The sequence below is a fragment of the Mus caroli genome, unplaced genomic scaffold (assembly GCF_978045245.1).
Source record: "Mus caroli unplaced genomic scaffold, Mus_caroli_1 scaffold_19, whole genome shotgun sequence".
Taxonomy (NCBI): domain Eukaryota; kingdom Metazoa; phylum Chordata; class Mammalia; order Rodentia; family Muridae; genus Mus; species Mus caroli.
The window spans coordinates 12022723-12166901 of record NW_028227274.1 but is presented as its reverse complement, the minus strand read 5'-3'; the positions used below and the strand labels follow the sequence as shown (position 1 = coordinate 12166901).

The 144179-nt window shown below is 39.6% G+C and overlaps 1 protein-coding gene and 2 pseudogenes across 1 annotated transcript; 1 reads left to right on the top strand and 2 right to left on the bottom strand.

Moving 5' to 3' along the window:
- LOC110285112 (sentrin-specific protease 5 pseudogene) overlaps positions 1–209 on the top strand; it is a 2137-nt pseudogene extending 1928 nt beyond the window's left edge.
- A 24477-nt stretch (positions 210–24686) lies between these two features.
- Taf4b (TATA-box binding protein associated factor 4b) lies at positions 24687–142421 on the bottom strand. Its single transcript, XM_021150590.3, has 15 exons — positions 141720–142421; positions 131488–131633; positions 129389–129496; positions 124011–124172; positions 123799–123921; positions 121248–121337; positions 115295–115894; positions 107448–107565; positions 106800–106911; positions 98823–98989; positions 91227–91357; positions 85264–85389; positions 81338–81394; positions 67510–67614; positions 24687–26430 (listed from the first exon to the last, which is right to left on the bottom strand). Exons 1-15 carry the CDS (start codon positions 142057–142059, stop codon positions 26266–26268), a joined length of 2550 nt encoding a protein of 849 aa, XP_021006249.1. The 5' UTR covers positions 142060–142421; the 3' UTR covers positions 24687–26265.
- On the bottom strand, positions 95896–98202 carry LOC110284727 (non-POU domain-containing octamer-binding protein-like; annotated as a pseudogene).
- Positions 142422–144179: the final 1758 nt, after the last annotated feature.

Below are 144179 nucleotides of genomic sequence, written 5' to 3'. Positions count from 1 at the left end.
ACTGGTCTCTCATTCCAGCTGCATTATTTCATTTTATGATTCCCAAGGCATTCATTTTAAATTCTGTAAAGAGAATACAAGAAAGTATTTGCTGACTGAAGCCAGAGGAAAAAAATAGACCTGAATTTCTTCAGATTTGGCAGACTGCTGTTAAAAAGTGTATTCCACAACAGAAAAATGAAAGTGACTGTGGAGTCTTTGTGCTCTAGTACTGCAAGTGCCTCGCCTGAGAGCAGCCTTTCCAGGTTTCTCAAGAAGACATGCCTCGTGTGCAGAAGAGGATCTGTAAGGAGCTGTGTGAGTGCCGGCTCCTGGACGGAGACTCACTCAGCAGCGACTCCAGAAGGCGCCATGATGGAGCAGATGGTTTGTTACTTGAATCTCCAAACACTTACTGAATCTTTACAGATATTTCAGATTGGTGGTATTGGGCCACTTACTGTTACCTCAGATTTAATTTTGCCCTTCATTTCTCCTGCTATCATGTACTTTTTAATGTTCAATTTAGTTTCATTTTTAACTTTATGGATTCCATTCATCCATCCCATATTTAATGTTTATTATCCAAATGCATGCATATAGACAGAGAATGCTGTAAAGAGTATTTTGAAAAAGCCTAGTAGATTTGGTGCAGCTTTTGAAACATAGTTAGATATGAACTGAATACAGGTTTAAGAGTTAACCCCAGAATCAAGATGTTTTTGATACAGCATAGCTCAGAGTAGATGTTCCCTATGGCATAAAGGGCAGCCAGGAGTGTTGTGGAAAGCCAGTCACGTTTCACTTGCTGCAGCAGCACCTTTTGCTGATGTCCCTCAGCTGAGTCTCCGGCATGAGACAGATTCCTTCTGAAGGCGAGGGGGAGGGGCTCTTCTGCTTAGGGATTTGGTGCTTGCCAGCACAGGGCTGATCTGAGAAGAGTTAAGGTATGGAAAAAAAAAAAAGGTAGTATCCTTGGGTGCCAGTTACTTTATTTTTAAAAAGGCAGGGGGGCTGTTATTTTGTTTTGTTTTGAGACAAAGTCTCACTATGTATTTTGTTTTGTTTTGAGACAAAGTCTCACTATGTAGCCCAAGCTGCCCAGGAGCTCACATTAGCTAGGCTGGCCTCAAACTTAAGCGAAACCTGTCACTGTCTCCCCAGTGCTGGTAATATACGTACATACCAATACACTCTACAGTAAGATTCCCATTTTGGTTTTAAGAATTATAATACATAGATTAAAGAAGGAGGAGGAGGAGGAGAAAGAAGGAGAAGGAGAAGGAGAAAGAAGGAGGAGAAAGAAGGAGAAGGAGAAAGAAGGAGGAGGAGAAAGAAGGAGGAGGAAGAGGAGGAGGAGGAGAAAGAAGGAGGAGGAGGAAGAGGAGGAGGAGAAGGAGAAAGAAGGAGGAGGAGGAAGAGGAGGAGGAGGAAGAGAAAGAAGGAGGAGGAGGAGAAGAAGCTCCAACATGTAATAAGAACACATGCTCCACTATGTTCATAGCAGCCTTATTTATAATAGCCAGAAGCTGGAAAGAACCCAGATGTCCCTCAACAGAGGAATGAATACAGAAAATGTGGTACATTTATACAATGGAATACTACTCAGCCATTAAAAACAACGAATTCATGAAATTCTTAGGCAAATGGATGGAACTGGAAAATATCATCCTGAGTGAGGCAACCCAGTCACAAAAGAACACACATGGTATGCACCCACTGATAAGTGGATATTAGCCCAGAAGCTTGGAATACCCAAAATACAATTCACAGACCAAATTAAGCTCATGAAGAAGGAAGACCAAAGTATGGATACTTCAGTCCTTCTTAGAACAGGGAAAAAAAATACCCATGGGAGGAGATACAGAAACAAAGTATAGAGCAGAGACTGAAGGAAAGACCATCCAGAGACTGCCCCACCTGATACATCCCATATATAGCCACCAAACCCAGACACTATTGTGGATGCCAACAAGTGCTTGCTAACAGGATCCTGATATACCTGTCTCCTGAGAGGTTCTTCCACTGCCTGGCATATTCAGAAGTGGATTCTCTCAGCCAACCATTGGACTGAGCACAAGGTCCCCAATGGAGGAGCTGGAGAAAGGACCAAATGAGCTTGTAGCCCCATAGGAAGAACAACAATATGAACCAACCAGAACCCTCAGAACTTCCATGGACTAAAACCCCCAGCCAAAGAGTACACATGGAGGGACCCATGGCTCCAGCTGCATATGTAGCAGAGGATGGCCTTGTTGGACATCAATGGGAGGAGAGGCTCTTGGTCCTGGGAAGGCTCGATGCCCCAGTATAGGGGAATACCAGGACAGGGAAGCAGGAGTAGATGGGTTGGTGATCAGGGGGAAGGGGATGGGGTAGGGGGTTTTCGGAGGGGAAATCAAGAAAGGGGAAAACATATGAAATGTAAATAAAGAAAATATTTAATTAAAAAAAACTTTAAAAAAACATTATTTTCACCAGCTAAAAATGAATGGAAAAAAGATAACACAGATACACTGTGAACTTGTGTGTGGTGAGATCCCAGAAGCCAAACACAATCACATGAACTATACAGAGAAGACTATTAAATTTAAATGCCAAAGCCAGTATCTTCTGAAACAATATGCCAGACTGAGAGCACAGTTGTTCCTCCATACCTGAGGGGGATTGGAGCCACGATGCTCTCAACCCAACTGTGACTGAAATCTATGGGGCTCAAGTCCCTTACATAAAATGGCTTGTTAGCTGTGTGCATACCAGTAGTCCCAGCTACTTAGGCAGCTGAGCCAGGAGAAATAGTATTAAGTTCAGGAGTTCAAGATCTACCTAGGTAATATAGCAAGACCCATCTAAAAAATAAAATAAAATGGCTTAGTATTTGCATATCTGTGTACACTTTCCTTCAGACTGCTGGGTACTGGTGAGTGTTATGGGACTTGAGCTCAAACTCACTGTGCCATGCCTCAGCTTCACCAGTTCAAGGACCACATTTATATGCCACTATGCCCAGCACACAGAGCTTTTTTGTTTTGGTTTTGATATATAAATCTATAATTTAACAAAAATATGAAGGGGAGGCATGCATGTGATTAAAAGGTAAGTAAGAGAAGTTGTCTTTCTGGGCATAGTGGTGAGCACCTGTAATGTCAACACTTGCAAGCTAAGGCAGAAGGATCACAAGTTCAAGGCCAACCTAGGCTACGTAGTAAGACTTTGTCTCAATAAGCAATGGTCATGCATTTACAGTGGATGCTGGATGCTTGGCATTACTCAGATGTGCACTGAGTCACAACTCTTGTTCCCCAGGATTGGCAAGCAGCATGATCCTAAGTGCCGCACGCACAGGACACCCCTCCCGACTCTGTTCTAAGCATCGCCAGGTAGATTCAAGGCCAGAATTACAGTACTCTCTGCCTCTCAGAAACAGTGAAAGGCCCGCTTGCTCTGTCTTTCTTCTCTGTCTCTCTTTCCTTCAAAAACTTTTCTATGTGAAGCACATTCCGACATTCTCCCTGACTGTTCAAGAATGACTCAGGTTTGAATGCATTTGGTAGTGGAGTGAGGGGTTTAGTGTTGAGGAAAGAGGAATAGAAAAAAGATGACGGGGTGGGAACATTGGTAAATGTCCCAAAGACCAGACCCACAGGGAATGAAGTTATAAGAAAACTCACCATTGCATCTCAAGAAAATGAGTACTTCTGCTCACTGTGCCAGCAGTGGGGGTGGGTGGGTGGGGGCAGAACCTTCCCTGAGCATCGAGTGCCCTCCCTAGAATGCGCCTGGCGAAAGAATTCCAGAGAAGTAAAGATTAAGGGTTCTGTGGCTCTGCCGGCCTCATAGCCTTGCGAATGTCTTGCCTGCATGACCAATGCCTCCATCCTGTTGGGCCTGCAGGGTGCTTGCCTCACCTAATGCCAGGCATCTCTTTGCCTTCATTCATCCGAAAGCAAACCTGGCATCGGTCTCTCTTTTAGCAGAAAGACAAGTCCACCCCTCCCAGGCCGTTCATTCTTCCATAGGCTGCAGGGGCAGGGCGGTGCATGGGCTGCAGGGGCAGGACGGTGGTGTATAGGCTGCAGGGGCAGGGCGGTGGTGCATAGGCTGCAGGGGCAGGGCGGTGCATGGGCTGCAGGGGCAGGGCAGTGGTGCATGGGCTGCAGGGGCAGGGCGGTGGTGCATAGGCTGCAGGGGCAGGGCGGTGGTGTATAGGCTGCAGGGGCAGGGCGGTGGTGCATAGGCTGCAGGGGCAGGGCGGTGGTGCATGGGCTGCAGGGGCAGGGCGGTGGTGCATAGGCTGCAGGGGCAGGGCGGTGGTGCATAGGCTGCAGGGGCAGGGCGGTGGTGCATAGGCTGCAGGGGCAGGGCGGTGGTGCATGGGCTGCAGGGGCAGGACGGTGGTGTATGGGCTGCAGGGGCAGGGCAGTGGTGCATGGGCTGCAGGGGCAGGGCAGTGGTGCATGGGCTGCAGGGGCAGGGTGGTGGTGCATAGGCTGCAGGGGCAGGGCGGTGGTGCATAGGCTGCAGGGGCAGGGCGGTGGTGCATAGGCTGCAGGGGCAGGGCAGTGGTGTATAGGCTGCAGGGGCAGGGCAGTGGTGTATAGGCTGCAGGGGCAGGGCAGTGGTGCATGAGGCACTGCAGGGAGGCCAGGGCTGCTTCAGTTCATATCTGTATCAAAGGGTGCAGGAGCCACCATGACTCTCTAACTCAGCTGTCCTCAGAGTTCCAGCTGTCGAGACTGTTTGTATTTTTCAGTATATTAAGCATTTGGAGAAAAAGAAAATGTGTTTTGTTTTATTGGATATTTTCTTTACTTACATTTCAAATGTTTTCCCCAAAAGAAAATGTTTTAATCAGCAGGAACCAGTGTCCACATGCTTTATTATAAATACCTCCAGGCAAACCTAAGGTTATTTCATAAACTACCAAAGTTACAGGCTTGCTTTGGCTTCAACAGGAATCTGGGAGAGGCACCAAGTGAAAATCTCCCTCCCTGGGCTTTGAGAGGCCCTTGTTTTAGAAAGCTGTGCAACCATTCACCCCTGTGAGTAACCATCTGGGCAAATCCCAAACCCACACAGAAAAACTTAGCCCTCCATGCACCCACATCCTACCTAACAAGAGCACCAGGCATGGGTTTGGGCAATCCTGATGCTTACAGTAAATCCTCAGAGCTCAAGCACCACGCGCCTAACCGGGCCTTGGCTCTAAAAACCATCGCAGTCTGCTGCACTAAGGCCTCACTCCTTCCTCTCCCAAGAAAGCAGCAGATGAAAGTCTGAGATTGTGAGAGGCAGGGTGAGGATGAGATTCAGATCCCGCAGGGATCCAGTACTGCGCCCCCCCCCCCCCCCGCCCACACCCCCCAAGTGAGCTCACAGCAGGCCACCTGTGTCTTGTTTGCCGACTCCCTGCTTGGCCTCTGCAGCTGGGTTTCCAGCACTGTGTGTCCCACATGGGAGCTGCCCCTTACTGTTCATACTCGTCCCCAAGGTTGCAGTGCCATAAGCCAATTTTTCTTCTGTGAGGAGGAACTAGGCCCTCCTTGTTCTTTCCCCAGAGGGCTCTTTCTGGATCCCTCTCTGGGGACCCTTACTAACCAGGTCAGTGACACATGAGATCACCCATGTCCAGAAATTGTGACACTCCCGCCTCACACATCGATGCTGCCTAGGGTAGACTTGGCAGCAAGGAGCCCTGAAAGTCATGTAGGCTGATCTTTAGTAAGAAAGTATGGCTACAGTGACCCGACACCCCCCCCCCCTTGCCTTTAGAGTAGATGCACTCCTTGAATACACTCGCTGGGACAGATTCCAGAGCAGTTTCCACATGGCCCCATCCTAAGATGTCGCCCAGAAGTAACAGACTCATCCTGCTGCTCCAGCCTCACAAGCCTGAGCCATGAGTGACATGGCTGCCACCCGATCTGGGAGTCAGGCCCTGCCATAAAAGTCCAGCCACACCTTAGAAGAGGCCCAAGGTGGACAGTTGCCTCCGATCTCTACAGAGTTTCTTATGGCCTGACCATCATTCAGGACTTTTCTACCAGCTGTCACAGTGACTATCAAAAATGTAGGGGCTCTGCAGGACTGAGAAAGCGCACTAAACATCACATCCACAAATGCATAGCCAGCAAGTGTGTAACTTCCTTCGGACTCACTCAGGTGGCAGTCTCTGGTGACACTCGAGGGGATGCTTCCTCTCAACCTTCACTCCCACAGCAGGCAGCTGAGGCTTCTAGACCCCCACCCCACCTCCCATCCCCCACTCCCCAGCAATGCTGCAGTTAGAAGGCTGTTGGTCAATTGTCCCTGTAGTGCTGGAGGATCACCCTGGAAGCCCCGGGGAATTGGGGTAGGAGGATTTAAAGGAAAAGCTCTGTCCATATTGACTATGGGCCATGTGGCTTTGCTTGGGAGTGAAAGGGGTGTGCCACTGGCAGTCTTTCCTTTGTGGGCACTCCCCATCCTGTGTAAGGTGAGAAGTGAGAGAAGAAGGGTAGGCAGCCTGAACTCTGGGAAGTGCTGCTGTTACTCACATGGGCTTAGGAGCCCAGGGAATCTTACTATAGAACTCCCTGGGACAGGCCTCACTAGGAAGCATGACTCAAGTGCTCTTGCTGGCTGTGAGGTTTATGAAGCAAATAAATGGTTCTGCACCTGGACTTTCCACCCTACTGTGCTAGGGAGGCACCCTGGGATACAAACATGTGACTCAAAAGGTGGTGTGTGCTGCCACCAACAGTCAGAGGACAGCTGCCAGGCCCTTCCAGTGTTGGTGTGACTCCCGTTGACTTCAGAAAGTTCTATTCCAAAGAAGCTAAACAAAGGCAGTGAAGCCCCTGCTGATGACTTTATAGACACCCCAACATCAGCCCCCAGCTATGTGATAGCTAAGAGAATGAGCGCTCTGGGAGGGGCCCTGCAACTGCTAAGACCTCTGACCCTGTGAAGACATAGTCTCTGTCTTCCAATCTCTAGAAGATGTGTGTCCTTCTGTGGGTTGTAGTGATAAGGTACCTGCTGTATGTTACCAAACACCAGTAACCTGGGGGATGAACTGCCCAACCCCTTGATGAGCCTATATCTACTTTCTACCCTAACCCCTAAACCACCAAGGAGAAGGAGAAAGAGAAAGAGGGAGAAGGAGAAGGAGAAGGAGAAGGAGAAGGAGAAGGAGAAGGAGAAGGAGAAGGAGAAGGAGAAGGAGAAGGAGAAGGAGAAGGAGAAGGAGAAGGAGAAGGAGAAGGAGAAGGAGAAGGAGAAGGAGAAGGAGAAGGAGAAGGAGAAGGAGAAGGAGTGAGGCCCTTGAGTCCCAGAAAGAGGATAAGGGTTCTATGAATGCTATGGGCTCCGCAGGGCATATCCTCAAATCCTGACATGCTTTAGGGATAAAATCATGGATGATACCACCTAGGAGCAAAAGGAGGTCACAATAAGACTCAGAGTCTTGACACAGGGACCATGTGGTTTGCATCTGAGAGAATGGTAGTCAAGAGAATTAGCATCAAGGAATTGGTGGGAATAGACTATCCCTAAAAGACCAGGGGGAGAGGCAGGAGTGGAAATGGAAAAGGGAGTGAGGCGCAAGACCATCAAGAATGACTTAAAGCTCTGCTGTCTCCCAACTGTGCTTCAAAGAGAAGTGCAATCGTATCTGACCTTCGAACACACACCTAGAATTCAAAACACATCAGCTGTCCGACTTGAAATTCCTTTCAAGATTGGTTAAAACTTTCCTGCATCTCCTTCCACCATAACTACCATGATGGCTTTGAAGCTCAGAGCTCTGAATTTCAGACTTAGCCCAGTGTTCCACTTTTCTGTTTCCTTCTAAGGATTCTGAATAAGCAGAGACTTATGTGGCTTTCTGGCAGGTTGAAAGGCTGCTGGGAAATGGCCTGCCATTATTCCTGTGACCTATCAAAGACCAAATCCACTGGGTGACCATGGTAAGAAATCTTCGGACAGAAGGGGCACGAGGCACTGTTCCCTGTGGACAACATGCTAGGATGTGAAAGTGGATCCGAGGTACATGTTCTGTGCAAGATGACCAGGAGGTTTGATCATTCAAGCTAGTTCACTCCTGCACTCCTTATCACAGCTTACCAAAGCTGTCACTCCCTATATGTCCAGATATGTCCCAGCCTTCCCCCCACCACAAAAAACACACCACGTGCCTTTACCCTGCCTAGGAAATCACACTCAGCCTGGATAATTGCTGCGTGTTATTTATGTTGCCGTACAACAGCATGGAGGCTCTGTCTTCCTAAGAGTGGGCCTCCTAACATCCTATCATGTTGGTAATGCATCTCATGTAGTGACTCAGCAACTCAGATCATCTGAGTCCTCCTTAGAATGTGATATGCATGTGATACATTTTTAAAAGTATTACACCCCTAATTTATTTATTTACTTATTTTAATTAGATATTTTCTTCATTTACATTTCAAATGCTATCCCAAAAGTCCCGCAGACACTCCCCCCCCTCCCCTACCCACCCACTCCCACTTCTTGGTCCTGGCGTTCCCCCGTACTGAGGCATATAAAGTTTTTTTAAATTACTGTTCTGGATTGATTTAGTGTGTACATGGTGGAGGGAGTGCACACAGGTCACAGTATTTGTGTGTGTGTGTGTGTGTGTGTGTGTGTGTGTGTGTGTGTAACGACAACTTGAGGAAGTCGGCTCGGCTCTCTTCTACTATGGTCAAACTCAGGGATCAAAGTCAAGTCAGCAGAGTTGTCAGCAGGCAGGTTTACTCACGAAGGCCAGGCCTAAGCTTAGTAAGCCCTTATTCTGTGTGAAGAAGATAAACTGAAAGAGGAAGGAGTCACAGTGCTTGGTTCTTGCTTCACCCTTGGCATACTCTTCTAACCACCTTGCCACCACGAGGGTGCTCCTTCAGCAGGTCTGCTCTTCTTTATCCTGGACTCTGTTGTTCCATTTAGTATGGAACTCATCAGAGCGTGCTACATGGATGGAGAATCAATGAGCATGAGAATCCATGGAATGAGAACGGTAGCACCACACTTTGAGGGTGAATGGAAGAACGGTGAGAAAGGATACAACCAAGAAATCTATAGACCACAAGTGGGGATGGGCTGCTAAAGTTCCACTCTGTAGCTGGGTAAGGGAGATCAATGTGTTACAGGGTGGCTTGAACAAATGCTCAGATCCAGGCAGCTTCCAAGCCTAGACCTGAGGGCACAGGGGCATGTGAGTTTCCCAGGCGATGACCCAGGCCTTCTGCTTTGTTGTGGCCTTATATAATGCTTTGGTTTGGATCATTGCCTCCTGTGTCACTTGCACTCCAGGCTTGCTTGCCAGCAAGGGATGAGATCAGCTGATACAGTCTTTAAGACACAGAGCCTTCTAGAGGGGAGTTAGATGATGGGATCTACCCTTATAGGGGATTCTGGGACCTCACTCAGCCCCTCCCTGTTCTTGTTCCCTTCCTGGCTGTCATGTTGGGAGCAGGTACTCCTCTTATGTGCTCCTAGGACGCTGCCCTGCCTTTGCACTGGTGCCAAGCAACAGGGCAACTATTCAACGACTGAAACTTGAAATATGAGCTGATACAAAATTTCCTCTTTTTTAATTATCTTAGATATTCCATTACAAAACTAAGACTCAGAGACATTATTTGCTCACCTGTGAAATGAGTTGCTTATATCCGTATCGAAGATTCCTTTGGATATGTATACATCATACGATCCCAAAAGCCCTATAAAGTTCTGTGGTTAATAATGAATGACTAGAACCACTATTAAACACAAGAAAAGTAGTTTTAATTAGAGTAACTTATGAATCAAATGGAAAACTCTCAAGAACATAATATTTTTCACAATCATAATGCCATGCTATAAATTCCCTGGAAGTCCATTTAAAAATGAAAATCTTTAGTTATTATAATCACTTCCAGTGTTACTATTACAATTACTTTTATTTTCATGCTGTCTGATTTGAATGGAAAACTTGTGTGGGAAATTTATGAGAGGGTTGGAGAGGTGGATCAACAGGTAAAATTGCTTTCTATACAAGGTAAGGCCCTGTGAATCCACTGGAAAGGGTGGGGCCTGGCTGTTTGAACCTGCAATCCCAGTGCTGGACTGTGGGTCGGGAGGGGCAGGAAGATCCCTGGGGCATGCTGAAAAATGGTAAGCTCCAGGTTCAGCCCGAAGTCCTGTCTCAAAGGAATAAGCAGAGAGTGATAATGCTGAAGAATAGACATCCCCCCTGTGGCTCAAAGACATTCAGATAGGAATTAAAGTGGAAACTGAGTGGGTAAGATAGCTTAGTAGGTTTGCTGCCAAGCCTGAGGATCTGAGTTCAAGCCTTGAGACCCAAAAAGTAGAAGAGATCCACCTCCCATAAATTGTCCTCCGACTTCCACACACATGCACATAGACACATGCAAATGAATGTGAAAAAAAAAACAGAAATTGAAAATATAAAAGATATGTGAGGTACTGCTTAGATACAAGGCAAATCATGATAATGTCTTTTCTGACCAAAGCATAACTAGAGTGCATGGCTGAGTGTGGCACCCTCTAACTGGCAGTGTTTCTCTTCGTGAGAGGGTTCTTCCTTTATCCGAGCACTCACTGCACTTTAAACACAGTTGAAGAATGCAATCAGCCATTTCATCCTTGCCTTCAGTTTAGAACCACTTCTAAAACATATCTGGCTTAGAAACTGACTTGTGTTGCCAGGTTGCTAATGATTTTTAAAAAATATTACTAGAATTTATACATAAATGAACTGTATTCTAAAGCTATGTCTTTAGGCCAATGACCTTCTCTCTCTAGGTTTCCGTTCTTGGGTCTGAAATCTGATTATAGTCAAAGTTCAATTGTGCTTTAAGATACCTAAGCCTGGATGGGGTCTGACCCATGAGGCTGTATAGTTATTGACAACTCTTTTATACTGAGAAATCCAGATCTACTATAAATTAGTAAGAGTATATTTGCACTGAAGTTCTTAGCTTATAACACATATACAAATTATCTAGACATTTTGCTAAAATTCAGATTCTGATAGAGTCACGAAGTATTTACATTTATAGCAGTCTTCTCGGTGATACTCAGGGACTGGCCCATGGATCACACACTAGGTGACCTGCCTGACAGGCAAAGGTTTCTTTCACAAAACACTGCCAAGATGTGTCCATGCCTGTGGTCAGTCTTTCCTTATGCCATGACACTGCCACCTGGCCAGGTTGTCTGCAATGGGGACTGTCCCTTGATTCCAAAGCAGCCATTTTCAGCCTGGCCAGATATCAACTGAAGCAAAAAAAGTACTCTCAAAGTCATGAGTATTCAACAGGAAGAACATGTCACAGGTCACAGATTGGAGATGACATACATGTTGGGGGGAGGGGGAAATGGGGGGAGAGGCAGAGACCAAAGATAGCAGCCAAAGGTTGGTTATAGACACAGAGAGCAAGCATCTGGTCACCGGAGTTCAAAGAAAGAGATTGGATACTGCAAGGACAAATGATAGCTAGTGAGCACACTGGGCTGACAGGAAGGCTCAGCAGGCAAAGTTGCTTGCTGCCAAGCCTGGGGATCCGAGTTTCACCCCTTGGAAACTACACTGCTGAAAGAGAAACCCAACTCCCATCGGTTGTTCCCTGACTTCCACATACATGCTAAGGTTCAGGTGGCTACGCTTTATGCTCTGTGCTGAAAGGTTTTTGTGCTCTTTGAAACCTGGCTTAGAAACTCTTCCAAGAGTGGAATGTGCTGTAACCTTTGACTAAATCCCATGAATGCAGAGATCTTGCATGTCCTGCTGTCCTTTGAAACCCCAATGAAGGGCACTTTTACTTTGAGGCGATCTTTTACTATAGCCATGATTTCACGATAGGAAATAGGGCAAAAACAAAAACAAAAACAAAAACCAAACAACCCTCCCCAAACCCTAAATTTAAAAGAAGTCTTAAATGTAGACTCAATTGAGGTCACATTTACCTCATGAACAGTAAGATCTCATCCTGTCACACTTAGGGTAGCCAATGCCACTAAAAGACAATAGAAGAAGAAGGGAAGGGATGGGATAGGCAGCTTAACACCAAAATTAATTCCTAGAGTTCTAGAGGCTAGAAATCCAAAGTCAAGACCCCAGCTGGGCTGGGGTGAACCAACCCAAGTGTCCTTGGCTAAAGATGGCCATCACCTCACTTGTCTCCATGTGATCTTCCTTCTGTCTATCTTCATCCTAACCTCAACAAGATATCAGTTGCCAGTAGCTTTCGGGGGCGTGGGTTTGGGGAAAAGAGGGGAGTGGGAGAGAACCCATGTCCCGCCAGAGTTCCAGTGCTCTGGGAGGGTGGTCTGAGAGGACTGTACATGCTTTCCACAAGGCCCTGGGTGGGCATCTGGCTGTGTTAAGTCACACAGCAGGTGGTGGACAGGGGCAGCCCCAGGTACCAGGTTCTCAGCCTACAGCATCCCATGCTGGATACAGTGGAGGAGCTGAGAACAGAATAGGGGCCCCAAGGTGGCACTCAGCCCTGGGGATAAATGGAGGATAGGGCAGGGGGTCAGGGGACACTGGATGGTTCCCACTCAGGTGAGAGTCCTTGGTCATGTCAGTGGCTCGAGCACAGGATGGCCTTTTGGTGGGAGGTTAGACACAGCTCCTTAGGAGAAAGCCCATCCCATCCTTCAAGCACAGTGGGCCTTGATGATCAGAAACAGTCTATGGTTTTAGAGCTTTATTGTAGAAAGGCAGGGAGAAAGGAAGAAGGTAGAAAGAAGAGGTTGGCCATGGTCACGTGGAGAGAGGGGGGAAAGGAGAGAGAGAAGGAGAGCTAGAGAGTAAGAAAGGTGAGAGCTTAGAGCGAGGAGAGGCCAAGCAGCCCATCTTATAGTAGGCTGGGATATCTTGCTGTTGCCAGGTAACTATGGGGCAGAGCATACCTGGCTATAGTCAGGTAACTGTGGGGGTGGAGTCTAGCCAGAATGTCAGAAGCTTGGGGCATTGTGTCACTGATAGTCACAGAATTATGGACAGGCACCTGATTCTGGGAACATGGCTCACCTTTCCGTCCCTTGTAGATTTCTCTACTGGGTCACCAGAGCTAGCCCCATTCAAACAAAATAGACTGCCTATCACAGTCCCACAGTAGCTCACATCTTTAATCCCAGCATTTAGGAGGCAGAGGCAGGTGGAACTCTGAGTTTGAGGCCAGCCTGGTCTACAGAGCAAGTTCCAGGGTAGCCAAGGCTACACAGAGAAACCCTGCCTCAAACAAAACAAAACAAAACAAAACAAACAAGCAATCAAACAAAAAAATTTGAAACAAAAAACCCCAACCCCCCTCAAAAAACAAAAGCAGAAAGGAAAGAGAGAGTAAGAGAGCAGATATATTAAGGCTGTCATGGCTTCATTTTAACTCTACTTTAAACCCTCTTTCTCCAAATACAGCCAAATTCTGAGTTACTTGGGATTAGGCTTTCAACATAGGAATGGCTGTATGTGTCAGCCCCTAACCTTGTCATGTTCTTCTTTGAGATGGCTGCTGCGCTGATACCATGGCTAGGTTTATCACTATAGCAATTGCCATGACAACGTTGTGAACTCTGCTACAGTATGGTCAATTAGATACAGTTAAAGTTTACCATGAAGGGATCGAAGGGCTAATTAGTAGATTAGTGTTGGAGGGCAGTGACATGCCTTGTGCTTTTATTGCTGGCCCTGGCTTGTTCAACACATTTATGGACAAGGAATGAACACAGAAGGCCTGCTTTATAAGTCACTGGAACGCATAAGGCTGAATATGATTATGGTGGTGCATGCTTGCAATCCCAGCACTCAGAATGTAGAGAGGGAGGATTAGGAGTTCAAGGCCAGCCTCAGCTACACAGCAAGCTAAGCCAGTATGAGTTACATGAGACTCTATCTCAAAACAAAGACACCTTTTGGTTGAGAGGCATAATGAACTACATAGTTGCCTGAATAACGTTAACTCATATGCCGTCACCAGTGACAGTGGGAAGTTCTGAAAACATCTGTTAGAGTAAAGATGAAATTGCAATTCCTGGAAGTAGCAAAGGGCTGGCATTGTAAGGAGTCCAGGGTGTCAGGTGCATGCCCTTTGCTGTGGGCCACAGTAGATGCAACTGAGGCTCAGCTGCCATGTTGGGAACGATGTGACCACTTATGGGAGGAATTATGATGGCAAAGGGACATGTGGCTTACACTCTTCACAGAGGCCTCTGATGCAGCCTATAAATTGGATGAGGAGGAGACAGAGGTATTGCTCTACCGTTTCTTTCTTTCTTGTTCTTTCTTTCTTTCTTTCTTTCTTTCTTTCTTTCTTTCTTTCTTTCTTTCTTCCTTCCTTCCTTCCTTCCTTCCTTCCTTCCTTCCTTCCTTCCTTTCTTTCTTTCTTTCTCTTTCTTTCTTTCTTTCTCTTTCTTTCTTTCTTTCTTTCTTTCTTTCTTTCTTTCTTTCTTTCTTTCTTTCTTTCTTTCTCTTTCTTTCTTTGTTTCTTTCTCTCCCTCCCTCCCTCCCCCCTCTCTCTTTCCCTTCCTTCCTTCTTTTCTATCTATCTATCTATCTATCTATCTATCTATCTATCTATCTATCTATTTTTGGTCTGCCATTTCTTACAGCTGGAGAACTGAATGAGAAAGAAAGATCAAATTAGATCTGTTAAGAAGCCCCTCCTGAGACGCAAATCTTGGAACCAAGAATCAGACAGTAAGAGAACACAGTAAGGTTGAGAAGAGACTCCTCAGTGTCACTAGAGAAGGAAAATCCATGATTGGACATATAGACATGAGCCTTCACAATGACCCAATACAAGCAACTATGTTAATCAGGGAACACTTGGCACCCCAACTGCTTGAATTGAAAAAGGCTTTTAAACAAGCAATGAAAGATCCTTTAACAGTTTAGTTCATGACACTGTATTGGGCCTTGCTAACTTTTTTTTTCTATCCCCTTAGCCATCCAAAACCAATTTGAATGGATGATGGTGAGCCTTCAGAGAGACTGCTTAGACTCTAAAGGGTTTCTTTAAATAATGCTTAGGCTGCATGTCTTATACATTTGTAAAAGTACACGAAAAACAATAAGGGCAGCCATTAAAAGGCACTCCAAGGATTAAGAAAAGGCTGTTGGGTGGAAATCCCAGTACCAGGGGTGGCCTATCTCCTGCTGAAGATTCACAAATCATAAGAGCTATTGATATTGCTATTGGAGTCATGCCAGAATTAGATGATCAGCCCCTATTGCTAAAGACACTACCAGCTTTAGCTGCAGGACATTTTAAAAATCAACCTGTGACTGAACTAGAAGCTCCCTTCCTACTATGTGGCTTCCATAGTGCTGCAAGACACCATGCAGGTTGCTCAGAGAGAATGTTCACTAATAGTTCTGTTTGGCTATGTGCCCTGTGTGGTTATAGTAGCAACATGCCAGGCAGGATGTACCCACTGGTGAAATAGTGGCACAACTGCTTTGGGTGGACAAAACTTTCATATTAGATTCAAGGTTTGCTTCCCAGGAGAGAACTCCCAGCTGCTACTGTATTCAGGCTATAAGACCACAGCTGGAAGAGTCATAGGCCCCAGAAGGGAGCCCACTAATAATTTTTTTAAGTGAATGTGATATGCCTGTCAAACTGCCTTCTATACATGTGCTTATGCTCATAGGCCACTGTGCCTGTTAGCTTCAATTGGACTTGAAAATGGAAGATATATTGTAAGGACTTTTCACTAGGCAAAATCCTGAGAAGAAATGATCAGTGCAGTGACACCCTAGTCTGGTGCTCAGCCAGAGACAGAGAAAAACAATCAGACATTTATATCACCTTCCCAAAGACTCAGGAAACATCATGAAGAGGAGGCAGAAAAAAAAAAGGAGCTATAAGAGGTAGTATTGTACAGCAATTTCTTCTGCATTGAAACATTTCATCCTACATTGATACTTGTTAAGACTTAAGAAGTAAATAAAACTTACAAACCTCAGGGAACAACTTACAAGTCTCAGAAATTCCTGAAATTTAATAAATTCACAAGACCCCCTTACTAAGCTTATACAAACAACCTGATGAAGAGCTTCCTTAAGGCCCATGCAAAATAAAAACAAAAGTGTTCTGAAGATGTTCACTTGAAGATGTATATATGACTAGAAACTCCAAGATGTCACTGTTTTAATCATGACAAAGACATTTCTCAAAAAAGATCAATGTATGGAGAATTTTAAGTCTGGTTTTAAATGGAACAGAAAGATAGAGAAAGTAATGGACAATATCTTTTCAGACCATAAAATTTTGTTTCTAGTCTAAGAAGACACAAAATCAACATATTCATATCTTAACAAATTAGATTTTCACTATTTCTGAAGTCAGAGGTTGAAGGTATAAGACCTATAAAAGATAAAAAAAATCATATATAGTGTGCTTCTATATGGCTGAAGGGTGTACTTCCAAAATTTATGTCCTCTGGAACCTTAGAATGTATTGCTGGATCATCCTGAGTGAGGTAACCCAGTCACAAAGGAACTCGCACAATATGTACTCACTGATTAGCCCAGAAACTTAGGATACCCAAGATACAATTTGATAAACGCATGAAATTCAAGAAGAACGAAGACCAAAGTGTGGACACTTTGCCCCTTCTTAGAAATGGGAACAAAACACCCATGGAAGGAGTTACAGAGACAAAATTTGGAGCTGTGACGAAAGGATGGACCATCTAGTGATTGCCATATGCAGGGATCCATCCCATAATCAGCTTCCAAACGCTGACACCATTGCATACACTAGCAAGATTTTGCTGAAAGGACCCAGATATAGCTGTCTCTTGTGAGACTATGCCTGGGCCTAGCAAACACAGAAGTGGATGATCACAGTCAGCTATTGGATGGACCACATGGCCCCCAATGGAGGAGCTAGAGAAATTACCCAAGGAGCTAAAGGGAACTGCAACCCTATAGGTGGAACAACAATATGAACTAACCAGTACCCCGGAGCTCTTGTCTCTAGCTACATATGTATCAAAAGATGGCCTAGTCGGCCATCACTGCAAAGAGAGGCCCACTGGACTTGCAAACTTTATATGCCCCAGTACAGGGGAACCCCAGGGCCAAAAAGGGGGAGTGGGTGGGTAGGGGATGGTGGGGGCCAAAAAGGGGGAGTGGGTGGGTAGGGGATGGGGGTGTGGGTATGGGGTCTTTTGGGATAGCATTGAAAATGTAAACAAGGAAAATACCTAATAAAAAAATAAATTAAAAAAAAAGAAAATGTAAACGAGGAAAATACCTAGTAAAAAAATAAATTAAAATTAAAAAAAAAAAGAAAGAAAAAATGCTCATACACCTTGTACTATATGAGACCCTGTACTGGCTAGTTTTGTGTCAACTTGACACAGCTGGAGTTATCACAGAGAAAGGAGCTTCAGTTGGGGAAATACCTCCACGAGATCCAGCTGTAAGGCATTTTCTCAATTAGTGATCAAGGGGGAAAGGCCCCTTGTGGGTGGGACCATCTCTGGGCTGGTAGTCTTGGTTCTATAAGAGAGCCAGCTGAGCAAGCCAGGGGAAGCAAGCCAGTAAAGAACATCCCTTCATGGCCTCTGCATCAATTCCTGCTTCCTGACCTGCTTGAGTTCCAGTCCTGACTTCTTTCAGTGATGAACAGCAGTATGGAAGTGTAAGCTGAATAAACCCTTTCCTCTCCAAAAAAAAAAAAAAAAAAAAAAAGAATGTATTGCTGGAAAAAAAAAAAGAGAGTACTTGCAGATATTATTTCTAAGAAACAAGATGAGGACATATTGGACTAAGCACAGGCTTATACCCTGAATACAGTACCAGATGTGAGTTTCTCCTAAGAAGCAAACCTTGAATCTAAGTCCTTTCAGGAAGAGAAGATATAAAGATTCAGAGAATCCATTTAAGGACAGGAAAAGTTCTGTCACAGCCAGGCCCTACCAGTAGCCAAGAGACAATTGAGTCCTCTAGAACCTGAGGAGTGAGTGTGGTCCTGCTTGGGATTGGAGCCTTGCATTTGGACTTCTGGCTTCCAGAACTGTGAGAGAATAAGTACTTTTTTGTTGTCTGACTTGACTTCTTTTCCTGCTGCTGTGATTGCATACTTTGATAAAAGCAACAACAACCTGATGAAGAGCTTCCTTAAGGCCCATCACAGTCCATCACAGTACTGAAGCCAAGAAGGCAGTGGCTTAAAGCAGCTGGTCACATTCCATCCATGAGCAGGAAGCAGAGAGTAATGAATGCACAGGGCTTTTCTCAGCTCCTCTCTCTGCTTACAAGGTCCAAGATCTCATCCAAGGTATGGTGGATACCCTGAGGGGTACGTTTTCCTACCTTAATGCAATTAATATAATCCCCTGTAGTCAAGCTACATTTTTCAGGTGAGTAGGGATTCTGTGAAGCTGACAATTCGTACTAGCCATCTGTGCTGTTTGAATAAGAAATATCTGCTAAAAGGTCATGTTTTTGAATGCAGTCTCTAGTTGGTGATGCTTTCTGTGGAAGTCATGAAACCTTTAGAACCAGGAACCTTGATGAAGGAAGTCAAAGAAAAGACTTCAATTGTCATTTATCAGTTGTCTTCCTCCCTTTGGGAATAGAGTCAAAGATATAAAAATTAACATTACTAAGAGCTATGTGGTGAGAAATAGTTATATCACCAACTGAAAGTTAAGGTTTCTTTGGAGAGTGCAGGCATGGTACTAGGGTAATAGGTGAAAACTTTCATTGGATCCACAAGCACAGGGAAGAGAGAGCAAGATAACTTTTCATGGCTTGGGCTATTGAAACCTCAAAGCCCTCAGTGACACACCTCTTCCAACAAGGCCACAGCTCTCAATCCCTCCCAAAGAGTTCTACCAACTGAAGACCAAGCATTCAAACACAGGAACCTATGGATGCCAATTTCATTCAAACCTCCACAGAGAAATCCACTTAGCCTTAGGATTGGAGTCCCAACATAAAAGGCTTCAAAAAGTCAACTAGCAAGTCCTTTCCTTTCCTTGAAAAGAGTTTATTAATATTACAAACAGAAAAGGCTCTGAGTCCTATGGTATCAACCTCAAGGCTTACATTTTTATACTAGCTTTCAATCAACTGAATACTTTGCATAGATAGAATTGTGGTAACTTTTCCCCGACATTACTTCAACATGTAGAGGACTACTGTCAGTAATGAGACAGGAAGGATATTCATTCATCTTGTCCCTCAGGTAAGCAAGATGGAATAGTTTAAGGCAATCTATGAGCTACTTGAGGAAATGAGAAACATGGTCTCCACATCCCATTGGGTGATAGAACTGCACAGTTTCATTTCTCTCCAACTGGGGCTGTTCTTCACCTTTCCCCGGTGTCTCCTGTGGTACATATAGATTGAAAATACGTATGGTTACCACAGAAGGAGCCCGGTGAGAAATGCACCAAAAATGTTGACAGTCATGTATTTTCAGTTTTCTTATGTTTTTATTTGCCAAATTTCTCAGTAAGGGTATATTGCTCTTATAATAAAGCAAAAAAGTCTTTGAGCTAAAACGATTGCAGGTGACACTTTCAGTCTTCCCCCCTCCCTTTTTTTGTAATTTCTTTGAATCACAAATTGTGAAGAATGTATCTAGACCAAAGTGGATTTTTTACCAGCCTCATGTTCTTTTTTAATTCTGGAACAGTTTTGATAGTATGAATGTAAGACTAAACCCCTCACATTTCCAATGTTATCTCCCCTCCATGATTTAAAAAAGTCAGGCAAAGTAAATGTTTGCTTTACCTTATATTTGATATCAAGTAGCATGTTTCTGTACATTGTTTTACCTAAAGCCTTAGAATATATGACTTGAGGGCCAGGGATACAGCTTAGCCAAGTAAACCTTGACAACCTTTGATCCCAGAACCCACATAAAGGAAAGGAAGGATGGGCTCCAGAGTGCTGTCCTCTGACCTCCATATGATCACTGTGGTACAGTTTTTAAAATGTTTTTTCTTTCAAAGTTGAGATGAATTTTAATTTCTTCACTGAACATGAGTGCTCCACTTCAGTAACATATTTCTTTTCTAAGGAATCTGTGAAAATCCAGTCTCATAATTGTTTTTTGGAAAAGAGTACACCTGGTCATATGTTAGTATTTATGCAGGTATTCTGTTATTTCTGAAAAGAGCACCCTTCCAAGACACATACTACATCTCACTTCGTTTGTATTGCATATTACCTCAGCAGTTTCTTAGTGACTGATGTGCATGGATGAGTGCCCACTGTGGGTTTTGCCATCCCTGGGCTGGTAGTCATGAATCCTGTAAGCATGCAAGCTAAACAAGCCTGTAAGGATGGCCTCTGCATCAGCTCCTGCCTCCAGGTTCCTGACCTTTTTGAGTTCCTGTCCTGACTTCCTCCAGTGATGAGCTATTCAATGATAAGCTACAGTGTGGAAGTGTAGGCCAATAAGCCCTTCCTCCCCAACTTGTTTTTGGTGGTGTTTCATTACAGCAATAGAAATCGTAAGATAGCCACATTCATGGCTAAGTTTCCTGTAGGGCTGGGAGCTGTAATTGCCATTCCTCCCAAATTTTTAATTGAAAACATTATAGAAACATAGAGGGCACATTGAAACAGTGTAAAGGAACAGAGCAGAATGCTTCTCTTCCAGGTTCCCCTGAGCCTCCATCCCTGCTCATTCGTTTCATACACACTACTCTGTGCAGTCCCTATGCTTACCCTCTTGCTTGCATATGGAAGCATACTGACTCAGCCTTTTTTTTATTTTTTACAATTCCATTATTCTTAATCCCACCTACCTATTTTCCAGATCAGGTGTGCTAGTAGAATCTTGTTATAATCTTTATGGAAAAACAATTTTCTCTTGAAATTTACCAAGCCGGGCGTGGTGGCGCACGCCTTTAATCCCAGCACTCGGGAGGCAGGCGGATTTCTGAGTTCGAGGCCAGCCTGGTCTACAAAGTGAGTGCCAGGACAGCCAGGGCTACACAGAGAAACCCTGTCTCGAAAAACCAAAAAAAAAAAAAAAAAAAAAAAATGAAATTTACTATTTTGTAAATTTCATGAATTTACCATTTTATAAATAATACTGTTTCACTAGAATCTACCAAAATATGTCTGTAGGTTCCACCATTCCTCCACCAAATAAGCACTGTAAGAACAACAGAAGAGGATTATTCTCTGCCGATGACTGGAGGGCAAGCGTGGCAGTGAGGCAGGGAAAGGAGGAAGGCCATTCACTGGAAGGACACACTATGGTGTAACTGAAGTATCACTGCTATCATCCTCCCACTGTGAGCCAACCCCAATTCAAGACCATTCCTATTTCTTCTCTGTGAGATTTAAATTCTTAATAATAATAAAAAGAATGAGTCAGATTATGGATGATATCAATTTAACATTCCTAGGTGTGAACATGGATGGGATTGCCTGTACACCCAACTACTCACTTATCAAGCCTGACTGGATTTATACACACCATGGAAACAAAATTGATATGTCTATATAAATGTTTTCAGAACATTATAAATTGAGCAGGGAAGATCCATCCTTAATGTGGGCTGCATCATCACACCTGCTGGGGGTCCTGGACTGAATAGAGAGGGGGCTAAACACCAGCATTCATCTGTTTTGACTGCAGACACCATGTGGCCATCTATTTCACCTTCCTGCTGCTAGGCCTTGCCAATCTTGATAGATTGCTGTATCTCTTACACCATGAGCCAGAATAAATTGTCCTCCCTTAAGTGACCTCTTGGTGGATATTTTGTCACAGCAACAAGTAGCTCCTACAGAGATGGAGCAGTGGTAACATGGTAAGACTGAGTCCACTCATGAGCATCCATCCTACATACACAAAGTGAGAGAGAGAGAGAGAGAGAGAGAGAGAGAGAGAGAGAGAGAGAGAGAGAGAGAGAGAGAGAGAGAGAGACTGATAAATGGCCCTATTAGTCAGATCCTTCTTGTGGCTTCCTGTACCAGTCTCCAATGCCTAGGAATTTAGCCAAGTACATAGGTAGGTAGGCCATAAAGCTGTGTCAATTAAAATCCCCAAATAAAAATAAGCATTACTCCTGCATTATGTCTATTATACTTGGTAGGTAGGCTGGTCTGAACAACTTACACACAGTCTTTACTAAATTCTCACTGCCACCCTATAGGCCAGGTACTTTTTTTTTTTTTTTTTTAAGATAGGGAAACGAAAAATAATTTGCCCAAAGTAAGTGGCTCAAGCTTTTTACTGCTGTGATAAAATACCATGAGCAAAAGCAACTTGAGGATGAAAGGGTTTATTTCAGTTTACAGTACCACATTACAGTCCGTCACTGGGGGAAGTAAAGGCGGGAACAGGACAGAAACCTAGAGGCAGGAGCTGAAGCAGAGGCCATGATGGAGGAGTGTTGTGTACTGACTCGTTCAGCAGGCTTGCTTATAGTACTCAGGGCTACCAGTCCAGTGGTGGCACCACCCACAGAGAGCCAAACTGTCCCATATCAATCATCACTGAATAAGGTACACCACAGGCTTACCCACAGATGAACCTGGTTGGGGCATTTTCTGAATTTGGGTTCCCTCTTCTAAAAGAACTCTAGCTTCTGTCAAATTCACACAGAACTAGCCAGCAGAATTGGCTGTGATTAATAGGAGACCAGAGCTGCTAAAGTAAAACCTTTGTTTTGTTGTGACAATTGGTAACAGTCAACTGCAGCTGAGAAATTGGTGGTGATTAAAGAAGAGACTGGCATCACTGGGAAGTGTTACCTCCGGGTCAGCACATAGAACCTGTATTCTTGAAGCATCCAGAGGTGTATCATGTGCTGATAACTAAAGCTGTTAGTGTAAGAGTCACCCAGGTAGCACTGTTTTAAAGGTGTGCAGGGTTCACAGAGAGCAGCTGAGCCTTTGTACTGTGTGGTAGTGCTGCAGTCCCTGAGGAGAGGCCATTGGTGAAGGTATAGACTTAGCTGCAGTAGAAGATCCAGGATAGAAGGGCTCATGGAGAGATGTTGAGGCTTGGCACCATATGTCAGGGACAGAGTCCTTGAAGAGAGCCCAGGAGAGGCCAGTGGCAAAGGTACAGCCCAGTTGCAGAGACTCAACCTGGAGATCAAATCAGAGACTCACCTGGAGATCAAATCAGACCAGCATTTTGGAGATGCCAGTACCACTGGATGACCACCAAGGATTTGCTGTAGAGTGGAACAAGCCTGACATAATGAGAGATGCTGTGTGTATGCTATAGATTAGTCGCTAAACCTAAAGAAGATAATCCCTCAGAGGCATTCCCAGAAACCTGTCTCCAATGTGATTCTAGAGCACACCAAGTTGACAAGTGAGATAGAGTATCACAAGAAGAATGTTACAAAGTAAACACTGTCTACCAGGTTATCCTCAGACATGTGACACAATATGCTTATCCCTGCACAATGTAATTGGAACTTTTGAGGTCAAATTTGTACACACACTGAACGGATTCATTCTACAACATACAAAGTGAAAAGTTCAAGTCAGCATGTACCTTGGTCCTGTTACTTTCCTAAAAATTATGCCATAACATTTCTGTGTTTTCTGCTGGAAGCACGACATCACTAGTATGAAGTCTTAATTCTAAGTACATTTCTCTTGACAAAATTCTAATGAAACAGAACTTTTGCCACATATCATTTTGAAGAATTTTATAGGTTTTAAAATGTTTGTTGGGACAGTGAAATGGCTCAGCAGGTTAAGGACACTTGTTGCCAAGCCTGACGATCTGGTCTGATTTGATCTCCAGGTCCACACAATAAAGAGAACCAACTCCTGTAAGCTGTCCCCTGATCTCTACATGTGCATGCCTATAAATCATACACACAGACAATAAATATTAAAAAAAATTTCCAATGCTTCTTTAAAAAGAAGAAGACTACTGGAGCTAGGGAGGTGACAGTGAGTAGGAAGGAGTGTCTGGTGTGCAAGCCTGAGAGCCTGAGCTGGATCCACAGCACTCACATAACAAAACACCACCACTGACAACAGAAAAGGCTTGTTACTACTGTGTATTTAAAAACAATGCATCTGGCGAGCAAAGCTACCCCAAAGTCTCCATTCTGCCAACTAACTGTGTATATCTCGGATACACACATTTGTTTTTCTCTGTATAAGAGGTTTTGAAACCTGTACAACCAAAGTTTCAAAATGTACATTAAGGAACTTGGGAACTGGCTCAGTGGGTAAAGTGCCTGCTGTGGTGAGCTTAAGGACCCAGGTTCGGATCCCCAGTACCCATGTACAATGTTAGCCATGGTGGTACACTCCTGAACTCCTAGAGCTCAAAGGCAGAGACGGGAAGATGCACAGGGGCTGCTGGCCAGCCACTCTAGCCAAGAGTAAGCTCCAGACTCAGTACCTTGTCTACAAATGTAAGATGGAGAGGTGAGAGAAGATGGCACCCATACATACACCGCACATATGTATACACAAAAGGCTTATATTACAAATTTTGAACAAGAATATCTTGGTAAGAAAAACTCAATGGACCAAGAAAATCTTCCATAATGACTATGTCTAGCTTTCTTTTTGAGTCAAATAGTTGGCAAAATTACAACTATTTCACAGAAAGTGATATAGAAACTTAGATCTAAGTGCAATTCCAGAACCCAAATGTTCACAGAACCCAAATGCAAATAAATAAGAGACTCACTGTCAGGCAGATCTACGTCCTCCAGGGACTGGCTGCTAATAGAAACTGCTGCAAAGACAGTGACTGAGCAAAGTTTTGTTTGTTTTTAATCATAAAATAATGTATTTGAAATAATTTTAAACATCAGATCAATAAGATTACACAAATGTGGGAGTATGCTGGACTTTACAAAAAATAAAGCTAAGCATTTAAATATACAACTTTGGGTATACATCTCTTAGGAAGGTACCTTTTTAAGCATATACATAATTTATGGCATTTTACATAACTTGCTAAAACAAAAATTGTGGCCAATTAAACTCTTACAACAGTATAGAATGTGGCCATAACAGTCCCTATGGGAAGAACAGGACAGAGAGTGACATACTTGAAATGTTTCCCCAGGAGAGTTTGGCATTCTTTTGGTATGTGATTTCAATTTCACCATTATTTCTGTCAGCTATAATGTACACAGGTAGATTTAAAAGGGAGAGAGGAGGTACTTTGAATATCAGCTTCCTCCTCAGAGAGAGGTACAGAATGTGTTGCTCACATTTAGAGCCACCCCCTAAGAGCAAGACACATGACAGCACCTCTTAAGTACACAATTCAAAGGGAATCCTACTGTTTAAATGTTCTTACCAGCAGTTAGAAATTTGAAAAGCATTAGATGCTTAAAACATAGGGTAACTGGGAGATTCTTTATAAAAGAAAGAACTCCTTCTTGGGAATTAAAATAATACAAAACCAAATCATCCTTTTGAAATACTGTAACTAAATGCGTGCCAGATTTCTTCTTTGGTTGACCTATGATTTTTTTTCTTTTTCTTTTTTCCCCATCACTAAAACAAGGACCAGCTTTGGCATTCCCTGAGCAGCCACCTCTCCTTGGACACATGGTGTACACATCTAGTTCAAGATGGCATTCTCATCCTTTGTCAATTTGAATGCAAGGCCTCATATTTTCCCAGTACTTTCTACCTTTTCCACATTTCAGTGAGGTATAGCAGTAGTGGTTTTACTTAGCTAAAAAGGATGGCCCTCACTAGGCATCAGAAACACTGCAGTGTAGGGAGCCAGAGAGTCAGCAACCTCACCGTATAATTATCAGCTGTGTAATTCTGGCTCAACTAACTCAAGTTGACTTTGCCTCTACTCTGTAGCTTGTCACACTTCAACTACAGAAGGTAACTGTCACCATGAGCTAAGTAAGCTCTAATTGCAGACTATACAATCTAACACTAGGAGACAGGCTCAGCACAGGATACATTTTGACTCCTTCTTTATCCCACATCTAGATACAGCCTGTATCAGAGGAAGGCACCTCATTGCTGCTGAGTGGAAACAACAAAACAAATGAAGGTGGTAAAAGCTAGTCCCTAGCTATTGTAATTTTAAATGCAGGTCCGTAGGTGATACTTCCTCATAAAGTATACATAATACTGACTTTCAGAAAGCATCTGAATGCTCAGCTGCAAGAATCCACAGGCCACACAGACAAGATGTAGTAAAAGCTTGTCAGTGTAAGCAGTGGTCTTCCATACTGGTGACACTTCCAAGGTAGGTTTCAGAACAGTGCAACAGTGCTCCCAGTGTCTTCTTTGGCAGTAAACAGTGTGCGTCTGGATGGATGGAGTGATCACTTAAGAAGGGCAAGGTATAGGGCTCGAGAATACTTCATCTCTCTTTCCTGTTCCATACAGAATATCAAATCCCTGAGGCAGATTCTTGTGATTCTTGGACGAAAAGGTTTGGTGGCTGTTAGGCTGGAAGTCCCAGAAGTAGAAGGGTTATCTTTGAAGCTCTAAACAGAGAAATAAAAAAGAGAGAGAAGAAGTTTAGAATAAGGACTTTCACAAAGGGAAAGCCTGTTGTGGTGGTGCATGTGGCACTGTCCTTTGGGAAGGTATTATGGAAGGCTCAACCCACTGAAGTCATGACCTCATTCGCTCCTCTGTCCTGACCTGGCAGAGCCTGGAAGAAAGATCTCTTCTCTTCCAAGTGTTCCTTTGCTCCACTTTCCTGCCCCTTCCAGGTCAGACTTCCCACTTGAAAAATTTTACAAAAAGCTTCAAAGTGATGGGTGAATTTATTATTTTGATCACGGTGCTGAAGGGTTACATACACATAAAAAGCTCCTGCCACAAAGCAGTCTTTTATGCATCAATTGTAAAAATAAACATAACAAAAGCCCATTATGGTTCAAATCTCATCAAGCTACAGTGCCAAAAAAATCTTTAATGGCTCCCCAGAGGCCAGACCTCCACTTGAAAATTTGTCTCCTTTCTTTCATATAACATTGCAACAAGGTCTGTGAGGGATGCCCCCACTGCTTGGGTCAGATAGGAAAATGATTCTGGCCTGGGAAAGCCATGTGTCATAAGCCTCACAGCAAGGTGGAGTAGGACTCCATTTTTAACTTGGTCTGAAGTCACTGTGATTAGCCACTCTACTATGTGGTATTATTGATGGTGCCAGGTAAGCAGCATCCTGGTTCCCTTCAATCACACACTTGCCATTCTCTTTTACAAATGACTTTAGCTACATACAATAGGCAGAGATCTCCAGAAGGCCACTCAGGGGCAATCTATTTATCTAATGAAATTTATTAAGAAGCTCATGCTGTATAATAGTAATTCATAGATGGTTCCATACCACCACAAGCTCACAAGACCAGAAGATTTCTACGGACAATGACTATTATATATTATATCTGGTAGTCGGCAAAGTATAAAGTACAGCATGGATTATCCACAGTATTTTACTTTTTAAACAGAGTCTCATCACTATTTAGCTCTGGTTGGCCTGAAACTCACTGTGTAGGTCAGACTAGGCCTCAAACTCAAAGATCTACTTTCCTCTTCCTGCCAAGTGTTGAAGTGCTGGCATTTAAAGGCATGCACTACCAGCCTAATATTTTCCTAACCAAATTTACTGATTATAAACAGAACAGCCAATGTGAGTTTCACATTCATCTAAGAATGAACTGTCTTATTCCTGCAATAAGACAGCTTCTTAAACACTGACATCTATGCACTATTTTGTTAAATTCTCCTTTTTAAGTTTTTATTTATTATTATTATTATTATTATTATTTGGCTGAGTGATGTGGGGTTGGGGAAAGGGCATATGCATGGCATGGCCTGTATGTGGAGGACAGAGAACAACTCTGTGAGTTGCTTCTCTCCTATATTTATGGGGGTCTTAGGGATCAAACTCGGCTTGTCAGGCTTTTGTAGCAAGTGCTTTATCCACTGAGCCATCTTAATGTCACTTAGACAACAACAACAACAACAACAACGAAGGTAACCAACAGTCTTATTGAGTTTTGCCATCTAAGAACAATATCAGCAACCCGCATGGTATCGTAACAGTACAAGTGCAGTAGTGGCACACACACCTTGGCAGTAATCAACAGCTCTCTAATTGAACCCATTCAAGAAGATGGATGCCATGTCTGGTACTAGAAACTTAGCTAATTATTCAGTACTAGAGAAATTATGGTTATTAAAAGAGAATCTACAACTAAACCAACTACTAACATAATCCCTAACAATAATCCATAAACACTGTGTTCTTATGCCAACAGATAAGGGTAGTATTTAACCTTCATTGAAGAAATCTCTTTGCAACAGTAAGCGACCACTCCAGAAAACCACAACCAATAAAAATGCAGAGTCGTGGAGCTCCGTCCAAACAGTTACATCAGCAATCAGACTGCACCTTCACTTCAGGTTCAGAGATCATTTCAGAAGAGGGACTGGAAAATTACAAGTGCCCGAGGAACTGGGAGTTTGCTGTAAGACTGTATTTTCTGGTAATATTAGAAGCTATACACAAAGTCTCAGAAATATGAAGACCCAAATGTGACACCAATAAACAAGCTGAACTGGATGGGGAAAAGCCTATAAGGCCTCAACTCAACACAAAGAACTAAGGACAACTGAGGAAAGAGCACACCAATTGGCTATCCAGTGCCAAACAGTGATTCCTGAAAACATGTGCACAAATAATACATGGATTCAATAGGCTATATTTAAGAAGACATATAATGTGTGTGTATGTGTGTGTGTATATATATGATATATGCATATATATACACAAATACATATATATTCATAACAATTAGTGAAAAAAGAGAGGCCATTAATTTTAAAAAGAGCAGGGAAGAATATATGAAAGGATTTTGAAGGAACATAATTAAATTATAATCTCAAAAATTAAAAATAAATCCAGGCAGGGTGATGCATTCCTTTAATCCCAGCACTCAGTGGGGAAAAGCAGGTAGATCTCTTGAGTTGGAGGCCAGCCTGGTCTACACAGTCAGTTCCAGGGCAGACAGGACTACACAGAAAAAAACCCTGTCTCAAAAAAATACCAATTAACAGATTAATTAATTACAAAAATGTTTAAATTGCTATCATATGTGTGTAAGACATATATATATATATATGAGTGCTGGTGGGCATATACCAATCTAGTGTGTGGATATCTGAGGACAGCTTTCAGGAGTAGGTTCTCTCCTTCTACCATGTATTCCAGGGATCACACCAGGGTTGCTGGACTTGTAAAGTAAGCACATTCACCCACTGAATCATCTTGCTTGCCCCAAGTAAAGAATTTCTTGGAATGATAATTGTGTAAAAGTGAAGCCCTCATTTTGTGTGTAGGGTGAGGGGTCTACTTTAGCTAAAAACTCTAGATTACAGAGTATCCTAGCAGATGCGTCCCAGCAGCAGAAGGGCCTTTGGAGGAATGGCTGTAATACCCACAGGCAGCAGAAAAGAGGCATGTACAAGATTTTACTCAGTTGGCACTAAGCATTCCACTCTTGCACAGTTCAGGATCCCTTTCTTAGGGAATGGTGCCACCCACACTGAGCATGTCTTCTAATCTTCAATCAATTATGAAGATAATCCTCCACAGGCAGGCCAGTCCGATCTAGACAATTATTACTCACTGAGACTCTCCACATCATATAAACCTTATGCCTTTTACCTCATTTTTTTTAAAAACTGTATTTTGTTTTCAGGACTGGAAAGATGGCTCAAAGGGTAGAGGCACATTTGGCACAAGCCTGAGACCTGTGTTTGATCCTGGGAACACAGGAAAAGGTGAAAGAAAAGAACGGACTCCGCAAAGTCTTCTCCCTTCCACATGAAAGTAGGGCATGCACACCCATGCATGTGCATTATGAATGCACACACAATAATAAATTAATTTTGTAAAACTTAAAAGTATATTTAAAAAATCCCATTTTGATAGGATTGGTAAGTTTGATAGGATAAAGCAAGTTTGTTTCATCCACTTGAGACTTTCTGAGAGGTACTTAAGTCATATGGGAATCAAATCGTCCCATTCTGTTTCAATAACAATGAATTTTAGTTATTCCTGTCACAATTTTGGTTTGTTTTGATAGTGCAGGGCATGGTGTATATAGACTACAAAACACCAAGGTAAAACCAGTCAACCAAATTCCATGATGTTCATAGCATGACTTCAGGGAGGTTTTACTTAGTCAAAAATTTTTCTAATAACATTCAATTTTTGAGGGCTATAATATCCTAGCCATGTCAGTGTTTTCATTAGGTTAACTTGCTCATACCACCCCATGGAAGAAACATTGGAAAGCCCATGAGGAAGAAGGGTGCAGAGTGTGATTTGTGCATGTCTAAGTAGTGAACTATGACTGAGCAAGCATGGCAGTCCATAGTGAGTGATCTCGTATCTCCCTTTGCTGAAACCTTTGCTACTCAGATAGATGACACTTTACTACTGTTAATTATTATCACTAAAACATTTTTGCATGATTTCTGTAGGATGATCTCAACAACTCAGCTTTGGAAACAATAAATATACAGAATAGGAAGTCAGTAAAATGTATTATAGATGTGACAGGCAATCTTGTTTATAACAATTAGAGTTATTTAAAACTTCAGTGCATTCTAAAGAAGAAGGAAGAAGGAGGGGAAGAAGGAAGGGAGGGAAAGAAGGAGGAGATGAGGGAAGAAGGGAAGACAGATAGATGGATGGAAGGACAGATGGATGAATAATAGATGGATCTCATATATAGTTCAGGTTGGTACCCAAATCACCTTGAAGCCAAAGATAAACTCTGAACTTTTGGCCCACCTGTCCGTACTTCCCAAATGCCACCATGCCTGGTTTATATGATGGTTGGGTTCACATAGGACTTTCAGCAAGCTACACAAGGATTTACTGACCTGGCTATATTTCTGGCTCAAAAAAGGATTTTTTTAAAAAGTCATAAATGATATATTATTGCTAATTCTAAATCTGTACATATATTTAAGTGTCCACACATCTGCCTGCAAGTAAGTTTACCATCTTACATAAAATTTAAATTTGACTAGACAAATATGTCTCAGTAATTTTGTGTTTAATGAAAATACCTAGAAATGTCATTTTTACTAAAGGTCGCATAAGTTATATTTTGAACTAGTATTCACAGTGATCCTTACTGGAAACACAATGATTTATTATAAGTGAAGTAAGCTATAACAACTGAGAGACCCAGAATACAAAGGAACACCTACTGTATGGTTCCATTTTTGGCCATACTTCCAAACAGGCAAGCCTGCAGGAGTCAGGCAATGAAGATTCTTCTTGGGGATCGGACGAGCTGGGACGAGCTGGGAGGATACACTAGTTTTCAAAAGTTCCATGATGCTTCCTCCTTAGTCTGACTACTGTGTAGGTGGGTACATTCCCTGCCTAAAAACTGAGTCAGCTTATGCTTTGGTTTTTGTCCCTTCTGGATCAATGTTGTGTTTTGATAAAAAAATTAAACTGCTAGCAAAAATCCCATCTCATCTCTGTAGGAAATTAAAAGGAAAGTGCAAGAGGGGGAAGAAAAGATAATAAGATTGTTAAATATAAAGAAAATACAGACCCAATTATCTGGGTTAAAGAACAAAGGGGTTATGGTTCATGTCTGTCATATGACAAGCCCGAAGGATACAAGGGAAGAGCTGCACTATAGCTGCCAGGCCAGGGTTGAAGAGGAGGTCACTGCAACAGGATGCAGTGGAAGGCCCGAGGCAATGTTATAAATGAAACAAACCCCAAGGGACACTCTACAACCACCACAAATGTCTTTCATAATTTACAACTTCACTTTCTTCCCCCAAATCATGACTGACTTAGAAAGCCAAATTCTTGAAACTGCATGCAAAATAAATGCCTCCTGTTTTTTGTAAGTTGGATAGTTAACAATTCTGACTGGTTAGTTTCACCATGGTAAAGCCATAATAATCAGATAATTCTTGTTTACTGAATGACTACATGTATTCATCAACACTAAACCTGACTTTTAGTTTTCCTTTTTATTCATGTCACCAGCTCCTTTCCCTAAGTTCACTTAGTTCAACAATGCCAAGGCTGAAAAATTAATTGTACTTCAGGGAGAATATAAAAGAAAAAAAATAGGATCTTATAAAGAGCTCACTGTTTCTGAAACAGGGGGTTTCCCATCCACTTCTCACACGAGGATATTCTTTTATATGGATTCTTAAAATGGAGAAACAACCAACTCAACCAAATGCCTACCAAACCTAGTGTCCACACCTTCTACAACAACAGACTAATTAAACTAGCTTCACTGATTTGTTAGGATTGTAGCATTGACAAAGCTTCCTACTTCTATAATGAAACAGCAGAAATTCTTTTATTCTTAAAAGGAGAAAGTGAGTACCAGTAATTACCAGCTTTAGATATAACATCATTTAACAATGCAGTGACTTGATGTGCCAGGATGGAATATATTCAGAGGGGACAGGGGACAGACTGTGTGAGGGGTGGGACTGGGAAGGGGTGCGATCAGGATGTAAAGTGAATAAATAAATAAATGAAAAAAGAAACAATGACTAAAAACAACTAGCCATCCAGGTTTTTTATTCTACATAATGGAGCAGGTGGTATAAAATAAAATCTATAAAAGCCTTTTAGCTTTTCCTTAAGTTATATCACTTCTGCACCAAGTTAGAAGCCAAAATAAGAGCTAGGTAGCTGGAGTGGCTTCAGGAGTCCTGCCACACTTCTCTCACTTCATGTGGACCTTTATCCAAATGTCACCACCCTTGCAGAAGGGCAGGAAGAAGCTGAGCAAAACAGTGTCCTGGACTGGACAGGACCAGTGCACAGGAACTCACAGCAGCATGGAGTAGGGTGGAGCTCATGAGCTGCTTACAAGAAGCTGATAAGAGGTCAGTAGAAAACCTGTCTCCATTGCTAATTCACACTCTGATCTAGTTCAAGTACTGTATCACAGGCACTATGCTGGGATGACATTGTACAGAAATTACACTAGTTGTTAATTTCATAAACAATTTTAAACAAACTACTTAACTTCTCTGTGCCTCAGTTTCTTACACTGTAAACAAGGATATTAACCACTCTACCCTCAGATCTATTTGAAAATAGCACTGGGAACACAGTATGCAATCTCTAAATGCTGGCCTTTATCATCTTAATGAAATAACTGGTCATTTGGGAGGCACTGAATGTTTGCAATCAGGAAAAAGCATATATAACTTTAGCTCCAGACACAACGTTTCTCCTAATCAAATTTACCACCTGTACCCCATTCTCTCAAGTTCTTATTAAATCACCAACTCACTAAAATTAGAGAAATGATAAATTTTGTTATGCTTCTCGTTTCTCAGTGAACTCTTCAAATTTTAGTGGAGCTTTCAGTGCTTAAAGCACTGAAATACTAATAGCCACTCTGCAGGTTGCAGGTGGACAAAGGACACAGGTACAGATAGGACATCCTTCCTATACTTCTCCACTGAAACCACACACACACAAAGTCTGTCAAGCCAAGTAACTAGAAAATAAACCTCTTCTGTACTTTTCCTTGTATTGTAAGACTAAGAAAACACAAATGTTCTCTGAACGTTAACAGAGAACCAAGCACAGAAAATGGGGCATCTTTAAAAGAGAGGAATGGAAGTAACAGTACACACACTTCTCAGATTCTCTGCCCAGTTTCTACTAAGGCCCAGTGCTAAGCCATTTTAATAGCTCTTAGGGTGGGATACAAATCTTTATAAACTTGAAGAATTTAACAAAGGTTACATGTGGGAGTTAGGGATCAGATGAGACCTGGTTCCACAATAAACATTCTCTAGAACCTGGAAGCTCAGATAAATAAAAGTGTTTTTAGAGTGGGCTCAGTAGGTAAGAGTGCTTGCTGCACAAGCAAGAGGATCTTAATTCAGATATCCAGAATCCTCTTAAAAGAGCTGGGTGTGCATGTGTACATGCATACTCACACCTCCCCGCTCCCCAAGCACTGACGGGAAACATAGAAATGAAGTGGGGTTACTAGGGTTGGAAGCTCCAATTTAGTAAGAGACTGTCTCATGTGAGTAAGGTGGAAAGTGATAGAACAGGACAATGGCCTTCTTCTGGACCATGAACACGCACACAGGTGAACACAACTTCATATACAACACCCCCACCCCGTGCAACAACACACAGATCCTTATGTCCCAAAGACTAAGCTTTCAAGTCAGATACAAGTCAGTTGGTAGTGTGCTCGTCTAACATGCAGGGAGCCCTGGGTTTGACTAGAGGCACCACTGGTGGCTCATACCTGTAAATACGGCACTAAGATGGAGGGAGGGAGATCAAAAGCTCAATGTCAACCACATCAACACAGTGAGTTGACTCAAGATCCTGGCTAAAACACAAAAACAAAGAACAAAAACAAGACAAAACAAACAAACAAACAAACAAACAAACCCAAAGACTAAACTTTCTAAGCCTCGAGGGGAGCACACTGAACTTTGAGGCTGACTGCCCTCTGCTGGTCAAGAGGCAGAACTTTCAAAGCTACAGTTTGACTTTAATCACATTCATTTTATCCTTGAGAGTGGTAGCAAGGCATAGGCAGTCAGACATGTCTGTCTCTGCTCAATAATTTTGTCATTCTGGTGTGTTTCAAAGAAAGTAAGCAGACTTAGGAGACATTGAACCACAGGCTTTAAACTGTAAGTGTGGTTCTGAAATGATGTCAGCTGTTAAAGAAATAAACTGGCTGTCATATGTGCTAAAGGCTACTCTTTATTTCAGGCCCCACCACTTTTTAGCAAAGCTTCTGAATGAATGTACAATACTACCCCACATTCAACATACTCTGAACCACTAGTCCTTCCCTTCTCCCTCTTTTATTTCAAGAAATGCAAACATATATACATAAAATACCCAATGCAAAAATCTGGATGAGACCATCCCCAGCCTTTCCATCCACCATGCTGTATCGGCCCGCCACGCTTACCCATCCTACCTCTCCTTAACACACTTTAAGTCACTTACTTCTTTTAACTTTTTCACTTTTATTATCTTCTATTATTTGAAAAGTACTGATTTTTAAACAGTCTATCCTCTTGTATTACTATTGCTTACACTGGAATGTGAGTAACTGTTCTAAAACAATCATCTGGTAATACAATTTTCCTGTTTAAAATATAGGACCAGATACAAATACACAAGGACATAAAAAGACATTTGTATCCACAATAAGGCCAGTCCTGTCTCTCATTTCTTTATTCTTGTCACAAACTGCTGCTCATGGAATAAGTAATGTGTCCCTTTGATTTGGCCAGTGAACAGCAAACAGTATGCTTTCTTCCTGGTGTGGCATTCTCCAGTCCAGCTGTCCTATTCTCAAGTTCTAGCACCGAAATGCTTAAGGACTGAAGTCAGGCAGTGTATTTTCCCAATGCCTATCAACATTTGTCCAGTTCTAGATTAGTTGCAATCTGTGCACTTTCCTAGGATTCTCCGCAAACTACAAGCCTGTTGTTCCATTATCTCAAACCTGCCACTCACTGAACTGAAGAGGATGACTGTGACCTATGAAGAATTTTACAGTCACTAAAGAAGGATCTGATCCATGTGTGCAGGGTCCAGTGTCACACAATAACACAGTTGGTATGAATGAGTACTAAAATCGAATCACCACAATCCTTGGCCCTTCTGAGTCAAACTGTGCTGCTATTCTTAGCAAACAAATTATTTTTAGCCAAAAATATTCTTAGCCAAACAAATCTGGAAGAAAAATGTAAAGTTCTTGAGGGTGCATTTGTGAAGTATTATCCAGTCCTCTAAAAACTGTTTTATTTACTTACTCCCATCAAGCTACCATCATATGGAATTTATCCAAAACAATGGGGTTTTTTTTGCAGTTTTTTCCCTTATATTCTCAAAATAGTGAGAAAGCAGTTCAGCCAGCTAAGTACTATAACACATAAGAGCAGCAAATGGCCAAATAGCAGCCAACTCTAAAAAGCCATAACTTGACTGCCTCCAGTGGCTAAGTACAAAAATACACCTTAGGACTTCTAAGTCATTAGAAAACTCATGCAAACTTTCTGGATCTCGGTTTTATGTTTTGTTAAAACTTCTTCACATAACTGACAGTGAAGTATCAACAAGTAGGCCGCGTTTCATACCAGAAGAACTGTGAAAGCTGCTGTGCTGAACAACTAACTAAAGTTGTAGGTTTACTAACAGTTTTGAATGTAGCTTTATTTACAAGATTATCAATTATAGAGTTTGTGAGGTCCATACAGGATAAAAAATACTCCTATAAAAATATCTGGACTGACAGGAAACTGAAAGAGCCCGAGCAATGCTGCTTTTTCATTCATAAGCGCTGAACATATAACAAGGCTAAGTAATGGCAGTCTACTACAGAGGGGAATCCAAAGCTAGCAGGAGTAGCACAAAGAACAGAGGGTGGATAGGTAGCTTGGAGGGAGGGCTCCTATGTACAATGAATGATACTAACTCAACCTTAGCAACAGTCAAAAAAATTTGCATGTTTTATGTTTTAAAAGAGACAGATGCCACTTTAAAAAAAAAGGTATATCTAAAAAGGTTAAAAAAAAGGAAACAGTGAAATTGTTAAAATATACTTGACTAAGTGACATGATAATATACAGGAGAAATTAAAAAACAATTTCTTAAAGACCCACTGTGAATAAAAACACAATTTACATATGTGAAAAAAAGAAAAATCATGTAAATTCTAGTCATAAGAAAGCTATCACAGCTATAAAATATTAAAGAAGCAGGCTTACAGATGAAGAATATTTCTAGAAATGAAGATCATTCCATAATGACAGAAACACAACTTCTGTCAGAAAGACATATGGCACCTACAAGCAAGCCATTCAATGACAGAAACAGAAATTAAAGTAGACATAGGTGAACACATAATCATAGTCGTCTCACCGTCTTCTCTCAGCACCTCCAGCCCAAAGTAAACTAGTAAGAAGACAGAGAATTACAGACACTATACTAATAAGGGCAGAATATATGCTTATAAATAGTCATCTAAACTGACCAAACACTTAGACATAAGCTTCAACAGATTTAAAAGGACTGAAATCATAGACTGTGTTCTCGGCCACATGAAAACAAAACCAATGTAGAAAGGAAACACACTTCTAAACACCTGGTATGTGAAAGCTATCAAGAAGGAAATTAGAGTTAATACAAGCAAATTATATATAACATATTAAAGTTTGTATGGGTGAAGCCAAGACAGAAAGATAGGGAAAATTCATAGTAGATACTCAAATGTTCGGTTGGTTGAGTGCAGGCCTAGCTTGCATAAAAGCTTTTGCTCAATCCCTAATATCCAATAAAAGTGCATGTGGTGGTGAATGCTTCAATTTCTACAACTTTTAGGAGGTAGAAGCAGGAAGATAAGAAGTTCAATGATATCCTTGATGATGTAGTAAGTTTTAGGTCAGCCTGGTGTACATGAAATCATGTCTCAAGAAAATGTTCAATAAGTTGTAAATTAGTGTTTGATTAATAAAAACCAATGAAGCCTTTCTAGACTAACAAAGAAGTGAGAGGAGGGGAGAAAAAGGATAAAACTCACTGTTTACCAACATTGGGAATGAAGAAGAATATACTTTATTGCAAACATTAAAACGATAAGAAGACATAATGAATAACTTCATGTTAACAACCTGAACAACTCAGATAAGATAGAGTCTCTTAGGGCAGAAAAAGTATAGTGACAAGAACAGAAGGTGCTGGTCAAATTTCATTCACACTCAAGAGGCAGAGAACAATGGATGTTTGTGCTTAGCTAGCCTTAGTCAGTCTTGAACCATGCTATTGCCTAATTTATGCTGAGTCCCCCTTCAATTAACAATCTAGATAACCCCTCACAGTTAGCCCAGAGATTTGTTTCACTGATTCTAAATCCCATCAGGTTGACAATAAAGATTAATCACCACAAGTATAAAAACTGTTCAAGAAACATACTTTTACCAAGCAACACAAAAAGAAAATCCAACATTGACTATTCTCTACACTGAACTCTCTGTAGGCCTGGATAAGAGAAATAATAAGCAGTAGCTATGATACAGTCTGAATACATACAGTCTTTACACCAAACTAACCAGTCCCTTACTCTTGCAGACTGGCTCAAAGTCATAGACATGGATAGAATGAAGCCAGAATGTCACATAAATGACTGCTAGCCCAGTTCAAGAAAGTTCTTGCTCCCTTAAGAGCACATGTTTAACATCTTTCTGCTCTACTTTTTGCTCTTGTGTTCTCTTTCTCTCTCCCCTCTCCCTCCCTTTTCTTTGATGAGAGCAGTAAGCAGTAGCCTTATCACTGCACTATAGCCTGTCTTAAAATTTCCTATCTGTGTGCTCTTGCAGACATGCAGATATCCACAGAGATTAAACCTAGGACAAGCAAGCACATTATGACAGTAATATTTCCAGCCATTTTTCATTTTTTTTTATTCTGGCACACTGTTCAGTAAGTTATCAGGGTTGGCTCTGAACTTACTCTGCAGCCCAAGCAGGCCTTTCAAGTACCATCCTGATGCCTCATATTCTCAGAGAGCTGGGATATAAAATATGCTAATCAGTAATATAAAAAACTAGAATATAACTGTAAGTACGATTAATGACATGACAGACTTAGTGGATACTAAAATATAAGGAAAATGACGATGGTAGACATAAATTAACAAGGCTACAATACTCATGGGTTAAAAGGTAAAATGTTCATTCCCCCCAAATTATCTCTAGAATCAATGCCAGCCTGACTGAGGAAAAAGCTACACAGGTATGTTTATAACAGTGATGCGTCTAAAACTCATGTAAATGCATACAGTTCATATAAAATTATACAAAATAGCTTTTTTAAAAAATTAGAAGAACCATGTAGACTGACTTCAAATCAATTAATAAAGAAAAAACTGGAATATAAAAATAATAGATACACCTTCCCCACAGGAGGAAAGGTGGGTGCCCAGGAGGGCTCTGACCCCCAGAGCAGGTGAGGGAGGCATCTTGTCTCCCGGGTCCCTCTGAGACCAGTCTGAGCAGGTAAGAGTGTAGACTGCAGAAGTGACACAACTTCTGGGACAGGCAGAACCAACACAGCTTCTGGGACAGGCCCTGTTTTGGGCTGCAGACATCTGGGCACCTTCCCCGCCAGAGGAGAGGTGACCACCTGGGGGTTGCTCTGACCTCCAGAGCAGGTGAGGGAACCATCTTGTGTCTTGGGTCCCTCAGAGAACAGTCTGCACAGGTGAGAGTGCAGACTACAGAAGCTACACAGCTTCTGGGACAGGCAGAAACAACACAGCTTCTGGGACAGACCCCGATTCAGGCTCCAGACATCCAGGCACTTTGTAGACCGACTTCAAATCAATTAATAAAGAAAAAATTGGAATATAAAAATAATAGATACACCTTCCCCACAAGAGGAGAGGTATCCACCCAGGAGGGCTCGGCCTGACCAGGTGAGGGAGCCATCTTGGGCCCCAGATCCCTCAGAGACTAGTCTACCCAAGTGAGAGCACAGTCTACAGAAGCGATACAGCTACTGGGACAGACCACTTTTCGAGCTCCAAACATCTGGGCACCTTCCCTGCCAGAGGAGAGGTGTCTGCCCTGGAGGGCTCTGACCACCAGAGCAGGTAAGAGAGTCATCTTGTGTCCTGTGTCCCTTGGAGACCAGTCTGTGCAGGTGAGTGTGTAGACTACAGAGGAAACACATCTTCTGGGACCTGCTCTGTTTTGGGCCTTAATCTTCAGACAGGAGGCAGGTCTGAACACCAGATATCTGTGCACCTTCCCTGCAAGAGGAGAGCTTGCCTGCAGAGAGTACTCTGACCACTGAGACTCAGGAGAGAGCTAGACTCCCAGGTCTGCTGACAGAGTCTAACAGAATCACAGGAGGAACAAGCTCCAACCAGAGACAACTATAACAACTAACTCCAGAGATTACCAGATGGCAAAAGGCAAACGTTAAGAATCTTACTAACAGAAACCAAGACCACTCACCATCATCAGAACCCAGCACTCCCACCCCACCCAGTCCTGAATACCCCAACACACCCAAAAAGCAAAACTCAGAATTAAAATCATATCACATAATGCTGGTAGAGGACATCAAAAAGGACTTTAATAACTCACTTAAAGAAATACAGGAGAACACTGCTAAAATGGTAGAAGTCCTTAAAAAATTACAGGAAAACACAACCAAACAGGTGAAGGAATTGAACAAAACCATTTGAGACCTAAAAAGGGAAGTAGAAACAAAACAACCCAAAGTGAGAAAATGCTCGAGATAGAAACCCTAGGAAAGAAATCTGAAATCAGAGATGCAAGCATCAGCAACAGAATACAAGAGATGGAAAAGAGAATCTCAGGGGCAGAAGATTCCATAGAGAACATGGGCACAACAATCAAAGAAAATGTAAAATGCAAAAAGATCATAACTCAAAACATCCAGGAAATCCAGGACACAATGAGAAGACCAAACCTACGGATAATAGGAGTAGATAAGAATGAAGATTTTCAACTTAAAGGACCAGCAAGGGGCTGGTGAGATGGCTCAGTGGGTAAGAGCACCCGACTGCTCTTCCAAAGGTCCGGAGTTCAAATCCCAGCAACCACATGGTGGTTCACAACCATCCGTAACAAGATCTGACTCCCTCTTCTATGGAATGTCTGAAGACAACTACAGTGTACTTTCATATAATAAATAAATAAATCTTAAAAAAAAAAAAAAGGACCAGCAAATATCTTCAACAAAATTATAGAAGAAAACTTCCCAAACGTAAAGAAAGTGACGCCCACAGAACTCGAAATAGACTGGACCAGAAAAGAAATTCCTCCTGACACATAATAATCAGAACAACAAATGCACTAAATAAAGATAGAATATTAAAAGCAGTAAGGGAAAAAGGTCAAGTAACATATAAAGGCAGACCTATTAGAATTACACCAGACTTCTCACCAGAGACTATGAAAGCCAGAAGATCCTGGACAGATGTTATGCAGACCCTAAGAGAACACAAATGCGAACCCAGGCTACTATACCCAGCAAAACTCTCAATTACCATAGATGGAGAAACCAAATTATTCCATGATAAAACCAAATTCACACAATATCTTTTCACGAATCCGGCCCTTCAAAGGATAAAAAAGGGAAAACCCCAACAGAAGGATGGAAACTACACCCCAGAAAAATGAAGAAAGTAATCCTTCAACAAACCTAAAAGAAGACAGCCATAAGAACAGAATACCAACTTTAACAACAAAAATAACAGGAACCAACAATTACTTTTCTTTAATTTCTCTTAACATCAATGGACTCAATTCCCCAATAAAAGGACATAGACTAATAGTCTGGCTACACAAACAGGACCCAACATTTTGTTGCTTACAGGAAACCCACCTCAGGGAAAAAGACAGACACTACTTTAGAGTGAAAGGCTGTAAAACCATTTTCCAAGCAAATGGTCCAAAGAAACAAGTTGGAGTAGCCATTCTAATTTCAAATAAAATTGACTTCAAACCCAAAGTTATCAAAAAGGACAAGGAGGGGCACCTCATACTCATCAAAGGTAAAATCATCCAAGATGAACTCTCAATTCTAAATATATATGTTACAAATGCAAGGGCAGCCACATTTATTAAAGAAACTTTAGTAAAGCTCAAAGCACACGTTGCACCCCCACACAATAATAGTGGGAGACTTCAACACTCCACTTTCACCAATGGACAGGTCCTGGAAACAGAAACTAAACAGAGACACATGGACACTAACAGAAGTTATGAAACAAAAGGATTTAATTGATATCTACAGAATATTTTATCCTAAAACAAAAGGATATACCTTCTTCTCGGCACCACGTGGTACCTCCTCCAAAATTGACCATATAATCGGTCACAAAACAGGACTCAACAGATACAAAAATATTGAAATTATCCCATGCATCCTATCAGATCACCACGGACTAAGGCAGATCTTCAATAACAGCATAAATAATAGAAAGCCAGCATTCACGTGGAAATTGAACAACACTCTACTCAATGATTCCTTGGTCAAGGAAGAAATAAAGAAAGAAATTAAAGACTTTTTAGAGTTTAATGAAAATGAAGCCACAACATACCCAAACTTATGGTACACAATGAAGGTAGTCCTAAGAGGAAAACTTATAGCCCTGATTGCCTCCAAAAAGAAACTTTGGAGAGCATACACTAGCAGACTGACAGCACACCTAGAAGCTCTAGAACTAAAGGAAGCAAATTCACACAAGAGGAGTAGACAGCAGGAAATAATCAAACTCAGGGCTGTAATCACCCAACTGGAAACAAAAAAGAACTATTCAAAGAATCAACCAAACCAGGAGCTGGTTCTTTGAGAAGATCAACAAGATAGATAAACCCTTAGCCAGACTATCTAGAGGCCACAGGAACAGTATCCTAATTAACAAAAGCAAAAATGAAAAAGGAGACATAATAACAGAACGAGGAAATTCAAAACACCATCAGATCCTACTATAAAAGGCTATACTCAACAAAACTGGAAAACCTGGATGAAATGGATAACTTCCTACACAGATACCAGGTACCAAAGTTAAATCAGGATCAGATTAACTTTCTGAACAGTCCTATATCCCCTAAAAAAGTAGAAGCAGTCATTAATAGTCTCCCAGCCAAAAAAAAAAAAGCCCAGGACCAGATGGGTTTAGTGCAGAGTTCTATCAGACCTTCAAAGAAGACCTAATTCCAACTCTTCTCAAACTATTCCACAAAATAGAAACAGAAGGTACTCTACCCAATTCATTCTAAGAAGCCACAATTGCTCTGATACCTAAACCACATAAAGACCCAACGAAGAAAGAGAACTTCAGACCAATTTATCTTATGAATATTGATGCAAAAATACTCAATAAAATACCCGGAAACCGAAACCAAGAAAACATCAAAATGATCATCGATCATGAACAAGTAGGCTTCATCCCAGGGATGCAGGGATGGTTTAATATACGGAAATCCATCAACGTAATCCATTATATAAACAAACTCAAAGACAAAACCCACGTGATCATTTTGTTAGATACTGAGAAAGCATTTGACGAATTCTAACACCCATTCATGATAAAAGTCTTGGAAAGATCAGGAATTCAAGGCCCATACCTAAATATAATAAAAGAAATCTACAGCAAACCAGTAGCCAAAATCAAACTAAATGGAGACAAACTCAAAGCAATCCCACTAAAATCAGGGACTAGACAAGGCTGGCTGCCTACTTTCTTCCTACTTAGTCAATATAGTACTTGAAGTCCTAGCCAGTGCAATTCAACAACAAAAGGACATCAAAGGGGTACAAATTGGAAAGGAAGAAGTCAAAATATCACTATTTGCAGATGATATAACAGTATATATAAGTGACCCTAAAAATTCCACCAGAGAACTCCTAAACCTGATAAACAGCTTCAGTGCAGTAGCTGGATATAAAATTAAACCAAAAAAATCAATTGCCTTTCTCTACACAAAGGATAAACAGGCTGAGAAAGAAATTAGGGACACAACACCCTTCACAATAGTCACAAATAATATAAAATACCTTGGTGTGACTCTAACTAAGGAAGTGAAAGATCTGTATAAGAACTTCAAGTCTCTGAAGAAAGAAACTGAAGAAGATCTCAAAAGATGGAAAGATCTCCCATGTTCATGGATTGGAAGGATTAATATAGTCAAAATGTCTATCCTGCCAAAAGGAATCTACAGATTCAATGCAATCCCCATAAAAATTCCAACTCAATTCTTCACTGAGTTAGAAAGAGCAATTTGCAAATTCATCTGGAATAATAAAAAAAACCTAGGATAGCAAAAACTATTCACAACAATAAAAGAACCTCTGCTGGAATCACCATTCCTGACCTCAAGCTGTACTACAGAGCAATTGTGATAAAAACTGCATGGTACTGGTACAGTGACAGACAGGTAGATCAATGGAATAGAATTGAAGACCCAGAACTGAATCCACATACCTATGGTCACTTGATCTTTGACAAGGGAGCTAAAACCATCCAGTGGGAAAAAGACAGCATTTTCAACAAATGGTGCTGGCACAACTGGTGGTTATTATGTAGAAGAATGCGAATTGATCCATTCTTATCTCTTTGTACAAAGCTCAAGTCTAAGTGGATCAAAGAACTCCACATAAAACTAGAGACACTGAAATTTATAGAGGAGAAAGTGGTGAAAAGCCTCAAAGATATGGGCACTGGGGAAAAATTCCTAAACAGAATAGCATTGGCTTGCGCTGTAAGATCAAGAATTGGCAAATGGGACCTCATGAAATTGCAAAGCTTCTGCAAGACAAAAGACACTGCCAATAAGACAAAAAGGCCACCAACAGATTGGGAAAGGATTTTTACCAATCCTAAATCTGATAGGGGACTAATATCTAATATATACAAAGAGCTCAAGAAGTTGGACTCCAGAAAACCAAACAACCCTATTAAAAAATAGGGTACAGAGCTAAACAAAGAATTCTCAACTGAAGAATACGGAAGGGCTGAGAAGCACCTGAAAAAATGTTCAACATCCTTAATCATCAGGGAAATGCAAATTAAAACCACCTTGTGATTCCACCTCACTCCAGTCAGAATGGCTAAGATCAAAAATTCAGGTGACAGGAGATGCTGGCAAGGATGTGGAGAAAGAGGAACACTGCTCCATTGCTGGTGGGACTGCAAGCTTGTACAACCACTCTGGAAATCAGTCTGGCGGTTCCTCAGAAAACTGGACATAGTACTATGGGAAGATCCAGCAATACCACTCATGGCCATATACCCAGAAGATGTTCCAACTGGTAATAAGGACACATGCTCCACTATGTTCATAGCAGCCTTATTTATAATAGCCACTTGCATCTTCTTCCAAGTGCTGGGATTAAAGATATGCACATGCACCACGCAAGATACAATTTGCAAAACACAAGAAAATCAAGAACAAAGACCAAAGTGTGGATATTTCATTCCTCCTTAGAATAGGGAACAAAACACCCATGTAAGGAGTTACAGAGACAATGTTTGGAGCTAAGTCGAAAGGATGGACCATCCAGAGACCACACCACCATCCCATAATCAGCCACCAAACCCAGACACTATTGCATATGCCAGCAAGATTTTGCTGAAAGGACCCTGATATAGCTGTCTCCTGTGAGGCTATGCCAGTGCCCAGCAAATACAGAAGTGGATGCTCACAGTCATCTATAGGTTGGAACACAGGGCCCACAATGGAAGAACTAGAGAAAGTACCCAAGGAGCTGAAGGGGTCTGCAACCCTATAGGTAGAACAGCAATATGAACTAACCAATACCCCCAGAGCTTGTGTCTAGCTGCATATGTAGCAGAAGATGGCCTATTCGGCCATCATTGGGATGAGAGGCCCCTTGGTCTTGTAAACTTTATATGCCTCAGTACAGGGGAATGCCAGGGCCAAGAAGTAGGAGTGAGTGGGTAGGGGAGCAGGGTGGCGGGGGAGGGGGGAATAGGGAACTTTCAGGATGACATTGGAAATGTAAATAAAGAAAATATCTAATAAATAAATAAATAAAAAGAAAGAAAGAAAGAATAGATATAGAGAAATACATTAATAGAAAATATATGTGTATACACGGGCATTAACTTCTGCTGCCTTAACATGATAGTTGAGATAATCAACTACAGAAATGAAATACAACCAATGAGAGCAATAGATTCTAACATGTTAGAAATACCATTAGAAATCAAATTACTGAGTGGAATAATGTATCTCCAAGATGACCTCTATGGACAGACCTATGAAGGACCCATTTCTGTATAACACTGGCTCAAACACACAAATACGTACATGGTGCTCCTACAGGGTCCTCCATAGCAGTACTTGGTGAACAACTAAAACTTCCTGGAATAACACAGTCTAAACTAAATCAAGCACAAATTATCTTCCTTCTGGTCCTTAGCTGGATAGTACTGTCTTGGGAGGTTTTGGGAACCTTTAGGAGGTAAAATGGGACCAAGCTAGAAGAATTAGGTTGCTGAGGGGCCAACCTTAAAATGTAGCCTGTCCCAGTTCTTAGCCCAGTTTGTGCTTCTTGACAGATAGCAAATCCACAGCCATCTGTTCTGGTACATGGACCATCCTTCTGCTATATGCCTACCCGCCATAATGAACCCTAATCCTCTGAGAAACGCAAGCAAAAACAATTCCTCTCTCTCTTACGTTGTCAGGAATCCTGTAACAGTAATGAAAAAAGCAACACACACACACAAACACACACCATGTTCATTGACTGCAATATTTAATATTGTTAAGATGGTGGTATTATTCAAAATGCAATTCCTGTCAGAATATATCTTACATTTTTAGATGAAATTACCAATCTGATCCAAAAATATGTAAAACTTTAAAGAGATCCAGAACTTATTCCAAACATTTGAAACCAGGAAAACAAAAGCAAGTTATAGGTTCACATTTCATAACTTCAAGACTTACTATACAAAGTTATAGTATTGAAGTAATCAAGTACAGCATATGGATATAAAGATGAATGGAGTAATACCAACAGGACAAAACTAGCCTTGACTATCCACTGAGACAGACAGGCTTACTGAGAACCTTCAATGGGAAAAGAATGGTCTTTCTAAAATGGATGCCAGACAACTGGATGTCTGTGGCCCTGGGGAAAAGATCAATGACTTGCCCAACAATAATCAGAGAAGCAGATAGGAACAAATAGAGATCCACAGACAAAAGATTTTCAGAGTGAGAGACTTGGGAACACTCAGTCCTACATGGGATGCCTCCATCAAATCCTTCCCCTCGGGGCTCAGGGAACCCTGGGGAAGAAGAGGTGGAAAGAGTGTCAAGAGTCAGTGAGGATGGAAGATACCAAGGAAACCAGACCTAAACACAGCAGGACTGAAGCTCAGATGAACTCAGACTGTGGCAGCATGCACAGGAAGGACCTGCTTAGTCAGACAGAGTCCCAGTGCTGGAAGGGGACATGAACACATGCCCCCATGTGTGACACAAAAGCTAACTCCAATTGATAACCATTTGCAAATGAAATATTAGTTTTCTCCAAGAGACTCCCAATGGAGAAACAAACCACTCTTAAGGGCAGGCCCCATGCTCAGCAGGCAAACACAAAACAAACTCAACAATATCTTTAGACATACTTTGTTGCATAAGGGCTTTTTTTTTTTTTAAAAAAAAAACCTCAGGTCCTCTGCAAATATATTAGGGTTTCTGGTGTTGTGTTTTTATGGGTTGCCTGTGTGTGCATGAATATATGTGTCTCTACATCTATGTGTGTTTCTTTGGCTCTTTTTCTTCTGTTTGTTTTGTCCTATTTCACTTGTTTGGATTTTTTTGTTTTCTCTTATTTTACTTTATTATTATTCCTTAAAAGCCTCTGTTTACTAAGGAGAGAGAGAAAGAATATAGACTGGATGGGAGATAAGGCAGAGAGGAGCTTGGAGGAATTAAAGGAGGGAAAACTATAATCAGAATATATTATATAAAAATTCAAATCTATTTCAATAAGAGAAAACTTATTTTTAAATTATTTATTGATTTATTCACCCATCCTCTATGTTTGTGCATATGTGTACACTGTGGCACATGTATGGATGCTAGAGTATAGCTAGAGTTCTCTCTTTCCTTAAAGTGGGTCCTGAGCACTGAATTCAGATCACTGGGCCTGACACACTTGTTGAGCTATCTTCCTAGACTGGAAAAATAAATTTGATGTGACTCACCATGTCAAACAAATCAAAGATATAGTAAATATAAGGGTAAAAAGTTAAAGATAGATAGAGATCTTTGTAGAATTGTATTAGATATTATTTCTTAGCTATGATCCTCAAAGCATAATCCAATCAAGACTAGATTAGACTTTATTTCCACAAATAGACTGATGAATGGTCAGTAAGCACATAAACACATACTTAACATAATTAGTCCACAAATGAGATATACTTCATACTCAATTGGATTGCTATAGTTTTAAAATACAGATGATGGTAAGCAGTAGCAAGGAAAAACTGGAACCATCCTGCACTGTAAGTAAAATATGTGATCACCATGAAAAGCAGTTTGTCAGATTATCTATCAAAGATCAAGTCCCATCTGATTCCAAAAGTCTACTAGAGCTATACCAAGAGAAAGAAAAACCAAGTACATGTGACCATATGAATGTTCTGAATGACAGTATCCTTAGTTCTCAAAAAGCACAAACAATGAAAGGATAAATAAAGCAATGTGCATTCACACAATGTTTTATTCAAAAAGAAAAAAAAAAAAGAAATGGCTGCTGATATAATCTATAACACATACAGACCACAAAACATGTTAAGTGAAAAAAGCTGACCACAAAAGGCCACACTTCACACAATTCTATTTATAGGAATGCCCATTTGGATTATATGAACACTATTCCAAACAAGCCTTTCCCCTTTAAAGACAGGATATCTCTACATGGCCCAAGTTGTCTGGGAACAAATTATGTAGACCAAACTCAAAACGATGCATAATAGTCACTTGCATCTTCTTCCAAGTGCTGGGATTAAAGATATGCACCTTCACAGCCAGCTGAAACAGGAAAAATTTTAAGAAAAGCCCCAAAGCAGATGACTAGCTGCTGCTAATAGCAGAATAGCTAACATCTAATAGCCTATGGCTACTGTTTTAGTATGACAAAAATGTTTAAAGGTTAGAGCAGAAATAATTGCTCTGTGTGGTGAAAATATTGACAGTTACTGAGTTGTACACTTTGAAATGGTGAATTTATTGTTCGAAAATCAAATATCAACAACTCTGTTAAACTAAAGATTTATAGGTACTATTAAATCAAAACAAAAACTCGAATAAATATTTCAAAATCAATTTTTTTTCCCATTCAGTACTCTGGAATTCTTGTGAATAAAGTAAAAACAGGAGTTCTAATGCTATAAAGTTACTACTGCAAGCATGTCTAAAGTATATTCACTGTTTTTCAAGGAAACAATCTTCTTTAAACTGGTAACATTAACTGAAAACTTGAACTTCTATCTAATTTGGGCAACAGCACAGGGAACTTAGCTGTCATTCCAATTAAGGAATGTCATGCGCAGTAATCTCTGACAATAAATGCTATCTGCTGTTAATTAGCACTTACCTATCATTTTGGAAAGCCTTTTAAAACCTAATACTTATTACAGATAATCATATAACAAGCAATTCATGATTTTTTTCATGATTTTAATAATCACTAAAGTGTGAGTCAAATAGCTGAGTCTGAAGCAAAGCACTATAGAATACTCGCAAAAACATAATGAGTTGCATGAGAATGCTACAAGGTAAGAGTAGCATTAGTCTAAAATACAGAAAAAAAATCCATATAATAAAATAGACAAGCCGGGCGTGGTGGCGCACGCCTTTAATCCCAGAACTCGGGAGGCAGAGGCAGGTGGATTTCTGAGTTCGAGGCCAGCCTGGTCTACAAAATGAGTTCCAGGACAGCCAGGGCTACACAGAGAAACCCTGTCTCGAAAAACCAAAAAAGAAAAGGAAAAAAAAAAAAAAAAAAGAAAAAGAAAAAGAAAAAGAAAGAAAGAAAGAAGATAGACACAGGATTTCAAGAAATGCTTCTGGGATCCAAATAGCTCACAAAAAAACCACTTAAAACTATGTAATTTAAAGCAGGCAACTCCGTCAGCATAAGTTTACCACGAAGCTAACTTTAAGGAATACATTTGAAATACATTTTCAAAGAGAAAACTACAATGTCAAGTTCTTCAATGCTGCATATAAACACCATGTGCCCTGAGGAGAACCTTACCCAAAACACTGAATGTAGCATAAGAGTGCTAACAAGGAAGCACTCAAGAGCAGACAGGATTCTCACAGGCTCACAGACCACCCTATACAGATGTTTCTGCATTTTTTTTTCTCTAGACCATACCAATTTCCAGTTTAACCATAAGTACCTATGGTAAACTGCTAACAGGAACACAATACTTTTACCATTTGTCTGTATCCATGTCATAGTTCTTCAACTTAAAAGTCAGAAAAGGCCAGAGCACAATTCCAGCACTGATTCAAAAACAAAAGCTAAGTGTTAGATTTATATGATCACCTTTCAAGAAATCGGAAACCTTGCTCTGTTCTTGTCACCACTCACTGTACCTATCAGACCTTTCCCTTTTGAGTCAACTTGCCAGTATTAAGCCATGCGATTTTAAAAATTATATTTGTTTGCTCATTCATTCATTAGGGGAGGGGTATGCTCTAGTGCTCCTGCGGAAATGAGAGGACAAACTGCAGGAATAGGTTCTCCCCTTCCATCAGGTGAATCCAGGGAATTAAACTAAGGTCATCAGGTTTGACTGCAGGTATAGTTAGTTACCTATTAAGCCATCTCCTTGGCTTAAAAAGAATAATTATGAATATCCAGTTTTACTACCATTCTATTTCTGAAATTTGAAAGAATAAAACTCAAAACCATGGCTAAACATTTAATTAGAAAAATTAATTACATAACCAAACATTATTAAAAACAGAGATGGGTAAACTGTGCAAAAAGAAATGTATAAAGTAGCATTTAATGACTTGGGAAATGATTAGATTATTAAAAAAAAATAGATTACCAGCCGGGCGTGGTGGCGCACACCTTTAATCCCAGAACTCGGGAGGCAGAGGCAGGCGGATTACTGAGTTCGAGGCCAGCCTAGTCTACAAAGTGAGTGCCAGGACAGCCAGGGCTACACAGAGAAACCCTGTCTGGAAAAACCAAAAAGTTTACCAAAAACAATGTAACAAAATTAATTTTGTTAAGTCATGACAGAAGCTGAGAGTGATGGTAGCTACATACCTATAGCACTCAGGAGGTGAAGGCAGGAAGACCACAAGCTTAAGACCACTAAGCTTATAGAGCAGGTTCAAGGCCAGCCTAGGCTACATGAGACCCTGTCTCAAAACAAAACAAAACAAAACAAAACAAAACAAAACAAGCAAGCAAACAAAAAAACAACTAACAGAATAGGATAGTTAATTTCCCATTATAAAGCTTTCTTTAGATCAAAGTAAAACTTTTAGCTTTAAAACTTAAAATGAACCTAGGATTGCAAAAACTCTTCTCAAGGATAAAAGAACCTCTGGTGGAATCACCATGCCTGACCTAAAGCTGTACTACAGAACAATTGTGATAAAAACTGCATGGTACTGGTATAGCGACAGACAAGTAGACCAATGGAATAGAATTGAAGACCCAGAAAGGAACCCACACACCTATGGTCACTTGATTTTTGAAAAGGGAGCAAAAACCATCCAGTGGAAGAAAGACAGCATTTTCAACAAATGGTGCTGGCACAACTGGCGGTTATCATGTAGAAGAATGCAAACTGAACCATTCCTATCTCCTTGTACTAAGGTCAAATATAAGTGGATTAAGGAATTCCACATAAAACCAGAGACACTGAAACTTATAGAGGAGAAAGTAGGGAAAAGCCTCCAAGATATGGGTACAGGGAAAAAATTCCTGAATAGAACAGCAATGGCTTATGCTGTAAGATCGAGAATCTACAAATGGGACCTCATGAAACTGCAAAGCTTCTGCAAGGCAAAAGACACCATCAATAAGACAAAATGGCCACCAATAGATTGGGAAAAGATCTTTACCTATCCTAAATCAGACAGGGGACTAATATCCAATATATATAAAGAACTCAAGAAGGTGGACTCCAGAAAATCAAATAACCCTATTAAAAAATGGGGCTCAGAGCTAAACAAAGAATCCTCACCTGAGGAATACGGAATGGCTGAGAAGCACCTAAAAAAATGTTCAACATTCTTAATCATCAGGGAAAGGCAAATCAAAACAACCTTGAGATTCCACCTCACACCAGTCAGAATGGCTAAGATCAAAACTTCAGGTGACAGCAGATGCTGGCGAGGATGTGGAGAAAGAGGGACACTCCTCCATTGTTGGTGGGATTACAAGCTTGTTCAACCACTCTGGAAATCAGTCTGGCGGTTCCTCAAAAAATTGGACATAGTACTAAGGGAGGATCCCGCAATACCTCTCCTGGGCATATATCCAGAAGATGTTCCAACCGGTAAGAAGGACACATGCTCCACTATGTTCATAGCAGCTTTATTTATAATAGCCAGAAGCTGGAAAGAACCCAGATGCCCCTCAACAGAGGAATGGATACAGAAAGTATGGTACACTTACACAATGGAGTACTACTCAGCTATTAAAAAGAATGAATTTATGAAATTCCTAGGCAAATGGATGGACCTGGAGGGCATCATCCTGAGTGAGGTAACCCAATCACAAAAAAACTCACACAATATGTACTCACTGACTGATAAGTGGATATTAGCCCAGAAACTTAGAATACCCAAGATATAAGATATAACTTGGTAAACGCATGAAACACAAGAAGAATGGAGACCAAAGTGTGGACACTTTGCCCCTTTTTAGAATTGGGAACAAAACACCCATGGAAGGAGTTACAGAGACAAAGTTTAGAGCTGAGACGAAAGGATGGGCCATCTAGAGATTGCCATATCCATCCCATAATCAGCTTCCAAACGCTGACACCATTGCATACACTAGCAAGATTCTGCTGAAAGGACCCAGATATAGCTGTCTCTTGTGAGACTATGCCGGGGCCTAGCAAACACAGAAGTGGATGCTCACAGTCAGCTATTGGATGGATCACAGGGCCCCCAATGGAGAAGCTAGAGAAAGTACCCAAGGAGCTAAAGGGATCTGCAACCCTATAGGTGGAACAACAATATGAACTAACCAGTAACCCCCCCCCCCCAGGAGCTCCTGTCTCTAGCTGCATATGAATCAGAAGATGGCCTAGTCAGCCATCAGTGGAAAGAGGCCCATTGGTCGTGCAAACTTTATATGCCTCAGTACAGGGGAACGCCAGGGCCAAGAAGTGAGAGTGAGTGGTTGGGGGAGTGGGTGGGGGAGCGTGTGGGGGACTTTTGGGATAGCATTGGAAATGTAAATGAAATAAATACCCAATTTAAAAAAAAAGAATATTTTCAAAAAAAACTTAAAATGAAATGGGAAAAGGAAGCTTAAAAAGAAAAAACGCAATCTAAAGCTTTAAAAGTTATATGGCAAGAAAAGGAAAGTGCTCTGAGAAGAATAAGAGTAAATGTTCTACTGGGAATAAGCCAGGATTACTAGAGTCACTAACAAGAAAAGGTCTGGCCTTGGAGTCTCTAGTGACAGCCATAGGGGGAACAGGCTCAAAAAAGGAGACAATTACAAAAGCATGCTGTTTTAAAAGTCCTCCTTGTGCATCTTCAACAAATGGTGCTGGCAGTTAGCATGTAGAAGAATGCAAATCGATCCATTCTTATCTCCTTGTACAAAGCTCAAGTCTAAGTGGATCAAAGAATTCCACATAAAACCAGAGACACTGAAATTTATAGAGAAGAAAGTGGGGAAGAGCCTTGAAGATATAGGCACTGGGGAAAGATTCCTGAACAGAACAGCAATGGTTTGTGCTGTAAGATCGAGAATCAACAAATGGGACCTAATAAAATTGCAATGCTTCTGTAAGGCAAAGGTCACTGTCATTAAGACAAAATGGCAACCAACAGATTGGTAAAAGATCTTTACCAATCCTAAATCCAATAGTGGGTTACTATCCAATATATATAAAGAACTCAAGAAGTTGGACTCCAGAAAACCAAACAACCCTATTAAAAAATAGGGTACAGAGCTAAACAAAGAAATCCCAACTGAGGAATACCAAATGGCTGAGAAGCACCTGAAAAAATGTTCAACATCCTTAATCATCAGGGAAATGCAAATCAAAACCACCTTGTGATTCCACCTCACTCCAGTCAGAATGGCTAAGATCAAAAATTCAGGTGACAGGAGAAGCTGGCAAGGATGTGGAGAAAGAGGAACACTGCTCCATTGCTGGTGGGACTGCAAGCTTGTACAACCACTCTGGAAATCAGTCTGGCGGTTCCTTGGAAAACTGGGCATAGTATTACCTGAGGACCCAGCAATACCACTCCTGGGCAAATACACAAAAGATGCTCCAACATGTTATAAGGACACATGCTCCACTATTTTTGTAGCAGCCTTATTTATAATACCAGAAGCTAGAAAGAACCCAGATGTCCCTCAACAGAGGAATGGATACAGAAAATGTGGTACATTTACATAATGGAGTACTACTCAGCTATTAAAAACCATGAATTTGTGGGGGGAGGGTATAAGGGACTTTTGGGGTAGCATTTGAATTGTAAATGAAGAAAATATCTAATAAAAATTGTTAAAAAAAGGAAATCAGGAAAAAAAACAATGAATTTATGAAATTCTTAGACATATGGTTGGATCTAAAGGATATCATCCTAAGTGAGGTAACCCAATCACAAAAGAACACACATGATATGCACTTACTAATAAGTGGATATTAGCCCAGAAGCTCAGAATCCTTCTTAGAAGGGGGAATAAAATACCCATGGAAGGAGTTACAGAGACAAAGTTCAGAGCAGTGACTGAAGGAACAACCATCCAGAGACTGCCCCACCTGGGGATCCATCCCATAAACACCCACCAAACCCAGACACTATGGCAGATGCCAACAAGAGCTTGCTGACAGGAGCCTGATATAGCTGTCTCTTGTGAGGCTATGCCAGTGCCTGGCAAATACAGAAGTGGATGCTCACAGTCATCAATTGGACAGAGCACAAGGTTCCCAATGAAGGAGCTAGAGAAAGTACCCAAGGAGCTGAAGGGTTTTGCAGCCCCATAGGAGGAACAACAATATGAACTAGCCAGTACCCCCAGAGCTCTCTGGGACTAAACCACCAATCAAAGAAAACACAGGAAGGGACTTGTGGTTCTAGCTGCATATGTAGCAGAGAATGGCGTAGTTGGTCATCAATGGGAGGAGAGGCCCTTGGTCCTGTTAATGTTCTATGCCCAAGTATAGGGGAATGCCTGGGCCAGGTATAGGAGTGGGTAGGTTGAGGAGCAGGGGGAGGGAGGAGGGGATAGGGGACTTTCGGGGGGGAATTAAGAAAGAGGATAACATTTGAAATGTAAATAAAATATCTAATAAAAAAAAGTCCTCCTTTTGATGGCAATGGCTAGATTTATTGTTATTTTTATCTTAGAAAAGGCATTTCAACATGATTTAAACCAGTCAATCCCTGAAGAACTTATCAGAATTTTGCACTCTAAATTTTAGTGGGGTTAATATTTTTCAATCATACATGTACCTTGTCAAAGTGTCTACAGAACTTGTTACTTATTGCTTACCAGAGAAATCAACATGGCATCCAAATCAGACTACCCTTACACATAACGCTTCAGGTAATCCTGAGAATAGATGACACTAATGAAGGCACATTGCTGATCTGGCAGAGAAAACAAATTGTTCTGGAAGTCTTTACTTAAGAGGTATTGTACTGACTAGTTTTGTGTCAACTTGACACAGCTGGAGTTATCACAGAGAAAGGAGCTTCAGTTGAGGAAATGCCTCCATGAGATCCAACTGTAAGGCATTTTCTCAATTAGTGATCAAGGGGGAAAGGCCCCTTGTGGGTGGGACCATCTCTGGGCTGGTAGTCTTGGGTTCTATAAGAGAGCAGGCTGAGCAAGCCAGGGGAAGCAAGCCAGTAAAGAACATCCCTCCATGGCTTCTGCATCAGCTCCTGCTCCCTAACCTGCTTGAGTTCCAGTCCTGACTTCTTTCAGTGATGAACAGCAATGTGGAAATGTAAGCTGAATAAACCCTTTCCTCCCCAACTTGCTTCTTGGTCATGATGTTTGTGCAGAAATAGAAACCCTGACTAAGACAGGTATGGAGGGAAAAAAAGCACCCTCCAGTACCTACATGTTAAAAGCTGCACTTAACTTTCTTTTTTTTTTTAATTAGGTATTTTCCTCATTTACATTTCCAATGCTATCCAAAATGCCCCCCATACCCTCCCCCCCACTCCCCTAGACACCCACTCCCCCTTTTTGGCCCTGGCTTTCCCCTGTACTGGGGCATATGAAGTTTGCAAGTCCAATGGGCCTCTCTTTCCAGTGATGGCCGACTAGGCCATCTTCTGATACATATGCAGCTAGAGTCAAGAGCTCCGGGGTACTGGTTAGTTCATAATGTTATTGCACCTACAGGGTTGCAGATCCCTTTAGCTCCTTGGGTACTTTCTCTACCTCCTCCATTTGGGGCCCTGTGATCCATTCAATATCTGACTGTGAGCATCCACTTCTGTGTTTGGTAGGCCCCGGCATTGTCTCACAAGAAACAGCTATATCTGGGTCCTTTCATCAAAATCTTGCTATGGTGTCAGCGTTTGGAAGCTGATTATGGGATGGATCCCTGGATACAGCAGTCTTTAGATGGTCCATCCTTTCGTCACAGCTCCAAACTTTATCTGTAACTCTTTCCATGGGTGTTTTGTTCCCAATTCTAAGAAGGGGCACAGTGTCCACACTTTGGTCTTCGTTCTTCTTGAGTTTCATGCGTTTAACAAATTGAATCTTATATCTTGGGTATCCTAAGTTATGCAACAAAATCCCAAATAGGAACACTATAATTCAAATGACCTTAGGAATAAAGGAATGACAATCCATTGAGAGAGCCCTCTTACTTCTTCAAAGCCAAGTGTTAAGGGGTCTAGAGAAGTGATCTGCATCAGGATTGTATTTCTCCTGGCTTTGATAATGGCTCTATACTCCCTCCAGGAAGACAGTTTAGCATATTAGTAGGTAGCTAATTCTAGTTGCTTTCACTTGCTCTTCTTCACTTCCACAGGCTAGTGAACCAGTTTGAAAATTTACAATTTGTTGAACTTGTCCTTTAAAATGATGCATTGCAGAAATGTGTAAATGTGCGGTAGACTCTAAACTCTAGTGACACTGGTGGAACACAACATTGCTTTGCATCTTCTAGATTTCACATGAGGTTCAGAATCAATGTCTAACAATTCCTAAGAAGTCCAAGTATTTCCTTCTCTCATGCACACTCACACTGGCAAATGGTTTCAGGTCCTACGGAAAGACTAAGAAATGAAAGTATAAATTTCTAGCTGTGTGGCGTGGTCTGTGTTTAAATGTCTTTGGGTCTGTAAACCGGCTTATATGCCTCCGAGTAGACTGAGGGCTTATGACTTTACCAAATTCATCCACGTCATACTTCTGGTCACGAGACCTAGAAGACTTAATAGGCTGCTTATTAATTTCATAGTTATAAATTCTCAGACTCTCTGAAGCTCACAATATTATGATTTCTGCATTGGCTTTGCTGGCCATTAAATTCACTATATAGTTGTCTTTAGCAATTCATAGCCATTACTGGTTCCTGTCTCCATTATTACCAATAAGTTCAAGGAACTTAGTCTGACAGTGTAAACTCCTGTCATTAACATAAAGCAAAGAGCCAGAAGAACCTTTCAAGGATGTTGAGTCTTCCACTAAGTACATATTCTCTTAGTTATGATTTTAAAAGTGTCCTCAAGAAAACCAATTCCTACTAGTTGTTCTCTGACATTCATAGGCATGGCATGGCATGCACATGGACAGATACACATAAAGGAATAAGATTTTTAAACTTTCCTCTAGATCTACCCAGAAGACAAATGATCAACTCTAACATGATACATGCCCTCATGCATCTTCATCTCTCCATCCTCTGTGAACAAATGTAATAAATACTAGTGGCTATTCTGTTTTGCTTGGTATAGACCTTTTACATATCTAGTTTTAAGTCAACCAACCAAAAAACTTGCTCAAGCCACTCCCAGCCCTCTGCCCTAAACCTATCAGAAATCTTTGCTAAGCAAGCTTCTATCAATGAATTTGACCTGATTCAATCTATATAGTCTTTGTATTCTGACCCCACCAATTCAAATCCATTCTTACAGTATCTCTTGGGCAACCGCAGGCAAAAAAGCAGTCTGTTTAGTGTTTCCTGTATCTTCATCTCACCTTATGGGGGCTACTGAAACTGCATAAAAGCAGTAAGAGGTGGCAAGGGCCAGTTCTAAGGAAGATCAGTTAACCTTTACAAGACAACCACCCTAAGAGAAGCCATACGATTCCTTGGGAGACTAACCTCCTTCACACAGGGCTAGAAGGATTGGTTTAAATGCAAAAAAGCACTGAGTTGTTCAAGAATCTACTTATATTCCCATCCCAATATTTAGTTTTCCATCCTTTCCCCCCAAAGTTTAAGTTAAAATGTTAACTTAAAAAGATGCTACACAGCTGGATATTCAACTCGAGTTGTAACTCAAATCCCCATAGACTTTGGATTTGGTTTCAAGAAATCTGTGCTACCGGCTAAAAGATATAAAAGGTTCTTTTAGGGTAAACAGGAGCTTCAACTTCCTTCTGCCATTTCTGAGCTCAGAATTTATAGCTTCTTTCTTATGTAAGAACTTCAGTATACTTTGAAGGAAGCAATACATCCTATTATTCTTGTTTTTGTTAGGCCAGACTGTTCTCCCCAAACCTTGCCTTCCTTATTTGTAGTGTGCAAAGGATAAAAAGCACCTTGTTTGTTACTGAACACCATATGTGTCTCTGCTGTCATTAAAAACAGGGTGAAAGTAGCCTAATTAGGCCAGAGAACAACTTAAAAAACCCAGAACTACTTCAAGAACTTATCCTTATAGTTTCATTCCTTTATAGTGCTGATGGCACACATTTCTGACGAGAACTTAGTAAAATAATTTTAAATACGATGTGGGTAGCACCTCAGGACCTATATTAATCAGGAACTGTATGAGAAAGGAAATCTGGGAAGTACGGTACCAATTTAGCAATGCAATACAATATAATGTCAGCATACCATCTTGACTTTTTTCTTTCTTAAATATCTTTGGAGTATCCTAATTTTAAAGTCATAACTCTTCTATTCATTGCTTATTTATTTAAGTAAAAAAGTGTGTATGTGTGTGCACACACACATACATGCATGTAAGTGTGTATCAAGTGTGTATGTATGTGCAAGCAGAAATCAGAGGATTGTTTCCAGACACAGTTCTTGCCTTTTACTTTGTTGCGGGAGGGTCTCATCACTGTTATTGTGTTAAACACACCAGCTAGCTGTCTAGGTAACTAGACTTCCAGGAGCTGTCTTTGCCTCCATCACACTGTAGAAGTACTAGGATTATAGATGTGTGCCACAACAATAGGTTTCTATGTGAGTCCTGCGAGACTAAACTCAGGTCATTAGGCCTTGAATACTAGCATCTTTACGAGCTGAAACATTTCCCCAGTCCTTATTGCTTATTCTGTCACTTCTTTCTAAGTGGGAATAGGCTTTTAAAGATTTAATGTTATATGCATGAGGAACATATAGAAAACTAATCTGGACTGCCGGTGAAAGTACATGGCAATAAAAAGTGGCTACTATTTGTGCTCCCTGAGAAAATAAAGATTAAATCTGGACTTTTCAGGTCAACTATGTACTTCTGAAAAGTTGATGAGCGATGGAATCCCTTGCTTTCTGTTTCCTGGTGTTCCCTGCCTCCTAGTATGGACATATGAAAGTTGAATAGAGCAGGAAGTCATGCTGCACATTTTCTGTGCATGTCCGCAAAGTGAAAAGCTTCATTTTGGGGTACTAAAATACCTGGCTTTTACTTCCAAAGTACAGAGATCACAGAAATAAGGGGTGGAAAGAATATTGCTATAAAGATAATGGGGGTGAGGTGCAGGGACTATTTATTTCATAGATTTCTTTGCAAAACCAGAGTACTTCTGGGACTCCAATTAGCAATTCTTTATTAAGTGCCTACAACATGCTAAAACATTGCATTTGTAGTATGAACAACAAGGAGTTTGTACCATTATGACTGAAAGTTTTTTTCCAAATTAGTGTACTGGGGTTATTAATTTGGGGTTATTAATGGCACTTCAAATATTATTCTCTTTTCAGAAGCATAAAATTGAATTTTTCTGGTTGAGGCTGTGACTCATTGGTAGAGTGGCTTCCTAACATGCAGAAAGCTCTGAGTTCAACTGCTAGCAAAAAAAGCAACTCAGTCATTAAAGATTTTAAAATAACAAGCACTCAATACTAACTTGTCCAATCAATGTTAATTACTTTACTCAGCTATCTCAAGGGGTCAGGAACTAATAAAACTAAAGAAACTTATCCAACATACAAAATATTGTATTACTTTTTATTTACTTCAACACTGATTCAGAGGTAACTTTCAGTTTTTCTTTAAACAATTTTAGTTTATTTCTTATATATAAAAAACTGTATGGTTGCCCCTGTCTTTATGGCAGTGTTCATTCTTTAAGAAGTCAGATCTGCAGACTGCAGAGATCAGGCTATATTTCTCTGCAGATTCTTCCTAACAGTTAAGTAAGCTCGTTGTCCTGGGTCCCGACAGCAGCCCCTGATTTATGTTCTTAACCAGGTCCTGGCTATTCCATGCTCCTGATCACATACCCTATGCTGAACCAAATCATATCATGTGAAATTACCCACCTGACCCCAGAAAACTTATATTAAAAAGTCTGATACTTCCCTCTCTCTTCCCTCCTGCCCCCATTGCTATTTCTCTTATTTTCATTCTTTATAAAGCTCCTCTCCTGGCTTTAAATGGAAGCTGCTGTTTTGGCCCTTCTCATATATTGTTTTGTTTACTGTTTAATGCTTCACCTCCCACCTAGAGGCCCCATCATGGCCTGAAGGCCCTTTCTACAAATAAACCTCACTCCTGAAAGGCTCATGCATTGGCTTTCTCTTTCCCTGGACTGACCACTGTTGTTTTTATCCTTATTTTTTTTATTATATTTAACACATACCAAATGCAAAATAAAGTTCTTGCAGATTTTAGAATCCTGGTGCATTTTAATTTAAAATAGAGTACAGTCTAATAACATTTAGGACTAGAGGTAGAACTGCATCTCTTGTGTTTTGGGAGGCCCAGGTATGGGGAACCAAAAATGACAAAGAAAACATGAAAGAAGGACTCTAAAAGCATGATTCTTTTGTAGCATCACTATCCATACTATTTCCTCAATTCCTAATAAATCTGAAAATCCTCTTCCTCCTTCCCAGGCTATTGCCCTCAAACACCTGTTCTAATAGCTTATTTAGGGGGAAATAAGCTACTACAATCATTAATAAGACCCTAACTTTTATTCTGATTATTCTATCTGAACACCTACAATGAAAATGCTGGGACAATGTGTAGTATAAGGTTTTTCAAAAGCACATCTCTCTAAATACAGAACTACTAAAAAAACAAACTCAAAAACAAACAAAAAAACTTGCCAGCAGTCATTTCTCATTATCTAGATCAATTCTCAATGGTCTATCTGATCTTCTTTCTCCAATATCCAATGAACTTGCAATAAAATACTTCAACGTGATGATTCCGATGATCAGCCTTATAGGTAGGACCACGAACATAAATAGTTAATATAGACCCATTTTTGTAAGTGCTGTCCAAATACTATTTGTCAAGTTGATAATACTTAAAGAATGGTTGGCTTAAAAATAAGAACTTAGAACAATGTCCAAAATTAAAATAAATACCTTCTTTTCAAGGTTCAGAACATTTAAAAAGTACTAATATTAAGACTGCATTAATTTGTGGGGCAAAGTAGGAACAATTAATATTTTCACATTGCTCTGTGAATTAGAATTCAGTTGTGAAATTATTATATACATTTTGGAAACTATACTCACATAATTCTAACTATTAATAACAATTTAATTTATTCACAAGCAAAGATTCAAAACAGTCTCTTTTTCCTTTTACCTCAAGAATTAGAATTATAGGAAAACCCCTATTTCTAAGAGTAAATGTATATTCTACATACTTAATTCAGTTCCCATCTTTAAAGAAATAAAGTCCAGAGAACAGATTATCAAAAATGATTTCATATATCATTTCTATCTTATTTGTTAGAGAAATGGATTTAGCAATTATGACTGATACTATCCAAGTTATTGCAGTGGCCAATAAATCAGTATATACAATAACAAAAGAACATGAAATAGAGTTCTTTCCAATAAATCAGCATATATTAATACCAAAAAATCCCCCCATAAAACAGAAATCTAGTGTTTTCTATTTTTTTTTTTTTAAAGAAAAATGCCTTTAGATTACTGTGGTAGTTAAAATGAGAAGGGCCTCTATAAGTTTATATATTTGAATGCTGGGTCCAAAGTTGGTGGAACTATTTGGAAAGGATTAGGAGGTATGGTTATTGGAATCCCTTCTATACTTCACCCAACAGTTACCTGGCAAAAGCCAGATAGGCCTGGCTTACTATAATGGGGCTGTTTGACCCCTCCTCAAATTTCTCTGCACCACTCCCCCAACTCTCTCTCTCCGATTCTCTTCTCTCCCTCTCTCCCCTTCCTTCGACATGTTCCTGGCTGGCCTCTCCTTTTCTCTTCTCCCACCCCCCTCTGTCTCTGTCTCTGTCTCTCCTCTCTTCTCTACTCCCCTTCCCATGCCCTAAATAAACTCTATTCTACACTATATCTGTCTTATGACTGGTACCTCAGCATGGGCCCACTGCAGCATCCCTCCCACCTCACCATACCACATTCTATAAAATATAGACTTGGCTTTTTATAAAAACACCTCACTGAAAGAGGTGTGTCACTGGCAGTGGGCTCTGAGGTTTAAAAAAAGAATCCCTGCCATTCCCAGTGAGGTTCTTTCTGTCCCTCCTCTCCACCATCATCTTACAGTTGAGATGTCTCAATATGTCTCAAGATGTCCACCACTGCTCCACTGCTACCATTGCTGCCCATCATGATGGTCACAGACCCACTTCTCTGAAGCTCTGATTACATACCTTCTTTTAAAAGTTGTCTTGGTCATGTCTCTTCACAATAATAACAAAGTAATACGACAATTACCATAAGCAAAAACCAGCAAAAAGAAAATAGTCTTGAATTTCAGAATAAAAATTTTACTAAAATACCAGCCGATTGAAGAAGTGGGTGCTTTGAATTCAGGATAACATTACTTAAAAAATCTGACAACCACCTAAGCTTAAATTCCAAGAAATAACAGGAGAACCTGCGTCTTAGTTCTTATAATTAGAAAAAGAAAAAGAAAAAAAAAAGCACCATATGAGCAGAAATTTCAATGTTTATACCCAAGATAAGAATATCTTTTGAGAGTAAAAATTAGTATTGGGTTTTTTTTTTTTGCATTTTAATATTGACCATTTGCACAGTTTTTTTTATCTCTGTATGATATGTTACCATCTTGGACTTTGTCCCATTGCCATAATAACTAAAACAGAGTAAAAGGGTAACAGCTTGTAAAGGGGAAAAAGGAAGGTTACAAATCCCTCATCTGGAATTTCAGCTATTACTTCCTCCCACACATGTAAAACATCTTAAGAGATACTGTATTATACAGAGGGAAAGGGCCAATTCTAGAAAGCTGTCCTCTGATCTCCAAAGGCATACTATATCATGTGCACATGCATACACATACATGCTGAGTCCTGCATGTCCATGGAAGGGATGGTGTGGCATGGTAGCCACCTCTAGAACAGAGCCAGCAAAGTGTGGGCCTCCATGAGGTGCATAGACTTCTTTGTGTATTTTATGTTCCTCCTTCCGGGAAATGTCCTCTCTGCCAAAGTTAATGAATCCAGGATAATCAGAGACAGCATGAGTCTGGGAGACAAGGGTATGTCTATGTCCTTAGCAGGAATGGTAAACACTGTGATCTTCAGGATAGTCCTTAAGGCTGTGGGAAAGAACTCTTTGAGCATGAGTTCAAAAATATAATTTCTCAACTATGCAAAATATAAGGAAGGATGCAATATGAAGTATCTGAGGGGCTTCACGGACCTAAAAGAACAAAGGCAGCTGCACTATAAGCCAGCTTGTCAGAAAGATATTATGGAAGGGGATAAAGAAATTTGGGGAATGGTGATATTAGAGCCAGATCCCACCCAGCTAGGTGATTATTTGTGTTTACAAAGGCAGGCAGATCTCTGAATTCATTTGCAATATTACAAAAAAAATGTGATTGTTGTCTCTGCTAAGAAACAAGGAATTGGGGTCACAGAATGCCTATTTGTGAGATAACCAAAAGGGAACCTGGAGTAAATGACTGAACTGATGGGCTCTGGTCTGTGAGAGCCAAACTATCTGGATGAGCTGTCTGGAGATCTCCAGAGAAAGCTTTTTCAAGCAGAATACAGGCTGTGCCTCGTTATTGACTTCCAGTTGTTCTTTCACTGTTCCCAAATATCCCCTTCCTCAGAATCCCTCTCCAAGCTGAGGCTGGTCTACCACACATACATATTAAGTAAATTTAAAAATAAATCTTATAATAAAACAGACATCTGTGACAAATTCAAATTAGACTAAACTGAAGGCCCAGAGCAACGGTTCTCAACCTGTGACTTGTGACATTTTTAGGGACAGAATGCACCTCTCACAAGGACAATTGTAAGACTCTGACAAGCCTTAGCTTACCAGGGACCCCTGAGTGAACCACGTGGAGCTGGAATCGATGCAAAAAGCAAGAGGAATTTATTGGTCCAACACATTGGGCTTGTCCTGCACCGAAGGTGAAATGGCAACCCCGCACAACTCATTCAGTGAGTTTTTTATAGTTTTCAGGGCAGCAGCCATTAGGCACAATGTAACTGGCAGAAGAGTGTGACTTTTTAAACTGATTGGTCTTTAAGGAACGAGGTGAAAGGGCTTCCCTTGTCTGAAGGTGGGCAACAGTCTGGTCCTTCGGAAGGAATGTGTCAGGAATGTGTCCCCCACCCACCTGCAGGTCTTGTTCCCCTTCTACGGTGGGTGTGAGGATTGTTAATTAGCCTCTCCCTTCGGGAAGGGCAAGTGATCCATGACCTTCCCAAAGTCCTAGAGCTGACCTTTTCACCATATATCAGATATTTAGATTATGATTTATAGCAGTAGCAAAATTATAGTACTGAAGTAGCAATGAAATAATTTTATGGTTGGGGTCACTATAACACGAGGAACTTTATTAAAGGGTTCTAGCATTAGAAAAGTTGAGAAGAACCCCTGGCCTTTCACTAAGGATCATTTGAGCTAAAACAATAGTATTTCTACAATGATGACAAAGATAAAGTATTAAGTATAATTTACATAAAATTAATCTATAAAGTATTACGAGGAAGTGTTATATCTTTTCGACCTACAGGGATAATGTAGAATGAGGTTTAAAGGACTAGTTAATCAATAAATGGTGTTAACTAGTTATTAGGGCCAAGGGGAAAAAAACTAAAGGCACATTAACAACTTTCCCTCCTCTTTGATACACTGTTTCACTATACAGCCACAGCTGGCTCAACCTTGCTATGTAAGAAAGGCTGGTGTGAACTCCCATCTCCACTGAGATGACAGGTATACACTGGCTAGTCTACATTTAAACTCTTAGAGATTTAAGACTAAACCTAACCACATTTTTCTTTTTTTTAAAGTGAAAAAAATTCATGCAATCTCACAGTTTCAGAGAAGTCAATTCATTAGGACAGGGAAAACACTGTGGATCAGAGAAGTTCACTTCAGTGAGCCAGAAAGAAATGCTGGATAAATGCACAATGCCATGGGTTCAATACCCAGCACTACGAAAAAAAGCTAGAAAAAATAAAAAATACAGACCTAAAAAGTACAATATAATTCTAATTAAGAAAGAGCTTTCATACCCAGGATGGCTACAATGCCTGAACTTAAAAAAGCTGTGGCAGAAGGATCCAAGTTCAAGGCTAGCCTGGGCTACACAGTGAGAACCTGTTTCAAAATAAAACAAAAAGAAACAAGAGATAGAGATTATAAAAGAGAATATAAAGCTAAAAGACAATAATGGAAGACTGATTATAAAAAAATAAAGCTATCAAATGTAAAGCAAAGCAAACAAACTTTATATGAATAAAGAACAGAAAAATAGAAAAAGAATGATAAAAAAGTTTCTTTTTATTAATTGTAAAGCATAAATCAGTGGGAAAAAGAAAAACTGTCTCTAACTTTATGTATGTCTGAGTTTTTCTTGTAAATTTTTCTAGATATGGATATATCTAACCTAGTAATTCCAGAATTTCACTTACACAACAATTTAAGTAAAAGGAACTCCTGAGAGGCAATGAAAGCAGAGACCTGAAAACTGACCCGAGCATTTATTGGAGAAGTAGTTGAATAAATTATGATTTATGATTTATTTAAACACAGTACTGTCATATATACAGGTTTTAAAAAATTCAGGATATGATGGTGCATGTTTGTAATCCCAGCATTCTGAAGGGGAGATGGGAGGTGAAGATGTTCTAGACCATGACCAGGCAGCTTAACCTGCAGTAAGTAAGCACAACAGCAACAAATCCAAGATAGACGCTGCCTTAGACAGTGGAAGATGAGAACTGAATCCTGTCAGCTGTCCTCTGACATCCTATGTGCATTTTGACAAGAGTGTGCATATCTCACTCACATACACAAATCTGGACAAAATAATTAAAAATCTAAAACAGAATTTAGGAAAAGTAATAATAAATGATCCATTTTGTGGTTTGAATATGCTTGGCCCAGGGAGTGGGAATATTAGGAGGCATGGCCTTGTTGGAGTAGGTGTGTCACTGTGGAGGTAGATTTTGAGACCTTCCTCCTAGCTTCCTGGATATCAGTCTTTTGTTTACCTTTGGAACAAGATGTAGAACTCTCAGCTCCTTCGCTGGCACCATGCCTGCCTGGATGCTGCCATGCTTACTGCCTTGATGATAATGGACTGAACCTCTGAACCTGTAAGCTAACCCCAAATAAATATTGTCCTGTATAAGAGGTACCTTGGTCATGGTTGTCTTTTATAAAAGTTGCCTTGGTCATGCTTGTCTCTTCACAGCAATGAAAACTCAAACTAAGACAGCCATATAAACACATTTTGTGCTCAGAAACAAGAGGGCTAATGCAGTCTTAGGAGATAAAACAAGTTTAGATAAACAAAAATGTCAAGAAGGGTCCTAGAGTGATGGAACAGTCCTTTGAGTATATACAGCTCTTGCAGAAGAACCAAGTTCAATTTCTAACACCTATGTCAGATGGCTGGAAAACACCTGTAACTCAAGCTTCTGGGGATCTGAGGCCTTCTGTCCACTACAGTCATCCGTAGTTACATGCCCAGACCCACATACAAGACCCACCTCCCCCCGCCCCTTCCAAACATTAAAATGAATATCAACAAACGTTAGAAAGAGTACTCTGAGGCTTATAAAAATGGAAATAGCATGTCTGGAAATAGAGACTAAAAACAATTGCATAATTAAAAATAGAGTTGAAAAGACACACGTGTTAAAAAAAACTGGTAAAATAGATTTTATAAAAATATACAGAATTTATATAAAAAAATTCTGCAAAGCAGAAAAAAGAAAGTTTAGTATCATGTAGAACAAGATAGATGATTTCCACGCCTCTTGCCTTTGTTTGCTTTTTGGCTGATGTTTCTGACATAAAAACAAAACCAACATTAACAAATCCCAACAACAACAATTAAAAAATTATCAGTACCTCATTTCCTGATTCTACTGGTCTCTTCTTCCTTGGTCCAATAGCTGCAAGAGCTGTGAGATTAGCATCTCTGTACTGGATCTGGGCAAGCTCCAACTGCTGCAACTAGAAGATGGGGAGGAGGGAGAGTTAGTGTTTACACAGATGCTCAAAGAGAAAGAAAATGATCACAAAACTAATTTCTGTATTTATTCCCAAATAAAATTATAGATGAAAATAAATATTGACTCCCTCCAAGCTAAGGGCATATTCCTGGTGTCGTGGCTTCACTAGCTTCTAGTCCTTAATCTTTATTCAGAAGAAACAGTGCTCAGCAAAAAGGAAGTACAGACAAAAGAAAAATAAAAGGCATTAATGCAATTAAACAGGTAAGACATGCCTGCAGAAAAAGTTACAGCGAGTTAGAAGGAGTTGGTCAAGCCTCAGCCATCCCTTTTTGATTAAAAGGGAAGCAGCACAGTGTTTGAACATTACAGAGCATATGCAATTTTAATATACTGAATGACTTACAAATTACTCTCTTAACTCTCAACAACCACACTAAAAGGGAATTCACTGATTACTCAAAAGAAAAAAAAAATTGCACAGTGAGGGTCTAAGAGAGTAGGGCAATTCCACAGAAGTCACCCAAAAACCATGGGAGAACCAGCAATCAGCAACCAATGTTCTCTATAAAACATCTGCAAACAAGATGTGTGGATTTATATTGTATTCATGGTAAAAATCTTGAGTGATGTACATTAGTCTGGAATGGCCAAGACTACAAGGCACAATTTTTCAGCCTTAGGACAACAATACAGAAGGTATCCACAAAAGAGGTCTTATTGAAAAAGGACTTCAAAGTGATTATGTGTGGAAATAGTGATGTATTTTTATAACGACAAAGTAAAAATAAAATGTCACTGCATAAACCTTTCAGCTTTTCTAGAAGAAAAAAAACCATTCAATTCTTATGAAATCCTACTGCTGTGTAAGGCAAAAAAAAAAAAAAAAAAAACAAAACAAAAAACAATTGTTGAGGCTGAATTGATAGTCACAGCCAACAGGATCAAGACAGTCTGACCACTAAGAAAAACTTACACTAGGAATATTCTTAGGAAACATGTTACAGTAATGATAAGGCCAACAGCACAGCACAGGGACCATGCATGATGAATGAGTTCTCATCACACTCAAACCAGCTCTCATCTTCATCTTAGAGCACCTAATTTCCAGAGCTGTGAAAATAAAATCCTGTTGAATATATGCTATTTGCCAAGATTATTTTTAAAATGTAGTAGCATAAATATATCTAGAAAACCAATAATCAAAGTAAGTAAACTAAGAAACATTCTATTTGCACTAAAATTTATAGGGTAGAAATCCTTTTAAGCTGTAGGCTTTCTTATAAATAAATTGTTAGATAAGGGTTTTCAGAAGTTATAAAATCTTTTGTTGCTGCTGGCCTTTTTAATAAAAACTATAGTAAAGAGTCTGATGCTGCCACAATCCAGAACTTCTATGTAACAAAAAAGCTGGTTCTCGGTAATCTACCCTACAGCACAAATCAAATAAAAATATATTTTAAAGGCCTTCCCTATGGATATATGGTATCTTCAAGATAAGTCATACCAAATAAGGGTCACCTCCCACACCTTGCAAGAAAGGTTTTTAAAATGACTGTGTAAATAGCTCTTCCTTCTCATGTTTTAGAAAAATTTCCAAAACAAAACAAACAAGCAAAAACATATGAAAAACTGGCCATAGTTTTAATTGGTTCTTTAGTTATAACACATTCTCAAAACCAATACCGTTTAACCAGTCAGTACAAAGCAAAGAAATCAGACATAACAAGAGAAAGCTCTCTGGACATTATTACAAATTTGGCATCTGCAGTTGGAGATGAAGACAATTATCAAGTTCAGAAAAGAATTCAAGAGAATGACATGATTATATATGCAGAAAAACTAAATTATCAATGAAAAGCATCATCAACAACAACACCCTCCTCTCCCAATCATGGCTGGCAGGCAAGATGGCTTGGATGGGTGAGTAAGACGCTTGCTGCTGAACCTGATGACCTGAGGTTCCACCCTTAGGACTCACATGGCAGAAAAGAACTAGCTTCCCAAGTTGTCTTCTAATCTTCACATTTATATGTGCTGAGAGTAAACACACACACACACACACACACACACCCTAGTTTTAATGAATGCATTTAGCAAGTTGCCACAAACAATAATAATCATCTACCAAAATATTAGTAAGGAATAGGTGGGACCAGATACTTTGAAATGAATGCTGAGAAATTATGTACAGCTATTTTTATGCTTCGAGCCACAAAATATCACACAAGAAAATCAAATGAAGAGATGACTGTGTTCATGAATTACTAAGTTGGACCTGATAAAGATTTTGAGAGGTAAAGGATACAGCTTAACAGCAGAGCACCTATCTAGATGTGTGAAGCTCTGGGCTTAATCCCTAGAACCCAACCCCCTTGCCCTATACAACAAAAGGGTTTTTGCAGATTGACCCAAGATCTTCCACCCGAGAATGTGAGTGCTAATTAAAGGAGCACAAAGGATCAGAACTTCTGTGTACACTGAGACTCTGTTAGTAGTACTTGTTGCCCCTCTTTTAAAATAAACTGTTTCTTTTCTATCACACACACAAAATCTGTCTTTACCACCTAACATTATGTCTAACATTATGTCTATTGAAAAAATGGAAAGTGAGAAAAACAAAACAAAACAAAACGGGCAGTGGTCGTTCACATTTTGAATTATAGCACTTAGAAGGCACAGGTGGGTGGATCTCTCAGTCCAAGGCTACAGTGATTTACAGAGCGAGTTCCAGGGCAACCTTGGAGAAAGGAAAGTCTAACTTGAAAAACAGAAAGGAAGAAAGGAAAGAAGGAAGGAATGGAGGGAGAGAGGAAGGGAGGGAAGGAGGGAAAGGAAGGGAAGAAGGAAGACATGGAGGAGAAAGTGAATATCCATATATAAAATAAAGTTTAAAAACATCCAAAAAAAAAAAAGCTAAAAAAGCAACCTAAACTTCAAATGTTATACAAAAAGTAACTCAAGATATAGAAATACAAACTTGTATAAAAAGTACAAAAGAAAATCTTCATGAGTTGGGAGTCTAGCAAAGACTTCTTAGATATGATCTATTCACAAAACCACCGACAAACTGGTTTTCATTGAAATTAAAATCTTCTCATCTGTGACAGACACATTGAAGAATATCAAAGGTTAGTTTTTTTCCCTTTTATTTTTTATTAGATATTTTCTTTATTTACATTTATTTATCCCCTTTCCTAGATTCCCCTCCGACAATCCCCTATCCCCTCCCCTCTCTCCCTGTTCCCCAACCTACCCACTTCTGCTTCCTAGCCCTGGCATTCCCCTATACTGGGGCATAGAACCTGCATAGGACCAAGGACCTCTCCTCCCATTGATGACCAACTACGCCATTCTCTGCTACATATGCAGCTAGAGACATGAGTCCCTCCCCTGTGTTTTCTTTGATTGGTGGTTTAGTCCCAGAGAGCTCTGGGGGTATGGACTAGTTCATATTGTTGTTCCACCTATGGGGCTGCAAACCCCTTCAGCTCCTTGGGTACTTTCTCTAGCTCCTTCATTGGGGACCCTGTTCTTCGTCCAATGGATGACTGTGAGAATCCACTTCTATATTTGCTAGGCACTGGCATAGCCTCACAAGAGACAGCTATATCAGGCTCCTGTCAGCAAGCTCTTGTTGGCATCCACAATAGTGTCTCTGGGTTTGGTGGTTGTTTATGGGAAGGATCCTCAGGTGGGGCAGTGTCTGGATGGTTGTTCCTTCAGTCTCTGCTCTGAACTTTGTCTCTGTAACTCAAAGGTTAGTTTTATGTCAACTTGACACAAGCTGGAGTCATCTTGGAAGGAAAAACCTCAGCTGAGAACATGCTTCCACCAGACTTGTCTGTGGTGCATTTCCTTAATTGATAATTGATGTGGTGGTCCCAACTCACTATTGGTGTGGCACCTGGACTAGTGGTACTAAGCCTGGTGGCTATAAAAAAAGCAGGCTGAGCAAGTCAATATGTAGCAATCTTCCATATCTTTTGCTTCAGTTCCAACATCCAGTTTTCTGCTTGGAATTCTTATCTCAAATTCCCTTCACAATGGACTGTGATTGGGAATATAAGTGTTGATGCCTGCCTTCTTCTAGCATAGCTGAAGCCATTTTGTTCCATGCCTGCCAGCCATTTCATATTGTTGCTGTATTATGCCTACCAGTCATTGTCACTGAAAAGTCACTTGACTCAGAACAAGGTCATGCTGACTACAGGTTTGTTAATCTTAAGAAATTCCACAAAGCTTTATATAGAACCTATCAAATTAAAGATCAATATGAAATGTTAAAATTAAGTCTAAAATTGCTTGAGTCAGAGCTGACCACTGGGCAGCAGTTCCAGCACCTATATATGAGCTCATTGTGACTTCGTTGTTTCAGTCTTTATAAGATGACATATAAAAATGTTCAGTGACATAGTTTCAAACCCTGAATTCTGAACTATGGCTGACTGATCAGTCTTAGGGTGTGTGTTAAATGAACCATCCCTGTGTGACTGAGTTTGGTGTTCGGGTGGTTTGTAGGTGACTCCAGAATTCCAATAATTAGCTTAAATAAACCCATTCTGCTGCTTACAGTCATGGTCTTAATCATAGCAATTGAAAACTCTAGCTAAAACTATAAGAGGCGCTGCTTGGCCCCTCCTCGCACTCTTAAGCTCTTACCTTTCCAATTCTCTAGCTCTCCTTCTCTCTCTCCCTTCCCCCCTCTCTCCACGTGGCCATGGCTGGCCTCTCTCTCTTTCTACCTTCTCTCCTTTCTCCCTGCCTTTTTACAATAAAGCTCTAAAACAATAGATTGTCTCTGATCATCAAGGCCCGCTGTGCTTGAAGGATAAAATAGGGTTTCTTCTAAGGAGCTGTGTTGTGTCTAACCTCCCTCCAGAAGGCCATCCTGTGCTCCAGCCATGGACCTGACCAATTACTCTCACCCATGTGGGAACCATCCAGCGCCCCCTCTCCTCCTGCCCTCTCTTCCCTTCATCCCTGGGGCCAAGTGCTGCCCCAAGCCCCTACTCTGTTCTCAGCTCCTCTGCTATATCCAGCATGGGATGCCAGAGGCTGAGAACCTGGCTGCCCCTCGTCCACCACCCACTATGTGGGGTCAGTGGCTTAACACAGCCAGAAGCCTACCTGGGGCCATGTGGAAAACGTGTGCAGTCCTCCCAGACTGCCCACCCAAAGCACTGGAACTCTGGCGGGATGCGGGTTCTCTCCCACTCCCTTTTTCCCCCACACCCACAGCCCTGCATTGTCCTGGCCCAAGAGATTTTAAAGGAGAAAATTTTCAGAATGTGGCATAAAGTATGTTTTTGTGGTATTTTGGTAAAGAATGTGGCTGCTTTTTGCCTCTGAAGAGTCTACCTAAGGTCAAGGTAAAGAGATTTTTATTAATTGCATTGACAAAGGAAGCCTCAGAAAAGCCCAACAGACTTCATTCTCTGGTTAAGTCTCGTGAAGAGCATTTTGAACAAACACAGCAAGCTTAGAAAGGAAAAATATAAAATATATGGTTTGAGTATTAAAGGGACATTAGGAAGTGAAATGGAATCAACGTAATCCAGTATATAAACAAACTCAAAGACAAAAACCACATGGTCATCTCGTTAGATGCGGAAAAAGCATTTGACAAGATCCAACACCCATTCATGATAAAAGTCTTGGAAAGATCAGGAATTCAAGGCCCATACCTAAACATGATAAAAGCAATCTACAGCAAACCAGTAGCCAACATCAAAGTAAATGGTGAGAAGCTTGAAGCAATCCCTCTAAAATCAGGGACTAGACAAGGCTGTCCACTTTCTCCATACCTATTCAACATTGTACTTGAAGTCCTAGCCAGAGCAATTCGACAACAAAAGGAGTTCAAGGGGATACAAATTGGAAAAGATGAAGTCAAAATATCACTTTTTGCAGATGATATGATAGTATATATAAGTGACCCTAAAAATTCCACCAGAGAACTCCTAAACCTGATAAACAGCTTCGGTGAAGTAGCTGGATATAAAATTAACTCAAACAAATCAATGGCCTTTCTCTACACAAAGAATAAACAGGCTGAGAAAGAAATTAGGGAAACAACACCCTTCTCAATAGTCACAAATAATATAAAATATCTTGGCGTGACTCTAACTAAGGAAGTGAAAGATCTATATAATAAAAACTTCAAGTCTCTGAAGAAAGAAATTATAGAAGATCTCAGAAGATGGAAAGATCTCCCATGCTCATGGATTGGCAGGATCAACATTGTAAAAATGGCTATCTTGCCAAAAGCAATCTACAGATTCAATGCAATCCCCATCAAAATTCCAACTCAATTCTTCAACGAATTAGAAAGTGCAATCTGCAAATTCATCTGGAATAACAAAAAACCTAGGATAGCAAAAACTCTTCTCAAGGATAAAAGAACCTCTGGTGGAATCACCATGCCGGACCTAAAGCTTTACTACAGAGCAATTGTGATAAAAACTGCATGGTACTGGTATAGTGACAGACAAATAGACCAATGGAATAGAATTGAAGACCCAGAAATGAACCCACACACCTACGGTCACTTGATCTTCGACAAGGGAGCTAAAAACATCCAGTGGAAGAAAGACAGCATTTTCAACAAATGGTGCTGGCACAACTGCTTGTTAACATGTAGAAGAATGCGAATCGATCCATTCCTATCTCCTTGTACTAAGGTCAAGTCTAAGTGGATCAAGGAACTTCACATAAAACCAGAGACACTGAAACTTATAGAGGAGAAAGTGGGGAAAAGCCTTGAAGATATGGGCACAGGGGAAAAATTCTTGAATAGAACAGCAATGGCTTGTGCTGTAAGATCGAGAATTGACAAGTGGGACCTCATGAAACTGCAAAGCTTCTGCAAGGCAAAAGACACCATCAATAAGACAAAAAAACCACCAACAGATTGGGAAAGGATCTTCACCTATCCTAAATCAGATAAGGGACTAATATCCAATATATATAAAGAACTCAAGAAGGTGGACTCCAGAAAGTCAAATAACCCCATTAAAAAATGGGGCTCAGAACTGAACAAAGAATTCTCACCTGAGGAATACCGAATGGCAGAGAAGCACCTGAAAAAATGTTCAACATCCTTAATCATCAGGGAAAGGCAAATCAAAACAACCCTGAGATTCCACCTCACACCAGTCAGAATGGCTAAGATCAAAAATTCAGGTGACAGCAGATGCTGGTGAGGATGTGGAGAAAGAGGAACACTCCTCCATTGTTGGTGGGATTGCAAGCTTGTACAACCACTCTGGAAATCAGTCTGGCGGTTCCTCAGAAAACTGGACATAGTACTACCAGAGGATCCAGCAATACCTCTCCTGGGCATATATCCAGAAGATGTCCCAACTGGTAAAAAGGACACATGCTCCACTATGTTCATAGCAGCCCTATTCATAATAGCCAGAAGCTGGAAAGAACCCAGATGTCCCTCAACAGAGGAATGGATACAGAAATTATGGTACATTTACACAATGGAGTACTACTCAGCTATTAAAAAGAATGAATTTATGAAATTCCTAGCCAAATGGATGGACCTGGAGGGCATCATCTTGAGTGAGGTAACACAATCACAAAAGAACTCACACAATATGTATTCACTGATAAGTGGATATTAGCCCAAAACTTAGGATACCCAAGATTTAAGATACAATTTGCTAAATGCATGAAACTCAAGAAGAATGAAGACCAAAGTGTGGACACTGTGCCCCTTCTTAGAATTGGGAACAAAACACCCAGGGAAGGAGTTATGGAGACAAAGTTCGTAGCTGTGATGAAAGGATGGACCATTTAGAGACTGCCGTATCCAGGGATCCATTCCATAATCAGCTTCTAAATGCTGACACCATTGCATACACTAGCAAGATTTTGCTGAAAGGACCCAAATATAGCTGTCTCTTGTGAGACTATGCAGGGGCCAAAAGAATGGGAATGGGTGGGTAGGGAAGTGGGGGGCGCTATGGGGAACTTTTGGGATAGCATTGGAAATGTAATTGAGGAAAATATGTAATAAAATATTAAAAATTAAAAAAAAAAAAGGAAGTGAAATGGAGCCGAATCCTGTGTTCTAGGAGACAACAGATTATGGGGTAATAACCTTGTGACAAGATTCTACCCAGCTAAATTTAGATTCAGGAATGGTAGTACTTGCCTTTAATCCCAGGAGGCAAAGACAAGATCTCAAATTCAAGGTCAGCCTAGAACAGAGCAAGTTTTAGGTAAAGAAAAACGTAAATCCAGGTTTGGTGGCCCACACCTTTAATCCCAGTGTTTAGGAAATAGGCCTGCAGATCTCTCAGTTCAAAGTCAGTCTATGGAACAAGTTCCAGGACAGCCAAGCTTAGGCAGTGAAGGAGTTTGAAAACAGAAAGTGATAATGTAATAAAACAAGACGGCCATGTTCCAGTGCGAGCAAGCAGCAGAATTTGGCAGCTTTATCCAGGTGGTTCTGGCTTCAAAGTCCAGAATAAAAGGGACTACTGGGACAATTGATGCTGGTTAGCTGGTGCTAAGAAATTAGTGGTGATTAAGAACAGACCCGTATCACTGAGGCGAAACCTGGGACGTGTTTTCTGAGAGCACAAAGAAGTTGCATTCCAGAGATAGCCAAGGTTGTACCTTGTGCTGCAGCTATACTTGGTAACGTGTAAGAGTCATGAGTAAGGTGGTACAGGTTTTGAAGGCATGAAGGGATCATGAAGAACAGCTGAGGCTTGGTACTGTGAGAGGGCATGGAAGGCCACTGGTGAAGATGCAGCCTCAGCTGCAATTAATAGACCAGGACTGAAGGCGTCATGCAAAGAAGTTGAGGCTTGGCACCATGAAGAGAGCCTATGAGAGGCTATTGGTGAAGCCTAGTTGCAGTGGAAGACTCCAGTGAATTGGAAATGCCAGTACCATAGGATGATCACCAAGAATAGCAACAGCAGTGAAGTGGATCAACCTGAGTTTAGAGTGCTACAGAGGGCAGAGCTGGAGAAGTGAGGCTAACCCTTTGGAGGAGCCCAGAAGATCATTGTGTGGATCCCAGACATTAATACAAGAAGTTGTAACACTGAACCTGCCTTGGAGACCTAAAGATGTTAAAAATGCCAAAGCCATGGGATACCTGTTGAGGAAAGCTAACAGGGAGTGGAACCAGCACAGGAAAAAGGAGTTTGTTGCAGCAACAAAGATGAAAAAGCAGTGGAGATCTGAAAACCACTTTGATATCAGACATGGAGATTTTTGAAATTTGCTCAGCTGGTTTTCTGCCTTGTTTTGGAAATTACAGTTAGTGATTGGATGAATCTCAAAAGAGACTTTGAACTTTGGACTTGTAACTCTGTTGAGAATTCTATAGACTATGGGGACTTTAGAAGTTGGACTAAATGTACTTTTAAATTATGTTATATTTAGGTATGGCCCCCATAGATTCATGTTTGAAAAAGCCTATTGGGGGCCAAGGAGTGGAATTTGATGGTTTGTTCATTCTTGGACCAGGGAATGGCACCATTTGGAGGTATGGGCTTGTTGGAATAGGTGTGTGTGTCACTGTGGGTGTGGGCTTAAGACCCTTACTCTGCCTGGAAGTCAGTCTTCCACTAGCAGCCTTTGGATGAAGATGTAGAACTCTCAGCTATGCCTGCTCCAGGCCTGCCTGGATGCTGCCATGCTCCCACCTTGACGATGATGGACAGAACCTCTGAACCTGTAAGCCAGCCCCAATTAAATGTTGTTTTTATAAGACTTGCCTTGGTCATGGTGTCTGTTCACAGCAGTAAAACCCTAACTAAGACAGCCATGATTAACAAGAGACCAACACCACTTAAGTGAAACCTTTGCTTTACTAGAACAATTGATGTAAGTTAGTAGGAACTAAGATATTACTAGTTAATAAGAAGAGAGTAGTGTCATAGAAGATTGTAAATCTGGGAGGGTTTACTCAGGGTAGGCACTGAGAGGATGTGATCTATTGAGGGCTGTGGCTGATGCATCTCAGGCTAGCAGCTAAACTTGGTAATAAGTAAGAATCATTCAGATTAGCTGTGCATAGTGGTGCACTCCTTTAATTCCAGATGGATCTCTGTGGGTTTGAGACCAGAACAAACTAGTCTACACAGAAAGATCCAAGGCTACATAAGGAGACCCTGTCTCAAACAAACAAACAGAACAAAACTAAATAATGTCCTCCCAGGGTAGTGATATACACCTCTAACCCAGAATTTAGGAGGCAGAGACAGAAAGATCTCTATTAATTCTAAGTCAGCCTAGTCTACACAGAGTGTACCAAGGCAACCAGAGCTAAATAGTGCAATGTTGGCAAAAAAAAAAAAAAAAAAAAAAAAAAAAAGATAAAAGAACAACAACAAAAGACCAAAATGTCCTTTTTCAAAATATACTTTCTATTCAGAAATGAGGCCTTATATGCAGTACTCTGTTAATTATACAATAATGGTCTAAGGAGAGTTGTGCCCTGAATTTTCAGTTTCATAATCTATTTTAGAAAAGCAATCCTATTTCAGAGTATATGTTTCTAATTTGTCATATATTTTAATCACTTCCCCACAGGTTGCTATGCAGAGTCAATGTTCTGTCACATACATGACTGTAGTCCTTTTCTTTCCCTTTATTGTCTGATATCAAATGAAACTGAGAATGCCTTTAAGTGTTAAAAAGAAAATGAATGAATTGTTTTCACTCTGCACAGATCCACAGGACTCACATTTCTCAAAGAAGAAAAAAGAAATCCAAATGGTTATAAGGGTCATAAAATATATTTTAAAAACTCTTTAAGAAATCGGGATGCTTAAACTTTAAGGTCAGATGACCTGCCCTAGAGAATTTGGAGTGATGCACTAAAGGAAAACACTAAAGGCAAGATAGATGTACTAAGCCTGTGTATTTGGAATTAAATCTGACAATTAGTAATGTACTTGAAAGATTCACAAATCAAGGGTAAAATAGGAGCATGTCACCATTCACATTTTAGAAAAATATCTATTAATTCCTAAATTGCATCAGTGAAAATTGTTTTTAGAGAAACAACAACAATCTAAAACACAGCAAAACAAATTCAGCAAACAGAAAACACTACACACTGAAAACTGAAAAAGATACCCTTCAAGTTTAAGATAAAAATATCTGAATTACACGGATGGCCCAAGACATTTTGCTAGATAGCAGTAAGGTTTCTAAATGGATAACCTATCAGGTCAAAGCCAACAGTATGTAGCAGGAGCCACTGCACTGGGCTGAGACTAGGCTGAAGGCAAACCCAAAGGCAGCCAGATGATAACAGCAGCATTTGAGGAAGTCAATACAAGAAAAAAAGCAATCACTAGATACCTTCATAAAAACCTGCCAATTTAACAGATTGTCCTATAAACTAAACAGTTTCTAAAAATTATTTTAGAAGAAAAAAAGGAAAACCCTAAGAGGACTATCAGTATCAAAGCTGTAGTCATTAACAATTCAAAAATCTAGATTTAGGCATGATTTCAAACATGATAAACATCCTTGCTGACACATTTCCTAGCCTAAACAAAGCCTACAACTTCTTTAAGCAGGTCCTTTGTGATTCCACATTTATAATGCTGTCATTGGTCCACTTCCAGCGACCAGTTTGCAATGGGAAACAAAGCTGCTCTAATAAGAACAACCACTACAACACAGCACCAATCTTCCAATTAAATCAAGAAAACTTTTACTTAATACCAAAACAACAAACTACAGTATTACAACTTCTATAAGTGCATACCTTTATAAATTACTTTATAAGAGAATATCTCAACTCCAGAGATAAGGTAGAGATAATATTCTATAATCAAAATACCCATGTGTATGACCCTTAAAGGGATAGAAGGAAGACAAAAATGAGAATATTTAGCTTTGAAACTAACAACTTTGCAAAAATAAATACTACAGAAGGGCTGTCTTCTTTGACCCAGGCCAAGATATTTGATTCCTTTTGATCATAGTGGATTTACTGTACAAGACTTTAAAAAAAAAAAGCTGGAAGGAAATTATATTTCTTTTAACCTTGCATGAAAAAGAAACAGTAAATAGAAGTGCAAAGGAAAGAACAAAAGCAGGTCTGCTCTCCACTTCAGTAAAGAAGCTGCACCCTGGCCCACAGCTCCGAGGTTGCTAGCTACAGAGTGACTTCAGGAAACGAAACGACCTCTTTCAGAGCTCAAGAAAAAACATGTTTATGAAGCAACAACACACGGGGCAAGATAATCAACTTTCCAAGATAGAAGTATCCCAGAAGAGATATATCTATCATTAATCTAGGTTTGCTTAGAAAGAATGGTAGATATGGTTCTCAGGTTAAGTGTTAGATACATTTCTACTGGAAGGAATTTAAAATAAGAAACAATTTGCTTAAAGTGACCCTGGTTCCAACACATTAATGTTCTTCCTTTCTTGCCCTAATCATTATACCCCTTTATCCAGAGTTCATGCACTTTCTTTCTCTATGCTACAAAAAATACAACACAGTGATTCTAAGAATCTTTAATTTCCATGTGTCTTGCCTCAGCTCCCACATTAATCCAAACAATAAGGGTCTTGGAACATTAATAAATAACCCGCTGCTGCTGGCACCCAGGTGCCAAGTGCTGTAATGCCAAAGACCACACATTTCATAGTTCAAGAGGCACAGTTAAGGAAGAAGGTTGCTCAGGAAATCACTCGGATTTAGCACAAAGATCCTTAAAAATTGCATGAAATCAGTCAAGTAACTATAGAAACCAATTTCTTCAGCTTCCTATCACACATCTCACACCTCAATTGTCTTTATTATCATGTTCTGTCAGATCCTTAACCAGGAATGGGAGCAGGCTTGATGATTTATTCAGGAGGGAAAAGAATCTGTAGGTCAAGTGAAAAATTTCACACACACACACACACACACACACACACACACACACATCCTTTCAACCTTAGGTACTTTCATTTCATTCTGTTCTCAGTAGCTCTGGGGGCAACTCCAGTGAGATCCAATATTAAGGCTCAATTAAAATAAGCTCCAATTAGTGGAGCTTTTTTCTCTGAGGCTAGAGAAGTCAGGAAATGGATATTGGGAAATGTAAAAAGTCAGCTACTGAGAGGAGGCTGCAGACATAAATGAACTTATTTGTTGATTTCTACAGTTGCTATGCAGAGGCCTCTGGGAGTAAAAGCTTAACCAGTCTAAGCTATAAACTAAAACCCCTGCAGCTAAACATGAACTGTGTGAAACAAGGGCTCCATTCCAGAACAGAAAACTGCTGGGCCCAGAAAATTAAAAGCCAGAGGCATTTTCCATTTAAAACTAAATCCCAGTACCGCCTCCCAGCCAAAGAATTATAAGCAGTATCAGATTTACAAAACGAACAATTACCCTGGAAAAATGTAGCCTATTGTACAGTCCCAGATGCTAAATCTCAAAAGTTTCTTTTTTCTTTCTTTTAATCCCACACTATATTCCTCCAAGTATATGGTTGCAGTTTACAAAGAGCCATTTCCAGAAAGGCCTAAGCCTTGGAAATAAATTTTAAAAGGAGAGCACATAGCTCACTGACCTCATTTGAAGTACTGCCCTTGCCTCCAGCAGTTCCTGTCCTTCCCCAAGGCTTTTGCAAATGGTATGCAACAGTAAAACAAACCCTGACCTAATTGCCAAGAGTGAGGCTGCCAACCTTCCCTCAAACACAAAGACCAGAACAGTAACTTGAAAGTCCTACCTCTTTGGCTTTCTGTTTTAATCTCAGCTGCTCTGGATCTTCTTTATTGGAGCGACTCTGTCAAAGGAAAAGAAAATTTTAATAGAAATCATCTAAACATGAGCATTGCTATTAAATATTTAATAAATGATGATTTCTCCTGTGATTGAAAACCCTAGCTCCAGGGGCAATGCCTCGATCTGGTCTAGCCCCACTCCAGCCCTCGCGCCCCCCCCCCCCCTTCTCGTCATCTGGCCCGCTGCTGCAGTTCTAGCCTGGAGGAAACACATACTGAAAATGATGCTAACAATGTCAGTCAGGTCTAGTCAAGGCATGACATTGTTCATGCTGGAACATGGCAAAATGAAAACTGGACTGAACAGAAGAAAGGAAAAGAAGTTTGGGCACAAATGAATGAAAACAACCAACACTGGCTCATCTTTAGGTAAAGCCATTTTGGAAAAGCATATGGTATTTTAACTACTATTAAAATCAAGAACTCACCTAGACTTTAACCAAATCTCTCAAAAAAGGGTAATTTCTGAAAGTACAAATAGGAAACACAGTCCAATATTTTTATTAGAGTTTTAGATCTGTTATTGCACTTACTAAAATAATACTGATATTTATACATGCTATAAAACCAACATGGGATAAAAATGATCAGGAGAAATGTGGTATTTATCTTCTTTAGTTACGTAGTGGGTTAGACATTTGAGTAGAAGTCTGCATAACAAGAAACAGGAAATCACACCAAAACATTAGGGAAGAGCAGTCTAACAGAAGATACAGTAAACAGTAAAGCCTTCAAATTACAGCAAGCATGATAACTGACAGGATAAACATGTGTTTGAAGCATATAGAAAATATGATAGAGAAAGGAGGTCCAGTGTTGCCTCAACAATTAGCCATTGGAGGAAGACTAATATTGCAGAGCACAAGATGAGAGTATACTGGAGCAGCCCTTTAGAAGGGGCTCAACTAGGCATACAGAGTATTGACTACACAGATCTACGATTGAAGGCAGAGGCCACATACATAATGACTAGACTACTCTCAAGCAACTGCCATGAATAGAGGCTGATGGAGAGAATGATGATAGCAGCCTAGAACAGCAAAGATGACAATGACAAATAGATTTGCATTCCATTTTGCAAGTCAACCAGATGTGTTGTAGGCTAGATAAAGGGTACAAAATATTTAGACTAGTATTCAATAGTTTATAACATTATGTATTGCATAGTAATTAAGAACCAGTAAACTGTCTTGTAACAATAGCTGAGTTCTTGCTTATAATGCTTCAAGCTCAAGAAGGAATACCTTACTGTCCCATCTCCCTGCCCTTCCCAGCACAGTGGTCAGTACTGGGGCTGAGGCAATAGAGCAGTGGCTATGCTATGGTCTCATATCCTTGTGGTTTGAGATGTCTCATAGGCCAGTGGATGTAATGGCAAGGAGTATGGCCAATAAAATGGACATGAAGTAAACAGTAGTAGGGAGTCAATCAGCCGAGCTGGTGAGCTATTAATCTCACTAATCAAATACATACATTGATGGAGGATATAAGTGAAATATTCCAAGGATAATAATGGAAGCAAACTGACTCCAGAAGAAAAAAGTTCTGCAATTATTAGGAGAGAGGAAGAGACAATGAATGAATGAATGAATGAATGAATGAATGAATGAATGAATGTGTATACACATGAGGATCATTGAACAAGTTAAGTGTACAAGTCAGAGAACAACTTATGGGAGTTGGTTCTCTACTACCAACATGTAGAACCCAGGGATCAAACGTGGGCCATCAGGCTGGCAGCAAGTGCTCTTGATCCCTGAGAAATCTTGCAAGCAAGAGAAAGGTTTTATATAGTAGATAGGTTATGGATATAAAAAGTGAGGTGCAGGATTAAAGTTAGAGGTAACCATATGCTCTCATGATTTTATAACATATAGAGATACAGAACACAGTATAGATATTTGTACATGAGTATACATAGAGATACCATACAAATATTTCCTAGAGCTACCCACTAATATATCCTATATTTAGTGACAATGTTAAGCAATAAACATAGCATGTTCTCTAATACTGTCTTCTGACTAACATCTTCAGTAAAAAAGTAGAATTTCCCATAGAAATGGCTGATTCTAGGATGGAGTCAAGAACAATAAAAGTTGGCTCTAGAATATCTCAATGACAAAAAGTCGGACATGATCAATGAGTAATGAAAACACAAAAAGGAACAATGTGAGAGATTAGAAGTGTCTCCCACCTACAGGATAAAACTACTGAATGAAATATTATTTCTGAAAAGAAAAATGGAACATGAAGAAAAAAGACAAGTAAGATGCCTGATGAAATTTGAACAGGTATCTTTTGCAATGGGCAGCAGTGTTACACTGCCAGCAACCTTTTACACATATACACACTAGAATGTTTAATGTTGTGGGCCAGTGTCTCAGGACTGCTCTCCAGAGATTCTCTGAATTGTCTAGTATAGACAGTTACAGAACTGTAAATATACCAAAAAAATCCCTTTTAACTAATGTCAAGAGGATCATACACACACCGACAAACCAAAGTGTGTGTGTGTGTGTGTGTGTGTGTGTGTGTGTATGCTGCATACAAAGAGTAAGGAAAAGAGTAGAGATGAAATAAATGCAAGAAAATGTGGGGACATGGGCTAGAGAGATGGCTTAGTGGTTAAGAGCACTGACTGCTCTTCCAGGGGTCCTGAGTTCAATTCCCTGAGTTCAGCAACCACATGACAGATCACAACCATCTGTAATGGGATCCAATGCCCTCTTCTTGTGTGTCTGAAGACAGCAACAGTATGCACTCATACACATAAAATAAATAAATTCTTAAAAAAAAAAAAACTATGGGGACATGAGGGACTCCTTAAAAGGGGGCAAAAATGTATAGTTTTCATATTATTAATATAAATTGTTTCACAATAAATCAAAGAAGAGCCAAGTATCATGACTGACTCCTGTAAATTCTAGCATTTCGGAGATGGCAACAGGACAGTGAGTTCAAAGGCAGCCTGAGCTACATACTACATAGACCCTGTCTCATCACAGGACAGACTAAAAACAGAAAAATAGCAGTTGGTGGGCTGTGTGTGATGCTACATGTCTTTAATGTCAGCACTCAAGAGAAAGAGGGATGCCAGTCACTAAGAGTTCAAGGGCAACCTAGTGTAGATAGAAGGTTCCAAGTAAGCCAGAGACTCTGTTTCAAAAATAAAGAAGATATTAGAATGTAGCTGAGAAAAAAAAATTATCTTTCAGGAATATGAAAAATTAAAAGTAAGGTCCTGAATACAAAAACTAAGACTTTGGTGGCCAGCCTTCACAACTTCTTGCAAGCCCCAACTACGTCTATGAAGAAGACTGGAGGTACAAAGCATAAAACTGTAGTGGCAATGAACTTTTATGTGGTACCCAGGTATTACTAGTCCTACAAAAGAGCTTAAAGGAAGAACACAGGTCTATCGTTCCACCTGTCTCCCCTCTTACTCCCCGTCTCCAACTCATTTTACACAAATTTATGTTTGTTCCATAGCTTTCAAAATATGCCTAATTTTACCATAATCTTCCTATCTTTTAGAAGATATTCTTGTTAACTACAACTAGGTACATACCAAGTATTGTCTTGAAAGTCTAAAATTTGTATAATATTCTAACCTGTGAATAGGGGCAGGTGCATAGGAATGATATCAGGTACCAAGAATATGAGGGAGGAGACAAAAGATTGTGACTCATTAAAAAACTGAAACCACCATACCACACCATCTTGGTTGTGAGATACCCTATTAGTAAATTAATTTAGGAAATTCAAGAGAAATCTAAAGGCTTAAATAAAAGCAATATTGTCAATCAATAAAGCCAACTATGATCACATTGTCAGACCACATCCCTAGAAAAATCACACAGTGCATTACCTTGGCTGCCTTTAGTAAAATCTCTCTTTCCTCTAAATCCTTCCTCTGTTTCTCCAATTGATCGAGCTTTTCAAGAAATTTGAGCTGTGATCTGGTATCAGTAGACAAGATGTAATTTTCACTTCCCTAGGGGAAAAAAATCCTTATGATTCCGATTTTGCATTAGGCATTATGATAAACAATACCAAAGAGAGTAATTCCGACACACATAGGAAACTAGATTTTTCAGAAGACAATATTTTTTATTCTGTTAAACAAGCAAACAAAATAAAAGCCAGAAACTTTAATTGACCTTAAAATTTGAGAGATGGTTAAGCATTTATATTTCAGAAAGATTTCCTTAGCAAGCCTCTCCAGAGACAGGGAAAGTAATTAAGTCAAACAGATCCTAACAATAGGAAAAAGAACACAGAATATATCATTACCTATAATTCAATCTCCCTTAGTCACATTATTTCCTATCTTAATAGGCATAAATATGAGTAATTAAATCTTAGATGAAAAGCAAAAAACAATCACATCACTGAAAATGACAGGGGGAAAAAACTAGTTAGATTGGCTTGCTCTTAACAAACTATCCAAATAGAACATAAAATGGGGAACATTAAAAAAGTAAAGGCCTGGTTTGGAGAGCCCCTTAATTTAGACAGACACTTTACTTAAAATGATTTTAATACAATTTATTTATTTATTTATCTATCTATCATTTATCTATTTATAAGCAGATTCTCACTATACAGATTTGGCTGCCCTGGAACTTGAAATCATCCTGCCTTAGGACTCCCAAGTAGTGGGAAAGCATATAATTTACAAATGAGAGCTGTAACAAGAAACTATAATTTCTTATTTTAAGTATTCTATAAAATTACAAAATTCAAACTGTCCCATTTATCCTGGTATGAGTACAAAAACAGTGCTTTCAAGTGCATAACCATGGCAGAGGCAGGCAGATTTCTGAGTTCGAGGCCAGCCTGGTCTACAAAGTGAGCTCCAGGACAGCCAGGGCTACACAGAGAAACCCTGTCTTAGAAAACCAAAAACCAAAACAAAACAAAAACCAAAAAAACAAACAAATGCATAACCGTTTTCTAGTTTGTTCACTCATGGCCATGCAACTCCCTCTAAAATACAAATACAAATACAAGTAATACAAATACACATACACATACAAATACAAATACATGTGGTTTGTCTGGGACTCAGCGGAAAGGCCTTTCCCAATCAACACATACCCGTCTCCTGCCTCAGCAGTCAACACCTGGGGGAGACTCTTACAGCCAAAACAACTAAACACTGAGCTCAATTGTAAGTGCTAGGCTTGGAACCCAGCACGGTACTATTCCATCTCCACTTTATCCTGATGCTTACGGCTGCTTCAATTAACTTAGACTAAGAGATTTCATATGCCCAAGATTCTTCTTAAATTAAATTTTTATTGTTGGTATTTAACTAGATCAAAAGAGTATTGCATGGTTTAAGGAAGAAGGATATATTAGTGCTACTTATTTTACTTCAAGCTAAATACAAGAATTCCCAAATGGTCGTTAAAGTTAAATACACGATAAAATGTGGAATACATTATAGGCCAAGCATATAGGTTAAGCACAATAACAGTGGTTTCTTAAATACTTCATCTTTACCATTTCTGTGTTCAGAAACTCTGGAGACAGTTTATGGACAGAAACTTAATTTAAAGGGGACAATAAACACTAAATTAAAAAGATGCACAAGCATTCTAAATTTTAACCATATCACATTCCCATGCTTTTATCTTTAGTAATTTGGACACAACTGCCCGTGGCATAATTTCACCTTTTTCTTACAGCTACTGCAAATGAATGCCTTTCCCTAACCTACTAAAAGCCCTACCACCTTTGTTAAGTAACAGGTATCCCCAATATCATCACGCCTCTTCCTGTGCTTAACTGAAGTCTTCATGTAGCACAAGTATGAAAGCCACTAGATACCCAGGCTCAAGTTGCATTAGCACCATCAAGTGAGTCCCATCTAAATGAACCATCACAATACTAAAGAGTGAAACTTCTCTGTGGCCACAGCACACATAGACTGCACATCAATGGAAAAACACCAAGTAGAGCTGGGCAGTGGTGGCACTCTGGAGGCAGAGGCAGGCAAATCTCTGAGTTTGAGGCCAGCCTGGGCTACAGAGCAAGTTCAGGACAGCTAGGGTTACACAGAGAAACCTTGTCTTAAAAGACGAAACAATACAAAATATAAAAAAAAAAAAAAAAACAAATAAAGAGATAAACGAACAAAATAAAACAAAAACCCACCAAGCAGGATCAAAAGTACTAAACTATAGGTTACTGCCTATTTTTTATTAAAATTCAGTTTATGGTCTATGATTAATTACACTATTATGCATAACCAAAGAAAAAGATTTCAAAAGTAACTAATAATGTCTATAGTAGAAAAAAAGGTGGGAATTTTACTTTTAATAATGGTGGCTCATTTTTAAATAAATTGTGGAGTAGGTTTTCTTTATTGTATGGATAAAAATAAATCCTGAGAGATGGACCAGGCCAAATATTTTTAATATATATAAATACAATTAAAGCCTATAAAATACTTGTAATTTTGAAGTAAACTTGAATTTTTAATTAAGTAGTTATCATTTCTGCTTAAAGAAGGATATCTGTCTTTATATATATATTCAGACAATAATTCTAGCTATGCTAAGGAATGAATGTAGGGAAATGTGCAGGGTAAATCAATAGTAATAGTAATTGTATAATACAGTGGTTCTCAACCTGTGGGTTAAAGTCCCGTGTGGGGGTGGGGGGGGTGGAACAACATTTCATGGGGGCCACATATCAGATATTCAACATATCTATTTGCATTATGATTCATAACAGTAGTAAAATTACAGTTATGAAGTAACAATGAAATAATTTTACAGTTAAGGGTCATGCTATTTTACGATAGAAAGTTAAGAAGGATCCTTAAGTGATTAAGGTTTTCCAGGTTGGATAAACACTACTCATTTTCTTAGGGCTACCAAATATTAGTAACACATGCTATTGATATAATACAAAAGCTACCACCCGAAGTCTACAACAGAGCTTTGATTGGCACACTGAAATGAAATCTTTTGGAAGTACTTCCTTGGGGTTAGCACATAAAAGCTGTGGTTCAGAGCAAGCTGTTGACAGCCAAACTTGCAGTGTATGAGAGTCAGTCATGAAGGGATCTTGAAGTTATAAGGGCTGTTTAGTGGTTAGGGGGATTCCTGAGTGTGCAAATGTGTGGATCCCTGATTCTTGTACCTTCTCTTGGGCTCTTTCCTTTTTTTTTTTTTTTTTTTTTTTTTTTTTGAGACAGGGTTTCTCTGTATAGCCCTGGCTGTCTTTTTCTTCTGTTTGTCTGTCTTGTCCAGCTCTGATGTGATGGCTTATATTTTATCTTATATTTTATTATCATCTCTTAGAAACCTTATTTTTTCCTGATGAGAGATAGAAGGGGAATGGATCTATATGGAGAGGAGGAGGAGGGAAGGGAGGGAAACTGTAATCTAGATATATTATGTGAGAAAAGAACCTACTTTCAATAAAAGAAAAACTTAGATTGTTTTATGTTGTCATACTAAAGTTAAAAAGGCATGTCAGGGTCAACAGCAAAGGACAGATTACTCTAGGTATTCTGGAGACTGAGGCAAGAGATCTTTTGAATCCAGGAGTCCAAGACCTACTTGGGTCACATAGGAAGTTAAGTGATTAACTGGAGTCAAGGAGGAAGAATGGGATGATGTGTATTAATAAAAGGGTTAAGACTGCATTATTCAATGGTCCATGTGTTGCCTGCTTGGTCACAAGTTAATGTGCTAATGGAAGGAGCTAGAACAGACCCTAGGAAATATTAGGACACTAGCCTCCCCTCTTCTTCCTTTTAATTCCTGGCTGCCTTGAGCTCAACAGCTTTGCTTCACCAGAAATGCTAGTGCCGTGAATCCTTGCCATGAGATCAACAGCAATGAGTCTAACCCTCCATGGACTACACCCTCTTAACCTGTAAGCCAAAAATAAACCTTTCCTTATTTTAGGCTGATTAGCTTAAGCGTTTCTTTTAGTAACAGAAATACGATAAAAGTTATATAAGCCGAACAACAAAGGCCTCAAATATAAAGCAAACCTGGTTACAACTTTTTGTTTGGTATCAAAGATTGAACCCTGAGCCACACGTATACATCTTCTATTACTGAACAATACCCTGTGTTTCTGTATCAGATTGAATGTAGACTGTCTACAAAGAACAGATGGCAACATTGAAAACCAGCTAGATAATAACCATGTATCAATATTACACCCAAGATCAAAATATAAATATATATATTTTATTCCAACGCATGTGGAACTTTCTCTAGGAAAGACTATGCATTATGTTACAAAAGCAGCATTAATTAATTTAAATAATTTCAATCATATGAAGGTTCTTCTCTTATCACAAAGAAGTGAAAATTGAAGGGGGAAAAAAAGACAGCGCTGAAAAAAAAACCCTGAAATTTCACAAAAAATGTGGAAATTCAACCACTGAGTCAAAGGGAAAACAAAACAAAACAAAACACAGACAATAGAGAAAATAAAAGACAACACCTCAAATGCATGAAATACAATAATCTCTTATGGGCAGAGATCCATCGTGGTAACTGTCTAACCAGAAGAGAAAAATCTCAAACAAACACTTTTATTTCACCTCCTATGTAATTTTTAAAAAAGGAGCAATGTAAACCTAAATCTAGTACAACAAAGGAAACAATAAAGAGCAGAACAGAGATAAATCAAATTCAGAACACACAAGCAAAGTCAATGGAACCGAAATGTTCTGGTTCTTCGTAATGAGTAAGAAAATAGGGGAAGCATTAGCTAGAGTAATAAGGAGAAAAGGGAAGACACAGAATCAAAACACTCAAAGGGCGTCCTTTACTAGTAGCAACTGAACTGACAGAAACGATGCATAACCTACCAAAATGAGCAGATTCCTAGACTCCCATCAAGTGAATACTGATACTTTGTTTCCCCAGCTTTTTCTGGTGTTTATTCTGTATTTTTAAGTCAGTCTGACAAATTGTCAGGAAGAATTTTCAAGTAAGAACTTTAACCACCATGGGTCATCTGAAGTTCTACATGAAGCAGAAGTAAGATGATCTCTCCTGCAGGCTTACTAGGGAAGCAGTCACAGATACTCTGATTTTCCTTTAATCTGTGTAGCTATGAAGATTTGGCAGTCAATGAGCCCTTTTGCAAACTTAAAACCTCATGAAGCTACCTATTTACCAATATGTTGGAAATCTAGCCCTCTGTGCTTCTTAATAAAGAAAGTATTATTATTCCTTTTCATTCCACTATCTTTTCTTATAATCCATAATCATTCAGGGTATCTGTCCACCTCTGAAACTTCAGTTCAAAATTGATCTTACCCTAAAGACCAAGAAGCAATAAAAACTACAATTCAAATATGTAGGCGCTTTCATCTTGGCAAGTTACTTGTTACACCACTAGACAGGCTCTTCTTGCATTTAGTTTTCCTAACAACAACTAAGAAGAGTGATGCCTGACACGGTCCAGGGTCAGCACTCATCATCATCACCGTGTAACTAAAACTGACATGGCTGCTAGCAGAGTCCAGACCAGCAAGAGAACACAACCAATATGCCATCCTAACACAGCCTTCTGCCTAATCAAGCCTTGAGGAGAGCCTCGGGCAAAACAGGTGCATACTCCAAATTACAACAACAAACTTACTTTGGACACTACTTCAAACCCATTTTAATTTGATTTACTATGTAAGCACATCTAAGTAAAACAATTAAGGAAACTGCTTTCCTACTAACAAGAAATACGTCTCAACCATTCTAAAAATGCATCCAGATATGGACCTTGTCTATGAAACTACCGTTAATACTGCTCAGGAGATGAAGGTCTGTATTTCCTGAATGGTTTCTTTACCTTGTAAATAGTCATTCGATGCTGAGCAATTGTAGTTAGTTTCTCTAGAAGGCCTCGTAATCTCTCCTGTGTTGCATGGGAGATCAAGTTCACAGCATCCGAGTTAAGTTCTGTAATGTCATGCTTTTTACCTGTAGAAGCAGAGAAAATCCATTACATGTTTTAGTAGTGGCTTATAATTGAAATAATTAGCACAGCAGGTATTCAGTTCCCCCTGGAAGTCATACCCATTATGAATAAAGGTTTGGAGATTATGATTTTCCTGGTAAAGTCACAACTTCAAAGATCTTAGGCATTACATTAATAAAACCTAGCCTGGAGCCTCAGAAAATATAGACATTGTTTCCCTTAGCCTCTACAATCATTCTCCTTGCAAGGTCATTTATAGGACAAAGTTAATAGGAACACAAATCAAGTTTAGTGTTCAGGGAGGAAAATGGTAACTGCAGAAATTAGTGCTATATTCTGTTAATTTTATTAATTAAAAAAAATGGAAAGTCACATTTTACCCTGTTTGACACTGTTAATAATTCATAGACATTTATTTCAGTGAACTGAAATTATAAATCTGTTAATTCCGTGTCTATAAAACATACCTATATACTTCTTGTCTGTTGCCAATTATATTTTGCACTACTTATGTTTTCATAAATTTACCTGTTAAATTACAAGCTGAAATATGCTCAAAACCTCATCATTTCATTATCAAATTTAATAACTTCTTTATTTTATGAACAAATTGCTTTTTCCTGGTCGTAATAAGAAAGAAAGTTTTAGGGAAAAATTAAATGTCAAACACAAGAGCAGTAGCTCTCTTACAAGCAATCATATCAGTGTTTAAACTCTTTCTTAGGAGCAATATACCTGGCTGCCTCAGTAGATATGCAAATCTAAACCCACAGGCAGTAAGTAATCTAAGGTAGCTGTATTTTTAAAGTCCCTGTGTATATGTGTCTGTGTTTGCCTAGGTGTGTGTTGTACATGCAGGAATGTATATTCACAAGTGTGTAACGTACTAAGGATCTAGTTCTCATATTTGCAGAGAAGTGTTTTATCCACTGAGCCACTCTGTGGTTGTTTTAACAAACACACACACACACACACACACACACCTATGTATATCTTCATGTAATTTAAAAGTAGTGTTTGATTTTTGTATGCTAATTTATATAATACAAACTCATATTCTCAAAGACTGAACTACAGTAAAAGCATAATTTAAATTACAACTCAAATACACTTTGACATTACCACACAGTAAATTTAAATTTTAATTTGAAATGTAGTTCATAGTAAACTAAATAGGAAGAAAATTTAAAATTATCCAACTTCTTTTAAACTAAGCCTTGAATCATTAATCATTTCCAAATTCAGACTAAAATAAAGGGAAAAGAAAAACCTACTACAAAGACACAGGTCATTAAAATGTTCAGCATAAACAATTAGCTGGGTCTTATAAACAAGGAACAGTAAAATTTCAAAACAATCAATGGTTAAAATTATACCCCCAACTGGGTTGAAGAGATGACTTAGTAGGAGTCATTCACTGCTTTTCCAGAGGACCTCAATTCGATTCCTAGCACCAGTGTCGGTGGCTCATAACATGTAACTCTAGCTCAGGGGATCAATGCTTCTGGCCTCCATGTGCACCAGAACTCACATGCAAGCACAGACACACATATATACAAATCTAAAAAATATACATAAATTACAACTAGACATAGGGCAAGGCAGCCCAGTTACTTCATGATTCATCTTTTAAAAAATAAGCACTTAAAATTAGCGCTTGGGGTAAGAGTTTTTAAAATAATAACTATATTTAAAAGAACCAAATAAAAAACCAGAAGTAATTTTTCTATTTAAAATCTATACTGTTATAGAAGGCTCTGGGTTTGATTCTCAGAACAACAAATTTAAAAATAATAATAACTGGTTTCTTTTTTAAAACCTGTGATATTTAAGTACTGGTAATGAACAAGTGTTAATAATTCCTGATGGTATGCAATGGCCAATGTTCAAAAATATCTTCACTAATTTAGAAACAAATCTGAGATCACAAGTGAAAACTATAGATTAATCCCCACTTTTAGTATGTTTTAAATAAAGCCAACATAATTAAGGAGGTCTAGTTAGTGCTTGCCTGCTTCCTACTGACTTTAGTGTATGTATGCTTGCAATTTAACTTAGGAAACTAGAGGAAAAATGAAGACTACTGACATTTAATCTAACCTTCACACAAGAAAACATATTAAAAAATTCTTTCAGAAAATGTATAATTTCTATTGTTTTAAAAAAATGTTTTATTGATTCTTTGTGAGTTTCATATCATGTACTCCTCTCCCCGTCCCTTCTTATCCACACTCTGCTCTTGCAACAACCCCATTCCTGAAAGGGAAAATTAAAAATAAACATCTCAGGTGCAGGGCCTGTTTTCTCTCCTAATTACCAAAGGTGGGTATGGGGAGAGGGCATCTCTCCCTAGCCCACATCGCCTCTTAGCAGCCGAGTGTGAGGCTAGCTCTCCAGTGCTCATGCTCTTGGGGATTTTATAATCAGGGCCAGGTCAGCCGTGCTACCTAGGTGAGCTGTAGAATGTGTCCTACAGATTGCTGGCTATATCTGGTGATAAACAGGGCCAGCTTTCCCACTTTCAAGAAGAAGGTCAAAGTAGATCACATAAAGAGAGCTGTCCAAGGATCACCAAGAAGGTCCTGAACAAAAATCCTGAAGAACATCCAGATCTGACTTCTCTATTCCAGAACAGTGTCAAAAATTACGAGTCACTGAAGCCTTCACAGCTATGATATTTTGTTATGGAAGCCAGGGTCCAATAAGAAACAGTCCTGCACATTTGTTTATATGATTTTCATGTTTGCTTTTGGTCAGCAGCTGTGTCACAAAGTGGCCCTATCACCTAGACATATATGGGAAAATGTTATTGACTATCTTAATCTGTCTTCAAACCTTAAGAAAATGATCATACAGGGATCAATATCTGGCTCAGTAGTTAGGAACACTGACAGAGGATGCAGACTGAGTTCCAAACACTCACACTGTGAAGTTCACAGTCACCTGTAATCCAACTCTAAGGGAACTCTACACATCTGGACACTGCAGGCACTTCACAGTGATATTTAAACCCATACACAGGACACATATACATAGCATTAAAAGTAATAGTTAATATTTTTTAAAACTGAAAACAATAATTTAATAAAGATTTTAATCAAACTAGAATAAAATGTGGAAGGGGAAAGAATTGAACCACTGGTCTGGATTACATGCACTACAGACGAGATGATGGTGGTTTTTCTCAATAGAGGCTCCTCTTCCCATGTAACTCCACCTTGTGTCAAGCTGACAACAAACTCATGAGGAGAAACTACTATTAACTGCTCACTAAAAAGAGATAAGATAGCCTTAAAGTGTTCAACATATCATACATAAAATATTCATTGTCAGCTGGGCAGTGGTGGTGCACACCTTTAATCCCAGCACTTGGAAGGCAGAGGCAGACAGATTTCTGAGTTCGAGGCCAGCCTGGTCTACAGGACAGCCAGGGCTACACAGAGAAACCATGGCTTGAAAACAAAACAAAACAAAACAACAAAAAACAAAAACAAAAACAAAACAAAACAGAAACAAAAAACAAAAACGAAATACATTGTTGATTATGAAGTAGATCAAATATGGTACAATTCATACAAAATCTCCAATCTTGTCTATTGTTACATTTAACATGAGGTCTTATAGTCTTTCACAAGTTGAAATCTGTTTCCAAATAATGAGTACATTATCTTCCATTTTCTTTTTCTTTCTTTTTTTAAGGCTTCAAATGTAATTTAATAAGGTGAAGCTTCATTACTGCTCCATTTCTCAGAAAACTTTTCAAATAGAAAGTTATCATCAGTAACAAATCACAGTACACCAATAAAAACACACAGGGTAGCTATTTAAGATAGGCAAGACTAAGAGCTGCTGTCAGATCTTCACCACACAGCAACCCTGTTCCCAAGATTGTACTAGACCTATCAAGAAGAGCTGTGAACAGCAACATCAGAGACACAAAAGTATAGTCCTACCCAAGAAAAAGATGGAGGTAAGGTAACACAAGATTCTTTTAAGATATACTAAAATGAAAACCTCTAAAAGAAAATGTCTTCCTTAGGACACGAAGGGGTCCTATATGAGATAGAACAGAACTGTATGTATGCTGTAACCTCCATGGACATTTGTCTGAATTCTCACCTGGGAGTGGAAGAATGGGGCTAGGTCATTGAGGATGTTTATGTTTTGTGGTATATATGGCAGTGTCTCTGGGGTTGATGGGAATAAAGATGAGAAAGTAATTAAAACGTATTGGGGAGGGGGGGATGATCAAGATTAATGGAGCTCTGAGTCCATGTTCCCATGGTTCTCCAGGCCCTCAACAATCAATATACTTCAGGAATGCACCATACAGACTTGATAAAGCACTATACCACATACTTTGTTAAATACCACCCCTCCCTTGCCCCTTTGCCTTCAAGCATACTTCCTAGAGTAGCACAAGCAGGGAAGACCTATCTATTGGGGAGAACCCCTAACACTTTTCCAGGGTAGAATTCTGGCTAATCCAAAAAGGGCCCTTCTTTTAAGGGCTGCAAGAAACTAGACAATGCAACTTTATCTAATATCGAAGGTGTTTATCTGGAGCAAATTCAGCTCCTGGAGCTGGATGGTTGAACGCAGGAGTTCTACCAAGTGCTCCAATTCCTTCCATTGTAGCAGCTTGGCTGAAATGTTCAGTTGTTGGTGGGGTCAATCCAATGGTTCCATTTGGCATCATAGTGGCAGGTCCTGGAGGAGCTGGAGTACCAGGTGGCACAGGAGCAGGGGGCATGGCACCTCTATTGCTTATGCCCATAGCACCTCCCATAGCCATTTGGTCCATCCGTATCTCTCATTCAGGGTAGGTTCCCTTGAATCCTTCCTGCTGTAGATGCAGCATCATTTCCTCTTTTTGTTATTAGATATTTTCTTCATTTACATTTCAAATACTATACCAAAAGTCCCCTATACCCTCCGCCTGCCCTGCTCCCCTACCCACCCACTCCCACTTCCTGGCCCTGGCATTCCCCTGTACTAGGGGATATGATCTTCGTAAGACGAAGGGCCTCTCCTCCCATTGATGGCCAACTAGGCCATCCTCTGCTACATAGGCATCTAGAGACACAGTTCTGGGGGGTATTGGTTAGTTCATATTGTTGACCCTCCTATAGGATTGCAGACCCCTTTAGCTCCTTGGTTACTTTCTCTAGCTTCTTCATTAGGAACACATTCTATTGTGTTCCATCCAATAGATGACTATGAGCATCCACTTCTGTATTTGCCAGGCACAGGCATAGCCTCTCAAGAGACAGCTATATCAGGGTCCTGTCAGCAAAATCTTGCTGGCATATGCAATAGTGTCTGCATTCAGTGGTTGTATATGGGATGGATCCCCGGGTGGGGCAGTCTCTGGATGGTCCTTTCTTCTATCTCAGCTCTAAACTTTGTCTCTGTAACTCCTTCCATGGGTATTTTGTTTCCCATTCTAACAAGGAGTGACGTATCCACACTTTGGTCTTCCTTCTTGTTGGGTTTCATTTGTTTTGCAAACTGTATCTTGGGTAGTCTAAGCTTCTGGGCTAATATCTGCTTATCAGTCAGGGCATACCATGTGTGTTCTTTTGTGATTGGGTTACCTCACTCAGGATGACATCCTCCAGATGCATCCATTTGTCTAAGAATTTCATAAATTCGCTGTTTTTAATTGCTGAGTAGTACTCCATTGTGTAATTGTACCACATTTTCTGTATTCATTCCTCTGTTGAGGGACATCTGGGTTCTTTCCAGCTTCTGGCTATTATAAATAAGGCTGCTATGAACAAAGTGGAGCATGTGTCCTTATTTCAAGTTGGAACATCTTCTGGGCATCATTTCCTCTTTTCGTCACGGTTCTAACTGCTTGTCTTTCTGAACCTTTTGGTTATGCAGCTCCTCCATTCTCTGAAGCTCTTCTCGACTGCTCATCAAATCCTGACTCATTAGCATAACCTGGTGCTCATGGCGTGCTGGCTCCATTTCCAGCTTCTCACAAGCATCCTTGAAGTTCCAGTCCACTATGTTTCTCCATCTCAATGAGTGCCTTCCAGTGCATAGCATACTCATGCTCAAAGGACCCAGGTTGTGCAAATCTGGGTGGCTGTTCCCTCCTCTTGTGAAATTGCTGGCTTCTTATAGCCAGCTTCTCTGGAAGTCCCTCGTCATCATCTAACTGGTCCATAGGCTCCACAATCACAGGCCAAGGAAATGTGGTTAGCGATAAAAAGCCTTCACTCATCTGTCCGGACCTTTCTGAGCAGCTGGCTTCTCTGAGAACTTAACAACGCCTTACCCCGAGGGCCTTCCTTGGTCATCCACAATGACCTGACCAAACACAAAAGGCTTCTTCCAGCAGTTCACTGGACACGTACTGAGGAAGGTTGCAGACTGTAAGGGATGCACTGTGCCAGGCAAAGAGCACTTGAAGCTGCTTTCCAAGGAGGAGCATATTGTCCAGCTCCACTCTGGCAACTTCCACTAGTGTTCGTGTTTCCAAGCAAATAAAACCAAAGCTTTTATCCTTATGAATGAAAATTTCACCTGCTTTTCCATTATTTCTCCTCCTCAGTGATGTCTGGGGGAAGAGACATCACAAAGAGACAGCTATGTTATGTAAAGGTCTTTTCTCCTGGTTTCCTGAAATTCTTCAGGTTAATAGTCAAGCCTTCATTCTGGCCTGCTGGCCATTTGCAGTTATTGGTGGGGGTGGCTGTTGCTACTGCTGATGATGCTGGTGCTGCTGATGGTGATGCTGATGATGCTTCCTTGGAGTATGATTCTGCTTCTCCAAGTTAAAGGCTTTATTGCTCTGCATTTTTGTACCCTTGACTTGGATTTGAACACAGCAAAGTGTCTGCTCAGTGTCTCCCAGTTCTAACCCCTACTGCCTCTGCCCACAGTTCTTTGCTCAGAGTAAGGGCAAAGTTGCACGGCCTCCCACGTCCCAAGAAAAGACCATTCAACGCATCTTCCATTTTCTATCATTCATTCATTGCAGCCACCTAAAAACCACCCTGCACCTAGAGAAAAATCTTAGTATTCTAGCTCAGCTTTCTTCTACAATAAAAGTAAAATTAAATTTTCAGGTTGATACAAGGAGAAAAATTGATTTTTATTAAGTATTCCTATAATTTATGAACACAATATCTAACATAAACTTTTATTTGTACACATACATATCTAAGGACCAACAAGAAGTAAGATTTTAAAAATAAGTACATATTAAATATTTGTGTAAAATGTATCTCTATTACTGTCGTAAAAATGAATTATTAATTTATATTATCTACCCAGAAACAAAAGGTTGTTGTAATGATTTTTTAAATAAAATGCTTTACTCTGTAATATTCAAGAAATTAACAATATTTCTAGAGCCTTATGTAAGCTTTAGAGTCCCAGGCCATCTCTTTAAATAATATTTCTCCTCAACCAACATTCCTACTGGGTGAAGAATCATGCTCCTACACTTACCAATGTCTAAAATTCTCTTCTGTAGCGCTCCAATGACGAGGAATGGCTCTTCTTTACATGACTGAAGAAGTGTGCCAACAAAGTCAGAATGTGCTAAGATGCAGGCATTTTCCTCATCAAGGTTGACCTCTGCCATGAAAGTCACATCATTGATGTCATCTTCACCTCTAAAAAGAGAGAAAGTTATATTTCTGGGTAGGGTGTGTGTGTGTATGTGTCTGTGTGTCTGTGTGCACGCGCCAGGAGAAGCAGGAGTAAAAGGTCATCATTGGCTAGAGCCAGTTCAAGGTCACTCTGATGCACAGAAAAAACAAAACAAACAAAACCAAATCATTCTTATAAATAACATTATTTTATTAAGTTTACCCAATGAAGTGAATTTAAGAACACCCATCTTTCACCTTAAGCTTTTAAAATTAAACTGACACCACTAAGCACAAGAGTACACTTCCTGAAAGAGAAATCAGACCCTGCTGTGTGGCACAGAGCTTATCTTTTCCTGTGTGGTAAGTGAGACTTACCAAGAAGGAATTGAGCCATCCACAAATCCTCTACAATGAAAGGCAAGGAAATGAAAACCGACTATTTGCTTTCATCCAGGATTGTTAAAAGCCCCTCAGATTTCCCATGTGCACTCCACTATTCCTCTTAGTACTGGCAGAAACACTCGGTCACAAAAAGTCCTATCATATAAAGTTCCTTGAGAAACTAGCTATTCTGGTATCTATTTTTAAAATTAATTTTGTTTTTATGATTCTGATTTTTTACATGCTTCCTCTTACCAAATGAATATATTAAAACATACCCTCAAGCAATGGACCTATTGGCAAAATATTAAAAAATTCTCTACATGAACATACATACATACATACATAAAAAAAAACCCATGAAGTAGGTTTAGGATCCTTGCTTTACAGCAGCAAAGTTAATCTCATAGGATCGCTATTTGGCTGTAGTACTAATATGAAGATGGGTACTTAAAAGAAGTGAGGAAATATAGTATAATTCCCTCTGATCATCCTTCCCACCATATGTAGTAACAGTCTAGTTGTTCATGATTCACATACTAATACACAGAAGTTTGATATTTTATATTAAAAAGTATCCCATAAAAAGATAGGCAAATGGCATATCACAAACTCTGTGTCAAACAGATATAAATTATACATCCTCCCATGATGATAGAACATCATGTAAATATAATTAAGTGTGCAGAGAACAAATTATAATTATCAAACACTTAAGAAGTGAAAACCCCTAATGTCCACCTTTAAAAAGCAGCACAGTAAAGGGAAGGGAGGAGAAAATCCCCACGAACACACAGAAATTAGCCCAATGAAAGAAAGGTGCCAGACACAAGCCTAAAGCAAAAAAAAAGAACGATGGCTTTATTATCATGCAGTCCAGAAACAGCTCAACATTTACAGGTGTGTCTATACTAAAGAAAAAATAACAAATATCTACTAATGAAACATTCATAATAAAATAAATTCCATCTATTAAGTGTACAAAGTTCTTATTGGCTCTAAAAATCAACTTCCAACTGATATAAATCAAGTGGTATATCCAGATTTAAATATTTAAAGGCAAAGTATAAAAATGGTAGAAATAATTACCTAAACAAGGACTACACTCTTAAAAAAAATTCTTTTAAAAAGGCCTAAGTAAATATTTCAAAATTGACAGTGTCCCTGGGTACTAGATGAAGAATAAGTAGGAGTGCTGAGTTTCAGTTTCAGTACCATAGAGTAACTACAGAAGATAGTAACTGACTACATGTTGTAAAAACAAAACAAGGTCTTCAATGTTTCCATCAAAGAGATGGCCATTGTTTGCAATAGAATATATCACTCTGATTTGAACATTATACAATGTATGTATGTACGTATCTATTAAAACATAACACAGTATCCAGATTATAGATTGAGTCCTAATTTTCTGAGGAACCACCATACAGATTTTCAAAATGGTTGTTTAAGTTTGCATTCCCGCCATCACCTGAGAAGTGTTCCTTGCTCCACATCTTTGTCAGCATGAGTTGTTACTTATGTTTTTGAACTTAACCACTGATATACCTCATGGTATAGCTATACCATTCCTGGGCATATATTTGAAGGATGTCCCATCTACCACAAGGACACTTGCTTGGTTGTGCTCATAGAAGCTTTATTTTTAATAGCCAGAAACTGGAAACAATCTAGATGTTCCTCAACCAAAGAATGAGCAAAGAAAATGTGGTATATTTACACACAATGGAGTATTACTCAGCTGTTAAAAACCACAGACTCAAAAAGGCTAAAAAAACAAGAAGGGCTCAAGGTGGGTACACATGGACCTCCCTAGGAAAGGGAAATAAAATAGGTTTCACAGGTTTCCACCTGTGAAAGGTGGGGGACAGGTGGGGTCAGCCTGGAGATCATACTCCTTACAGGTAACTTTGATAGATTTAGGAGTGTGTGTAATAAGAGTCCATTATTTTGAGACAGTACGATGTCAGGGCTATGTGGGGAGGACTGGAAGGAGGTAAATTATATATTGTAATTTCAAAAAAATTAAAATAATAAATAAATTAAAAGTTTATGCAGCTGGAGAGATGACTCTGGGGTTAAGAGCACTTGCTGCTTTTGAAACGTAAAACTATCTCTGACTGTAGGGATTTGAACACCTCAGTGAACACTGTACACATGTGCTACATGTATTTAGATATAGGCAAAACACTCACGATGTAAGAAAATAACTCTTTAAAAATAAATACATAAGTAAAAGTTATGACACAGAAACAATTAAGAGTGAGTGCTCATGAATGAGATTTGTTTGCAGAACCCTGTAAATAGCATCTTTCTTTTCTGTTAAGAGTTCCTACATAGTTCCTATCGAGAACTCAAATCGGCTTTAGAGATCAGTTCTAGGCCTATGTATTAAAAGTTCAAATACCAGTACTAGAATTTAATTTAAAGATAAGCTCTTTCTGATAAGTAAATGGGAAATTAACTACCAAATAATTACTACTTCTTGCAACCTAACCACAATTCAACAGAAGCAGAGAGAACCTCTACTGATGGAGGACAAAAAAAAGAGTAAATCAAAGGGGCAGACAGTAGGAAAGCAAAGGCACCATGGGAAGAAAGAAAGCAAGAAAGCATAGGAAAAAGACAAAGCTATCATGTCCAGAAATGTTTGTGATCCTGTTTTAGCTTTATTTCATTTAAAAGGAAAAAAGTGAAAGCCACTTTAAGCAAGGCTTCCGGTGTAGTGCAGGGACTTATGAATGGATGTATTGTGTGAAATGGACTCTCATTCTAATGACACGTAGAAAAGAAACGGAGTACTTAGTAGAAAGCCTTCAAGAGTCTATGGAGGACCACATTACGCAAGAGTCGGTAGAGCACCGCATCACACACACTAGGTACCACCCACTCATCATGTAGTCTGTCTTCTGAAACTCATCTCATTAGTTTGCTTTTCATAAAGTCTAACTACTTCTTAATGTCTACTTGCTTATATTTTTCTATTGTTAAGTTCTGCATTAGACTAATTCTTCTGAAGGGGATAGAATTATATTCCTATCCTAATCCTGTTGAAATAAGGACCCTAGTTTTTCACTTCCTCTCTCTTCTATCATTATCAGCAGCTCCTCCCGCTTTTTTCCTCTGCTTAGGGTGTTGCCTTCTTGTCTAATCTTCAATTTGCCTTGATCTCTTATTTTTTAACCATCAAAGACCAATCTATAAGCTAGATTAACTTTAAATACTGATTTTTAAAACATCTGGCAAGCACTACCAACTGAGCCATGTCATATCCGGCCCTGATTTATTCCTGAAAATGCACACCTGCATAATATGAACCATATTTAGAAATTTGAGGTAGACAACAAGGTTGCAGACTCTACCCTAACAGTTTGTAAGACAACTGTGGTAAGTATCACTCTTCCAGTTTCTAATTACCAGTCATCCCATATAAAAAATGAAAATAAAATTAGATAGATATATCAAGTGTTATTGAATGAAAGTCATATGAAAAGCTAAAACTGTATTAGAAACTAAGCATGAATATTATTTTTGAAGAATCAAATAAAAAGCCTATCATGTTAAATAACTTTAAATGTAAGCAATATAAAATTTAAAAATGAGTTAAAAAAAGAATCACTGTCATCCTCTCTTCTCATAAAACCTCCCTAACTAAACCCCAGGCATGTTCACTTTGAGTCTCTAACTTTCACTTCACTGATACTATGTAACACCCTGAATGAATAGATTTTGAAATTCTTTTCTTCAGATTACATTTGAGAGCTGTAGGTACTTATTAAACTATGGTGAATAACAGAAAAACTTTAAAACATTTTAAAAACATATTCCAGTAATTGATCTTCAGTCCAGGTATGCCATTCTGGATAAGCCTAGAATACAAACATTTGCAAGTTTTCTAGATAGTTCTGAAATTGCTGACTTATATTCTACTGGCAAATGTTAAGGTGCTTTCAAAAGTACCCATTAGTCTTTTCTTGTCTTTGTACTTCTCACTTACATTAGTTCTGCTAAGACACCCGTTGCATGAATCACAACAGTATTACTGACATCTTTGATTCTCCTTGGGGATAGGCGTGACCAATAAACCTAACTCCAGGCCTCAGAGCTTTTAACCTTTGCTCACCAATAAGGTTTTCATCAATTTATTATATGTTTAAGTACAAAAGTAATTTCCCTGAATATTGCTTACTATGTCTGCAATATAAATTACATTAGTAAATTGCCATGTGCTGTCTGTACTAGCTGGAAAGTATAAACTCTGAAAGCAAAATGGGACTCCTAATCTCAGACTCAAGCATAGTTAATACCAGTGTGCTCAAGACCGTTTGCTGGGGCAGGTTGACCTCCTCCATTTGTGACAGGAAGAAAGATGCACTAAGGTATTAAAAACACTGAACCCTTGAGAACAGCTGGAAGATAAAATATTTCTAATGGAGGTATTAATTGGTTATCTAATGTTATAAAAATCCCTTCGGTGGAATGAATAGCTGGAAGTTTATTCAAGGAGAAAGTCTGCTCTGCCTAGACTCTCAATTGGTTACTCTCGTAAGACTGTCCCTAGTCATTTCTGCTGGAGGCTGTAAACATCTCATTTGATGACGGCATTTAGCTGCTACTTATTATTTGTTCTTTTAATTGCTACATAACAATAAACTCACTCAAAATCAAAAAGTATGAAAACTGCAGAGAATTTTCTCTACAGAATAATATTTAACAGCTTTGAAAGACTTCATGGTGTCATTTCTAAGACACTATATGTAGTTTCCTGTGTGGCATGTCAGGCATTTAGCTGCCATCTTTTATTTGGATTTTAACACTGTGCCTCATCTATTGTGGGCCTAGCTAACATGAATGTATCTTCTCTATATATATTAGCTCAAAGATGGGAGAGTTTGGTTTGGCTACCAGACATCTTTTTGTCTCTTTTTAAAAATCACTATCCTAAAATGATTAAACATGTATTAGCAGCACATAAGCAATACATATGATTGATGTATTTGTATGCACAACACACAAAACAAGATGCATGTTTAAAGGTAAACACAATCTAAAATATATTAAAGAACTTAATTCCCTTTGCAATATGAAAAAAACTGAGTATCAAATTTAGAAGTAATACAACATATGAAATAACATTATTAACTTGTTTGAGATGAAACCTGAATCTCTGGTGCCCTCTGGTGTTTTAAACACTATACAACTTCTAATATTCATCCCAGATACACCAAGAAGCTAAATACAAAATGGTACTTTCTAGTAAAAAAGTCACAAATTCAGAACAAAAGTTTAGATTAACCAGGTATCTCTCAACAACAACAAAGCAGACATAAATATTATGAATCCAATCTAGTTTAGTCAAGTCGGCCTAACATATTACTGTTCTTTCTTACTTAAATAAGACATTAAGGGCATGTTTTTAGTTTCATTTGGACCAGTAATATTGTTTCAAAGAAAAAAAAACCTCTATATACATTTCTTAATACACTATAATATGTGTAAGATTACATAGGACCCAAATTACCAAAAAGTATTTATTAGAATATTTTAGTGCAAAAGTTAAAGACACCTAATTAAAAAAAAAAGATACCAAAAAATAAACACTATATAAAATTCATCCTTTTCAACAAATGGTACTAAAAAAACCCTGAATATCCACATATAGAAGAATGAAAGTAGATCCTTTACAGAAAATGTGGCACATTTACACAATGGAATATTACTCAGCAATTAAAAAACAATGGCTTCATGAAATTCTTAGGCAAATGGATGCATCTGGAAGATGTCATCCTGAGTGAGGTAACCCAATCACAAAAGAACACACATGGTATGCCCTCACTGATAAGCAGATATTAGCCCAGAAACTTAGAATATCCAAGATACAATTTGCAAAAACATGAAACTCAAGAAGGAAGACCAAAGTGAGGATACGTCACTCCTTCTTAGAATGGGAAACAAAATACCCATGGAAGGAGTTACAGAGACAAAGTTTAGAGCTAAGATAGAAGAAAGGACCATCCAGAGACTGCCCCACCCAGGGATCCATCCCATATACAACCACTGAATGCAGACACTATTGCATATGCCAGTAAGATTTTGCTGAAAGGACTCTGATATAGCTGTCTTGTGTGAGGCTATGCCAGTGTCTGGCAAACACAGAAGTGGATACTCACAGTCATCTATTGGATGGAACACGGGGCCCCCAATGGAGGAGCTAGAGAAAGTACCCAAGGAGCTGAAGGGATCTGAAACCCTATAGGTGGAACAACAATATGAACTAACCAGTACCCCTAGAGCTCGTGTCTCTAGCTGCATATGTAGCAGAAGATGGCCTAGTCGGCCATCAATGGGAAGAAGAGAGGTTCCTTGGTCTTGCAAACTTTATATGCCCCAGTACAGGGGAATGCCAGGACCAAAAAGTGGGAGTGGGTGGGTAGGGGAGCAGGGCAGGGGGAGGGTATAGGGAACTTTTGGAATAGCATTTGAAATGTAAATTAAGAAAATAATAAAAATTTGGAAAAAAAAAAAGAAAGTAGATCCTTATCTCTTACCCTCTAAAAAAATGAACTGAATCAAAAAAAGAAATAGATCAAACACCTTAATGCAAGACTTGAAATCCTGGAGAAAATGTGGTACATCTATCTACACAATGGAATACTATCCAGCTTTTAAAAACAAAGACATAATGAAATTTGCAGGCAAATGGGTAGAACTTGAGAATACCACAGAAACTGAACCACCACCCAAAGAGCATGAAGGGATTGGACATAAGCCCCCCAAACACATTTATAGCAGATGTACAGCTTGGTCTTCATGTGGATCCCCTATCAACTGGAGCTGGGATTATCTTGGACTCTGTTGCCTGCCACTGGATACCCTTCCCCAACCTGGACTGCTTAGTTGGATCTCAGTAGGAAAGGATGTCCTTAGTCCTGCTGGGTTGGGTGGTACAGGGGAAGGAGGTATGGAGGGGGGGGGTGGGATGTAGGGGGGGAGTTGGCAGAGGGGGAAGGCTTCCCCCTCTGAGAAGAAGGGAGTGGGGTAAATGGAGAGAGGGATTTGTAGACTTCTAAACAGGTTTTCAAAATGCATTGAAAAAAGCATGTACAATTTGTGTCTGCTATTTATAAATTATACTCAGTAAAATACTGTTAGAAATTTTAATTTTTAACTTCATTTAATGTATATGGTTGTTTTGCCCACATTATGTCTGTGAGTTGCATGTATGTCTGGTGCCATGGAAGCCAAAGAAGGCACTAGACCCATTAGAAATGAAGTTACAAAAGGCTATGAACTGCCAAGTGGGTGCAGGAATCAAGCCAGGGCTATCTCTTATTAGAATGTTTTAAAGGCATTCAAGTCTGTTTGTTTGGACATTATTCTTTACCATCTTTTTTCCCTGAAACTTTATTTCCATGTATCAGACCAAGTTTTAACTACTGACTTTCTTTACCTGAAGCATGTTGGTCCATTCTCTTTTATTTTATTGCTCTGAATAGAAGATGTTTGAGCTTGAAGCGACAAAAGTTTATTTCCAGGCAGAGTAATTTGCTTTATGATGGAAGCTGTAAAAACAAAACAAGAAAAAAAAAGTAGAATACCTCTTCCCCAAAAAAGGCAATCATATCACATTAGGAAAAATTCAGTAAATATTCAGTAAATATGAATAACCAAAAAATGTCTTAAGCTGCCCAGAACTATGATTAATTTAAATAGGCTAATGAATGTAAACCCTGCAAAAGAAATCAGCTTATAAACATCTCTCAATTATATTTTTATATAGTCTCAAACTGTCTTTAGAATTAGCATAATTATAAAAACATCATGCTTGAAAGGTAAATGTTGATCATATTTCATTTATATTGGTTTATTTTTAACACATATTTCCTGCTACAATGTTTTAAATAATAATACAATACTTTTAGCAATTGTTTATTTCAAAACAATATACATGGCTAAAATGTAATGTTTATGGAAATGTAACAGATTTTCTAGTCTTCTCTTGATTTTTCTTGTCCTAACACAACAGGTGCAAGCCCTGCCATGCTCCAGATGCACTGGGTGAAGCTAGGATACCAGCGTGTACATGGAGGAAACTTACTAGCAGGCATCACAGCATTCACTGGTGTCTTCTGCCCACAGTTCTGAGTGCTCAATGGTGAGGAATGGGAAATGGAGGTCACATGATTCACCCTGCTTCCTGAAGGCTGCTGTACAACCTGAAATAATGAGAACTCATTATGTCACTCAAGGAAGCATGCTTTAGCAATGGACAGAGCTTCTATTTCTAATAGATTTGTTTTATTTAGCTATATATACCTCTTGCTAGCACAATAAGAATGCCTATGTACATTTTTAATTTTTTTATTTTATTAAGATAAAATTTCTAGGATGGCCTCTGAGTAATGGGGATCCTCCTGCCTCAGTTTCCCAAATGCTAGGGTTTGTGTGTATACTACCACACCCAGTTTAATTTGTATGTAGCAAATTATCTTGTTCAAAAGTTAATTTATAAATATATATATGACATATTAAATATTTTCTACATCAGAATTCAAATTTAAGAAAATAATTATATACATATTATGTTTATTTCTTAATTTACCATAGAAAATTTCAAACACATGCAAAATCAAAGAGAACATAATGACCCATCTATACCACTGCCTGGACTAAGCAATGATCAAGTCTTACACAATCATGTTTCACCTAAGCCTTTACTCACGTTCCAATTATTTAAAACAAATCTAAGAAATTTTTATCCATAATATTTCAAAATATATCTACCAAAGATAAAGACTTTACCTACTACTTTTATAAAAGTGTTATTCTAAACCCATCACAAAGTGCTGTTCTCTCAAATAATAGTTACAGGAATACAGTAACAGTTGGGGATAAAGAAAGAGAAATTAAAGTGCTAACAAGATAATTACTTTTAGCTTCAAAGAAAAGACAGAAAAAGCAGAGTATCATATTATCATTTCAAAGAAATGCAGTCATCATGTATTTGGGCCAGCTACTGATAGGGAGATAATTAAAAGTTCTTAAATTTCTCTGTGTTTATTATAAAGAGTGATGATCTGCCCAAGAGACATACTTCTGAGTAAAAATTTATAAAAAATTTTTGTCTGTAATAAAAATGTACAAATCCAGTGTGTTCAACTAAATACATATCTCAAGCAAGGCATGGGAGCAGTTGGGAGGCAAGAAGGTCTGTGAGTTCCTAGGCTGCACAGCAAAGTTCCAGGCCTGCCAGCACAATGGAGTAAGTAAGTCCTGTCTCAAAAAAATGATGAAGTAACAAGATATGCAAAGCATTTTAGTGTCTCCTTAGAGAATAAACATAAAATAAACTAATTCTATTGCTATCACTCTTGGATAATAGAAATCTCCTAGCAAGGGAATTATAAGTTGGAATAATTCGACTGCCATCATTCTTCAGTAAGAGGAAAGTTGTGTGAGTGCTGGTTTTGTTTTTAAGACAGTCTCAAACTATAGAGCTTAGGTGGATTTAAACCTGTGATCCTTCTGCTTCAGCCGAGTAACTAGGACTGCAAGCCTGAACCATAAAGTCAGGGCAGAAAAGAACTCTTGCAGAAGTACTACATGTCACGGAAGCAGAGACCATGCATATTCTGAAGCATTGGGGCTCGGCTGTAAAGTTCATGAGGTAATACACCTTTGTGCATTCAGAAAGGAAACTCCGTAATTTTGCCTTTTCTTCCTATAATTTTGTTTTTCCATCTCCAAAAAATATTCATATTCAGTTTTCTCTCCAAAATTATTTGACTTTCTTGGGAGTCAAAAAAAAGAGGCCAGGGATTTTTAATGAACTTCCTCATTCCTGAATTTTGTTTGCAAATGCTGTGGATTTGTGTAATTTTACTTTTAATTTAATCTGGTAAAACTGATTATAGAAATTTAAATTTTAAAAATGAACTAACTAAAATTAAAATTTTTGTGTTCCGAATGAAATTAGTTTTGCTAACAGAAATTAAAAGTGACCTTTTTTTAAATGAATAAAACAGTTTTCATACAAACAGGTAAAAGAAAACTTTTAAGCATCAAATTGAAGGACTAGGAAGGAGTTAGATTCCCCGTTAGGCAGACAGACAGAGAGGCTATGGCTATGCAATAAAGATGATAAACTTCTAAGTGGCTGGCTTCTTCTCTCCTCAGAGGCTCCAGGGAGATGCACTGGCTCAAAGCAGGACAAGATACACAGCAGTTGTGAACCAATCAGCCATCCTGTTCTTCTTCCACTGACAACACTATTATTACAGAGGAAGGCTCTTCAGAGAATTACAAGCCTCAGCCCTGGAGAAGAAACTGGGTTTCCAGCTTCCAGAGCTGACCTCTGCTTTGCAGGAAGTCTTTTTCTGTGTGTCTGTGATGTGTGTATCCTTAGCCTCAGTAGAAGCCTGTCTTCAACTGCTGACTCTAACTGCTCCTACCTGTGCTGAGCTCTCTCTCTGATTGCCCGTTTCACTGGAGTTTCCCTGTCTTCCAATCATTTAACGGAGAAAATGAGCTGGACCAAAACCCACAGACAAAAGCCACCTGATTGTTTCTATAGAAAAAAGTTAAGGGTAAAATAGTAAGCTTAGTATTTAGGTTGAGCATATAATTACTATATAAAAAATGATAAAGAGGCAGTAAGATTAGCCATTTATAAAAAAATTGAATTCTTACAAAAATTTCCAGAACTACCAAGTACATTCACATTTCAAATATTTAGTAAAAAATAGAAAGCTTACACCTAAAAAAAAAAAAAAACCTGAACAATTTTAGTTCGTAGAACCCCTGAATATAATAAACAATAGTCAACAAGGGGAAAAAGGTAGAATTTAAAGAAAAGAGAACATTCAGTAATAAATCTACTTTTTAAAGTAATGGTGGTCAAAATATAAAATTTCATAAATTAATATAAATTGAAACCAGGGAATGGTAGTTTGGAAGAATTCTTACTTGAAGTTTAATTAGAAATCTTATTCAAAAGCCTAAAGATACAAAATTCTCCAAAACTGCCAGGCATGGTGGCGCACTCCTTTAATCCCAGCACTCAGGAGGTAGAGGCAGGCGGATTTCTGAGTTCCAGGCCAGCCTGGTCTACAGAGTGAGTTCCAGGACAGCCAGGGCTACACAGAGAAACCCTGTCTCGAAAAAAGAAAAAAAAAAAAATCTCCAAAATTATATTAACCAAAAATAAATATTAAAAAAATCTTAAGCTCATAATTATCATAATATCATTATTATTGGCTGACTACAGAGCAAAATCTAAAGGATTCCATTGGTGCTAAGTTTATTAAAGAAAAGTAGTCTTTAGGGAAGGCTCATCTCAGAAAGGCCCTACTGTAAGCAGATGCTCTCTTCCTTAAAGCTAGACTCCAAAACAGATTATCAGGTCTGACAAGCTACCCACTGCTCATGAATGAAAAAGGAAAGAAAGGAATGCCAATAAGGCATGTGATGAGGAATGGCTGAGTGGAACTCCAGGGCCCAAATAGCAGTGAGCACAGGTCATGCAGGAGTTCTTGGAATACATGCCTAAGTTAGAGACTGGTAGAGTTTCAGAAGACCGAGAGTATAGTCTCCTTTAGCCACTCCACTTTAGAGGTTCTGATTGAAGTCCCATGGTGTAATTTGCAGGTACGTGATCTGATTAGTGAGAAGCCAAGCTCTTTTCAAAGCCAGATCCTCTTAAACCATTTTTCCAGATCCCATGAGGTAATTATGCTCTATTCTCCTCTTGATGTGAGAGCTGCAAAGAGACTGATCTAATCTTACTCAGACTTTTAGCAAATGTAAGTAAGAAATCATAAACAATTGACTTTGTATCATACTCTGTCAAATTGTGTCTATATAGTTTTAATGATGTTGAGATTATATTTTAAGGCAGTGCCTGGCAAGACAATGCCCTGAATTAGATAAAGTTATCATTCACCAAAAATAGAACTATTAAAGTAAGCTATAAAAATTCTATACCTGACAGCCAGGTGCATATTCTTCATAACATATCCTTTTCAAAATGAGTAGCTTGACCACAGATAGGAGCCAATGTGGAGATTTTTGTTTTTAAATGGCCACTCTTGGGAATATACCCAAGATGCCCTACCATGCCACAGGGGCATGTGTTCCACTATGTTCATAGCGGCCTTATTTGTAATAGCCAGAAGCTAGAGACAACCCAGATGTCCCTTGACAGAGTGGATATAGAAAATGCGGTTCATTTACACAGTGACATACTACTCAGCTATTAAGAACAAGGACATCTTGAGTTTTGCAGGCAAATGGATATAAGTAGAAAATATCATCCTGAGTGAGGACTCAGACACAAAAGGACATGCATAGTGAGTATGTACTCACTAGTAAGTGGATATTAGCAAAGAGAAAAAAAGAAGAAGAAAGGAAAGAAAGAAAAGTACAGAATACCCAAGATACAACCCACAGAACTCAAACATGTCAACAAGCTGAAGGGCCCAAGTCAGGATTCCTCAGTGCCACTTAGGAGGGAGAAGAAAGCAATCCCAAGTGGGGAAGAAGGGAGGGACCTGGGAGGAAAAGTGGAGGTGGGGCAGACCTGATCTGGTATTGGGTGAGGGAAAAGGGACTGCAGCCCTGAGGGCCAGCAAAAAGAATGGAAACAGGCAACCTCAGGAGGTAAGAGGTTGGGGGAACCCTCTAGAATGCACCAAAGACCTGGGAGGAGAGAGACTCTCAGAACTCAAAAGGAGGGACCTTAGATGAAACGCAGGACAGAAGGGAGAGGGAACTTATAGAGCCCTCCTCCAACAGGAAGACAGGACATCAAGTGAGGGTGGGGGTTGCCATCCCACAGTCAAACCTCTCACCCATAATTGTTCTTATCTGAAAGAACTGCAGGGATGCAAATGGGAGAGGAGCTTGAGGAAAAGTGGGATCCAGCCCAAGGGGAGATTCCATGGCCTGACACTATTACTGAGGCTATGGAGTGCTCACAAAAAGGGACCTATCCTGAATGACTACACTCTAGAAGACCCAACAAGCAGCTGAAAGAGTCGGATGCAGATATCTGCACCCAACCAATGGACAGAAGCTGCTGACCCCTGTGGCTGAATTAGGGAATGCTGAAAGAAGCTGAGGAGGAAGATAACCCTGTAGAAGGGCCAGTAGTCTCAATTAACCTGGACTCCCCCCGAGATCTCTCAAACACTGGACCACTAACCAGGCAGCATACAGCAACTGATATGAGACCTCCAACACACATACTGCAGAGGACTGCTGGGTCTGAGTTCAGTCAGAGATGATGCACTTAACCCTTAAGAGACTGGAGGCCCAGGGAGTTTAGAGGTCTGGTTGGGTGAAGAGTGGGAGACAGGGGGGTGGAGAGTTGTGGGATGTGGAACAGTCAGAAGGGGGGGGGGCAAAATCTGGAATGTAAAAGAATAAATAAATAAATGACCAAAAATTACCAATTTTTCAAAAGTGAACTTTTGAAAGCATGTCGTAGCTCAGTCTGGAGCCTTATGATTCTAATTGTTGTAAGTAAACGTTATACAATGAATTTACAGTGTAGTTTTACTATATGTCCTACTGTGGGTTTTTTTCTACTTAACAAGTGTGAGGGGGAAAACATTTTAAGGTTTACCATTAGATTTTCTGTTACTTTTTCTGTGATTCTAATGATTTCCAGTGAATAGTATGTCAAACCTCCAAGAGGTACATGCTGTCAAGATATCCTCACCAGCAGTTTCTGCTTTAGGACACTCTAGAAAACTGGAAGTTTTTTCCAAAAGGATAAGCTAATGGACTACCCCTAGATAGGTCACTTAGTATGTGTGTCACTTAGTTTTCTCTTGCCTTTTCTTCATCAGAAAAATTAGCTTTAAATTCATAACTCATCAATGATATACTTTTCCTAAAAATCTATGCAGGTGACAAAGTATTATCTCAGCTCATGGACATTTATACTTGAGCCAATTAATAGGATTAGCACCGACTAAGAACTAATAATGGCTAATGGAGAAGATTCTAATCCTGCTCAGCTCTACCAAAGACAGTGCTTTTCCTGGAACAGTTCCTCAAATTCTTTGGTTCTCAATCCCATTGCCCAGAACAATATTGAAGAATCACTGATTTTGAGAATGTTTCATGTTTGGTGGTGGCACATATCTTTTATACCAGGACTCTGGATGCAGAGGCAGTTGGATCTCTGAGTTGCTGCTAGCTTGATGTGCATAGTGAGTTCCAGGACAAGCAGAGCTATACAGTGAGAACCTATTCCCTGTCCTTCTCAAAAAGAATATTTCTTAACCTGGTTTAACTTCAGGTATCCTGTAAAATCCTGCCCTAACCTATCCACTGCTCCACCTGAAATTCAAATGGAGAGTGTTAAGGGTAAGAAGATGAGAGTTCTCTAATTAGACTGCCTTTCAATTGGGTCACCTTCAGTGCCTGAAGCTGCCTTAGAAGACTATCATGTACAGATGCTGCCTCTGCCTCGTCACACAGTATGAATAGGAAGCATACACAAAACAAATAGTGTAAACTCAACCAAGAAATCCAAAACACACCATATCTGACACAAAAGTTTATAAAAGAGAACAGCAATCAAACAATCAAAAGAGCAGCAAGCTGTGATAAGAACTTCACTTAGAAAAGTGATTTTAAATTAACGTACCATGTAGTATCTGGGTCAACAATATATTCATAGTCTGCAAAGAAAGTGTCTTTTCCTGAACAAAGTAGGAAATTCTAAACAATGTCTAATCAATAAACAGCTAAAATTCCCTTCTTTTATCAAGGAATCTATTCAACCTACCAGGAATAAGAAAAAATATACTTTTATCTATTCACTTCACACACTCTCTCTCTTACTTAGCATTTTTCTTAAAATATTAGAAGCAAAAAGCAGTACAAGAGTCACACCTGATGGCACAGACCTATGATAGTAGTTACTTGGGAGGATAAAGCAGGAGGATTGAAAGTTCAAGGTCAGCCTGGCAAAAGAGAGAGATCCTGTTTTAAAAGAAAAAGGAAGGTGTTGGAGGGATGGTTCATCGGATAGTCACATAAAAGCAGCAAAGAATGGAGCATGCCTGTAAGTCCAAAAGTGGAGAAAGAGAAACAGCACGCGACTCCACTGAGAAAGGGATGGAGAGATAGGTCTGCTGTTAAGAGTGTTTTCTGCCCCCCCAGAGAACGGAAAGTTAATTCCCACTGGGAAGCTTACAACTATATGTAATGTCAGCTCCCACTCTGGCCACTTCAGGCACCAGAAAATAGCGGTGGCACACATTCATTCACACACATACACATAAATAAAAGCTAATCTTAAAAGAAAAATAAGGTGGAAAGCAATCTAAAAGAAACCCCATTGCCAACCTCTTCTCTCTCTCTCTCTCTCTCTCTCTCTCTCTCTCTCTCTCTCTCACACACACACACACACACACACACACACACACACACACACACACACACAGAGGGGTGGGGGAGAGGGAGGGAGGAAGGAGACAGGGAGAGAGGTAGAGAGGGGGAGAGGAGAGGACAGAGACAGAGACAGATCGAGACGGAGACTGAGACTGAGACCAACAGAGACACACAGAGAAAGAAAGGCAATTTAGTCTCAAATTTTAAAAAGTTTTTAAAAGGCCAATGATATAGCTCAGTGGTAGAATGTTTGCCTGGAATTCTTAAGAATGCACAATCTATAACCCTGAAAAAGGGAAGGAGGAAAGAAAAGAGGAAGGGAAGGAAGCAGGAAGGGAAGGGAGGGGCAAATATAAAATTTTGAAGTACAAAGTAACAACTTCCATAACTCTCAAATGTTCAGCAAAAGCTATGTGTGAGCTGTCTATACGACTATCGAGAGGGCTACTGAACAAGTGAGGCTAAGAGAATTTTGCCTAGACAGATCTGGGAAGTACACCGAGTCCTGACAGTTTTCTGAAGAAATGAAATGGTACTCACTAGTTGCTTGACTTTGGCTGTCTGTGGAATGCCAGCTGCCTGTGGAAGGAGGGGGCTCGGCTGTGTAACGATCTGGACTGGAGTGCCAATGGCAGGTTTATCAGCTTTGGTCCCAGCAGAGGTAATGGCAGGCTTCACAGATGGAAGACAAAGAGGTGTAGCGGACGCTTCTCCAAAAGTTGCTGATGGAATAGCCAGTGTTACTGCTGCCCCAGACACAACTGGATTCTCAGGCTGAAGGGACACTGCTGCCACTGTATTTGGTACTGATGTTGTTAGTGGTTTTGAAGTTTGAAGCAAAACAGTTGCAGCTGTCGTACCTCCTGTTGCAGAAGCTGGGGCAACAGAATGCAGTGTCACAACTCCAGTGTTTGCTACTCCTGGACCAGCAAGTGGATTCAGGGTCTGCTGAACAGACAGAGTTCTGGGTGCTGTTGCTCCAGAAACAAGGACTGGGGAAACTGTACTTGTCACCACAGGAGACGTTGCTGTTGTCATGGTACAGGAGGAAATGACCACATCACCAGAAACTTCCTTCACACAGTTCTCAATGAAGCTCTGGGAATTTGGAAGAAGCTGTCTCAGGGCAACCACACTCTTCTAGAAACAGTAGAGGAAAGGAAGACACAGATAACTGAATAGCTCAGAGTAAAGCGACATTTGCATTAAACAACACAAGTTAGGTAAGCACGTGCCTCGGTGGGGAGAGCTGCTGTTAGAACTTCTGTTTTCCTGCTGCTATCCAGATACAAGAGATTCAAAGGCTGAAGTGCTTTCTTAGTGAAAAAAAAAATTTTAATTAAAACTTAGTAAATTCATTTTCTATACGTCAATGATCAACTTGATAAAATGAAACACTGTAGCATACTTCTTCCTACCCATCTAAGCCCACAGACAGATTATTATTACTTTAGAATATATATAAAATTATTTATAACATAGAAGAATCAGGGTTGTTTTGTTAAACACCTTTCAAGCATTGAATGTAAAGCCTTTACATCAAAATGAAATACAAATTAAAAAATTATTTTAGTTTCACCTGGAAATATAAAAGAAAGTTCTCAGAAAACTTAATCTGAACAAATGTTAAAGTAATGAGAGTTAAACAGACAATGTAGGTGTGTATTTAATTATCTCTGAATCATACCAGGATTAACCTGAAAGGCCAAATGTATTCTCTTCTCTATGAGGCATTTAATACTCAAACTCTCTTGGCTCTACGTGATGCCAGGAGATTTCAAGATTAAAAAAAAAAAAAAAAAAAGAAAGAAAGAAAGAAAGAAAGAAAGAAAGAAAGAAAGAAAGAAAGAAAAAAGAAAAGGGAAAAGAAAAAGAAAAGGAAAGAGAAAGAGAAAGAGAAAGAGAAAGAGAAAGAGAAAGAGAAAGAGAAAAAGAAAAAGGAGAGGTGGGATTCACAGGTCCTTAGAAAGCAGATCAGCCAAGTAACAATGTATGGGGAAAAACAAGTAAATCCTAGGCTTAGTAAACTACCCCCAAACCCAGTAAGAGTTAGAATGGAGGGACCCTCCATGGGAAATAAAGCTGCTCCCAGAAGCCAAAAGCCATTAAATGAACTTCTCATTGCCAGCAGTAGGCTATTGCTTCAAGTTGTTGGTTAGAGAGTCCCAAGGTCCCAAAACAATATAGGCAATTGCCACCGCTGCTGGTTGCTCACAAGACATAGCTAACACGGCCCTATTGCTAGGGTCACAGAACAAAGAGAACCCAAGCTGAAACTGAGCTGGCAGCTCCTCCTTGCTGGTGACCCTCACAGTCCTCAGATGTGCTATGAAGCCACTCAGGACACTGTGGACTCTGCATGTCTCAAGACCAACTAGCCAGTCAAGATTCACTCACTAGTGCAACAATGGCAATTCTCCTACAAAGGTGACCGACTGCTCTCTGACTGGATTTGAGATCCTGCTACTGTAAGCCTGTTCAGAATCCCTGAGCTGAGAGGTCATAGGCCTTAGGAACAACATTATTGCTATTCTTTTGTTAAATGAGCACTATATGCCCACAAAGTTGCTTTGTAAATAACTATGTTTGTGTGTCTAGATTAGTGCTGCTGTTGGCTTTGGGTCGCAGAAGCTTCTTTTTGCAATGGTCAGTAGTAAGAGTTATTGTGCACTGTGTAAAGACTATCCTTGTGTTATTCAAATGCTGATGTCTGTGCCCCCATATATGCTTGCAAAACATTGCTCCCCAATTATTGCCTGATTGTTCAATAAAGCTGATCAGTCGATGACTGAGCAGAGGAGAGAACAGGGATGGACTTCTTCCCAGCCAGGAGGGGAAGAAGGGCAAGAAGTGGAGATTTGCCATGAGGGAAGAGTCCAGGAGACACCATGAGAAAAAAACCTAGAGCTGAGAGAGCCAAAACAATACTAAATGCAAGTACCATGGGAATTTCAGCTGAGAGGTAGCCAGATTGTCTTAAGAGAATTAGAAAAGATTAATAACTTCTCAGTTATTATCCCCTTAAAGCTTGTAAAATAAATATAATAGTCTTTCAATTATGTGGGACCTAGCTGGGTTAAGAAAAACCTGCCACTTTTTTTAAAATGCCACTAATAAACCATACAGACTACTGATCAGTCAAAGCGCTAAGGAAAAGTGGTCACTCATAACTGAGACATATCTATCAACCCCTTCAAGGCTCAGGACATCACCCAAGTGGGGAAAGAATGTTATAGCAGCAGAGGAAGGGGACATGGGTGTGGGACACGTATTCCAGCTGTGATTCCCTTCACAAAGACTGTGTAAAAGGGAAAATGGGGGAAGGAGTTAGTAGGGAGAACGATGTAGAGAGGGGCAATGAACACTGGGTATTTTAAAAGACACATGGAACCTACTATTCTATAAATTCCATATGTATATGTATGACTATATACAATATATACTATTCTATAAATTCCATATGTATATGTATGAATATGTACAATGACATGTTTGTTTGGAGCTACCCTACACAAAGAATGATGTGCCACCAAGAAGCCATGGGATGTCAGATAAAAAGCCCAGTACTAAGTTTGGGTTAACCCTTTCAACTTGCTAGTCAAAGGTGTCAAAGAGACCCCTAAAGCAATACAGACTATATCTACTTGGTGAGACCCCACACACTAGCCACAGGACATGGAGAAACCTAGTTGGAACTAACCAGGAAGCGACCTCTCTAATGGATAGTTTTCAATGTACTGGATGGTATTATACAGGCTACTTAGTGTAAGTTATTAATGGTTTTAGCTAGAGAACCCTGTGAATTATAATAACAACTGGCTTGGCAAAAATACACTCATGAGTGCAATACTGGCAAGGATATTATAGTTTGAGGCCATGTGGGTATACAGACTGAGTTCCCAGACAGCCAAGCTACCCAGAGAAAACCTGTCTCAAAAACCAAAACCAAACCAAACCAAACAAACCAACAAAACAGGGGGAAAAAAAAAACAACACAAAGAGATGACTCAGGAGTTAAGACTTCAGTAGTTAAGATCTCTTTTCCAGAGGACCCCAGTTCAGTTCTCAGCATCCACTAGGTGCCTCATAATCACCAGTAACTCCAGCTTCAGGGTATGAGAAACCCTCTTCTGGCCTCTGAGAATATATAAACATGCATGGCATATACTCAAATGGAAACATACATATAAATAAAAACAAATGTTTGCAAAAAGAGACAGGTGTATAGATTGCTCAGTGGTTAAAAGCAGTCATTGTTCTTGTAGGTGACCCAGGTTTGGTTGCCAGCACTCACATGGTAGCTCACAACCATCCACAACTCCAGTTACAGGGATCCAACAGCTTTGGACCTCCTGGGACATCAGAAACACATACTGTGGATTTATATACATGGAGGCAGAGCACTCATAAAATAAAAAAAAAAATCCTTAAGAAAAATTAAAATGGCAATTTAAATGGGTTTGTTATCTCTAAAATAGAAATAAATACTATATGGCATCTATTCTCAAAAAGGCCATATGACAAGTCATCTGCTGTGGTTTGGATAGCTCTTCAGCTCTTCAGTATCTCTCAAAGGCCTGTGTGTATACAGGATTGATCCCCGGCTTGGCACTAAGGAAAAGTACTAGTAGATACCAATGTGAGCCCTCATCTTAAATAAGGCCACTGGAGCATGCCATTTACAGAACTATAGGATCTGGTCTCTTCTTTTCACTTTTAGGCTATGTTATATGCAGTTTGATTTTATCAATGCTGCTGTCATGATGTGTTGTCATACAGCTAATCCCATAGAGAAAGCAATCACAACTTGGAAACTCTATAATCCGTCAAAATATGCCTTTCTCTTAAAAAGTCTATCACCTCAACATTGATTACTAAATGGAAAGCTGACTGACATCATCTGTCACAGAGCTCACAGTCATCAATTTTCCTCCTTCTCTCTTATAGTGCATCCAATAGGGATAAAGCATTAATTGGCTAAGGTGAATGGCACCTGCAAGGAAAATTCCCTTAGGAATAAAGGGGCCTTGGAGGTAATGTTTTTCTACTGTTTGAGTAAGTAGGCTAGGGCATCCAGACCATGGCCATGAACCATTTCACAAATAGTCTAAACAAATTCTGCCCAATCCTAGGTATGGCTCTAGATGTACAAAGAACAAATCTCATTTTATGTATGCTTTAAAAATGTAATACTAGGCACTGCACTAATCTTTCAATTCTTCCTATGCTTAGACCAAGTCTCAGGAGTGATTACTTTCTTAGTTCCTTTGGTCTTTCTTATCACAATTTTCACTCACCTAATCAATCCTGTCACTTTCTCAGACAAAGTTCCTACTGTAAATAGCCTTAGGAAATGGGGTGTTCCTACCTCCTTCCCACTCACCCTTTACAAAGCAGAGCAAGTCTGACCTATTATACACTGTCTTTTATGCTGGATCATTGTCCCAATATTCTTAAAAGGTAACTCCTTTATTACTTCAATATTTACAGAGCAAACTTTTAATTCACTACTATTCTGAGTCTTTAATGACTTTATAATTTCAATTCAACTCCTTTTTAACTTCTGAAAATCTAAAAGATTTATTCTGCCAAAATAAGTTGTTATCAAAGATACAGCTCTTCATCAAAAACCTACTTACTTCAATAACTCAGAAGAGGAAAGTCAACATTACAGATTATTGAAAATTATAGGCACACGTAATTTGGCACTAGTAAATTAGCTAAGTTATAACCACATAAAATTTGGCACTAATAAACCATGTTTGACTGACTTTAACATGCATCACTAGGACCTCATTCTCTCTCACTCATCCCTCCCCATCTGCTCTCTCTTGAGTCAGGCAGGGTCAGGTGACACGCTTACATCTATGACCCAGCTCCTGGGAGGTAGAGGCAGAGAGATCAGAAATTTAAGGTACTCCTCAGTTACGTGTTAAGTTTGAGCTAATCTGAAATACATAAAGCCTGTCTCAGAAACACTAAAGAGAAGAGTAGGGAACTTACTCAGACTTTAAAGCTATTTAAGAATCTGAGTTTGAATCCCCAACAGCCATATAATGTCCGGAAATCCCAACACTTAGGACACAGACAAGGAATGCCTGAAGCATGCAGTCTAGCTAAACATTCATGAATAGGATATATTATTCTTAGGGGAAACAATGGGATAGCTCAGTGGGTAAATGTGTTTGCCACCAAGCCTGGTAACCAGAGCTCTATACCATGAACCTCCTAAGAAAGAAGAAAATCTGACCTCCATACATGTGATATATGTCTCCCTACCCAAATAATTAAATGCTAAAGTAAACTTTTTTAAGGTTACTGCTGTGTCTGTTTTTCTAAACTGTTCAAATCAATACTGTGTTGGCTTATATTTTACAAAAGTAATAGGTTTCTCTCATCATTAGTATACTCACAGTGATTTCCATTCAAACATTCAGGTTTTAATGTAAAGTAATTTAACCCAAACAATTTCTCCAAAGAAATACATCCTTACCTTGAGAAAAGGGACAAGGTGCGGCTGAGGTGCAGACTTGAGTTCAATATATAGTTTCCTAGTAAACTCTTCTGCTTCAATCTCTGCATCCTAAGGAATGGGAAGAAGATACTTTAGATCTACAGATATTTTAAGAAACAAAACTGGGTGCAATGGTGAATGCCTGTGAAGCAGCTACTCAGGATGCTGACCCAAGAGGATCACTTTAGTCTATGAGTTGAAGGCTAGCATAGACCACAGCAATCTACTCTCTTAAAAATAAATGAAATTTTTAAAAGGCAAAGTACTTTATGACTACAGAAAAGCTTTTCATAAGTAGTAAATTCCTCCTTTACAAGGCTTTTTTATCTCATGACACCAGAGAACTAAATGAACAATAAGTAACAGACATGCCCAATTAGAGAATACAGTAAAGACAGTCTTCTCTTTATGAAGGAGAGACTCTAATATGCAAACTGAAGAAAGAGCTGATTGTGAAACAGTTTTCTTTAACTTTAAAATTACCTTAGTGCACCTGACTAAATTTTTAAAACGTTATTGCAAATTTATAATAGTTCCAAAGAACTAACAAATGCTTAATTATAATTTTGTACTCTACATTTCAGGGAGCTTGTTGGGGGAGGTCACGGTGCTGAGATTTACACTGACAATATAAAGTAAAAAATGTACAAAACTACTGATAATAAGTAAGTGAGAGATTGAACCAATCCTCAGTGCACTGCTGTGTACTTGTGATTAAAAAGAAAAGATGAAGAGATGAGGTTGAAGAGATGTCTCAACAATTAAAGAGGTCTGGCTGCTCCTCCAGAGGACCACAACACCCATATGACAGCTTACAACTATCTGTCACTCCAGGCTCAGAAGTACAGATGCCCTTTTGTAGTGCACAGACATCAATGGAGAAAAAAATTCCATATATACACATAAAGTAAAATAATTTTAAAAAGAAAAAGAACTTCTGTCTTAAGATAGAGGGAAAATAAATTCTATCAAATCAGAATGCTTCACCTCATAATAGTTTGATATTGTGTACCAACATAGATCATTCTACTGCAGAACCAAGAGAAACACTGGAGGACAAGTGCTGTGTGAGGCACCAGTAAAGCCAACAGTGTATTTTCATTCTTGCTTTTCTTTCTTTCCTTCATTTACATTTGGATATCTGGTAGAAATTTTTCTCAAAAACAAACTAAGACTATCAAAATAACTGGTAGTATTTGTTGCCAATGATAAAAAATGAAATCCCCCCCCCCATCACAATTCTGGAAAACATAACTCTTTCTCTAAACTTGATAGCTTCTTATAATTTAAAGCTTGCCTTAAAAGACTGCTGGTGGGACTGTAGAGGTGGCTACTATTAAGAGCTTGCTGTGTTGTGTAATAAAGATTTGAATTAGGATCCCAACATCAACATATCAGGTATAATCCCCCATGCACCCAGAACTCCAGTGCTCTCAGAGCAGACAGGATTATTGGGCATGCTGGCTGCCAGTCCTAGCCAAAAATCATGAATTCCAGTTTCAGTGAGAGACTCTGCCTCAAACAAATGAAGCAGAGTGATACAGAAAGAAGCCTGCTGCATTCCTCTGGCATCTGTGAATGGCATATACACACTTACACGCACCACAGCCACGCTCACGAAGATGTAGGAACGAAGGTATGCCGATAGAGATTTATAGCTATACACACGTATGGAAAGTTCAGTGAAATTAGGAATCACAGTACCTTAATACATTAAATATCTGAAAACTTTTAGATCTGCATGATACAAAGAATCAACATTTTGTTTTAAACAAAGCATGCTATTACAAAAATTATATATCAGTAAAGACATTCATTCAGAGTATAAAAGTAAACTAGTAGACTAAAGATTACCCATGTGGATCTACAGAAAGTTACTAAATTGCTCGATATTCCAATTATCTCTCTGCAGGAGGTCAGATATTCTCTAACAACCCATCACAAAACAGAATAAGGGAAAATATCCAGCCATGTTCTGTTAAGTGCAGCCTCAAACTTCCAAAACACAAATCAGTATCATTTCCCACTCAGTTTTGTTATTTGGAAATTGTAATTTTTCTTTTAATATTATATTTGTTAGCAAACAATGGCTTTGTAATTCTTAGTTAAATAGTTTTTTAACACCTAGTTTTAATTCCAGGGCCACAAAAAATTAAAGTACGTTGAGGGATTCTAATTTTTAAGAATATTAAAGTATCCTCTGCCAACATATTTGAATCTGCTGTCTGTTGGTCTGAGATAAACAGGTCATAAACTAAAGAGGATATTTAAGGAATTTATAGCTGTTGCTATCTGTGTACAACATATACATAGAAAAGACTGACATAAAAATAATAAATATTCTAAATATGGTGTTTATCTTAGATATATGATGAAAATTAAATATATTAAAGATTTATTTTATGTAGTGATTGTCAAGTTTAAGTGAAGTAAAAAGTTTTAACAACTAATCTATTAAAACATTACTATTTCCCATACAGTGTCCTCTGGACCCCCAAAAAGTCTGCAGAGTTACACAACACTGACTTACCAAAAGTTGCTCCACCAGCTTCTTCACATTCTGCCCCATTTCTGGAGACTGGGATCCACTACATGCTAGTTTTATTAACATTGAAAGGAAGTTTTTACATTTTTTCACATTTTCTAGCACTGTCTGATATAGAAAAAAATAATCACAAATGTTAGTAAACAGGAATTAGAACATAGCAAAGAACTATATACAAGATACAAGTGAAACTTTACCGGAGGAAGCGCAGTCTGAGCAGCTAGTGAAGTCTCGGCTTTGAGACTTGCGTCATTTGAGGGGGTAGATAACACTCCCAAACTTGATGACTTCAGCGTGGATACAGTATTCACCAGCTTTGCAGGAGTAACTGTGATGACACTGCTTGGTAGAGCCACAGGCTGAAATTAATTAAATCAACAAAAAGTTCAACATGTATTGCTGTGATAACTTACTGGGTATTTGCTTTACACTAAAAAGGCTCCAAATGAATTCTGGCATCTCTGCTTCCAAGTGAGGGTATAATAATCTGAGGCAATTTATCAGAACTCTGGCCTAGAGTAGACCTGCATCTCACTCTCAGCGACCAGTCTACTCTTCATTGTCATCTACTACAGCATTAGTTACCAGCAAGGTAAACTTCTAATACTGACTCCCAACTGCAAAAGCAGAACTAGGAATGTTACTTACTACCCATATCCTGTGAAAACGTGTCACACAGAAAAGTTCTTAAAATATCAATGGACTTGGGAACATATCTGAATACAAACATAACGTATAAAGTTATGATCATCAGCACCCATATAAAAGCTGGGCATGGTGATCACACTCAGTAATCCCAGTGTTTGTGGGATAGAGACAGGTAAATCTCAGAGTGGAGGTTTTTCACTGGACAGTCATTTCCAGGCCAGATGGCAAGTTCCAAGATCAGTGAGAAACCCTGTCTAAAATAATAAGATAGAGAGCAATCGAGGAAAATTTTATTCAACATACATGCATATACAAGTGAGCATACAAGACAATACATACACGCATGCACACACACATTTGTGTTTCTCTAAAAATATACTTGTAATTGCAAGTCTCTGTAGTTTATATTAACTTTAATTTTTTTTAAAAGTATAAAACAAAGTTATCAATTACTTTTCATATGCTCAGCTATAGTAATCTTATGTGGACCATCAGTATAAGTATAATAGCATTACAAGAGAGGGATGTCTTATTTCCACACTAAAAGGAATTTCATTAATGTCTACATGTATCAGAATGAAGAAGTATGACTTCAGCACCACCTACAGGACAGAAAGCGTAACACAAAAACTGTAAGTTATGGTAAAAATATTAGAAAAACCACAGAGACAAAATAACAAATATACTAAAAATTACGTAAGAAAAGTGGGGTAGAGTGAATAATATGTACGGAGAAGAATAACATTACTATACAAATTTATCTGAGATGCTTACATTCTCAAGAAAAGTTTATTTGTTGTTGTTGTTGTTGGGGTTTTTTTTGTTATTTTTTTCTGTGCATGTCAAGATAGGTAAATAGACACCAAAATTTTCCCTTCAGAGAAACTGGTCTGAACATCAGTTCTGGTAAAAAGGGAAATAAATTTAAAATACCTATGAATAATGACTAGAACTAATGATGGAATTCTAAGGTAAAATGGTGGCCCTGGAGTGATGCCTCAGTGATTAAGATGCTTTTCCGGAGAACCTGGGGTCAATTCCCAGTACGCACAAGGTGGCTCAGAGCTGTCTCTAACTCTAGTTAGAGGTGGTCCAACCCTCTCTCTGGCCTCCCTAGGCATCAGGAACACACACAGTATATACATATACGCAGGCAAGGCATCTGAACACCTAAAATAACTATTTTAAAAAATGATATTTCAAAATTTTAAAAATAAAAACTTTTAAAGGTAAAATTAGAAATCACAACTAAAGTCAGTCCTATTTCATTAGGTAAAACAGAAAGCTTCAAATTCACCCAACTGAATGCTTCCCCCCAATCTGAACTTGTCGACATTTTCCAGAGACAAATTCTATGACATGGCTCTTAATCCTTCTAGACTTTTAAACTTTTATTGTTTGTGACAGTAAGTAAGACTCTTCAGAGATAAAACGTGGTTCACATATCTCGAGTCCTAGCACTTGGAGGTGGAAATAAGAGAATCAGTCATTTAAGATCAACCTCAGGTACATACTAAGCTGAAGCCTGGACTAATAAGACCCTATTTCAAGATTAATATTAATACTTGACAAAACTCATCATATAATTAGCCATATATATATATAACACTGCATTTAGAAAGGGGTAGAATTTTACCCAGTGAGTATGATGGCCTTCAAATGCTTGGAGAGAGGTACCTCAGAGCAGTGCTGACCATTGTGTACAAAGCAAACACTAGCCAATGAAATATGAGCTCTCAGACTTTCTGTTGTCTGTGAGCAGAGAAAGTCTGAAGGCACCTTACTTCCCTGTAAATATCTTATTCTTTCACCATGTTCTAGTGTGGGTCTTAAATCACCTTCGAAGGCCTGCATTCTACAGCTTGAGGCCCAGCCCCATGACCTATGGTGCAAGGATAGAACACTGAAGAAATGGAAGTTAGTGGAACCCAGTCATTAGAGCTGTGCCATTGAAGGGGGCATTGGCAATCTCTTCTTCCTGTCTTTGGCTTCTGGATATAAAGTGAACTACCTCTTGCATCATACACATGATTTGTACTGTAATGCTACAGGGCAATAGGTAGTGCCCTAAAATCTACAAAACTGTAAGACAAAATAAAACTTTTCAAGTTGATTTATTTCAGTTATTTGTTACAATGATAGAAAACACACTCCAACACAAAGTGGCCGTTCATAACCCTTCCTAATATAAGCAGCTATCTATACTTGGGGTATAGATATACAAATATGTATAACTTCTATGCCAAATTTTAAGGGCATGGGGAAATACCTAACCCTGGTGTTTCCACTGCAGATATTGAATGAAGATTTTAAAACTCAATCATAACTCTCCTTTAGACTGAAATATTCTAGACCAGTCAATGGTGTTTCCAATATTAGCAAGATTGAATTGCATCAATTAAACATAACTTGGAGACAATAGAAAAAAGGGTAAAATTATGTGTAAAACAGATCTGTGTAAAAATCAGTTATTCATGCTTTACTAGATCATGCTGCACTTCAAGGTCATTTTCTGTACCTATCTGAGCAATTCATTAATTAGCTTGTTCATTAATTAGAAACACTAATTCTAAATTATTTATACCTTTATGTTCTTAACAATATGCCTAATCATATCTTCATTATTAAATATAAACTAATACAGAACACAAGATTTCAAAGTAGCTTTTGTGTCATATTTGCAACAATAAGACAAGTTTCCCAAGTCATTTTAAACAATTTCTGACACCTATTAATAGGAAAATACACACGTTCTAGAGAGAATCTAGAGTCAGGCCTAATCAGTCCTCTAGTTCAAGAATAGTTTCAAGTTAAGACATTGAAGCTAAAAATCCCTATTCCTTTACGAGTTAGTAGAAATCTGGACAGTTTCTTAGCCTCTCTAACATTATCACATATGTAGATAGAGACGATATTCTTACTAACAAGGATGATGTGAGGTGATTGATGGATTGGAAGATACCTAAAAGTGTAAAGAACACTAAGTGCTCAATAACAGCTAGGCATTATTTTTTAAAGCACTGTTGTTTTTTAATCAGACTTATTGCTTATGACCCCAGATAGTAGAAAAGAATTATGTAAAGAGTATAATTAAATAAATTATAGAATACCAACAGTGATACTGATATGTAAGTATAGTATTCTATCTAAGTAAGCAACAAGAAGATGCATCATCTTCCTGACAAAGGAAACATGACAGTTTCCCAGAGCATGGGATCCACTAGTGGCCCATACACAGCATTAGCCTAGTATTAAAACAGATGGGATTCTATCCTCTAAAAGTCAGTAAAATCACTAAGTCAAAGCATCCTATGTGGTACTTTGTCCCCATAGTAGAGCACATACATTGATCACAGAACTTAGGAGAAGATGTATGAACAGATCCTTACTCTGTCCCGATAACCTCTGGGGAACCCTGTGCTTTCCATTTCTGCTCACAAGGAAAACAATTCCCTTGGGAAACCAGCTACTACAGCTGCCACCTGGTACTTCAGGTACCACAGATGAGCAAAAAAGATGAGTCTGAACCCTGAGAGGGGTAATTAATTCTCATCATCTGAAAGATGTAGTTTTTAATCACATAATAGAGGATTCTATGATTCGAATATTCCTTCCAAAACTCACATTGAAATATAATTCTCATTATACTGGTATCAAGAAATAAGACCTTTAAGAAGTGATTAAGACCAGTGCTTTTGGTTGTAAATGGGTTACGACTGCTATTACAGGAGCAGGGATTCATTCTTAGGAAAAGCATCCTAATCAAAGGGTAAGTTCAGCTCCCATCATGCCCCTCCTCTATTTTACCTCCCTTTCTTCTGGGACCCCATGTTCTCTTGCATATCATATCATATCATATATGATATCTCTGCCATAGGATAAGGCTCTCCCTTATCCTATGACAAGATCATCTTAGACTTTCCATCTCCTGAATAATGAGTCAAACCAACTTCTATTCACTACAAAATACTCAGTCTGTGCTATTCTGTTACAAGTGGAGAAAAACCGAAAACCCAAGATAGGAGCAGAAACATACAGTCCACAGAGATCTCTAAGACAGGAAAGTCTACTAGTAGGTAACTCCCAAGACCAGCATAGGCAGTAGACAAGAGTGAGGGCAATACAAGATGGACAAAGGAGTACTGACTATCCTTTTAACTTCTTTGTTTCTCCAGGAAAGAAGCCCACCAGCATCCCAGAACACTTTTGTATAATACATATAAGAAGAATATAGACAAGATGTAGATCTCAATGAACTGTTGTAAAGAGAGTCTTGGCTACTAGAATGCTACTGGATAACTTTCAGTTAACCTCTGTTGCAAAGAGACCTTGAACAAAGATATAATTTTCCAAGAAGAGTCCATAAAAGCACAGAAGAGTGTGCTGACTAACAGTGGGAAAATGCTGACTAGGCACATATATTTCAATGTTCTCTAGTAGGTTGGCTGAATAAAACTTTTCCAATCCTGAGTCTAGCTTAAACTTACTCTGTTCTCTTCATATTGACTCCTAACAAATAACCTACCCAAATTCTATTTTAGCCCCTCCTTCTGGAGACTGTAATACACGGTTATTTGGTGTATTTATATTACTTTAATGGATTTATGCGATGACTAATAATGATAGACACCATTTTTGTTTCTTTTTTTTTTTAAGACAGGGTTTCTCTGTGTAGCCCTGGCTGTCCTCAAACTCAGAAACCCACCTGCTCTGCCTCCCAAGTGCTGGGATTAAAGGCATGCGCCACCACTGCCCGGCAACACCATGTTTTCTTATTTCTGCATTAATAGTTCACTGTCTGATAAACAGCATCATATATTATATGCCTTCAGCGTCTCATAGATACTAAAATATCTGGTAAGATATAACTAAAAAAGTTAGTGGGCTAGTGGAGACACACACACACACACACACAAACACCACTTACTTGTCCTGAGGAAGTACTGGAGGCAGTGGTTGCCACAGTAGTTCCTATCTGTGTCAAATTTTTAACAGGCGCCACTGTTACTTTCTTCATTAATTGTGAGCTAGAATTCTGGGGGAAAAGGACAAAGATAACACAGTTATTGGCACTAGTACTAGTCATTTTGTTCACTTCTTTTTTGAAGTGTGCAGGTGTAGCTAGTCTAGATCTCAATGCATAGGCCTAGCTGGCCTGGAACTCACAAAGCTCTACCTGTCTCTGCCTCAAGGCATATGCCACTACATACCCAGTCAATATTAGTCATTTTAAGTCAGCCAGTATTGTGAACAAAATGAAAAGACTTCCAGCATATTTATTTGGTATATACTGTACTTTATGGACATTCTATACTATAAGCTTAACTAGTCAGTTGATCGGCTGAAATTTCTTAAAGAAGGCAACTGATTCATAAAATAACCTTTTATTTTATAGTAATTCTCCAATTAAGTAACCTCTATAACATTCAGCATTGAAATCTTTGGCCAGCAAAACTGCTGAAAGAATACAAGCCGGACATCTTGAGTATGATCCCCATTGTTGAAAAAACAAAACTGAGTCCTAAAGGTTGTCCTCTGACCTCCCCATGAGCACTGTAGCATGTATGCACCCACACTCATATACACATATCATATACAAATAATACAATATAAAATCTTAAACTTGATTTGTCATACAGAAAACATATAGATTCTTACTTAATATTTAATTATAAACAGAAATCTGTCCACCCACAGATAAACAAAATTAGAGAAAGGAAAATGTACTACTGACAGAGAAAATAACTAATCCATCAACTTGTATCAAAAATTGGAAGGCCAGGAAAGATGGTACAAAGGGTAAAGGAACTTTGCCACAAAGTATGATGATCTGAGTTCCATCCTGTCAAGAGAGAAGTGACTTCTCAAAGTTGTCCTCTGACTTACACAAGTGCAGCCAAGGCATGCACATCACCCCTACACATATACACACTAGGCAAACAAACGGAATGATAAAGTTAAAGGAGAAAAGGAAGGAGGAAACAAAGAAAGGAGAGAGGGAAGAAGGCAGCCAACCTTTGTTTGACACTGGCTGTCTACCTCAACTGTTCTCTGCCTTACTTTTTGAGACACTAGTTCTCACTGAACCTGGAGCTCTTGAATTTGGCCCCACCAGCTGCCAGCAATCCTCCTGATTTCAGTGCTATGACTACAGGCGCATGCTATCTATGCATCTGGCATGCAGTGAGGGCTGGGAGACCAAAAGCAAACCCTCAAGCTTGAGTACTTTACCAACCAAAATATCTCAACACCAGCACTTTCTAGTTAAATAAAAGTATTCATAAGAATATTTTTTAAACTCACAGACACACTAAATTTCAGTTACATAAAAAAACCAACAACATCTATATAAATAAGTCACGTCAAACAAGGCAAAACTAATGAAATATTAAAGCAGATGTCTGAATTACTTAAAGTAATTTGTATAATGATAGATGAAAATGAATACTTTAAATAGGAGGCTTACTAACTACAAATCTAAAGTGAAACAGAGATGAGGAGATGGCTCACTCAGTAAAGTGTTTGTTTCATAAGCATAAAGACCTGAATTCAGACCCCAACACTGTGTAAAAAATAAAGAACAAAACAAGGAAAACAGGTGGGCAGCTGCCATGGAGGCAAAGACAGGAGTGTCCTGGGAGGTTGCTGATCAGTCAGTCTAGTCTATCTGTGAACTCCAACCTCAAAGAGGTTGAAAAAATAAACTGAAGTGCACCTGAAGAAGATACCCAATGTGTATTAGCCTCTAGCCTGCATACATGAAGGCACATAAACACATACACACATTCTAAATACCTGACACACAATGGATATTTTCTTTCAGTAGATGCACACTGTCCTTTGACAACAATAAAGTCACTTAGTATGAAGGCACAACTTTCATTATTTTAGCAATTACCAAGTATCAAATCCAAATTTGCACTTAATTTTAAGATTGAGCAAAATTATCTCAAATTTTTACTGGCAAACATATACATATTTATAGGAAGATAGTGGCTGGAAACTAAAAGGATTAAGGCAGATTACCGGCACTGTACAGATCTTGACTGTTTGAGTGTTTGCTGGTACTGCTGGTCTTGGAGTTATGTTACTTGTGGTCTTGGCTCCTGTTACAGCTTGCTGAGGCGATACCAGCATCAACTGACCACTGTTACTTTTGATCAAAACTGTTCCTATAATTAAAAGAAAAGCAATGGTGACTCTGAAGCTATTAAATAAAACACAAACATCACATACTGTTGTTTCCTATTTCAACACTGGGAAATGCTTGGAATAAATGCCTAACATATAATAAACTCCATGTTCACTATTTACTATAAGATAGTAAAATGTTTTCATTCAAAGCTACTTAAGCTGAGCATGCAGCACAAACCTGTAATTCTAGGACTAGGAAGCTGAGCCTAAAGGAATACAGGCTCAAGGCCAGATGGGGGTATATAGTAAGATCATGTCTTTAAAAAAAATAGCTATACAAAAATATTTTTAAATCTAAGCCTAAGAAAAGATACTCCTGAAGGCCAATACTTTCCCTTCATGATACTGACCCTACAATACTACATTAAGATGGACAGGGGCTGGAGATATCAAGGCTGGCTCAGCAGCACCTGATACTTTTGCAGAGGACTGTTCTATTCCCCGCACCCATATGGAGTCCTACAACCCTCTCTTGAACTCCAGTTCCTGGGAAATGATGCCGTCTTCAGGCCTCTGAAAACACTGCACACAAGTGGTGCACAGACAAAAAACGCAGGCAAAACAATCATACACATAAAACAAAATCTTTTTAATGATGCTATAGGAACAGATAAATGCTACATAAGCTGCTCAAACAAACAGAATAGAAAACTCCTAGAAGACATGTCATATAGATTGAGCATCTCTCATCAAAATGGCTATTTCAAAATTTAAGAATATTTACATAGATTTTTCCAGAACATCTTTAACCTGAAACTATGAAAGCATTCAATATGCTCCAAAATCCAAAACAGTACAAGCATAACACTGTTATAGTAAAGAATGGAATCTACCTAGGTAGAGACATACCTTGTCCCTTAAGAGTTAAGTCCATTGGGTGGAATAAGGATCCTGTAAGGGCCTTCCAGAGCAAGACAGGCTCACCCTAAGATAATGCTCTTTTCCTTCCCAGCATTCCCAGTCCCTAATGTGACCCCTCAGGTGCAGCACACTAAGAATAGCCAGATCCCCAGGACCCTAAGTCCAGCTCTTTTATTAGGCATTTCTGTTGGGAGAAAACAGTGGGAAAGACAAAAGTACCACTCAGGTCCACACAGTAGCCTGCTCCTATAGTAAAAATGTCACTCAAAGAGAAGCATGCCACAGTCTTGTCCCCAAGCTAATTATCTCCTTGGAGGAACTGATTTGCCCTCAAAGTGCTGAAAAATTAAGTGAAGGAACTATGGCATACAAAAATAAATCCTCTTAATTGAAATAGAAGAAAGATGAAACATGGGGAATAGAAAACAAAAATAAATATCAAAGCTAAATTCAACTATATTAAAAGTATAGAACTAGATAAAGCAATAGCCAATCATTTGTTATTTTCCTGAGACTTGCCTGAGACTTAAAAATATAGCAAGTTTGGAACTGGGTATTGTAGTTCAGCCCATAATGCCAGAATGTGGGAAGCTGGGAATTCAAGAGTATACTGACCTATACAGTGAGTTTGAGGCAACCTCAGCTTAAAAAGGTGAACTATATATATATATATATATATACATATATATATATATATGAAATATACCACACAACAGCAAATAGAAGAAAGCTAAATTAGTAATATTATTAAACAAAAAAGAATCAAGAAAATAAATCCTACCAATAGAAAGACAAAAAGGAGTCTGTTGTAATAACAAAGATCACAAAAAATGAGGAAACTTCAATATTTAAAATACAAATGCACCAAACTGAAGCAGTTGAGTCTAGAGAAACCTGAATTTTATGTGTTTTGGGCTAGCTTTTCCTAAAAATGCACTTGGCAACCTTAGATCATTAACTAGCACATACTATGCATACATACCCCGATCTTAACAATGAACCCAAACCGTTAGCAACTTACACACATGAATCTAGAAACAACCACCAGAGTTTATCACAGGTAACAAAACTACAGAGCCTAAAATACATTTAAAAAATTGTAAGTAAATATAAATAAAAAAATAGTTCAACACTTGTAAAATCTCCATTTTCACTGAAAGTGTAGAACTAGATAGATCAAGGAAGGAGATATAGATGAAGGTGGAGCATTTACTCTGAAGGACTATGCCTAGCAACACCACCAAACACTCACAGGATACCAATAAGGAAGACAAAGACTTAAAAAAGCAGTTTAAATCAAGTAAACTTAGCACACATTCAGAGACTATTTTACCCCACAAATTAACTGTAGAGAAAAATTTTAAACATGGACTGTTTAAACTGGGAGTGATGGTCTATAGCTGTAATCCCAGCACTCGGGAAGTTGTACAGAAATGACTGCAAACAGGTCAATCAGTTCTAAGTTCGGGCAGGAAGTGCTGGAGAGATGACTCATAGGTAGGTTAAGAATGCTTGCTACTCTTTCAAAAGGCACTGAGCTCATTAGCGCATCAAGTACTCACATCAGGAGACTCACAATCACCTGTAGCTCTAGCTCCAGGGGATCTAAACTCTGAAACCAATTACACTCATGTACACATATTCATACAGACAAACAAGACAGAGACTCAATTAAAAATAAAAAAAAAAAATCTAAAAACAAATAAAACACGGAGTCCACAGAACAAGCCTTGATACATTTAAAAGTACTGAAATCATAAATGTGTTGAGCCCAACTACAATAGGATGACTGTAGAAATTAATAACAGGAAAAGAGTTGATAAATTTACAAATATATGGATATTAAGAAATACATTCAGAAGCCAACAGGAAACTGGAAAATATACATAGATAAGTAAAAATGAAAATATGAAATAGCAAGATTTGTGGTGTGTAGTCAATGTAATGTTTACAAGAAAATTGATACTTACAAAAGTCAATCTTAAAAAGATCTCAAACCAGAGCCAGGCAGCAGTGGCACACACTTTTAATCCCAGCACTCAAACTACAGAGAGAAACCCTACCTGGACCAATGAATAAACAAACAAACAAACAAACAAAAATCCAAAACCATTAACATCCCATAACCTTGTAACACTGGAAGTAGAGCAAAATAAAAACTAAAACAATTACATGTAAAGAAATATAAAGATTAAAAACAAAGACAAACATAATGTGGAACAGAAAAATAATTGAGAAAAATTAGTAAGGCCAAAAGTTGGCTATTTGAAAAGAATATCAAAATTGAAAAATGTGCAAAGTGCTGTGACACAGGACTAATCTCAGGGCTGGGAGGCAGAGGCAGGAAGATTTCTGTGAGTTTCAGGACAGCCACTGCTACATACCTCTCAAAAACAAACCAAACAACAACAACAAAAACCTGACATACTAACTAGGCAAAAAGACTCAGAAATTACTATGTGGAACGACCAAGGATGCAGTATGAAATTCCAACTTGCCCTTAGCACTCAGTTATACACTCATAGTATGGTCTTATTATTCTTCCCACTGTAACCTCATAGCTGAGTACAGTGGCTGCTCAAAAGGCATTCTGTCTGTTTCTGTGCAAACTGTAGAGGAAGAATCCTAAACAACTGTAAATCAATAAGCCAGGTAAATTTATAAATGAAAGAGACAAATTCATAGAAATATACAAAGTACTAAGCTTTATCATGAAGAAATAGACAATCTGAATAGAAGTCTAAAAAATATAAATAACAAATCAAAAAAGCATTCATATAATAAGCCTATGTTTAGATGGCTCTATTGGTCAAGTCTACCAAACCCTAGGGGGGAAAAATGCTAATACTTGACATCTTCAAGAAAATAACATTTAACTCATCTTATCAGCTCAGTATCAGCCATATTAAAAACAAGCAGAGATCACAAATTATAAACCCTTTTGAACATACATACCAAATTTTCTGATCAATTATCAGAAACTAAATTTAGTATCATAGCAAAAGTATTATACACAGAACAATAGGACATGATCTTAAAGGTTGGTTCAATAACGGAACAATAAGTAAAATACCCTATCAACAGGAAAAAAAAACCCACAAAAAAAAATTATGAACATCTCACACAGAAGCAGAATAAATTTGACAAAATTCAATGTGCCTTTTAAAAATTGTTATTTTTAATTATGAAGTATGTATGTATACATATATATACACATATGTATGTATACATATACACAATACATACATACATACAAACAATATGGTTGCTCATCTTCCAAAAGTAATTAAAGTCAAAATGGTCGCTACTATTAATTGTCTAGTATGACAACTGCATAATGCTAATGTCAAGCAGCTATGAATGCTTTCCCAATTAAAATCATACCCCGGAAATGATGTAGAACTTACACTAGGCACCCAGAGGCCCCTGATCTGAGGAAATATTTCCTGGAACTACAAATCTCCAACTTTCACACCCAACTCCCACAACACTACAAGAAGGAAGGCCCAAGTGTGGATGCTTCAATCCCACTTAGAAGGTGGAAACAAAATAATCACAGGAGGCAGAGGAAGGGAGGAGTCTGGGTGGGAGAGGAGAGGAGGAGGAAAAAAGGGGGGTCAGGATCAAGTATGGGGGGGGAGACAGGAGAGAAGCCCAGAGGGCCAGAAGAATGAATAGAAATGTGTAGCAGTATGGGGTGGGGGTTGGGGAAAACCACTAGAAAAGTCCCAGACACCAGAGATGTGAGAGGTTCCCAGGACCCAATGGGGACAACATTAGCTGAAATGCCCAACAGTGGGGAGATGGAACCTGAAGAAACCACCTCCAGTAGATAGACATAGCCCCCAGTTGAGGAATGGGGCCACCCACCCATCTCAAAAAAAAAAAAAAATTGACTCAGAATTGTTCTTGTCTAAAGGAAATGCAGGGACAAAAAAACGGAGCAGAGACTGAAGGAAAGGCCATCCAGGGACCTCCCCAAATTGGGATCCATCCCATGCACAGCCACCAAACCCCAACACTATTGCTGATGCCAAAATGTGCTTGCAGACATGAGCCTGGCATGGCTGTCTTCTGAGAGGCTCTACCAGCACCTGACTGAGACAGATGCAGATACTCACAGCCAACCATTGTACTGAGCCTGGGGACCCCTATAGAAGAGTTAGGGGAAGGACTGAAGGAGCTGGCAACATCATAGGAAAAATGACAGTATCAACAAACCAGACCCCTCAGCGCTCCCAAGGACTAAGCCACCAACCAAAGAGCATATATGGGCTGGTCTGTAGCCCCAACTACATATGTAGCAGAGGACTGCCTTCTCTGGCCTCAGTGGGAGGGGATGTAATTGGTCCTGTGGAAACTTGATGCACCAGAGAAGGGGGATGCTAGAGGGGTAAGATGGGAGTAGGTGGACGGAGGAGCACCCTCTTAGAGGTGAGAGGGAAGGGGGATAGGGGTTGGGGAGACTATGGGGGGGACTGGGAAGGGGGAGAACATTTGAAATGTAAATAAATTAAAATACTTATTTTTAAAAAAAAAGAAAAAAGGGTACTACTATCAGTTTCTACCTCATACATAATTGTTTTTTTCTTTTTTTGCTCTGTGAATTTCTGTGTTTCAATGGCAGAGTCTGATCTGGAATGGAAGCTCTTTGATTTTTCAGTATTATCATAATTTGTAAGTAGTTCCTGAAAGAATAGCAAATCTATAAGAATCTAGATGTAGAAAGATTCTAACTCAAATTCTATAATTCAAAATACCTGACTGGTAGCTTTTTTAAAATCTCTTCTCAACCTAGAGTTAGGAAAAATGAGGTAGACAGCCTACTCTTTCAAAAGCTGACTAGGAACACAAAACCTTACTAAGCAAACAAAATATTTCCCTTTAGCATCCATAAGAAACAAAAGTTACATACAAAACTAGCTTAGTTACATTTTCCTACTGAGTTCAATAAACATGTATATGCCTAAATTGTATTTTTCTCTAGGTACCATGGGCCAAAACTCTCTCATTTTCGCATAATAATTCCCATACTGAGTTTAAACCTACTTATATTGCCCTCTTCTCATTCCCTAAATTTATTGTAAATAAAGTAAAAGACTAGGGTTTTTTTTTCTTTTTTTTTTCTTTTTTGGTTTTTCAAGACAGGGTTTCTCTGTGTAGCCCTGGCTGGCCTCGAACTCAGAAATCCGCCTGCCTCTGCCTCCCAAGTGCTGGGATTAAAGGTGTGCACCACCACTGCCCAGCAAAAGACTAGGTTTTAATCACCCTTCATTGATCAAAACAGAGATTGATTTGCTAGAGCAGGTTTTTATTTCTCTTTAAATTTCACCACTAAAATCAGACACATAAGACTCCAAGTGATTATTACTTTGCATATTTGGTGTTAGTTTTATGAATGCATTGATTATTTTTCTAAAATGACAGAAAAATTAAACTCAAAGCAATCTATGGAAATTCAGGAAATCTATCGGATTTCCAAGGGAAAAATGTTTTCTACTTTATTTACAGTTGTATTCATAGTATTTAGCACAGAAACCAGCGCATGTTGCAATTATCAGTACATAACTAAGTATACCACTGGGTATGTTATCTATCTCTCTCTAAAAATCATAATGTATAACATAACCTAAATGTAAAAACATCTACTTGAGGAAATAATAAAGGATAATAAACAAGCGACATAAATGGACAATAAGTGAATTATTAAATAATAAACATACTGCCATTAAATATTAAATGTTTGGCTCCTGAAATGTCTTAGTAGATAAATGAGCTTGCCACCAAGCCTGAGAACCTAAGGCACCAGTTCTCAACTAGTGGGAGAAGACCCTCCCACCACGGTCACATATCAGATAGCCTGAATTCATAACAGTAGCAAAATAAGTTACGAAGAAGCAATGAAATAATTTTATTGTTGGGGTCAGCACAACATTAGGAACTGTATTAATGGGTCACAGTGTTAGGAAGGTTGAAAGCCACTGTGTTAAGGGATAAAATTCAGTCTTGTGTGGCTAGTCAAATCATCTACCTAGCCCCTGGGTTTGAGATAGGACCTTACTGCATTGTAGGCCATGCTGGCCTCAACCCTGAGGCCATCCTCCTAGCTCAGCCTCCTCACTAGAAGTATAGGCACCAACATGGCCTTAAACTCCTGAGTGTTCTAATACAGGAATTGTGCACCCTCAAACCTGGCTGGATATAAGTATTTTTAAAAATAAGATCTATTTAAAGGAAACTCTGAAAGAAGTTAAGTAGTCAAAAGAATTTATCTTGGTAAATTAAGAACTGAGACACATTCTTGAGGAACTAACTGTTAATAAGTGCATGCGGGGCTGGAGAGATGGCTCAGCGGTTAAGAGCACTGACTGCTCTTCCAAAGGTCCTGAGTTCAATTCCCAGCTCACAACCATCTGTAATGAAATCTGATGCCCTCTTCTGGTGTGTCTGTAGACAGCTACAGTGTACTCATATAAATAAAATAAATCTTAAAAAAGTAAGTGCATGTGAACTGTATAGAATTTATAACCTATAGTAAGTCAATGTCATTTCATTCTATTGGCTCTTCTGCTACATACCAGTAGAAATTTCCCCAAGCAACTCTTCAGGTACCTCTCATGTTCTTCTACCACTAACAAGTCCTTTAAAAGTTTGTCCTCTCTTTATAGACCTTCTTCAGTAATATACTGTACACATTTATACTAAAATAAATCTGTATTTAAATCCCCTTTGACTTATATAAGTTACTTGTCTGGCATTGATTGGGCAATCATCTATCCTTACAGAGTTCTTTTCCTATTTGCTACCTGTCCGTTATGAGGACAGAATAAAAGCAATAATACTAATAATAAAAGTGACCATGGCAAGCCCTCAGTAAAATAACTTGCTACAACTTACCAGCAAGCTTATCACCTTGACAATGTTTTCTACCTTAAATACTTTTTTTGACTCTCTGAAAAAACTTCAATGATGCTGGGTGGCATGTCTTTAATCTCAGCACTCTGGAGGAAGAGGCAGGTGGCTCTCTTAGAGTTAGGCCACCCTGGTCTACTGAGTGAATTCCAGGACAACCAGGGCTACACAAAGAAACCCAAGGGGAGGGCAGGGCACACATTTCATTGACTAGACAAGAATGTACATTGTAGACAATCAGCAAGTAATTTCATTCAAATACATTCACCACGACTTTATAAGACTGTAGACAGGATAGTAACGTGATAGTAAACTGTCAAATATACAATGATATACTGATTTTACCAGTAGAGGTACCTTGTGTACCATACAACACTGAGAGAGTTTTGTGAAATGTGCGTAACATAATCTGCTCAGGATGTCCGTAACCAAATACAGCATTAGCTCTGAGTCTTAATTAGCGTTCCTACTCCTATGATGAAACACCATGACCAAAGCAACAAAGGGAGGAAAGGGTTTATTTCCCTCCAAATTCCAAACAACAGTTCATTATAAAAAGCAGGGCAGGAACCTGGATGGACAGAAGCTGATGGAGAAGCCAGAGGAGTGCTGCTTACTAGCTTGCTCTCCAAGGCTTGTTCAGCCTGCCTTCTTATAGAACCCAGGACCACCAGGCCAGGAATAGCACCACCCACCATAGGCTGGGCCCTCTCACATAATCATTAATTAAGAAAATGCCATACAGGCTTGTCTAAAAGCCTGATTTTATGGAAGCATTTTCTCAATTGAGGCTTCCTCCTCTCTGATAACTTTAGTTTGCGTCAAGTTGACAAAAAACTAGCCTACACACACCGCCCCCACCACCAAAAAAGACCCTCTGTCCTTTTGCTAGAGGATATTAAAGAAATCTTTTTAATTAATGTTTCCATTTTTGTGTAGCCCTGGCTGTCCTAGAGCTCTCTAAACTAGGCTGGCCTCACACTCACAGAGATCTGCCTGCCTCTGCGTCCCAAGTGCTGGGATTAAGAGTGTGCCACCACTGCCAGGCTTAATAAAGATTTTCTTGGCAGAATTTGGTAGCACCACCAATATGTCCAATTTCCACTTTCTGCTTAGAAAAATTAATGGAAGACAAATTCAAGATATTTTTCAATTAAGGAACAAGTGACAACAGTAAAATATTCACATTATGTAAATTATCAAAAAGCAAAACTTTTATGCAAATCATAAAACAGTCCAACAGAGTAATAAGCCTCCAAAGAAAAAGCAAACAAGAAGGGCTGGAGAGACGGCTCATTGGTTAAGAGCCCTGGCTGCTCCTCCAGAGGACCCAAGTTCAATCCCCAGCACCCACATGACAGCTCACAACTGTCCATAACTACAGTTTCAGGGGATCTGACACCCTCACACCAATGCACATGAAATAATTAACAGCAAAAAGTGTCTTTTTCTCAGCGCACAGGCGGATCTCTGTGAATGTGAGGCAAGCCTGGTCCACAAGGGCAGTTCCTGGCACAGAGAAACCTGTCTGGAATCCCCCTCCCCTCTCCAGCCCCCAAAGGCAACTAAAGACTCATTAACACTGGCATATCACTTCAAATACAACAGTTGCACAACTCAGATTTGTCAACCTGGGCACTTGTTCCCTACCAAAGGATTCTTTTAACTTAAAATTACATTTATTGAACACTTAAGATGGTATAGAACGATTTGACCAGATGCAGTTGCACATACAAGTAAGCAATCCTAGCTCTTGTTAGGTGACAAGAATTTAAGGAAATCCACCCCTACACAAGGGAGTTCAAAGACAGCCTAGGCTACAGGAGATCGCGTCTCAAAAGAAAAACAAAACAAAATGGAACTAAAAGCTTCTGTTGTAAATTTACTTTAACTTGCTTAAATTAAAAACCTCTTTGCCTGAAGTTTCAAAAACTTTCTTTTTAAAAAGAAGGCATCTTTTTTAGTGGTACTTTCTCCACATGAAAATTAACTCTAGAGAGTTCCTATGCCCCCATCTAGATGCCAGCCAATGCCTCCAAGGCGGTCCTGAGAGTGCCTCTTCCACGTCGTGACTGTATCTTGGGTGAAAGGACCGTTTCCTTAAATACGAAATGCAGTAATCAACCTAGAGGTTATATTAATGGTGAGGCCAAATCACTGCCCGCAGACTCGCTGCAAAGTCAGGACTAGGAAGGGCTCTTGGCTCAAGTTCCTTAGAGTTACGGGGGTGGGGCATGGGGGGGATGCTATGTCCCCGAGTCACCTCAGGCGAGCAGGGGTATTTCACATACCTGGAGGAAGCTGCAAATTAGCCGGTAGTTGGATTGTCGTGGTGCCGGGCGTTTTCACGGTGACTATCTGAGGAGCGGGCAGCCTAGGGCTGCCGAGTTTAGGAAGGGCAGTGACAGGAACCACTTTGGTCACTAGAGTCCCCACTGGGGCTGGCAAGGGCTGGGGCGCCACAGACTCCACGCAGACACTGACAGGAGCCTTAGTCACAGGGCCCAGGGCCACCGGAGTGCCCTCCACCCGCACGGGCAGCGCGGCGACCGGAGCCATGGTCACGGCCCCCGACGCGCTCGAGACTACAGGAGCAGCGGCGCCGGCCGGCTCCGTAAGGCCCGCCGGCATGCCCTCCGAGGCTCAGCGGCAGCGACGCTGCCCTTCCCAGAACTGAAGCGAGGCGAGCCGGGGCGAGCGGCAGGAGACTCGGGTGCAGTCCGGGCGCCGCAGCATCGCGGAGCACACGCGCGCTCCGGGCCCGGCTGGCGGCGACACCGCCGGGCACTCCCTCAGCGGCGCTCACACGTGCGCGCTCAGCCCGGGTCCCGCGGCAGAAGCGCCCGGACTGGCAGCTCCCTCAGGGCGTCACTTCAGTTCCCACCCGGGGAGCTTTAACTCGGAGCTTCCCCGCCAGAAATTCAAACTCCTACAGACCCGCAGAGTCCACAAGCGACCCACTCGCGCTCCGCACAAACCCCGGCGCGGCTCAGCCAGCCATGTTTATATAGCCACGCGGAGCCCTTGCGCACGCGCCCTGGCGGCCCCCGCCGCCCGGGGCTTCCCTGAAGTTCGACCTTCTGATTGGCCAGCGAGAGGAATCGCGCTAGTGACGTCACGCGGGGCGGCTCCGGAGTAGCTCCGAGTCTTCAGCAGAATCAGAAGCTCAGAGGCGCAGGTTCCCGGAAAGTTATCACGTGCGAGCGGCTAGCAGCACCGGGCGACCTGCGACAGGGCGCGCCTTGCTTGCTTGCTTGCTTGCTCCGCTGGCTTGCCCCGGCCTAAGCGCCTCAGAACGCCTCCACTCGCCTCTCCTAGGATGTTATACATTAAGAAAAAAGTGCGGAGAACTGATTCTTGACAAGGTGGAATTCAGTAACTCTCGCTTTGGGTTTGTCTGGTTTCCGGGTGTTTTGGGTTTTTTGTTTTTGTTGCTGTTTCTCCCTCCCCCCCCCCCCCCAGCGTCACTGGAAAGCCTGGCAAAAATTTTCATAACAGTAGACACTGGGAAAATCAGAATAGTGTATACGTTTATAGTTCCTAAAGTATTATTTTAGACTTTAAATAACTAAAACAAACTGGAATTTTTTTTTATTCCTCCTTACTGTTTTATATGTCTCTGTCCGCTTTTAGCTTACTTGTTTTTACTGAATTTTGTTTAGACAGGGTCTCACTATTTAGCCCTAGCTGGCCTTGAACTCAGAGAGCGCCTTATTCTGCCTCCCTAGGACTAGGAATAAAGGCTCGCCCCGCCACACCTCCACACTTCCACACCTAGATATTTTCATTTTACCCTGTAGTTTAGAATGATCTGGAACTCCTCCTGACTTGAAAATGTGGTAACCCCGCCTCGGCTTCTTCCTGCCTGCTGAGCATTTCGTAGCATATTTAAATTGTTAACCTGTTTACATGTCATCTTCCGGAAAACTAGGACGGGTCTTTTGATTCTTAATCTTCAAACTCCAGCTCTAAAATCTTTTTTGGGGGGTGGGGGGCGGGAGGCTGGGAGGGAGAATCCGGAGACCAGGTTTCTTGCTGGCTTTCCTGGAACTTATTCTCCTCTCCTCTCCCCTCCCTTCCACTCCCCTCCCCTCTTCCCTCTCTTCCTGAGTTGCTATACAGAAAGTTCCAGGCCAGCCAGGGTTACATAGCAAGACCCTCTTAAATAAACAAACAAAAATCATACATTAAATATTAATGTTAAGGCCGGGTGTGGTGGCGCACGCCTTTAATCCCAGCACTCAGGATGCAGAGGCAGGCGAATTTCTGAGTTTGAGGCCAGCCTGGTCTACAAAGTGAGTTCCAGGACAGCCAGGACTATACAGAGAAACCCTGTCTCAGGAAACAAAAACAAAAAAACAAAAAACCTAAATATTAATATTAAAATAATTAGGACTCCGTAGTAAGCACACCTACTGTTATTTCAGAGGGCCTGAATTCAATTCCCAGCAAGCACACCAAACAGCTCCAGATCTGACAACCTGTCCACTGTGGGCACCAGAACTCTTGTGCACATGCCCACACAGAGACACATACATGTAATAAAAAAATAATAAAATAGAAAAAATAAAATAATCACCAAAGCTTAACGTCCGCAAAAATTTAAAAACAAACAAAAATATACTTTTAAAAGAGTTCTGAGAGAATCCCTTTGCCTCTCCTGTCATACAATGTAAGGTTACAATAAAAAGATGACAGTCTAGGAAGCCACCCTTATCAGACATCAATTCTGTCTTTTTTTTTTTTTTTTT

Excerpts from the sequence above, each read along its gene's own strand:
- Taf4b (XM_021150590.3), bottom strand. The coding sequence starts at position 142,059 with ATGCCGGCGGGCCTTACGGAGCCGGCCGGCGCCGCTGCTCCTGTAGTC. Across the intron at positions 115,895-121,247 it reads ACCTTGTCCCTTTTCTCAAG|AAGAGTGTGGTTGCCCTGAG; the intron begins GTAAGGATGTAT and ends TACTGTTTCTAG. Across the intron at positions 67,615-81,337 it reads TAAAACAGAAAGCCAAAGAG|TTGCAGCAGTTGGAGCTTGC; the intron begins GTAGGACTTTCA and ends CCCATCTTCTAG.